The sequence below is a fragment of the Xiphophorus maculatus genome, chromosome 23 (assembly GCF_002775205.1).
Source record: "Xiphophorus maculatus strain JP 163 A chromosome 23, X_maculatus-5.0-male, whole genome shotgun sequence".
Taxonomy (NCBI): Eukaryota; Metazoa; Chordata; class Actinopteri; order Cyprinodontiformes; family Poeciliidae; genus Xiphophorus; species Xiphophorus maculatus.
In genome coordinates this window covers 22,860,002-22,981,897 of record NC_036465.1, presented here as the reverse complement: position 1 = coordinate 22,981,897, position 121,896 = coordinate 22,860,002, and the positions used below count along the sequence as shown (strand labels likewise).

General features: G+C 39.7%; 1 protein-coding gene across 1 annotated transcript; it reads right to left on the bottom strand.

Moving 5' to 3' along the window:
- Positions 1 to 596: 596 nt before the first annotated feature.
- On the bottom strand, positions 597 to 82,713 carry LOC102221441 (glutamate receptor 1). Its single transcript, XM_005795427.2, is given in 18 exon segments — positions 597 to 871; positions 873 to 902; positions 904 to 1,065; positions 4,253 to 4,387; positions 11,718 to 11,832; positions 17,370 to 17,617; positions 18,549 to 18,747; positions 34,298 to 34,743; positions 35,760 to 35,966; positions 38,111 to 38,221; positions 40,716 to 40,820; positions 41,698 to 41,865; positions 42,703 to 42,861; positions 45,913 to 45,966; positions 52,345 to 52,529; positions 56,796 to 57,035; positions 81,535 to 81,669; positions 81,806 to 82,713. Coding segments are annotated over 18 exon segments (2,853 nt in total). The 5' UTR covers positions 81,894 to 82,713; the 3' UTR covers positions 597 to 805.
- Between the last annotated feature and the right edge of the window lie 39,183 nt (positions 82,714 to 121,896).

The following is a 121,896-nucleotide window of genomic DNA, read 5'->3' as shown; positions in this document are numbered from 1 at the left end:
TAAAATAATCCATTTTAATTCCAGGTTGTGAGGTAGGAAAACACAACAAATGTCAAGGACGGGGGGTGAATACTTTCGCCTGACTTTGCGTCTGTGTGTATTTGGGGCAAATGATCATACGGCAGCAAGACAAGGCAAGAGGAGTGAAATGAGGTGTAGCAGCAACGCTTGTTCATTGTAGCCAGGTCAACTGCTGAGTCCCTCAACAGTCATTCTTCACTGGGCCAGAACTCGGACCTTCTCCATCAAGGCTCTATGCTGTGTAAACCATAACACTTTATCATAAAAACTGCTTAACAAAGCAATCTGCTCTTCAAAAATGGAGTGTTTGTGAAAAAGGGAGTGAACGGGAAGGGCAAATGTCCCCAAAAACAATATCGCAGCAGTCACAAGTGTTCGTTCCCTCCTGCGTCCGATCCGTGCAGAGACGCATCCGGCCAGCAGCGGAGGTGAGAGTATTGCACACGCAGACGAAGGTCAACAGCTCCATCAAAATGGCACAGCGCAGTCGTCACACTGAAGAATAAGTTTTTTTTTTTATTCCACACAGATGAACACTGTAAAAAATGTCAAAATCACGCTCCGTTGACGGCTTTTTTTTATTTTTTTTATTGCAGCACATTTCTTTCTTTCTTTTTTTTTAAACATCCATTTATTAAAAAAAAATGTGGAGTTGCTGTTCATAGTTTATTTGGGAGCGGTTTGGAGAGTGCATTTTGGCAGTAAGTTCAAGTCTTAATTATTATCATCATTTTTTTCTTCTTTTTTAAGTCGAGCACATTGACAGCCAGGAGAGTAGGTTGGTCTAAAACCAGACGGCCATGATTTTTAGTGCTCCCGTTCTGCCCCCCACCCCACCCTGACGGTCCCGTAGATCCCAGCGGGACGAGATGGTGATCACATGCCGGAGGTTCCCAGTCCCATGCTGGCGGTGTGGCTCATACAGGGCAGCGTCTGAACCGTCTTGGGGAAGTCATGGGTGAGGATTCGTCCGTTCTCTCCTCCGCTCCCGTTACCACTCATCCTGGTCAAGGTGGAGCAGCGCATGGCATCGTTGATGGACTGCTGCCGAAAACACACACGTTAGGTTGAACATTCTGACAGGATTTTAGACTTTAAAGGTTTGTATTAGATGTTGGCATGGGCCGGTTTCAGATATCAAGGTAAACAAAGGTTACAACGACATTAAAAGTCCCTACCCTCTTGTCTCCTGCCTACAAATACATCCAGTGTAAATCAATGGAACAAAGGCTTAAATAACTCTATTGAAGTTATAAGTGATAAGATGATTGTTGCTTTTCTGATCATTTTGTACATTTTTGTTTAAACTCTTGTAGGAAACCGTGATATGTCTACTGATACCGACCCATGCCGAACTCTCTCTTAACTAAACAGAGAAAGCTACAGTAGATCAGTTGTTCAAGCTTGCAACACATAAATTATAAGCTACATTAATATGAGAATGCTATGCAAGGTTTTAGCCTTTACTACATCCATCCATTCAATTGACAGTGTCTTCTTCGTGTTGCGATCTCAATGTGGTGCTTGCTTGTCAAGGTAAAAAAAGAAAAAAAGAGTGATCTCATCCTACTTTTGTCTCTGTTTACTAGGATCTGAGGAATCTTTGCGGGTTATAATTATCGGTGCAGGTCGTTGTGCCTCACACGTCCTAATTTGTAAGAGGAGGAGCAGAGCAAAGTGTGGGCTGTAAGAGGGTTGCTGAGGCTTCGCTTATTGCTTTATTAGCTTCATTCTCCAATCCAGCGTAATAAGAGCCACAAGGCTCAAAAGCTGAACCTAATGATGGGTGAAGATTGCGCGCGCGTCTGTGTGTGCTTGTGTGCCCGCAGACGTGCGCTTCATTGTTGTCGTCCGCTATTCTGTACCTGATTAAATTGGGCAAAGCAAGTGTGATCTTGTGCAACCTGTAAGTGCTGCACGGGGATTGGAGAGTCATACAGCCTCTAATTGAAACGGTGTTGTTGTTCCCTTCAAGGCAAACGGCCAAGCAGGTGTCGCTGGACTAAAAGGCTTCTCGCCACCCTCATCAGCATACTGATCAGGTGCCTCTTGGTGGCCTGATTAAAATATAAGAGATTCATGTAGAAGATCCCCTCCTCGTCTCGGCCCTGCCATGTAGTTTTCTGTTTGCGTGAAGAGTATTTGAGGATGCCCTAAGGGGCTCCGACATTGGGCGAATAAGTCAAGCGTTTTGTTCCATGAAAATTGATCCATGAAGCAGGAGCGTCTAACAGCTAAACATCTCACATCTTCCAGAGAAGGAAATAAAACAAGCAGCAAGTCCTCAGTTTCACATCTCTGGACATTCAACAGTTTCAGTTTGACTTGTTTTTGGCGCAAGCAGTGATGGAAGACATGCGAGTCGCACCAGGACCACCTCATGGTATAAACATATAAACGATGTTCACCACAATGGGCCCTGCGATTGCGAGACAGTCAGCAAAAAGAAGAAGAAGAAGTAGAAGAAGAAGAAAGAGTGAGGGAGAGAATTGCTCAGAGCGACAGAAGTGGATAGATGTACCACTGTGATTTAAATTGCCTTTATACCTGTGCTGCAAGGGAAATTGGTGAAAAGTGTGCCAAAGATTATTGTACTAGTTCAGTGATGCGATTTAACAAGTGCCCCGCTAGGAAAATTTTCTCAGTGAAGGAAAATAAAAAAGAATTAAAAAAAAATGTGCATTTTCATTTATAGAACAACAGAGCATAAATGTGTTTAAAATATCTCATAGTGTTGAGCAAACATTTTAAAATATTTCAACGTAAACAAGCCAGACTTGAGAGGTAAAAAACAAATCACAAAAAGTCTGGTTTCTGTTGAGCAAAATAAGAAGAAATGACCTCTGACTTAGCTGTTTTACACATAACAAAATACTGTACGTATATGCATATTTATTGCCAAAGACATAAGTCCAAAAGAGTGTTGAGAATGCCGTTTATATCTGATCAATAACACCGTGTAAAACTCATGAGTAATCTCTGATTTATTTATGAATTATTTACAATCTGTCAAAAACATATATTTTTAGTTTTTGTTTTGTTTCTAATTCATTATCTAAAGTTATCCTGGCTTTATAAAGTTCTTTTGTTGGGTTAGGTTGTCTTTGCTGATACTTTTAATCCAGTACCTGGCCATTTTTTTAACATGTTTGTTTTCTCAGTTACAAGTTCTGGACAAATTCAAATTCAGAAGTATTTTATTGATCCCAGAGGAAAATTAAACATAGCTATAACTCATATTAATTCAAATTCTTCAGAGTTATTGTAGATAGTAATGACTGTTGACAGGAAAGATCTCTTGTAGCCGTCCGTATTGCAGCAAATCCGAGGAGGCCTCTGACTGAAAACACTGCTTTTGCAAGACAGTCTCATGAAGAGGATAGCCGGGGTTGTCCTTAATCTTCTTGATTTTATATATTATTCATATTCAGTATAAAAAGGAAAAATTACAAGTAAAATATACTATAAAAGATTACAAAATAGCCAGGAACATTAGACTTAAGGCATGAAGAAATGTGTTTGCACAACACTATTCACAACTTCTTTAAATGAACAGGTCTCTGCTGTGGTGATTTGCTCTTATTTTTGATATCTAACCCTCTGTTTAAGGCTTATTATCAATCTTTGAGTTATTCATATTAGTATCTAATCAAGTTCTTGTGGTGTTATCGCCTTGTGTGTCCACCTTTCATCACACCAAAATGAGCAGGTAACGTGAGAAACATGAATTTAAATGAGTTTGAACAACCCACACGCTAAAACCATGCGATTCCAATAGATTGCACCAAAAATGTTCTTTAAGATCCTGAAGAAAACAGGCATAAGGGCAATTTTGAAATCAAGTGATTATTAAAAAAAAAACAAAACACTGGAGTAGGTCAGTGACAAAGACTGAGCAAGGCAGCGGCAGAAGAAGAGAGAGGTACAGGAGAGCGTTGGCACTGCGGTGGAAGCCGTGAGAGGCCCTACTGTGGTCACGTTTAGATGGGCAGGACGGGGTGGAGGCAGACGCATCATCATCATCATTATCATCATCATCATCATCATCATCATGGTTCGATCACAGCGTTTCCTACCCCATGGCTGTGCTCTGCCCTTATATCTTAACAGTGTTGTTGGCGTACAGGCCGTAGCTCTGCAGCTCTGTGTAGGGGGCGCTAGCACCACTTTCTAAGGCTGAGCAGTGAAAGGCCTGAGCGGCTGTGGCTGCAGCTGCTCGCGCGGTCGACACCTTCATTCGGCGCGACTCGGTCCGGGACTTGTAGCAGAACTCCACCAGTGCCACCAGCATGGCCAGGCCCAGGCCTCCAATCAGGATGTAGAAGACTCCTGCCACATTGCTGAGGCTCAGAGCACTTGTCTTGTCCTGGGGAAAGGAGGAGCAGGAAGAGGGGCCGGAGCCCAGAAGTGAGGAATAAAAGAAAAGTGGCAACAAAAGTGGAATACAACTTGACTTTACACTTATCCAACTGAAAGTTGGATAAGTGTAAAGTCAAGGGAGCAAACTCTGACATAATACATGCTTACAATGCCTTGCAAATGTAGCCATCCCTTGAATTTTTGGGGGACATGCTGGACCAACACAAAGTAGTGCATAATACTTAAGTAGATCAAAAATGTGATTGGTTTATTAGTTTTTATTACAAGCAAGATTTGAATGTGTGATCATTCTTGTAAGCTCACACTGAATTGATACTGTGATGAACCACCTTCACTGCAATTACTTGGCCTTCTCTGACATTGACACCTTAAATGCTGTTTCTATGATGTTATGATGCAGTTAGTTTTCTCATTTAGTGTTTTACATGTAGGCCAGTAAAAGTTTAGTTTTTGTCTTGCGTGACATGTCGTGTGCTCTAGACATTTTTGGGAAACTGCTAAAGTCTTTTGGACTTGGATTGATTGGTTAGGGCTGAACAATATAGCTGAAAAACATATTATGACAAACACTTCATATCAGACAATATCGATATTTGTTTATCGCTTATAGACTGTTTTGTGTTTGTTTTGTTTTAAATATCTGAAACTGTCAAACTGTGGCCTGACATTTCCCGTTTTATCCATAGTTTTCACTTCACATCATTGTTTTTTTGAAATTATTGTTTAAACACCTATGAGGCGCGGTGGCAAAATTTGAAACTGCTATTGCAAAAGTTACTCAACAGGTTGTTGCTAGGTAACCAAAGAGTGAGTTAGTTGTTGCCACAAAACCTTACTTAGCTGGCCGAGAGAGGCAGAGCAGCTAAAGCCTTTCCTCCACCTATATCTCCCAGAATACTGTGTGGTTCTGGATCTGAGTTCAGTGAATAATATTGGATATTGAATATTCTATCAGATCTAATTTATTGATATTGATCACGTGTGTATCGCAATATATATTGTTACCAATTTACTGTCCAGCCCTTATGACTGGGTAATGATTATTACCTAAACCTGCTTTAAGGTCCTTCAAGCCTGTATTACTGACCGGTCTGTTTCTTAGTCTTCATGAAGTTTTTGTGCACCAGTGTCATCTAAGAAGCATCTGAGGATTTCACAGAACAGAAACATGGACTCTACTTACCAATTAGGTGATTTCTGAAGGCATCTGAGTTTTATTTAAGGATATTAGAATGAATGTAATTTTCAAATCCATGTGTCGTTTACACTTACACACTATTTTGTGATGGGATGTCACATAGGATTGCAATAAAACTCATCGCAATTTGTGGTTGTAATGTGACATATTGTAAAAAAAAAAAACAAAAAACAACAAAAAACAAAAAAAAATAGGGGATATGACTACTTTCTCAAGGCACTGTAAACAAAAAAAGACATAATCAGACCCACAAACACACACGCACACACCATGGACTGAATAGGGAGGCACAGAGAAACAATTATAGCAGGATCAAACCCTGGCAGAGAAGCAATATCAATACAAACATGGCAGAGGCCTGTCTCACAATGTAGGTGCATATCCTATTTTTGTAGCTGTTTTCTGATCTTATAGAAAAAGCTAAAATTGAACTTGGTGACTAACAGGGCAGATGGAGTCTCTCTCCAGGCTTGCAGCTGAAAATACATCATTAGGCACCCTCTCAAAACAGTAGGCGGCAGAGAATCTTAGGGAAGCAAAAGAATGCTCCCTCACTGTTTGGCGCTTTGCACCATCTGCACCCATAAAAAAGTTTTTGCTGGAAATTATTTGCGGTCCAGCTAAGTTTTCCCTTACAAAAACAGCAAAACCGCCAGGTACATGCAAAAGCTGTGAATAAAATCTACTGCTGCCTGCTAATTGCGATGAAGGGTTTTCAGCGGCTGTTGACATCTGTACTGGCTAATGCATCCCATCACCGCGGGAACGGAGAGTACAAGGGGCGCAGATAACACCCGAGTAATAAATATGACGTATCCCGTCTGAGTGGTACAGCGGAGCAGATTTTAATTAAAAATAAAAGGAAGGATATCATAAATCACCCAGAAAGGATTTATTCAACTTTAATTCTGGTCTTTTTTTTTTGGTATAGCTTATTTAGTCGCCCTTGTGAGTCTCCCGTATCTACATGAGCAGGAGCAAAACTTCTGGATCAGTTGGATGTATTGTTTAGTTTTACATAAACTTGCAAAGTTTATTTCGTAACAAAAAGAGCTGAGGAAGATTTAATTCCCATAGAGGCGTCAGCAGTCTTTGCCAGGTTAATATGATGCAGAGTCCAAATTACTGGATAGTGTCTAATATTCTAGCTAAGCTGCCATCTCCCTTTGACTTTATGAGACCTAAATCTATCCTGAGAAGCAGCATATATTGTACTGCTAAATATTTGCAGTTTCATGCTTAGCATTAAATGTAGATTGTGCTATTGAAAGTGCCTGAATATTTGTTGTATATTGGAGTCATAGAGTTTCCATTGAAGCTACTTATTTTACAGATTTTTGCAGACATTTTCACCAAGGGCGCCAATGATAGTGGCCAGAAACAATGTGAGACAGGCCTCAAGTACCAAATAAAGACGATAAGACTAGCTGTGTGTTTTTATTACTAAAAATGAAAGTTTTTGTAACACCTATATGTATGATTAATACTTGGCCACATCACCAGATTATCTCATCCTAAAAATTGTTTAGGAAACTTAATACAAAGGTAATTTGTACTACTAAGTATTCAAATGCATGCTTTAATGTCATTTTAAACCATCTAAAATTTTTGGTTCAATGTTTTTTTTTTTTTATCACTCATGGTAACACCTATAAATACACACATGTACATTATTTGAGGCAGGAATCATGTATTCCATGAATCTCTGTGCTTTATTTGTGAAATTTTCTTAAGTGCAGCACAATTTAAAGAACAAAAAAAATCAGTTTCATGTCTACATAGCTTGTGTATTTTCCCTTTTTTAATATTTGGTCACATTTTGTGTAACTGAAAGTCTCCCCTTCTAGGCAAATTTACTTTCATCAGGCAGCCGAAAACTAAAAGCTTCCTCAAACTGCGCCTCTTTAGAATACAGATTCTGAGAAACATTTAAGAAGTGACGCGTGTGTAAAAGCTTTTCCATTAACAGCAAGAACAATTAAAAGCAACTAAAGAAGAATAAAAGCAACTAATGAAAAGCTTTTACTTGTCTTTGGGTAAATAACTGCTTTTCCCATAACTGGATGGAAACTAGACGTATAAATGTTGCATAGGTAAAAGCTTAGGCTATGTGGTGTGGGATAATAAAAGACAGAATAGACATGAACAATGTAGGAAAATATCACGGTTTTTGCTTGTTTTATAGGAAAATCTTGCTTACAAAATACTCCAGTTAATGAAATTAGCTTTCCAGCAATTTCATACTAATCTTTAAGCCACATCTTAAGGAGGGAAGTAAGTAAGTAAAGTCAGTAAGATTTATTAATAAAGCACTTTGTGAAAAAGATTTGTTAAATGGGAACGGGTTATTTTTACTCTTTTTTAAAATTATTATTTTAATCTTGTTTCCAGTTAAGTTCATCTTCTATTCTTTTCTACCAATTTCTAAAATAAATAAATAAAAAAAAAGATTGAAAAAAAAAGTCCTTTATAACTTATGCACAAAAGAGACATGTACAGTGCATGATTTTAAGAGGGGGATTCCTTTAGACATTCGTAAATGATCAAAACATGTCTACTGTTCAGTTTGTATGTTGCTCAGTACATCGGCACTTTCCATGATGCTGAGGTGCTTTTAAAATTGGCTTTTAAAATCGACTTTGTTAAACCAGGTCGTTAAGATTCATCTTTAGGAATGTGACAGGCATGACTGACGTGTCACAAACAAGAAAATGACATATTTGACAGAGGGGAGAAACTGAAGGTTCATTTACCATACGTCTATTTGTCCATTAAGGAATTTTTTCACAACTCCACGGTTTTTCATTTCTTTTCAAATCGTTTGAGGCTTTTTGTCACAACTTACCTAAAAGAAAAAGGTTTGTGCAAGCGTAATAGACACTTGGTGCTCAATTTAGTCTTTATAACAGACCACCTGCTGGACATGTGTCTATATTGTCATAGGAGCTTGTTTTATGTAAATAGCTACAATTATTTCCATAATGCCATCTCCCATGCAGAGAGCCCATTTGTGCTGCTGCATTTAGGGTGTTACTGGATTTACCTCACATTGTAATATCGTCCCGAGAGACTTCACCCTTCTTCGCCACGAGGTTTAGCACCCCCTGCACTAAGCTGTCAATCAGCATAAGGCAGCTAATTTTAACAGGATCAAAGATCCGCATGGAGGAACATATGGAAGGAAATCTGAATTAAAAAGCCACAGCTTTACTGTCAGGCAGAACTGCTTCTCGAGTCAGTCGATAATGCAGACTGCTAGAGCATGCAAGTCGACTGAAGCTCAGCGTTGCAGTGTGCACACTCTACGGTGAGAGAATTAGGGTGGGATTATTTTAAAGGCCAGAGTACAGAGATTACAACTCAATGAACTCAGCAAGTGGCCAAGTGCCTGATGTTTTTATCTTATGTGCCTCTTTGTTTCCTTTTTATAAGAGATGTTCAGGTTATTATAATGCTATTTTTGCTTGCATGCTTATGGGTTTAGAAGGCTGGGTGTGTTGTTTTCTACGGGTAGATTTTATGTGCATTGTAAATGTTGCTTATATTAATTTCACAATCCTAAATAATCCACCTAATATCCAGGAGAGCATAAACATTAAATCCCTCAAAACAAGCTTGTCAGAAGGAATAAAAAGACACTGGAATGCCACAAGACTACTGTCCAAATGATGAAAAAATGATTTTTGAAAATAGCTTGTGAAAATGTTTGAAAATATTCGAGACTACATCCTTTCTTAGACTTTTTAAGTCAAAGTAGCACTGCTAAATTTAAAAATAATCCCTTGCAACACATACATTTGCTATCAAAGCAATATTTAGCATATGAAATTTCCAGCTAAGATACAGCAAAAAAGCAGCATAACACCAATTTTGCTGAGGTGACAGTGGTAATTTTGAAATCCACAGGAGGGGGGTGTCTAGGGGCACTTCCTGACAAATTAGCTGATTTGTGCTACAATGAAAATGACTCCTGGCATTAAACTAAACCAAACAATTACAACTTTTCCCCCCTGACTTTAACTGTAGAAAAATGAAAGGATGGGCATGAACAGCTTGGATTTAGTTAGTAGCTGTTAGTTTTTGACATTAGTTAAAAATCTGTGACAAATCTGGCCTCCCACACTTGAACTAAGAAAGTAGAAAATAGTCTCATCACTCCGTAACACACCTGCCCCGTCAGACTCTAAAATCAACATGCAGTCGGCTCTAGATGTATGCAGCAAGAGAAACAGGAAGTCATGTATTAGTGGTTACAACTTCTTTAGCGTTTTCACAAACATAAAAAAAAAATTCAGAAGCACCAAAAATAAAAAAAAAATAAAAAACATAAAATAAAAAATCGATGGTGACTGGATGCAAATGATTTTTAGCCTGACCCGCCCTCATCGCTGAACTACAGGCCAGAAACTGAAACATCAGCATCTTTTCTGATGGGGTCGGTCCTACAACAACATTCCTCAGTTTGGATCCTCTTACTGAGTGAAAACAATTCAAAGTTAGATATTTTCCATATTGGTCAGGTGCCTAAAATAAACACAGAGGTAGTAAAGAGGTATAAGAAGCTGAAATGGAAAATGTAATATGTAAATTGTAAAGACTTGTCAGGATTTGTTGCACCACTGATTTGACTAAAAATGTATGCCTCTGCAGTAAAATTGTTTTTATACGTTTTATTAGGGGTGCCAATAAGAGTGGAAGTAGTTGTATACATCACACATAATTTATAACACTTGGGTGCTTTTTCCGCAGAATCAAAGTTTGTGCTACAGCTGAAATATTTCGAGCCACAAAAGCGGCGAGCTTTTAAAAGTGTGTTGAAAAATCAAATGCACGCCACATGTGACTGTCTTTGATGTTCGAGTCCTGAAAGCGCACAAAGTGAGGGAAAAGTGCAGCGACTTCTCTCAGCGGAGGAAATGATTTGTGACTTGTACAGTTTAAAATGGTCCCTGCTGATTAAACCTTACTCTAAACTGAATCAACCAAACTATGTTTTTGAAGACTAATGCATTGACTTTGCATAATTCGGTGAGTATATTTTGCAAAGTACAAATCCTAAAGTGAAAAAATATATTAGTGAATGGAGAAGCAATGTATTTCTAAGTTAAGTGTTCCAAATTTTCTTAAGAAAGAAAAAAAGAGAAGTAATCTTTGTATTGCTGTCTGATATGTGGTCCATTGCGGTACTACCAAAGCCACAGAGGGAGGATAACTGTGTGTGGAAGAGGTTGAGAGATTTATTATTATTATTTTTTGAAAGGGTAAGGTCTGGTTTAGGAACAAAGTAGGGTTAGGGTTGGGAGGTACAGTGAGGTGTCAATTTTGTGCGTTGAGACTAACCTTTCTTGCGGCGTCGTTGCTGCCACACTCGCCTTTATCGTACCACCATTTGTTTTTCAGTTTGTCTAAGACGGCTTGCTCATTCAGTTTCAACACCGCTAGGTTTACTGGGATTCTTCCAACAATAGGGAAATAACATAAATAACATATTACGTCATGTTATTTTATGTTATTAGTTCAGAAACACAGAGCAACAAGTACATCCACACAACAGCCAATGCTTGGTCTCGCTTGCTTGACAAAGAAAAAAACTAAATAAAACGTCACACACAAACACACAAATACATGGCATTAAACGTCATTATTAGCATTCGAGTCAAAGTGATATGCATTAATACTCCATCTAGCTTGGCTGGCTCACTCTGTAAGGCTGTAGATGTGTATTACTATATCACTTCGGGTAACCGGCACTCTGCTTACCCCCACTCATGCAACACTGTCATCTTAAATAAATCTTTTGCTAACAGAATATGTGAAAAAAAAATGCAAGATTTAACAACTGCGCCTGAAAAGCATCTGCAGCATCAAATAACAGATTGTGCTTCGCTTAGCTGCTTCAATTACTAATAAAGTTTCATGGTTCACATGGTGCATATATTCAGCTTGGTGGATTTCAAATTTATAGTCAAACAGCTCAAAAGTTTGACTCTTTGCTGTTACTCTGTCCTAAATCTCATGGATAAAAAAAGTGTTGCCAGAGAGGCGATGTGGCGTCGAGCTGCCGGTTACCGCCATCTCCACCCCGTTACACACAGGGTTCATCAAAACTGGCTCTGACCTTGGAGTCCCCTCCCCCGCTGCCGCACTCTCCTTTGTCGTACCACCACTTGTTTTTCAATTTGTCCAAGAGGCCTTGCTCGTTCAGTTTTAATACTGCCAGGTTTACTGGGTTTCTTGAAAACGATATGAAACGATAACCGTTAGGAGACAGATATAAAGAGATTGGTCGAGTGGTGGTGGTAATTATGACAACATTACCAATGTTGAAAGCAAGGGATTCTCCTGAATGTGGCCAACTTGATACGGACCAGAAACCCTGGTTTTGAATGTGCATGTTTTGTTACATACATGCAGTGCGCTGAAATGCTGCTGAGATGTATCAGGTTTTACCAAGCAGGGGCCCCAGAGAGACACGGAGTGCTAAACTGAGATGCCTTGGGTGATGAAGTTAATTACTTTTAATATGGTAACAAATACAGTATATTGACGGGAGGTGTACTAATGTAGTAGCATCTTCCCACAAGATGTTCCAACAATAACTTGCCTCAATATTGTTGAGCAAAGTCTATCTTGGATTGTGCTATTCAGCTTCTGTAACCATATTATTTAATTTGATGAAGTAACCTTGGTCAATGTTTGAGAACCTTGTTAAAAAGTAAGAAAGAAAAGTGATTCCTTTGTTGACAGTGTTGGCGAACAAAGTCTTGTCAACGTCAACTTAGTCTCTTTGACAAAGAAATTGCCACAAAGACAGAACCCTCTCTCAGCTGCCTATGGCAAATTTCAAATCAAACTTGAAACATCCTCCACTCGTGGGCTTTAAATAGCAAGCTGGCATTGTCAAAACCAAAGATTGGTAATGAGTGGGATTGATACGGGTGTGTTACTCATCATATTTGTGTCTGTTTTTGTGCGTTCTGTCTTCAAGTGGCACCAGTACCAAGAGATCTGATGGCTAGGGACTTGTTCTGTCTCATGGCAGTTCAATATATGTAATGATGTTAATGGCAAGAAATTATGTCCATCAATAACAGAAGGGATTACATAAAATTTCCTTTCATTTAAATTCACAGGCCAACTGGTTGCCTAGGTCCTCTGTAACTGCCAAATCACACACACAAGCGAAAACGCTGGTCTACCAATTGCACAAGTCAGCTGACACAGGGCTGTCATTACCTCGCTTGGAAAGTCAGAGGCACAGTAGCAACAGGTTGGCTTCAACCACCCTTGCTGTTTCTGTTCTTTCACAAGACGTACAAAGATGGTCACACCGACCTTGAATACCCCATTGAAGTGTTGATAAAGGTTTGATATTTCTTGTAGTTCTTAGGCTGTTGAAGCCTTCTGTTGACGAAGTCGGCTAGCAAAAATCAGTGTTGGATAAACAAAGACCCCACAAGTGACTGAAAAGCACACAGTGGGAAAACTGTGACTTGCTAACTGTTAGCCAGTTATGTTGATTCTGAAGTAGGTGAAAGGTTCCTACCAGTGCTAAACCAAAGGGTTATTTATCAGTTATTTTTATTAGTCTGTACCGCATTTTTTCAATATTACTTTTACATTTAATACACAGTTCAGGATTTCTGAAGAATTTAGCAAGAAGGTCCTGGGTTCAAATCCTGGCCTCTGGTCTTTGCTCACTGAGTCCATCAGCAACAGCACATGCAGTCAAAGGCTTTGTCTTAGTGTGCAGATACGTTTAAAGCATTAACAAGCATAAAAAGAATAATACTTCCATGTGCAGGTGAACTCACTGAAGGCATCTCCTTAAAGCTTACTCTTGTGCTCTCTGGATTAAGTGCATGAGTGTGTTTCCTGTAGCTGTTTGGCCGTGGACAAAGATTCTCTCCATCCCCGTTACACGGAAAGGCAGAATCTATGACCAGAAGTCAAGACCGTCTTTTTCTCCGCTGCGAGGTTTGGTTTAATATTCAGCCTTTCTCACCAGCAGAAACAGAGGAGTCTTTATCCCCTGGCCTTGAGTTCACAACACAGCTGTAGGGAACACGTTTCTCTTTTCTTTTTTTTCCCCTCAGGGCTGGTAAAACCTTTTTCTGACTTCTTTCTCAGCCCAGCAAACTCAGACAAAAAAAGAAAGAAGTCAAGAGACTGTGAACACGGATGACTCAGCGGGTCGTTGGTTAGTTTGGTCTGTTGCTCTGAGGTGAGCAGATGTCAGAAAGGCTACAGGTCATCAGAGAGATGGGGTAAACTCTGCTGGGGACGGGTGGATGTTGCACATGTAAGAAATACATTAGAATGATTGATCAGGAAAAAAAAGGGTTATTTGAAGATATTCCTGTAAAATAGAAACTTTTCAATCAAACCTGCACTGCAGAGCAGTTGATATCACTCAAATGTGAATAAATTAAATTGTTTTCCTGTTTCTGAACATAGATAAGAATGGAATCATTTGACATGCAGCAGTCTAAAATCATTTATTTGCTAACAGCTCATTGCAGGTATGATTGAATTCAATTCTGAGCAGTGCTTGGTCATTCACTTATGTCTAATCGCACAGGAGAGTTGGGAACTTAAATCAAGATGGGCACATTTCAATTTCATTTATTAGCGATGCAAATTTATTAGCTGTTATCGAATCTCGGTGCGAGACGTTTGTGAATGACGATGATAGAAACCCGACAACAACAAACATCGCTCATTTAGGGATCACCACAGAGCGGGAGACACGCTGGTACATCCTCAGCCTTTGAGTGCCAGATGTGGGTCTGGAGCAGCTTAATTTCGCCACCCACCATTTATAGCTTAAACTAATGCAACACTTACTTGATGTATAAAATGTGATTTGCATACATTTCAAAAAGGAGGAACATCTGAGGAAGGCTCAAGAACCATATCCTGTCTGCATTCTGACCTCTGGCTGTCAACCAAGGTCCCAAAGAAACCCCAGCAATGACTGAATAAAATCTTCCAGTATGGCTCCCTTCATTAAAATGAATGAGGCCTATTAGAGACAGATTAAAAGCTTCAGATGCCACCCAGCATTTGCACTCTCTCTGTGGTTGCAGAAGCAATATAAATGGGAAGTCGGTTAGAATGTTAATGCGATGTGAAATGACAGCTGCCGCTTGTCGATGGCGGGACAAACCCAGAAAGAATCATCATTCGTTACATCATTTGTCACATTGAATGGGGAAAAGTGGAACATTCAAGGTGTGAGCTCTAGCTAAAGTGGGAAAGTAGCCAGGTTGGATGTAGATTCCTTTACTTTTAATGCCGTTTCACAAGTTCCGCTACACAGAATTGCGATGCTTTAGCTTCCATAAATCAATTCGTCAAAAACGAGCCCTAGAGCTAACCAAATGGAAGGTCAAACAGGAATCGACATCTTCCTGTCCTACTTTGCACTTCTGTTTGCTTTCACAAGTTTGCTTAAGTAGATTCACTTTATTAGGAGAATATACAAACAAAAAAGGTAGAAACTGTATAAGGTAACTCTATAAATACGTTCATTTGATAAATACAAACTACAAAAAAAGTGAAAACATAATTTCATTTTATGGCGGTGTACACTATAACACAAGAATGAAAGACTTAATTTGATCATAAATGTGCACATGCCAACAGAAAAAAACAGATGAACAGTACTTTTGCAAAGGTTTTCAAGCTTCTCTCATTAGGCCTGTCACAATAACAACTTTTGATGGGCAATTAATTGTCACAAGTTATTGCCATAACTAAAAATTTAATTTGAGGCCATTGTTAACCAATAGCATAAAAATGTCATAATAACGCAAGTACATCCTCTCAAAGATCAACAAATTAATTTCTAAAGAACATTTAACACTGGAGCTGGAAGGCATTTTAAACATTCAAAACAAATAAAAATGGATTGTGAAGTCTCTGTAAACAAACTTGCCCTTCAAAATATATTAATCGTTGGGAGTACTGCCTGTGAAAACTTTGCACTGGTGTCAAATGTTTTAACTTTTTCGAAATGCTGGCTTTTCAACGAGATGAAAGGGCAGTGTTTGTTCAGCGATTTAAATGTCCTAGTGCGCATCATTTTGCATTGGACTTTTTGTATTTTGTTTGTCGACTAAATACCAGCCATGCGACGAAAGAAAGTTGGAAAAAATTAAAACTTTGGACGCCATCGTCGCTGTCGCGTCCCGTGTGTTGGGTTCACCCGGAGTGCCGTAAAACTGCCGCTTTTTCGTTCGTCGCTCCCTGTATTACTCTGGAGGAACGACAACGGGAGAAGTAACTCGAAGCACCGGGGTGTCATCCAGTCTCTTTGGTAGAAAGAGAGAGAGCTACGACAAAAACAAACACGCATGCAACTGCAAATTATCGACATATTTTTAATTATCCAGCTCCTTTTAATTCGTCATACAAATATTAAATTTATTGCTTATTGCGACAGACCTGCCCCTCACGATTGCTTCATTCTGCATCCGAGGAGTGAAGGTAGGAATAAAAATTATACAAGATCTCATGATGTTAACACCCTGAGATTCCTCGCTGAAATAACGTTTCAGACAACACTGTATGCAGTTGCTGCCAACATAATTCATAATAATGTGAAATGAAATAAAACTTTACTTGCATTGGAAAAGGTTTCTGGTTCAGAAGTGGCTTGACATGAGGAATGTGGCATTTGAAGCCCCCATGTGAGATTTGTCTGTGCACAGTGGCTCTTGATATGCCGACTCCAGCCTCATTTCACTTCTTATGAAGTTCGCCCAAAACTCTGAAAGGAATTTACTTGCCAATTCTCTCAAAGCTGCTGTTTCTGCTGTAGCTTGTGCACCTTTTCCTATCACTCTTTCTTCTGCCACTGAATATGCTGGGACACAGCACTCTGTGAACATCCAGCATCTATAGCAGCGACCTTTCGTGGCGTGCCCTCCTTGCGGAGAGTGTCAATGACTGCCTTCCGGACATCTGTCAAGTCAGCAATCTTCCCCATGATTGTGTCACCTACTGACCCAGACTGAGAGACCAAGGAAACCTTTGCAAGTGTTTTGAGTTAATTAGCTGATTAGGGTGCGACACCGTGAGTTTCCAAAATTCAATTTTTTCTGAAACACTAAATTTGGGGTTTTTGTCATCTGTAAGCCTTAATCATCAAAACTGAAAGAAGTTACAGTTTGAAATATTTCACTCTATCATGATTCTACGAGTTCCACTTTTTGAAACGAGTTACAAAAGTCTTAAACTTCTGCAAGATATTTACATTTTTTTAGCTGTACCTGTAGACAATGTATGGTGCGTGGATAAGGACTTTAGAATTAGACAAGTATGAGACTACAATACTAGTCTGTGCTGGAATCACACTGATTGAAGACTCTTTCAAACAAATGTTTTGATTTGTGAAAGATTTAGGAAATTTATGGCAAAATGAGGATTCTAAACTTTTGCTAAAAGGTAGATACATTTTCATCTCAGCTTGTTTTGATGAGGACAATAAAAATCGTTGTTTCTTTTCATGAGGAGATATTTTCAACACCACTATAAAATGACACTGTTTTCTTATTCCTTAGAGTTAATACAAGTCTAGACCTTCTCCCAGTACTGTTTAAATAAATCAAAATGGATGAAACAAGTTTAGTTTCATGCACAAACAGATGTGAAATGTCTGCCACATGAGGGAATCAACAGATGAAATGTGATGTTCATGCACAAACACAGCAATAAAAGAACTTTAAGGCTTTTTTCTGACCATATTGCAACAGTAGGGTTTTACCTTAGAGGGGAGCGCTTGGGCGTGGCAATCCCATAACCTTTTGAGTCCAGGTTTCCTCCCACCTTCATCGTGTCACATGGCTTCCTCTGCTCTATGTACTCGTTCATCGTGGACTCCAGCAAGTAGGCGTACTTGCCTTTGGATTTCCTGACCCGCATCACTCCCTCATCTGTTGTTTTGACAAACACTGACGGGTCAGCGGACTTCATGTAGGACCACATCTTCTCAAACACAGCGATCTTTGACCTCTGAGGGGCAAAAATTTTAACAAGAGAGCAGAGACCAAAAATTAGAGACAGTGTCAGTTAAATATTTTAAAGTTTCTTACAAATGTGATACATTGACTGACATTAAGTAGCAAGTGAATGTTAAGGACACCTGGTTTTCAGTTTATCTTTTATTAAAATAAATAAATAACTGGCAAGTGTTTTGTTCATGGTGAGCCCCCTATACAATAATACCCCTAATAAAATCCAATTTAATCCTAATTTTAACCTATGTATAAATTTGTTCTGTGCAGACTTTTGTCTGAAAAGATTAATGAACAAACAGCATTATGAAACCCAAAGAACATTGCAAACAGGTTAGGGACAAGATTAGGAAGTAGTTAAAATCCACTTATATTGACAGGCAAGTATAACGTTAATCAGAGAAACGTTTAGGAGGCCGAAGGTAACTCTAGGGGAACTTCTTATGTTCACAGCTCAGATATTAGGACCTGCTGAAACAAATATGCATGTTCTGATTTTAAAAGAAGAGTAGCAGGAAGAAAGGCATTTTCAGAAAGAAAAAACAGAACATTTGCAGTTTGCCACAATGAAGAAGGGGACAAACTAAATGTGGAACATGAGATGACAATTGAACATTTTGGCGTATATGCAAAAATGCTGCGTCAGAGAAATAACACAATAACACACTCGGATTGTACTATCCCTAATTAAGCATGTTAGTTGCAGCATGTTGCTATGAGGATGCTGTACATCACTAAGTCCAGGGAAGGTGGTTAGAACTGTTTAGAAGATGAATACAGTAGTACCTCTGCATTAGAAAGAACACAAACTACTACAAACTACTGACGTTAGTCTGTCAGATTAAAAACTCCATAAAACAAACTGCAGCTTGTTGTTGTAAGAGACAGCAATGATTTAGCAAACACTACAAAAGCTTGACGTTTCTCACCCTGAAGAACTCTTTCGTCGAACCGGCATCTAACGTTCCGTAGGCGATCTCCGTCTGCTTAGCCAGGTCCTCGGCGCTCTCTATAGGAGACACCATCCTCTCTACGGTCAGGAAGGCAGCCAGGTTGGCCGTATAGGAGGAGATGATGATCAGGGTGAAGAACCACCAGACGCCACCGACAATGCGACCAGACAGAGAGCTGAAAACAGAGATCCACGTTGGTCAGGGTTAGTCACTGCAGGTACAGCAGAATGCGCGATTACGTTTGAGTAACATAACATTAGTGCTTGACAGGTAATCGTGAAGCGCGATCTTAAACCCTTGTGATGTTCACACCACCCAAATGACCTACATTGCTTCACACTGTCTCTGCACTCAAACACTCTTCATCCCACCGGGCCTGTGGAGAGCTTAGCCCAATCTGCTGAGGAAAGATAACCAGCCCCACAAAGGCCCACTCAGTCTCCTGCCTGCCAAATTAATCTCACTTTAAGAAAGTTGCCAATATGTTTAATGGAGCCACGCGCATTAATTGTTTGGGATTAATGAGCAAAGGCGAACCCTTTACAGCTTCTCCAATTACACTTTTGAAGCAAATAAATAAAATAAAAATGAGGTAAATCCCTGTCTTTCTGTCTGTTTACTTCGAGAAAAAGAAAAAAAAAACCTCTAACTAGAGCGAACACATGCAAGCACCGGGGCAGAGAGCACCGGTGCTTATGCAACGAAAATGACACAAATCTGAAACAAAAAGGGCCTCTTACTGTCCACCTTTGTGCCTTAAAAACAAATGGAGTGTGAACATGAAGGCGAGATTAAGTACGGCGAGACAAAAAGGGAGAAGCTAAAACATAATCATTTAAGATGCTTTTGAGATGACGGCAAGATGATGAAAGAGCGGCAGAGAAAGAGCACAGATTCAACGCTGAGTGGCTCCAGAGCCTTTGAAAGTCATGAAGCAGGGCTGTGTGTTTGTGCAAAGGGGGGGGTGCATGTGTGTGCGTGTGTGTGTGTGTGTGTGGGTGTGTGTGTGTGTGTGTGTGTGTGTGTGAAACTATGTACAATCCACCTGATTTTTTTTGTCTCTAGGTACTATTTTACAATGTGTCAATCAAAAATGGTGGTTTATTTTCGGGCATTAAAAAAGCTAACAAAACAAAAGAATGCACTCTGTCACTGGTACATGCAATATGCTGGTCTTCTGAAGATCTTTAGAAATAAGCAGCACAGTTGATATGTAAATGCTCAGCTGTTGCCTAAGGGTGAAAACAAATCAAGTGTTTCTACCCAGCATTTCAAGCACCCAAATTAAAATACCTTAAGGGATAAATTTAAATAAATCCGCTTGTGCACTGAGATTATTAAAAATAAATTCCCAGGTTTATAAGAAAAATGAAAACTATTAAAGTGGCGCTTTCATGTGCAGAACATTGAGCTAAGCAGCAAAAACAAAACAAAAAAAAAACAACAGATTTAAAATCAAAGAGACCAATTTTGAGAAATAATTCTACTTTTGGGAAAGAACATAAGATCCTTCTTGCACTTAAACACGATGAAGGTTTAGGCATGCTGTGCAGATGCATTCTGTCTTCGGACAAGAAAACACCAAATTGATAGGAAGGATGATGAAATTAAAAAAGAAGTTGTCCTGAGTAATTAAGTTAAGGTGTAGCAACAATATGACAGAAGCACAGGGGTTGGAAATGCACAGCAAAATAAATTTTTTCTACAAGTGAAATAATCTGCCAAGGGAACAAGTACTTTTCCATCAATATTAAGGAATTATTGAATAAAACAAGCTCCCATATCTTGCTGAAAAGGTACTTATGAGTCACTTTTGTCTCATTTCTATGAATGAAGCCACTGTATTGAGTCCTGAAACAACAACAAATAAAGGAAGCTGCTAGATGACAGAAAAAAAACATTAAGCAGCTGACACTGTAGCAGAATCTTCTGCAAACAAAACATTTGTGCATTTCTTTGTCCATTAGGTAATATTTTTGTAATTTTCAAAATTCTATTCATGAAGTCTTTAAGTTGCTAGATCTTTGACATTTTCACAATTTTTTTGATTTTGAAATAATCGGTGTAAAAATGCTCTTATGTAGGTAAAAAAGTAACATACCGTGTAAGAACAACTTCCTAATAAAATACACATTTTATTTCAGATCCCTAACGAAGAAGACAGCATTTTTACTGTCTATTGTTATATGTAAAAAAAAAAAAAAAAAAGCGGTCTGATTATTGTATTTTTTTAATCATAAGATACTAAAGAGAAGTGGCACACCTTCTCTTGAAGTTGTTATAATTTAAAGTATGAAGTGGTATCACAATAATTGTTCTGCACATTGAAAATGAGCTATTACAATACCTATCAGCTCTACATTAGCGTGTTAACTGCTTCCTACTCTCTTGGTAGCCGTCTGGTTGATTTGACTAAGCAGGACATGTGCGTTAGCTAATCAAACGTGCGACTGGGGGGAAAACAAACCAATATCCTTTTTGTGTGTGCCGAAACAGTGTTGCAAGTCAGAAGGGGGCAAGGACAGGCACGAAGAGAAATGGCAGAGATGGAAAAATAAACTGGATTGCAGCAGCAAAAGCAAACAAATTCCTCTGCTTTGACTGCTGCTCCACTCCAGAGATGGCAGTAAACAGCTGTCTAATCCTTCCCCTTCAGTTGTCCTGTTTTTCTTTTCTTGCTTTCTTCTCTCTCTGCTCCCCCCCCCACTTTCATCCTCTGTCCAACGTGAATCTCCACTGCCTCTCCCCCCCTCGCCCATCTCCACGTCTCCCCCTGCTCTCGGGGGCTGACAGGAGTTTGTTTTGGTCCAAGACAACAATAGCCTAAGCCTTGGCACTGACACTTAGCGCAGCGTGGGTGCCCACACAGACACGCATGCACCGACGCTCCCCTCCTCTTGGGGTGTGCTGGTGAGTGTGAGTTTATCTGTGTAAGATAACAATGAGGCCATTTACTGTGCAACTGGGTTGAGGAAAAAATTTGCAGGGTGTGTGTGTGTGTGTGTGTGTGTGGATGTCCTGTAACCTTCCTCTCTAGTTGAGCAGAGTAAAAAATACATAGTTCCATTTAACATAAATAAACTCAATGTTTATCAGGTAATTTCCTCCCAAAAAGAAAGAGCGTCCTACTTGTTTTCTACTATTATTGACTTGTAATAATTTTCAAATTTCACAGTGCCATGCTAAACTATGCATACCACTTGAATTTTTACAAATTTTCTTGCAGTTCAACTTCACAGGACTTGAGGGGGATTTCTATTGGTTGATTTCAATTATTTTAATGCATATATTTTAAAGCATAAACTATTTAGTGCAGTTAATCTCACTATTTTGTTTACATATCTACATGTTTCTGGTAGACCTGTAAATCGGACAAAAACAAACAACAGTGATCTAGACAGTTTCTTGTGGGCTAACAGAGGCGGCTTCTCTTGGCCCACTGGTTATTTCTTTCCTTCAAAAAAAAAAAAAAAAAGATCTGAATGGACCCTGTAAAAGACTATTGTGTGCCCACTGTGTAACAAGAAGCTGGTCTATCACCGGAGCTATTCAAACCTAAAATACCATCTCAGTTGCAAACACAGACGTAAACCAACGCAAATGTCAGTGTTCACAGTTCACATTTCTAAAGAAGCTACATGAATGATCGGGGATTCCTGAAACACTCGAACGCTGAATGGGCAGAACAGGCACTCATAACAGATCAAAAATAATCCTTGTTGTTGAACTCATGTGTCTATTCAATAATTTCTGAGCCAAAAGGGGATTTCAATCAAAAATGTTGCTTATATTATCAATATATAGTTTCTGAGTCCAACCATTTCTTTTGATAGACCAAAACATATTACTAACTGGTGAAATTACTACTTTCTAAAAGTTATTACCAATGAAATCAATTGACTTATTTGACTGATTGGTTTTACAAGTTATTACAAATAAAACTGTTAATCTAACTTATGCCAAATTTTTACCACTGACAATTGACTTTAAATCCAGCTTGAATGCATTAACTAGATATTTCTGCATATATACAACTTTCTGGACTCCTCAAAAATGTTCTAACAATGTCTATTTAGCCTCAGCCTCATCTCGCTCTTTGACTCAATCCAGTCACTTCACATCAAATATAACACTGCTGTCGGGTATTCTGTTACTCGCTGAACTGAGAGGACGCACTCCCAAGCAATGGGGAGCACTATGCATTTGGAAACATTTCCAACATCCGAAGGAAAGATTTGGTTTTTACAGATTCACAAACACACACACACACGCACACACACCTGTAGGGACTTAAACTCTCCCATAAGAAGCTTTTATTTCAGTCAGCTGTTTGTGTCACTTGGCAGTGTTCAGTCGCTGAAAGCTACAGGTACCAGATCATCTCAGATCAGAGCTTCATCCTCCGCTATATGTACTCCACCCACAATTCTCTGGGAATCTACTGCGGCACTAAACTCTCATTAGAACTCCCCCTGGCTGGCCTCTTCTTTTCGATATGGTAATTAACAATGACTAATGACTTGCAAGTGTAAAAAATGAGCCAGTAATGGCCACATTACAATTGGATTAGGAATTGCAAAGGTTTAAACTAGAAAGAAAATGGTCTCTAATTATGGTGTATCGTTCTAAGGCAAAAAAGGAGAGAAGGAAAAAGTTTTTATAGACTTTTTTTCAATTAGCATAACATCTATATGTTTCGCAGACATATGTCAGTTTTAGAAATACAGGGATTGTACAAGAAAGAGACCAAGTGGAAGACAGAAAGAATAGACTATAGCAGTGGAAATAATGTATAAATTCTTAAAATCTTTCCAAACGTTTAGGTGTAATTGTTGGCACATTCTGTTTGACTGCAATACAATACTGCTAATGCTCTCAACTCACTAGGAGACAAAATACTGTCAGTCAAGTTTTAAAATCACGCTCTAAACAACAATTACAATGTTGGCTCAATTAGCTCCTTAGTATTCATGTAACTAACAGAAGTAGCCATGGGTTGTGGGAAAAAAAGGAAAATCTTATAAGTACAATTTATATGGGTCTTCTTTTTAATCCAGATAGAATAGAGAACACAATGAGACGACTGAAACGACTGCCTGATTCCATTTGTATCTGCTACTTGTCATTTCTCTCTCTTTCCCATTTAGTGCTTTTCAGTTTTTGGGCTCTTTTTCTGTTCATTTAAATCAAGCTGAAAAGCATAGGTCACTTTGAAGCGAACGTGAGGGGGGGGGTCTCTACTTGTCCAGCTTGTATTATAAAAACTGAACAGTAGGAGAGTTTGGTCACTGATCCAACAAGTCTTCAAAATATGGTAGAAAGGGTTTATAAAGCTATTGCCTGGAGATTTGTTATAGATAAAACACACATTTATCTGTCTGAAAACTCAGTTTCTCCAAGGGAAGTCATTACAAGTGTTTTTTTTAACGATGCTTTATCTTTTAAGTTTGTTCCTGCTGGAATTCTGAAACTTCTAGAAGAATTTGATCAACTTAAAATAACTTATCTAGTTCAGAGTCACAGCCTATGGAAATAGGGTGCATTATATGATCTTAAAAAACAATAGAAATGGAAAAGAAATATCCTTTATTATCCCACAATGGTGAAACTTCTGTGCAACAGCACCAAAGTGACAGCCAATCAAAGCAAATACTGTAGATTCACACAAAGATGGAAATATGGGATATATAAAACAGAATAAGGAATAAAAATACTCAACAGTAAGGGCAAAATGTGTAATCCAGCCCAAAGGAATGAACAACTGAGTGGGTTCATTTAAAAATTTACAATATGCATCTGTATTTGAGCATCAACGAGACTTAATCCAAATTATAAATAAGATTTTTAATAATTATTGCTTGTTCACTTCCTCATAAGTCATCAAAGTACTTAACTATAAACATAAACTGTTGGGTATATTTGTAAGAAACAAGATTATGTTGGGAGAAGGCTGTAAAATGGGAGGAATTAATGAATTGGTGTCTTAACTCAGCCAAATAAGCAAATAAATAGGTTTGTATTTAGCTCAAATCAAGGAATATAATATTATGTCCTTAAAGAGCTACAGTTTACAGTAAGAACATATGGATAATGAAGTAAAACTATTTTAATTGCTGTACCTGAATGTGACATACCACAGAGAGTTATAGGCTCCTGTTTCATTTCTGCTTGACAGAATAGTAAACAAGCCTTAGGATCTGTCAGCCATGTTATTTAGCATTGTGAATCAGCTAGCTTTAAATTATTGTGTCTTTTCCCCCCCACACTATTTGCATTCACACTTTTATGGCCCTCAGTAAACTGATGTACACCACAGGGCTGATTTAAACAAACCTTTCCTTTACTATTCATGGGCTCATCAATGTTATGTGGGTATAAAACTTTTTACAATGTCTCTTAGCAGCCGGCACTGTAAAAACCTATGGCCCTTAAAAACATGCATATGTATATGGGTGTCCCAGTACAGTTAGCTTAAATGAAGCATTTATTAAATTGTCTTTTTTTTCTTCCTTTTTACATAATTCTGCTCCCATTGTCCCTGTAATCTCAGACATAGGAGTGATCTTCATCCTGCACTGAGGCTGCATGCTGATGCAAAGCTTTAGCAGACTCTCCAGACTGAATTGGTGTGAGGCAAACGATGCTTTTAGAGCCCACCGAGGCACAGAAAACATGCACATTTTTCAGAACGTCTGATGCTTTCACGGTGCTCTCAACTTTCCACCACTTCATCCTCTCTCTCTTTATTTTCTCTCTCTTCCATCTACATAGCTAAATGAGACTCCAGGGATAAAAACGCGCTCTAGCCAAGAGTTGCCAGTTTTCCCGACACTTTCGTTTTGTCAATCTCCCGACTTCGGAGGGTTTCCATTTACAAAATCTACATGGAAGCTTTAAATATGAAGCAAAAGCGTTTTAATAAAGCATATCGCCACCCCTTAAGGCCACCATTACCGTGGCATTAAGTTGAAACGGGAATATTACAATAATGTTACCCCCTCCGCCATAACAAATGCACCACAAACAAGTACGTAATTACACTCTCTCTAGAACACTATGAGAAAAGAAATGCCTTGTTTCCATCATTAAAAAGAAACTAAGTGAAGTGGCTGCTCTGCGACATGTGGCTGATGTGAGTGGTCGTGCCGTCTGTAGAAAATTATTTCACTTTTGAAGACTTTGTCCATCGCTGCAGAGGAGTCAGTGCAGTCTAGAGCTGCATCCCTTGTACTTGAAGCAGTAAACATGTTTGCTGGATGATATCATGGAAGCTGTATAAGCCACATGCAACCTGAGATAAGTCGGGGCTGGCAAGTTGTGAGAGCTGTGCGCCCACACACATACGCAAAGCCTCTTAGTCACTCCGGCGAGAAAAACAGGAGCGCAAACACAAACACATCACAACAAATACATCACCAAACATCAATACCATCGGCACACTTAAAGTATAAACAGCGAATCTGTCAGCAAAATGACACAGTATGAGACACTTGATGTGTCGGTGGATTGGTTTAAAAAAATAATAAAATAGAGAGAGAGAGGGAGGGCAATTTTTCTCTTTTTGTGGTTGCCATGGCAGCCCACTTTGCACTCCAAACAGTACAGCTGAGCTGAGAGAGAATTTAGTCATCTGACTTCTTCTCTTCTCCCTCGTTCTGCTCTCCTCTCTGGAAGAGCATCCACGCCTACAGCAGAAGAAGAGCAGTGCTATTATAGACAGAAAACTTTCAAAATGTCTCACAAGCCAGAAGACAGAGGTCTGAGTGAGAAGCCAAGAACTGCCATTATTTTTCAGCAAGTCGTATTACTCCAGGTTGATCTACTGTGTTCCTTATGTAACAATGTGAAATGATTTGCAATGACGTCTAAAGCAGCCGGCACACACCGAGCAGTTTCAAAAATCGCACGGGACTTCAACATGCGACGCTGTGTGAGTGAGACACAGCAACTCCTGTCACAATACGCAACAAAAGACAGACAGGAAGACCTGTTGCCGCATCACAATGGTGTTGGATACGTCCAGCTGACACGCAGTTTGCTAAATCAGTATCAGTTTGCTGTATCAGTTCATCGATAAGTGGACAAATGTGGATGTTGTACTTATTATTAGAGTCTGAGTTAAAACAGGGACAGCAGGAGGAGGGAAGCAAGACCAGCAGAAGTGCGCTTGGCTGTGTAAAAGAAAACAAGACTCACACGCTGATTGCAGCAGCAATTTTCCAGACATTGCTATGTTGCAGATTGTCCTTGGTTGTGGCAGCTCTGCATCGACAATCAGGGCATCTGTCACACTGAATGACCACAGACCACAGATTCAACCTCGATTCGTCCGCTTGTTTTTCTGTCAAGAACCTCTCACTTGGCTCCCCAAAAACAAAGTCTGAAGCTTTGAAACCATCACCATACTTTTGGTTTGTGTGTTTATGTTCAGCCAAGGCCTGCGGCCTGTACCGCCTTTCTCTTGTGCCTTTCTTTCTGGATTGCTTTTCCAGACGTCGTAAACCTGACATAAAATTAATACTAAATAAAGATAGAATTACAGTAAAAGTTGTTGATGGTAACTGAAATACCATTGATTATCACGGATTGAAAATTCCTTCCTCTCTGTTTCACACCTCATCAGTCAATCCTGAAAGTGATTTTAGTGATAATTAGTTATTTGCCTCATGCAGTTGGCTGTATTTTCTTGACACTCATGCTAACTTGTGTGTTTGAAAAGTGTACTGCTGCCAGAGGAACTAACTTCAACATTTTCTTTTTCTTTTGCAATGACAAGAAAAAAAAAAGACGTGTATCTTGGCTCTTTCAGCCATGATACACAAGTGACTGGCAGCAGCTTGCAACGGGCAAGGTTTTCTGAAGCCAGACACCAGTCCAAGCATACTCATCTACCATCATGTCTGAAGCCCTAAAAGTTCTGGAGAAAGTCGTCTCTGTGGAGTCGAATAGACAGAAAATCTGGAGGAAACATATCTGTGACTGTGTACAAAGCGCGATTGCCCACTGAGATCCTCAGAGTGCGCCTTGCTGCTTTCTGCTGCTGATGGTGCATGCATGTGTGATCAAAAGTTGCCTTCATGCGATCTCCAGATAAATAAAACATAAGTTCTTCCGTGGAGTAAACCAAATCATCTCTTTATGAATAAATCATCTCTTCCACACAAATTCCCCTAACTGCTATAGGGCAGCTCAGCAGCTCCGCAATTATGCAACTCAGAAGCATGTAATTCTGTCTGGCTTCTTATTGGCTTAGACAATGATAGAAACATCAACACGGTGTAATACCTCACACAGATCCCTGGGCAGGATCAATAATTTCCTCGATGGCAAGAACTCATGAGATTCATTGCTGAAAGTTTGATTAGCAGCCAAGCAGCTTCCTCCATCTGGTTATACGACACGCTGGACGATACTGCAGTTTTAACGCCCAAAGCGATGATGCAGCGCTAAAGGCTCAAAATAATTTCTTCATCCAAAGGCAGAGTTCTCTGTAGAATTTAAATAAAAGTCAAAACCAAAAAGAATATAGTTTACATAAGAAAATACAGAGTAAAATTAAGTATGAAATAGTGCTAAGTAATCAAGTTTTTTACAAGCTTTTTAATACAAAAGAATTGAACGGAAATTCAAACATTTGAGCAAGAAATAAGAGAATAAATACTTCGACAGTTCAGCCCATCGTTTGTCCAATATTCTTAAAGTTTTCTAAACTTAGTACTAATAGAAAATCTCTCATAAAGCTGCTGGCATAATTTGATTTGTTATCACCTTTTTGATTAATCTGCATAAAAATTAAGAACTGTTTCAAGTAAAAGTCGCTCTGGTCATTTTTTTTCTTTTGACAAGTCAAATAAATTTGTGGCACAAGCCTTGTGACTGAGTCACTATATCTATCCCAAAAACACTAATGCAACAGAATCGATCAAAGTGCTACTCAAATGTTGCAGCAACAGCCTCACCAATAACATTAATAACAACCTGCGTAAATCACCTCATAATGTATGGAACATGAGAATTTAACAGATCCCAGTCCAACAAAGCACCTTTGTGGTGGGTGCAGCTGAGAAATATGCAGCAATGATGTAAGGATATGAAAATTTGGACCAGAAACTCTGAGGAATGTTTCTGTGTTGTTTGTTTTAACTAAGACAGTTCTTAAGGCAAAAGGTGACTCGACCTTATTCTATTCTACATGTTATTTCCCTACAGAAGTAAACACATCCAGGTATAGCCATCAGGTACAGACTCCTTTTTACACAGGCACAAAATGCAGAACAGTACGACAGAGTTTTCTGTTGTACTGAAAAACAGACCCTCACTGGTTTACGATAATGCACCACATACACAGTCCATTACCGGAGGATTTTAAACGGCCAGGCTGAGTAACGGTTGCTATGGCAGGGACTGAGTGACTGACAGAGCCGATTTATTTCAGCGTACAACCGTGTAGGAGAGGCACAGACGACTCCACAGGAAGGGAAAACCTGTATGTGCACACAGAAATGTGACACATAAAACATCTCCAGACTAATTCGAGGCAAGCTTTGGAAACAAGAATGCCTGCTCTTCAAGTCAGGTGAGGAAGTCAAAGAAGGGTTCAAACTGAGGGCAATGTCATCAACGTGCAAGGTTTGTGTTTGATGCTTTTTATTATCTAAATTCCTCTTTCACACAATACTTAGGTTTGCTTAATTTGATTTTTTCTCATTAATCCTGCAGTAGTGTGTGTCTGGATTTTAAATTTAAAAAAATGAACAGAAGTTAAAGAAAGCAAGGAATATGGGTGGCCAAATCCTTTAAAACTATGACATCACCAGTCTTCCCCTTGATTTAGTACGCTGCGACGCAACATTTCAACATTATTCTTTAATTTATTGGACTTATGTGACATTTTATTTTTCTAAGAAAATGAATTGGGGCTGTTGGCATTAATCATTAAAATACGTAGAAACACTAGAAACATATACCTTTGTGTGTAATGAGTGTCAATTATATTACCCTGTTTTTATTGAAATACTGAAAAAAAAATTACTTTTCCATTATATTGTCATTTATTGAAATGCCCCCAAAGGCAAATGGACCTGAGAACAGGTTTGGAAAATAAAAAATAAAATAAAAAAAACACACACACAGAGGAAAATACATTTTCTGTAGGTTGTCTGAGTTTCCAATTATAGCAAATCCATTTCCAAAACAGACTACTGAAAAAAAAGGTCTAAATGGCACCAAAAACGTAATCAAAAAATCTAGAGATAACTGCAGGTGTTGGCATCAAGGTCCAGAGAGAGCTGCCTCTCATGATAAATTTCAAACCAAATGCAACCACTGAAAAAGTGCATAGAGCAGCGGATGGAGAGCAGGAAAGAGGGGAGAAGAGGTGGACTGAAAAGAGGTGATGGAAGCAGCGGGAAATGTGCAGATGATTGGATGGATGGAGTGGTGTTATAGTATTGGTTTGTGGGTGTGTACTTGTGTGTGTGTGTGTGTTTGGTGAACGTGGGGGGAGGCTGTCTCAGAGTCCACCTGTTTGCAGAGATAAACACAAGGAGAACCCATAAGCACAGAGTGTGGCTTTTGGGAGGGTTTGACTGACAGGGCTGACATTTAGAAAGAGCACAATAAACAAGGTCTCACAAATAGCATGGGGAACGGTGTGGCTAATACACACTTAGCGAGAAACTGTACACATCAGTGCAATACATCAATGGGTAAACAAAGGGGTCTTTGCATTTAGATGCATGCACGCTTACGTGCTGAGCTGTGTGTACAGCTTGATGCCAAGGCAGCTTAAATTGATAAAAGCAGTTGGGACTAGGCAGCAGACAAAGAAAATGGAAAAAAAAGAGGCTTTTTTTTTATAGATTCTGAGTACAGACATAAACACAGACAGGCAGACAGAGTGAGTAAACATATCTGCTCACAATCCAAAAAAGAAGAAATGTTCAGTGCTTTTCTGTGGCCTTTTGTCTCTTGTGTAATGGCGGTGAACGAGGGGTGAAGCTGCCTACCTCTCGTCTAAATGCATCTCTAGAACATCCTGTTCTCGGATGATGCTTAGAAATTAACAGTTAAATGGTTTGTCAGTGTCTTTATGGAAATATCAAGGTAAACATCGTCATGTAGATCACTATCCAGGTATTTGGGTGGAATATAAATGGAGGCGGCCACTCAACACAAAATAAAAAAAAACAAACTAATAAATAAATCTGTGCATCAGAATGAATCTAATCAGGTATGGATGATTTTATAGTAATAAGAAATGTAATTTATTTTTATATTTAATATTGTAGTCAGTAGTTATAGTGGCTATTTTTCATAATAATAATAATAATACGCTGTCAGAATCTCAACTACTGTAGATTAGGCTTTGTGTAGTTCTCTTTATTATTGTGAAATCTGAGTTTAGGTACAAAGATTGGGAACAACATGAATACTGTGGATTATGTGGATTGCAAATCACCAAAACAAGATGACAGGGTATGCACTTAAATAATATTCATAGATAAAAATGTTGCTAAAAGCAAAGCTTTGCAATTATACTATAGCGGCATCAGCCCTGACTACTGACATATTGTTATAATGAGTCTGTATTTAGTCTGAAGACTGATGTCCTGGAGTTTTAGAGGGAGGTTTTGGATTTCAATCTAGCGCTTTCAGGTAATGAAAGATTTAGGTCTCAGTGGGTGTTCTGTTTGTTGTTGTGCTCTGTCTTGGAGAAGCAAGTATTTTGGCTCAGTATTTAGTTTGCAGACTTGTACACTTTGAGTCACTTTGGTACATTGTGATCATACAAGTAATGATCACTTGTATCAATTCAAGTGATCAGTAGTGATCACTTGAATTTCTTCTAAGTAAATCCAAGATATCAGGATGATCTTAGAAATTGCCTGGTGACAATTTTACTCGTATCTCATCCTCATCTGTTGAAAAGTAAATAAAAAATATCCTATTTTTTTATCAGCTCCACAGGTCATGGTAGCAGCAGTCTTTAGTGTGAATACTGTTACTGAAGAAACAATGTTGTAGACCATGCTGCATTAGGAAATTTTAGCAGTTTTTGGAACATTTTGTGAAAAAGTTCACCAACGTTTTCTCTCTCTCTCTTAAAAAAAAAGTATGCTTGGTAATATTTTCGGTCAGTAAAAGCACAATCAAGGCATGGAAATTAACTCACAGATTTACTATTAAGATAAGCTAGACTGATTGACATGAACAGAGTAAGCTACGAAAAGATGCCTGAAGCAGCCTGGTGCTTTCCTTTTTTTTGCCGTGACATAGTCGTTACAAAGTATACAAAGCAAATAACATTTCAAAGGTGTATGTCACATTTCAAGTTTTAATGTGTCATACAAAGATACAAGGGATGGCATCACATGTCCTTTGAAAATGTGCAGTGAGTCGCATAGGACTTTTAAAAGTGTGCTCAATATGCACGTCCCTATGTGTCTGCAAGCAACTAGGTCACCCACATTTTCAAGGAGAGGATGTTTTCTTCAGGCTGGCATTCGGCAGGGTGAAACATTCACTGTGCTGGTTTTCAAGACCAGCACTCGTCAGATACCTTGCACAGATTGGTGCATGCAAATGGCTAACTAAAGTGTTGAAATATCGTTTGTCATAAAAATCCCAAATATCTCCAAAACAAAACAAGCTCCATAAAGGAGACGCACAGCCAAAGATGTCGAGCGTCTTCTCCTTAACATGTAATTTTTCTCTTCTTGCTTCTTGGTAGAAAGAAAATCTTTGACCACTTTCGTCAATAATGACAAAATTACTGTTTATGAATGTCAAAAGTGCAGAACTGATCATCTTGTCCAGACAATAACAGTCAGTAAAATGTCTTGCAGAATCTATGATTCACTGGCATGAAGCAAAACAAATGCAAAAAAAAAAAAATAAATAAATGCATGAACACACAGTTTCCTCACCCACACACACAAGAAAAACAGGCTTCTGTATTCTCAAAGAAGCTACAGGGAGCAGACTATTTGAGGAAACACTGTGACATTCTCTTGCTCCGTATGGCACACAGAAAAATCAATAGTTTTAGCAGATGCATTTCACGCCTACAGGAGAACATCTGGACTTTGGGCTTTAACCTGGATGGAGCACAGCAGAATCCGCAGGCAGGAGAAATGTCAGGAGGGGGAAACAGGCAAGGAGGGACTCTCAAAGATATGCAGCTATTCTCTGCTCTCTGATACCTGAATAAGCCATCTATGCTAAATCAAAATGCGCAGTGTAAATATCAAAAGGACAGGAAGGAAAGATAAAAAGAGGGGTGCCGTACAATGCAGTATTTTCTTTATCTGTTCCATCCAGATGCAATTTTCAGGTGGATTAGACAAGGGAATTGTATTTACTCAACATATACAAAAAACAGAATAAATTTAAAAAAAATATTCTTATGCTTCCATTTATTATAAGTGTAACCCTTTAAACAGAGGAGTCTTAGTCCTCACACTCCTAAAGCTAAGTGCTTAATGGCCACAGCTCTGTATTTAGTGTAGACATAAGACTAGCCATTCTGAATTCCCTAACCAAAACATAGTGACTTTCATAAAATACTACAGTTCTTTGGTTATTTTGCAGAATCAAGTCTGTAAACAGCGCAGCCATCACGTAAAAAAAAAATAAATAAATTACCAGTATCTTGCAAAAGAAATCATAAACAATGAATGAACAACTGCAAAAGTATGAAGATATGGCCGTCAAACTGACAGAGAGGTCACAGTGAGAATTAATCAGAAGCAGTTCATGGTTACTTTAGAGGAGCTGGAGAGGTTAGCAGCTCAGGCAGAACAACATAGCAAACAACGCAGCAAACGTGTGAAAGATGGTGTTCTGGTCAGATAAGACTAAAATCAAATGTTTTGGCCTGAATTAACAAAAATAATCCTGCGTATCATATTGAACACGCCTTATATCCTTATATTTCCTTAAAGAACTTCCTAGTCTTTTTAGAATTTTAGTTAGTGTAAATGTATTGTATGAGGAACCATCACACCAGATTCCAATAAAATACATCAAGGTTTACGTTTGCAAAATGATAAAACGTAAAAAAGGAGTAGAAAATATTTTTCAAGGTGTTGCAATAGCCATATAGCACATATACCATAATGCAACACCAAACTGCACATAATGTATACGTATTTTCAAGAGATAAGTCAAGCCCACGGACTAACGTGTCTCTGAGGGTTCAGATTGATCTCACAGGGATAACACTGACATTTATCTCCTCATCTCCTCCTTCTAATCCCTATAGAAAGCTCTAAAAGTCGACCTCGGTGTCGCTAATTTCAGACACTTAATGAGATTTTTAATTGATGACCTTTTGAGAACAATTTCATACCAGAGCTCATGAGAGCACAATGATGAAAGCCAGCGCATTTAACATCAACCTGGATGTATGCCAGGATACTTTAGAGTATTCTAATTTATAATTTTCTTGCTTGTCATAAAAAAGGTGACTATTTATTTGAGATATGCACTGACATTTTATTTTTCCTATATGATGGTTTGTTTTGTTTCTATTCTACTAGAATAATCCAAAATCAGAAAAGTGAAAAGTAGCCCCACTGAAGAAAGCAGCTCCTTCATGGAAAAACAGATCCAATACAAACATCCAACAGAGTCGTGGTGCTGCGTTTCACATTGCATCAATAATCAAAAATCTAAGACTGTGTGATGAGCTGATGTAAAATCTTTGCCTAGACTTCTCTTACCGTGGTGAGATATCACAACCCTGCTGCATGAAGGCGCCGAGCGAAAACCAAAGAGAATTGAAGATGCCAAACTCGTTGGTCTGTTCTGGACTCTGCTGGTTGGCGTTCTGCTGCGTTGGCGTCTGGCTCGGCTGCACGCCGTTGGAGGCCGCCGCTTGCGTGGGAGTCTGAGGCTCGGCTCCCTCCTCGTAGTCTTCAGCGTGCCACTCGTAAGGGCTGAATCGACTGACGAGGAAGAGGACGACGCTGACGCCGATGTAGGCGAACACGATGCACATCCAGATCTCGTAAGCCAGTGGGTCCAGGAAGGAAAACACACCAGGCTTGGACTTTGTGGGTTTCTTGATCATGATAGAAATACCAAGAGACATGAAGGGCTTGGAGAAGTCTATCACCTCTTCACGGACTAGCGTGATAGTAAGTGGAGCGACAGCCAGATCTGCTTTCTGAGGGAAGAGCACAAACGCAGAATATCTTTAACAAAACAGCCATTTTTTCTATGCATGTCTAAGCGTACTAGTGCAACTGAAACACATACAAAAATAAGGAAAGTAGCTGCAAAGTTACACACAGGTATAAATGTGTTACACCACATTGCTTACTTCTTTAAATGGTATGTATTATAATTATCAATAGAATAATACCTTCAGTATAATGACTTTCTACTTCGTCTCTCGTTTGTGGCCACTCTCCATGACAACTGGTATCACATGCAAAGTTCTCATGAACACGGGGCGGTCTGCACCATTTTTGCACATGTTATCAATTGGGTGTGCAATCTTTGCAGACTACGTGCAACATGCCGACTTACTGAGCGTAACTTTTTTTTCTTTTTGCTCAAACAATTTAGCACTCATTACGTGGAATCTTTGTTCATCAGTGTATAAAATGTGAATAGGTAAAACATTTTAAAGCTGCTTTACCTCCTGCCACACTACTACAACCCTGACATATAAAGTATCCAAGATGCAACAAGTTTCAGAGTACACATAAAAAAGACATGAGTCAGGAGAAAGATATTTTTTTACGAATCTGAATGCAGACCGGTATTCTGAACTGATTTGTTCAGAAGTGGGGGATCTAGATTCCATGCACACATTCCAAAGATATAAGCTGTAAACTACAGCAAATTAAATTTGTTTTCAGAGGCTTTGCCATAAAGTACAAAATAAATAATGTCCAATATATTCCACAGAAGCAGCTCACAGATTGCACAGCTCTGGTTTCAAGGCCCATTACACTCATGGGCTTGTTTCCTCCTATATAAGTTTAATGACCTGCTGTAGGTTGTCACAGTATGTTAGTGTGTCTCTAACCTACAGTACTCTAACAATGTTCCCCCAAATGCTGTGACAAACAGGAAACTGCAAAATATACCTGTAATTTTTACTACGGTTAAAGATATTTTGGTAACATGACTCTAAACAGAAAACAGTCAGAGGTAAAACCTTCATTTACTCACGTCATAGACCAGTTCTCCAACCATGCCATTCCACTTCTGGGTTTCAGGATCTTTGGCTCCGTACTTGCCATCGGAAACAATTTTAAGCTTGTATTGGTAGCCCACATGCTTTGCTATCTCTGCAGCCAGCTCTACAATGTAGCCTTCGTACTTATCATTTCCTACGAGCAGATCGTGGTTCTTCTTTAGCATCACATAGGGAGACTCCTGTTGGATAAAAAAAAAACATTTTTAGCAACATTATATTGGATTAAAATTCCTTGTTTCTTGTTGGATTAATGAAGACCTAGCTTTATGGTCCATAAAATAAATAAAATAAGTTCAGTGCTGCAAATTGAAAAATCTGAAACATATGTTGTAAATGCATCCCAAGCTACCGTGTCATTTACTTGTATCGTGTTCATAGTTTGTAGTTAAGTCTTTTGGAAAAAATGGATTCAAAGACTTTGAAAGATTGAGGTATAAAAGGAAAATAATTTCAAAATACAAGGTATCACTTTTTTACCTTTGTTCCTTAAATACTGGTTTCATTCTAACCCAAAACCTATGATCACTGTGATTGCAGTGCAACAATGACAGTGCTGATAATGTGCAAGAAGGCAAAAAAAAAATTTAAATAAAAATCTCAGCTGGATTGCGAATGCTGTTTGCAGAAGTATCTCTGTGAGAGTTCAGGCTTCGCTGTGTAACTCTGAACATGTAATCACTGCAAGCCCTCTGTTCCGGGGAGCTTGTTTCCTGTTATACCGGCATTTGTACATCTCACACTGATTGACTGTCAGATTACAGCTGACATGACACCTGGGGCCACACTTCACTTTCAGAAAAATTGCATTTCGTACAGAATTCTGGTCACCTCCGTCTTAACGCTCCACCAACAATCGGAAGGTAGCAATTCCCACAAGCTGGTGTTTGAGCCCGTTTTAAGCCAAGCTTTGCTGAGCATAGCAAATCCTGCCAACGTGGTTCATATGGCTGTAGAGATGTTTAGGGGATTCTTCATCATGCTGCAGCTACGCCTGCTCTGTTCCTCCTACGGTTAGGATCAAGGAAATCATTGCTTCACAACCTCGGTATCCAACTGGCAGACAAATGGCACACCAGGGAAATGCTGGAGAGAAAGGTCTGTTGTGCTTTTGCTGTCATGGGGTATGCATTCACAGTTACAGAAAAAGAAAGACACACACTAGAAACAGGCTGGGGCATACAGACAGTCCCTTGATGAGACATTGACTAAACACTTCAAGGGCTATCCACTGCCCCTCGGTCTTGTGAAATACAATATGTCTTTTCACAAATATAAACACAATGTCATTGTATGTAGAACAAAAAAAACCAAATGCCCAAACAATTTATGCGATCGGATTGAAGTTAGAAGTTAAAGCTCGTAAAAGCTAGCCTGTGTCCATGCCTTTCCTTTTCACCAATACAAAACAAGGCAGAGGTGACATACAGTATTTCTATTTTACGGACCCTTCCAGAAGTCAATTCCAGTTTATACACATGCTGTATTCTATGACAGAAGATTTTTAACAACGCAGAGACTGTAGACTCTGAGAACACCCTGTACCCATAGTGGCATGCATATTATCATAGCTTAACATATTTCCACCAGCTGTTGTCAGCTATACTTATGTCCCTGTGGAGAAAACTGTCCTAAGAATCTAAGTGACATGACAAGTCACTTACAGACAAGTCTTGGTTACAACACATGTAGAATACGCTTTTCTCAAATCTAACCCACAGCCCTTATCACCCAAATCTCTGATATATAGGACAGTAGACTTAATAGAATCTTGCCAAGGCATGTTATATAGGCTACCGGTGACAGCTGAGAAAAAGAGAGGAGAGAGAAAGAAAGGATAGACTGACATATTAAAGCGATAGAAATGGTTTGGCCTTATAATCTCTTTAATCAAATGCAGTGCTCTACTTCTCGCCAGCTACACCTGTTATCCTAAAAGCAGCACTTGTACCTCCTAGCCTTCCCTTATTTATGCACCTTAAGACGGCAGACACGATTAAAAGATTAGGGAATAAATGAGATGCAACTCTGCAAGTCCTCAACTCTGCATGTCATGACACCAGACCTCTGAACTGCTGCTTAGTTTGGTCAATAAAGCGATCATTATTCTGAGCAGGCGTCTGTCAGACAGTGGGAGAACACGACATAGCTGGAGAAGGAGGGAGAAACAATCACAGAGGTCTGCCAAATTCATCGGGTGTAGTGAACTTTTAGGGAACTCCATCATAAAAAGAAAATGAAAAATGTTACCCCGACTGTCCCTGTGTCAATCTTTCTTCCCTGCTACTCCTTCAAAATCCCTTGAACTTCATATTTTGAGACTTACCAAAATAGTGGTGACTATATATGTCCTGTTCAACAGTCCGTGTGTGTCATTATTGACCCTTGAGAGGCTAGCTGTGCTCACATACTTCTCATCTTCATTCCAGTAGCCAACCTAGGAAAAGGAGAATGAATCAGAGGGGGACCTTCAGCTCCTCTACTTACCTCTGTACACTTAAAGAGGAAATTAAATGATTTATGAAATCACTAGCAAGAATTTCATAAGGACCATTCGCTATATATATATATATACTGTATATATATACTGCTCAAAAAAATAAAGGGAACACTTTAAGTGTTAAACACCTGTTTAAGTGTTCCCTTTATTTGTTTGAGCAGTGTATATACATAAATCATCGCATTCATATAGTTCTTGAAAAAACCATTGTTGGGTGCCATTGTTTTTGTCTATACAAAAACTAAATGAAGAAAACGTTTGGATTCGTATGTAGACCTGCACATGTTGATATGAGATTCCCACAGAAAGGGGATCATGACAGATTTGTAAAATGCCACCGAACATTTATGCAACAACGCTAACAGTAATCAACTAAATATCATTTAGTATTTCAGGTTTTTTTTTTAAACTGACAAAATTATCACGACAGTGGGAATTGAGAGAACTGACACCCCAGGGAGCCAAATAGATCTCGATCTCACAACTTTTGCTTTAAATCATTCTGCAATAATTTCTTCTCAGAAGTGGGAGATCCAGTCTGAACTGCCAGTGCTTTTTTTTTTGCAGTGAACAACAAATAATCTTTTCTTTAAACTTAGTTGATATTTCACAAGGAAATGAACTATTATCAGGCCATTGTGCTCTTTGTTCCAACTAAGAATTTTATTTTATTTTTTATTCTAGTTGGATAATGGAAATGTGCTCTTTGGGTTTTATTTATTTTTGTATGTTTTTTTTTTTTGTTTTAAATCAAATTCATCATTACTAGAAGTCAACCATCCATTTACTTTATTTACCCCATTAATCCTGTTAGGGTCGTGGAAAACCAATATAGCAAAACACTTATTAGCATTTAAAATTAGCCTGGAAGCAAAACAGTTCTTTATGTTTGTCAGACTCTACAAACATTGATGAAAGCCAAGAGTTTATGTAGCTAGTTGTTTACAGTAAATAACTAAATACATAAATAAATACAAAAAATAAATAAAACATGAGTTTTTCACCACCTCCCTCAGTAATTATTTTACCCATCTGTTTCGGTAAGGCACTGTTTTAACAAATGCCAGCCAAATTTACACAACGAGAACTGCCACTGGGGTCCGTATATAAGTTTAGGTTTTGAAAAAGGAAAATGGTTCAAAATCATTAACATGTTTCATCAAACCGTATCTACGGTCCTAATGAGATGCCATGGAAAGTATCAGAGTGACAGGAGTCTGACAGTAACTCCCCACACTGTAATGTCTGTTATTGGTTTTCACAATTGTTGTCTATGTGAGACTTTTTTTATGTTTATGTTTTCACAATGGAAAGCACTTTGAACTGCCGTGTTGCTGAAATGTACTATGCAAATAAACGTGATTGATTGATTCTATTATGTAAAAACATGGGACAGATATGGCACGGAGACCTTTTTAAGGTAACATGGTTCTCAATATTTTAGATGATAAATTACCAAATTCATATATGCCTGATCAGGAGCCAACTGTGTGCTAGTCTAACTAATTAAAGAGCTATTATCATCTTGTTATACCTGTGCAACCTTAAAAATAAAAGGCGGAAAGCGATAACATTCATTGCCATACACGAATAAAAGCCACTCGTTTAAACTATTTTATCCTTGTCTCCTGACCCTTACTAAATACCTGTCTCATTTACTAAAAAAAAAAGGCATGAAATGTCTGATTAAAATTGGTTGAATAGATATTACAACAAGAGATTCACAAAAAAATGCATACTAACACCGAGTGTGAATAAATCAGAGATTTTGAATAGCATGAATGTGGAATTTAAAATTGTGGAGCTTAGGACTGCTGTTTGCTTTACTGCTATTTAAGTTGTGGTTTTCCACTATCAGGGTGCAAGAACTTCAAATAAACCTTTGACACACAGTATTCATACAGTCTCTTTTCATGCTAGATCTTTGTCACTGCTGTTAAAATCCAATTTTATCTGCATGCGTCGATTAGCAATTTTCTCAGTTCATCCAAACCTAAAACATATTTCACTTTATATCAACTTCAATATAAGAAACAATTTCACCTGCTCCTTCTACTAAATTGAACCAATACACACATTTCCTTCCATCTTGACTGGACTAAACTTAAAGCGGTAGGATATATTGCATTTTCAAATTTCAAGTTCATAAACTGCAGAGGAGCAGTAAAGGTGTGTGTTACACTTATTGCAGACGAAGATTTCTTTTCAGATGAGTCTTATTCCACTGATAAGGGTCTTTTTGCTGCCTGATTGACTCACAGCAAATATAACTGTAATTTGTACATGACAAATATGACCACAGGTCTTTCTTGAACTCATCGAAGTGTGCAGGAGAAAATGAGCCGGATTATTGAGATATTACCGTTGCAAGCTCAACTTCTCGGCTCCTCGGGCACGAATGAATGTCTGAGACTGGATGCCTCTGGCTTACCTTCTTGGGTCCAGATGGGGCCAGTTCCATGACACAGACAGTATAGTTGGTTCTGCGACCCTTCTCGTTGAACTGTATGTGACCAGTCAATCCGTCAATTTGAACCTGTAAAGATGTCACACGTTCACAGACGCTCATGCTGAGGCTGAAACACCCCTGGCAGGCGTGTGTATGCAGTCAACTTCGTGATGAATCAACCAGAAAACATTAGTAATGTGTTTTAAAAACAGTTTGTAACATTTCTATAGTACACATTTGTGGAAGTCCGCGCCGCCCATGTCCCCGTAGAGGTGAATGACAGACGGTGTGTGCATGTATGCATACAGTGCAGTGTGTTTGTCTTGGCTTGGTGATGGAGTTAATTGAGCGAACACGGCCTCGAGCTTCAGTCTGTCCGCAGGCAGATGGCTAGATTGACTCTGCACAGCCTCTGCAGACAGAGCCTTGGGCTGCACGCATGCACTTAATACCATTTTTTTTAATGCCAAAGTGGGGATACTCCATCTTTTTTTTTCCTGTCTGCATATTTTCCAATATTGTACAGATAGTATAGTGAATATAACAGTAATTCTCTTCGCTTCTCAGTGTACGTGCCAAGTGTTTGTGCCTGGCCCCAGGAGATCAAGAAGCCTCACAGCCAGGCCACCATTACCATTCCCGTGGCCAAATATTACATTTCTAAACTCAATTGTTGATGTCATATCCCATGATGATCACAGCCGAGTAATATTGCCCGCAGGTTTTGTTTACTAGCCGTGATGTCACATTTGATACTGGGGATTTCTCCTAAGACTTAATGTGAACTTTACGCGACAGAATGAGACCTAATTTGTTCAGCCAGCCCCGGCTCAGGAGCTGTTAGCCAATGTGCCAGTCAAGGATTTCTTCACGCCTATGCAGAGTTGGGGTATTCGTGCCTCTGTGTGCGTCCGTTTGTTTTGTGCATGTGTGGAGTGTTGTGTCTCTGCGCATGAGTGCAGACCTGCTGCAAGGCTCTCTGGATGTCTATGCCCTGTCCCCAAGGGGCTGGCGGGTTGGCGAGACACTCTCCAGCATTGCCGCGGCGAGAGATGTCTATCCTCTGTCTTCTCAGATACTGGAAGGCTGTGGACATGACTTTCACCCCGTCATATGTCAGCGCGCCCATGTACTGCAAATGGATAATCCAAACAGATGCAAGGTTTACGAAACGGTAAAAAGAGCCAAGACGGCAATTGAGAAGTGAACTATACCTCAACATGAATTCTGTGTATTCCTCACATATTAAAATCTCACCCTATTAATTTGTTATGCTCAAAAGGTCACTAAAGAGGGCTCGGTGTTTGATTTTCAATTGAAAATCTTTGTAGGTGGAAGCTGTTTTAACTTGGCTGAACATCAATCACTAGCTGAATCTCAGATCTGAACCAGCAAATTTAGATAAAATCTAAACAAAGAAAAATGCAGATTCAAAGCCTTTCGTAACCTTTTTATGCTGCTCACAGTTAAACGTTATAGGACTGAGGGAAAAAAGGGGGAAGCACTAAAAAATGCCCTAGCAATTATAAGTAGCTGACTTTTAACCTGATCAGCTGGTGAGCACCATCTGAAACTCCAAAAGTTAATGTTTTATTTCTCATCAATGAGCAAACTGTGCTAACAAGAACTGGGTTGCTGTAGGCTTTCTACAGATAACAGGAAGGCTAAACAAAGAGTAGCTCTGTTGCCCTTGTGTACTTTCAATGTTAAAACTGAATCCAAAATGTTAAGTGTTGCTCTCATATATAATATTCAAGTTCTTCAATGGAAATCATAAGAGAATAAGATCATTTTTACAATCAAAACGGTATAATAAACACTGATCAAAAATTGGTGAATCTCTTGAGAATACCTTCTCTGCAGCTAATTTTACTTGGTAACAAAATCATGCACTTTGTGCTACTATGTAATTTGTTAATTCTGAAAAAATACAGTACAAGAGTTTTAATTTAAAAAAAGTGTGTGTTACTTTGAGTCCAGTTTTGGGCATTTTGGAGTCTTTGTTGTCAAACTCCATCCACTGCTGGACGATGCGGCTCACGCTCGGCTCGGAGTTGTTAACAAGCTGAAATCCAGTGATGTTGGCACCGCCTTTCCTCAGGTCTGTCAGGTCAATGTCTAGGAAACCCTGTGACCGACAGCAACACAGGCTTAGAAGTGAAAAGACATTACCGGGGTAGTTCCCAAGACAGGAAATTTAGTGGGGGGGCTGTGAAACATGGAACAAGGAGTGGCTTATAGCTGACAATGCTAAGAAATTACAAGATGATGCTATTTATATCATTTACATCAGATTAGGCAAGGGCTAGTGCTGCACTTTTAAATACTTTTATGCATTTCGGTTTTATAAACGTCGGGATATAAGCGGTTTTGCTTTAACTTTAGGTTGTTTCTCCAACATTAGCACAGCTGCTTCAAACTGGCAATTTTGAATTTGTACGCGCAGCACGACAGCAATTCGGTGCCTCTGGTTGGTTGTTTCTGACCGGGAGTGGTGCAATTTTGCAGATGGCAGTAGGACCACAGGAAAGGCAGAGGAGTTTGATTTTTTTTCCCACAAATTATGTGCCTCATATTTGAGACACATATTCTCTAATATAAATAATAGAATAATTGAACATCACAGCAGCTATATTTGTTCTTTCTAGGGGTTAGTGTATATATGTCAATATTTTGCCCAAGACTTTGTCATATTGAACACACTCCACTGATTCTTTTTTGAAGGACAAAAGAAATAGACACAGACAATAAAAAAACCTCATTTCAAGCAGCTCTAGTCCAGAGGTAATCTGTGACGGTCTAAATCCTCATAGGTTACAGTTAAAAATGAAAGGATCAAAATCTTACAGGATTCAGGGTGAAATAAAGCTCATGCTTCACGCAACCCAGAACAGAAAAGGAAGAGATTAGCAGGAAATGTATCTCCTACTCATGTTTTTTTCCCACTGGCTGGTATGTAGGTGTGTTTTTTTTTTTTTCTTTTCTTTTTTACAGGAGAGAGACAGAATAGAGGAGATGGAGCTTCAGTCTCTCAGCAGGTGGCCTGTCAGTGCGGAGAGAGGAAGAGGCAAGACGAATGGGAACGGATGGGAGATTCTCTGTGGTTTTTTAAAGTGGAGTTTTACCAGAGGAATTAAAAAAAAAGGTTCTTCCTCGCATTGTCACTTGCTCGTCAGGCATCTGTCTAATGGCACAAAGTGTTTAGTGATTTCTTCTTTGTTCTGACATAGTTTCATAAAACTTTGCTTCTCTCTTTGCTACACATCTGTCTCAAAATATTTGTTTTACATCTTCTGATCTTTAATATTCCTACAGTGATGAAAACAGCTTGCTGTTCAATAGAATAAACTCGAAATAGCTTCACAGTTTAATTGCAGTGCATTTGTTCAATTTAGTTTAGCAAAAAAAAAAAGTCCTCCCTTGATTTGATTTGGATAAAAGTGAAGCAACTTTTTAGATTTCACTTTTACAAGTTGATCAGTTTCCAGAATTTCCTGATCTCTGGCTTTCTTTTTCCCTTTGTCATAATTATGATGCAACAAAAAAACTAATTTCCTTCATCCACTGGTAAATAAGCTGGACTAGCACCCATACTTACTCATAGTAAAAGAATAAGTGCAGAGCAGTAGCAAAAAGTGGCAACTTGGCATCATCAAGTCACCATAACAACCGTTCGACGTTATCGGCACACCAGCTAAGCTAAAAAAGGTCACTGTGATTACGAGCAAATGATAACAAAAACTCTATTTTTTTTTACACAAAGTTCCCAACACCCCACCAAACTGATCTGCTTAGTAATTTAGAATTTCCTGCTTCCATGGAGCGCAAAGAAATATCTAGATACATTTTTACAAGAAGGGATAATACAAAAAATCAACAAGATGAATCTCCATAACATTTTTATCAATAATTTTTGGAAAAAGAATTATTTTTGAACAGTGGTTTCCCCCCCACCCCCCCACTAAATTAATATGCTAAAAATAAATGAAAATCTGTTGGTATTACACAAAGCTATTACAGTAGAAGAATCACTTATTTTAAGGCTCTTTATACATCTCTACCAGGGTTGCACAAAACCTGACAAATCTAAGCTAGTTATTTCCAAGGAGTTTGCATGGGTACAAAGTGGAGACTGCCTCCTGCTATCGTCGCTTTCTTTGAAACTGGTCAGGTGTCTGTGTCTGCATTTCTTGGGCTTTTTCTTCGCTCCATGAATGAATTAATGTCAAGAAGCGAGCTGAAGAGGTTACTATAGAAACTAGCCTTTGCTAATGGTGGACATGTAGGGGGGGGGGGGGGGGGTGCTTCCAACACGTACTGTAACCCCATTTAAGCGATGAAAGAAATTCAAACCGTGCCCTCCTCGGATCCTCACGCACACATGCAGACCAGTAAATTAATTAGCAAAACTGAGAAAAGGTGCAAGGACAAAGACAAACTATTTTAATTCTTTAATTTCCTCTTTCTTTTTTTTTTAAACAGGGCTTTTAACGGGCCCATTATTAACGACTGCAGACACTTTGCAGATCAGCCGCTCCTGCCGTCTGAGCCTCATCATTTGAAATTAAATCTGGCAAACTGGCCAGACAAGAGAGATTGAACCAATCTAAAACCCGAGCGGTGAGAAATTGTCAGGGCCAGCGGCTGCATATTAATGTTGTTACGGCCCATGCTTCTGCTGGTGTCAGCTTAGACTTCGCTTTGCGGCATTTACCGAGTGCCGCACTTGTCTACGTATTGTCGGCTCAGAGGGAAATGGTAGGAAAACAAAAGAGAGCGCTAATAGATAAAGCTCTCACAGACAGGCTCGCCTGACCCTTTTCTGTCAAACTATGTCTGCACAGTTTTTTTGTTGTTTTTTTTCCCCTCAGACTGTCACAGATCACCCTCCTGCGCTTTAGTCTACTGCTGAACTGCTGTCGTTTCCGCTGCTTTGACAGAGAAAGAATAGCTGGAGTGGAAAATGGAATGAGAAGATGTAAAACCAGATAGTTCCACCCTAATTTATCGGGTGCGTGCAAGTCTATTAAACCGGCGATAAAGCGCTGAAAGTCAGGAACACAGTTAAAGGCTCAATTTATTGGCAATCCAAATTCAATGAAAGTATGAAGTAGGTGGAAAAGTGTGTGGGATTCTTTTTTGCAATAAAAAAAGCTGTTCCGTCACTGCAATTTCTCACCAGGTTGGCGAGGATGTAGTGGAAGCTCTTTGCGTTCTTTCCTTGTTCTACAATCTGCAAGACAGAAGGAGGGGGAGAAAAAAAATTAGACTTTTTGTCACAAACAAAAACAAGTTTACAAAAATAATACCAACATTAATATGTCATCAAAAAAATGGGAAAACTACAATTATTTTATGGTTTTGTATACTACTGAGGTAAGTAGAGGCACAACTGTGGCCATAGTTTAAGGAAACACTTAAAATATGTCGCTTCCTTGTGTGACTTCATGGGAAAATCTAAAATAACCAGGAAAGAAATTAGGTTGAGAATTGTGGACCTGCCTGAAGACGTCAAGTCAATAATTAAATATATGCAAGCATAATTCAATGTGCATATATATTACATTCTTTTTTCCCCCCGCAAATTCTTGAAATTGCATGCAGCAACACTGTTTGCTGTTTTTTTTTTTTTTTGCACATCCTGTCTCTTTTGGACTTTCAGTTTTAGTTCAAGAACATAAGTAATTTACCAAAGCATTCACAAATGGTAGGAGTATTTTCTTTGAATAAATTCTGCCGGAATTAGAATCAATGAGCCGGTGGTTATAAAAAAACAAAAGAAATCTGATTTTCACCAAGAAAAGGTCAATGTGTGCATTTCTAGTTCACAACATTCTCTTTTCTGGGGATCTAGATTAGCTCCCCTGAGCCCCTATATTTCTTTAAGCTTTAGTTTCAGTCTTCAGTTCTCTTCAATGGGAGAGTGTTTAAGGAGCACTCATGAATACTTAAAATTTGCATCACCTGGCCTTTGCTGACAATGCGTGTGGACAAGCCATAACGAGTTAATTAGCATCCAAAGCACTGGTATGAATTGCATGGTGCTTCAGCTCTCTGTGTGAGTATTAAATAAATCTTGACCCAGCATCAACAGCTAGCAGCGAACTCTGAGAATAATTCATGAATGGAATGGCTTGATTGCATGTAACTACACATTAATGGCATTAGCACAAGCGTGCAAATGTCCAAGTGCCAAAATTAAAAGAGTGGGTTTGTGTGCAAATGTCGTCAATATGTGTCATATCAGAGGAGAACTAATAGTATAATAATTATTTGAAGCATGTAAAAAGAATAAGCTTTTGACTTTTGTGTGTATGTGTGGGTTGTGCGTGTACAATGATACTGCAGGTCATGACAGAAGGTGGCATTTGTTATTAATGGTGACACCAGCGCGTAGGCCAGCCCTCTGGCCAGGCCTCAAGCAAGGAAAACTTGAGATTTGTAGGAGAGTCGCAGCCCAGCGCAGACAATAATGCACATGCCATAATACCGCCACAGTGGACTGTCAAATGGAAAGATTTTGGCATCAGTTTCCTTTTAATATTGCATGCAAATTTGAAGAGTCACGCAGAGTTCATTTGCAACAAAATAAGTTTTTCTTTTTTTTTGACGTCTCCCCATAATAGAATACATACAAAAATCAATTTCCTATCACAGAAATATTCTTCCAGGTGGCCTAAAAAAAATAATAATAAAAATGACATTCTTCCTCTGTATGTCGACCCTCAGGATAGTTTCCGTGACTTTATCGTTATATCTTTTGTGTACTGTGTGAGATGAACTCAGGAGTCAGTTTAAAGGGCAAAGCATGGAGAGGCGTCTCCACACGTCCTTGTGTGGGCGTGTGTGGGTGGGGGTGTGTGTGTCGCTGCCTTTGTCATTGTCTGGATGCACAGGGACAACAGTACGGAGGCAGCAAGTGCATGTCAGTGATTGATGGCAGTAGTCTGAATGGGGAACTTCTCCGGTTCAGCTCCTGTAAACTGGTGAAACCTGATGCAATAACCTTAACTTCAGACACCGGGGCATCAATAACAGTTTTGCACAGCAGCCTCAGTCGACAGAATGAAACTATGAATGTTTTTATTTTTCCCTTCTTTTTTTTATAAACAATATAAAAGAAGGAACTGAACTCAAAAATGAATAATATCAATGACGAAAAATAAATTATACCTTGTCGAATAAAGGTCAGTCAGAAAAAGGCAATAATGAACCACTTCAACTTTAAGGGGCTTTTGAAATAATGGGTTATTGACTTCAGAGCTATGCTGACAAAATGCAGGTCAGATCGAGAAGAAAGCGGTTTAGCTAATTTGCAGTGGATCGGCTGCTTGATTTTTAATCTGAGAATCCGGTACAGACTGACTGAACAGCAAAGTCAGCCAAAAAGACCGCATCTGCCACACAGCATGTCAACATATGTACGAGCAAATGATTCAGCCTCACAGCACAATATAAATAAGGTCTTATCTGTAATAATAAAGATGGAAAACATAGGTGTTTAAACATAAATAGATACCGAAATAAGTTATTAATCACTTATTATAAAGAGAAGCTTTAAGACAGTCTTATTATTTACAAGACCTTCCATGTTCAGGTTACATTCTAAATCAAACTGGAGTTTTTATATAGTAAGAATAATTTGTTATCATGAACACGAAGACGTACACAATATATATAGTCCTGGAAAATGTTTAGTATTATATCAATACACTATTTTGAGCTTTTCGTGACCAGATGATATGCATTCATCATTTTTATGGATGCTTTCTTTTATGCATCCAGATATGAGGCATTGTCTAAGGAGGCTCTTTTGCTTTGTGCAAGCAAAAATATTAGCAATTCTTTGGTGAATTAGGGCGAAGGTTTGCAAATCTGCAGGATACTTCATCAGCAGCAATTTAGGAAAGAAAGCTTTTGATGAATGACTTGTCTAATAAAGATATCGCTGATATTAGTGTACAGAGCTTGCAAGACAAATTATAGTTCAGCACATCAGACATTAAAGTACTGCTCACATCATGAGTTAATAATACCAAATGTAATTCAGCTGTAATCAAATACTGTATGGACTACATCACTCTGGAGCATTTATCATACTAAACATTTTTGTTACTACGGGTCACCAGCATGGCTTGAAACATCCAGTTGAAAAACAGCCCCATTATGTAGCCATAAAGCCATAATGAACAACATTGGATTTAAAAAGGGAAGAGATGTTGATGTACAGTAGGTTTCTTTATCCAGGTAGAAAACGCCATGAACTCTGAAAGTAACACATCGGTTGCCTGCTTTTTGTAGCCATTAAAGCTGGGCTCAGCACAAAAACAGATTAATGTGTTTCGATGCTGGTGCATCAAGTACAAAGGATTGGAAACGCAACAATTTTACACTCAGCGATTGCTCGTCTGACTTGAGAAAGGAAGGAATAAATAAATAAATAAACAAATAAATAAATGGGTCTTCCTAGAGAGGTTTTTAAATTTGGTTTTTAAAGGACTACCTACATAAACTCCAATCATCACCTGGAAAAATTTGCACATTGAAAGGTCCGCCTAGTGAAATTGTTGTTGATAAGCTGCGATTGAACATTCTGTGTTTGGCGGACACAGTCGACAGTGATGCCAAGCTCTGTTTTCTTTGAGCGGTCTCGGGGTGAGTGGGTGACGATCCAGTCATGGGGAAAGAAATGCCAGCTAAAAATGCAATCACGTTGTTTTAAATCGCTCCTACTCTTAATGTTCTAGAAGAAAAGAAAAGACACCTGAGCAAAGCAACGGCCAACATCCATTCACAGCCCGTTCGTTCTCATTTTGTAGTGCTTCGCAAAATGTCCATAGCGCTTGAGCTTTTGAACATTTTCTTACATTACAACTATTTTCTTCACTTTCATTTATTGGGATTTTATGTGGTTAATTACGGGAAAAGATCAGAATGCACGGTTTTCTTAATTTTTTTTTTAGCAAATATAAATCTGATAATGTGTTGCCCGTTTCTATCCTTTGCTTTTAAATTCTTGAATAAATTTCAGTCCAGCCAACTGAATTTAGGAGTCCAGATTCTAAGTGTGTGTTATTAAATCTCAGTGCAAAAATAGATTTTCTCTAGAGGCTTCAGAGGGTTATTAGAAAGCAGTAGCGAACAAACAGCACCTTGAGAGCAGTTTAACAACGCAACCAGCAGTTGTTCACTAAAAAATCTGGCCTTTATAGAAGAAAAGTGAAAAAGGAAGCTGAAAGCAAGTAATAAGAGTTCCTTCTAGTAGTTTGACACAGGTCAAGTAGAAGTCACAACAATTATGCAAAAGAAGGTGTGTTCTTTCATATGGCCAAAAACAAACTTTTGGGTCTGAATCTAGAAAACTAACACTACACATCACTTTAAATCACAGGTCCCAAACTCCAGTCCTTGGCAACTACAGCCCTGAGACTTTTGAAAGTACCAGATGGCTGAATTAGCGATTCATTATTTCATCAAATAGCACTCAAGGGAACACCACTCAAACAAAACCACGCCTCCTGTGAAACATGGCAGAGGCATGGCAGAGGGGTAGATAATGGGCTAACCATAAGGCAGTGCAACAAGAAACCCAGTTGGATGACTGTAAAAAACTTGAGATTGGGTTGGCGTTTCACCTTACAGTAGAACAAAAAGCCTAAATATACAGGACGCATTCCAATTTTACAGTTTAGATCAGAGGGCTGCACAGTGGCGCAGTTGGTAGCACTGTTACCTTGCAGCAAGAAGGCAAGAAGTCCTGGGTTCAATTCCCAGCCCGGGTTCTTTCTGCATGGAGTGTGCATGTTCTCCCTGTGCATGCGTGGGATCTCTCTGGGTTCTCCGGCTTAACTGGTCTCTCTAAATTCTCCCTAGGTGTGAGTGTGTGTGTGCATGGTTGTTTATCTCTGTGTTGCCCTGCGACAGACTGGCGACCTGTCCAGGGTGAACCCTGCTTCTTGCCCGGAATGTTAGATGGAGATAGGCACCATCACCCCTCCCGACCCCACTAGGGACAAGGGTGTACAGAAAATGGATGGATGGATGGACAGTTTAGATCAGATACGTGAAAGTATTAAAAAGGCCCAGGAAACATTTGAAAGCTAATTTTCAAAGATTCTCAAATCTCCATCCAATCTTTCTAGGTATGGAAAATATAACAGAAATGTTTGACGTACTTTCAGACACGTCTGAAATGGCAACGATGGAACTATTCAAGTTCTATTGTTGCCATGTAACGGTTTCCATAGCAACCGTTGCCCCTCGGCACCTAGCTCACTGGACTCTCTCCCCCGTCCATGTGGAAGATTTACATTGTTAGAAATATAAAGTGACTATCAACAGAGTTTTTAGTAGCGCAGATGTTGGATTAAGAAAGAAAAGTGATGGGATGATTGTAAAGGAAAATCAGCTGTGGCTCAATGAGTAATGACAAGATAAATATATATAAATAAAAAAAATAATAGACACTTAGCATAAAGTCAGTCTGGATAATAGATTTTACCACATCTCCACCAAAACTGATAACTGATGAACTGAGAGAGAGAAAAAAGAAGAGCTTTATTATCTCTGCCTCCCTCAAAAGGAGACGCATTTGTCTGTAGTGGCTGTAATTAATTTGCTTAGCTATGTGAAGCAGCTTTTATTCTGATGTCTGTGCTGCTGCTTTGTCAAGCCTGAACAACACTGGGTTTATTTAAAACAGTCATTGGATTATGCTGCCTTTTTTTATTCAAATTTAAAGAGTACAGCACTTCAAGTTAAAAATCTACATGCATCGATAAGCTGCTGTTCTAATCCCTGCTCTCTATTGTGTCGGGTCTCAGCTTGACCTTATCTGTGCTGTATTTCCGTGTCATTGGCTGTAATATGGTGCTTTTAATCTCAGTGTTGCACTGGAGTGTTCTTGACTGTGTCAGGGTTCATTTGGAAAGTCATTCTAAGATAATTCTATAAAAATGGATGATTGAACAAAAATTCATGGTCTGATTATACTTTATTTAATTTATCCTACAGCATTGTGTTGTGGTAAGTGTTTTTTGGGGTTTTTTTCTAAAGAAACGTGTCCTTTATTTAAAAAGCTGCTCTTTCAGTCACAGAATATCGCTGTTGTTGTATGCTACCACACTATCGAATGTTGTCAGTGTGTTAGTGTGTTTAACAGGTAACTATGGTTTGTCATTGTGGATTTTTTTGCCAGTCTAAAGTACTTTCTTTTACAAAATAAGTGCAGCGTTTTTGGAACCAAACTTGTTGAACATGTCATGTCTGATGTTGAATAATGAGGAAAAACAACAGCAAAATATGTATATATGTTGAAGGTAGGTTTATAGTCTGATGTACTGGTAATTATACAATATTCTAGCAGTGGAAATTTTAAAACATATAATGCAAAAGAAGATGGACAACAATCTCAGTCTCTAGATTTGCAAATCTGGTAGCATCATTCTCCAAATGAACTACATTTAGGAGGTTGCTAAAATGGACACTACACTTTAAGTTCTCATTCGTAAAACCTTTTGAAAACAATATGCTAGTTTTCTAAATTTCACAATCATTGCACGACTTTGACGTACTCCCTCGTTTAAAATCCCTACTAAAACACAGACTTTACCTCTTTGAGAATGCCAGTGAGTCTCTCGGTCTCACAATCAATGATAATATTCCCCTCTTTCCACTTGTCCAGGTCTTTGAACACTTTCATGAAGGAGTCCCCCGTCATGCTCTCCACGTTGACTGAGGTCACCAGCCAGTTCTTCTCCGCCGCTGTGTCCAGAACCTTCTGCAGCACCGAAAGCCCTGCGCAGAGACAAAGTAAAAGATGCGTCAGCCGCTGCTGCACAAACAACATTCAGATGCATTCATCAAGGGGATTCCTGCAACGCACGATGAACGACTGGCTGCCGTTTGTGTCCAGAAAGCGAGTCGTGAACGTCTACCTCTCTCGTGCCATAACTTGAAACCCGATTACGCTGGCGTTCTGCAGGAGCAAATTAGAGCGCCTTGCGAACCGAGCAGAAGCTGTGCAGAGACCCATACTTCTACTTATAAGCTTATCCATCAGAATCTCCCCTGTAGCTTTAGTGATAAAATGTAATGAGCGGGACAGTCCATTAAGCACTCTGACACTTACAGGTGTGCTTCTCGGGCTTGTGCGCCGCCGGCCTAAGTAATCACCGCTTTCACGCTAACAAATAATCGGCCCGGGCTTCATCGGGGTCTACGCGTGCGCACACACCCCGCCAGACTTGCTTTCTTTAAGCACCAATTACAGGTGGCGATACTCAATTACGCTGTCGCCGATGTGCCGCCGAGACACTTGAACATCACAGAGAAGCAGAGCAGCCAATGAGCTGAGGGCTTATGGTAAGACAGGAAATAAAAGGCGATTAGGGAACACATTGATCTTGAGCTCTGATTTACAGTCTGACTCACTGTTGTACTTCTGTGCTGCTGCTGGCAAAGGACCGATCAGATTCCTCTCAAGCTGGCAGTCGCAGTCGTTCCACAGAGTAAATAAAGTAATTTCGCCCACACTGAACTGGCTGCTGTAATCTAAATGAATTGTAGCAATTAGAAAATTGTGAGATGCAAACCAGCATTTGATGAGGTTGGTTTTTTTATTGCTTATTATGTTTTATTTTATTTTTTATTTTTGCTATACTCACAACGTCTTTAGAATGTCTGGCGGTTCAGTATCTGGTTTATCATCAACAACAACAAAAAAAACAACAACAACGCACACTTCATCAAAATAACAATAATAAACGTGGCTGGCAAACATGAAAGATGACTGCTTGGTCTTATTAAAATGCACAGCAGCTGCTCTCCAGGAATTTCCTGCTGCCTATTTGACACCAGGTCATTAACCAAAAAAAAAAAAGACAAATGGCGTTCCAGCGTCATATATGACTGCAACACCTTAATAAATGAGAAAGCAAGAAAAATGGGAGGATGTCGAGAATAAATTAGATACAGGAGCTAGAGAGACATTCCTGCAAAGCAGCATGGAGATGTACCTCATCTTTGATGGTGCTGTTTTTTTAATTTTTTTATCCTCTGTTGCTAATGAGTGAATAATTGCCACCCTCGCTGGTGACAGATTTAACAGTAGCTCTGTAACTGATGACAGGCATGAGAACACGGGAGATAATTAATCACTGTTGTGAAAATGATCAGTGGGTCAGCTATCGCTCAATGGAGTCAATTTCAGGTGTCTTTAAAGCTTTCGACAAAATGCACAGCACCAGGCAGCAGAAACACTCTCAAATGTCACAGAGTGGAATTATTCATTCTCTTTTCTTGTATTGTTTTTTTTTTTTATTTTCTTCCAATACCGATATTTATTTCCCAAAACCGTAATGTGCTTAGAGTTGTTAGTTTTGTAGATTATTGTGTATATTATGCTACAACTTTTGAGAACTCCATTTGAAAGCATTCAAGATGTTCTAAAATTAGCAACTGGATTATTCTCTGTACTAATTTGCACATTAGGAATCCAACGACAGATGTACAGCAAGCATTCCCAAAAACAAGTCCTTCACCACAAATGAAATGGAGAACATGTATCTTGTACGAAAGCCAAAGACATGATGGAAACTCTTAAAATATCTTTATTTAACAATTTATTTCACCAGCTCAAAATTACTATGAGAATTTGATGTATTTAGAAACTATTTCAGGATTTGCTGCCACAGCAGATACTTGGACAAATAAACCAGCACCAGCTTGTTATACCACCAGTGTTGTAATAAAAAAGGGCGAAGGGCAAAACTAACTAGTAGGTCTTTGGATCTCTTCCCATGTATTTAGATTTTTAGCCTGGATCCTTCTTAAACAAAACTTGGAATTCACCCGCTTCCCAGGGTAAATCACACTTTCATCAGGTCATCAGTGCGGCTGGATTATCACCATTACAGTATCCGTTTCTTTATTCCATCTATTCTTTATTCCTCCCCTGCTTCTCTTTTCCTTTCAAATTGTTATATTTGCATCAAATAGCATCTTCTGCTTCTGAACGTGCCTAATGCATCCGTATAAATCAGAGCCCGCCTGACAGGGAGCCTCTCAGGAGATGCAGAGGCAAAAAATGGTCTTCCAAAGGCATCCTGGAAGAGAATAATATCATAATGGAATCTGGCTGTGATAAGCACCTTTTTAGCCAGAGGCGGTACATGGAGACCTGGGCATCTGGCAATTGAGAGAAGAGAAAAATAACAGCTCTGGAGCCCATTTCCTCAATATTGCTCACGATAGGGTAAATGGGTTATCAATTTTTTTTTTTTCTTTTCTTGGCCTTTGAAACTAAAAAAAAAAAAAAAAAAAAAAAAAAAAAGAGATGAGCCGCTCATTCATCAAACAACATGGATGTCTCCAAAAAAATAAAAAGAGGGAAATGAAAGACAAGACACGTGATATGTTGGATATGTTGTTTTTTCACTCGCTTCTGCTATTTAGGATCTTTGTTCAATAAATAATGACGTAGTGTATTGGCAGAAGTGTTTTGTACATTTTAAGTTAGTTCAAGGTCGTGCTAAGGACAGCAGAAAATACAAAAAAGTATTTTCGTTTTACCCAGGCTGTAGGTAAAAAACAAACCAGCTTAGTGTGAGTATTTTTGATGGAAAACGATAAATTCTTCTGTTCTACAGTGTTTGCAGTTCAACTCATATGGAGCTTAGAGAAATTCAAACCCTCCTCCACTTATTGACAAACAGTCGTCTGACTGAATTTTATTTTCAGTAGCAAACATCTCATGTATTTGGTGCTTGGCTACCAGACACTCAGTCTTTTTATTTAAACAAATGTTAAAAAATCAAATGTTAACCTGTTAAGACTGTTAGCATGACAGCTAAAATAAACAGCTTATTGAGATGTCTACAATTCTTAGAATAATTTCTTTTCTCATAAAAAAGAATAAATCTAAACCATTAAGTTTGTACCCAAGACGATCAAATCTTTAAAGGCTCATACATTCACAATTTTGAAAATAATAAAAAAAGAGTATTTCCACAAGATATTACACCTACCTTTTTTTTTTTTTTTAAAGATACAAATCATGCATAAATATTTAAGGTTAACATATGGAACCATAAGGAAAATGCATAAACAAACAAGACAAATTGAAGTAAATTGGGTTTTTCTTCAGGGCTTAAAATAACTCGGTAGGAATGGCGACTGCAGCAGTAGTATCCAGGCAACTGAGGACCACTGATATGGATTTCACCCGCTTCATCCCACAACTCAGATACACAGAGGTGACCCTGGACAATCACACACACACACACACCCACACACGCTTGCACGCACACCCACAATCTGACATTTCTTGAATAGATAATAAAGTAGGCTGAGGAAAATAACAAAAAATAAAAAAATCAGGAACAGTGAAAGCCAGACATCAGTCTAAACAGAGGTAGACGTCTGTGCAATCACTGGCTTTTAATAACTTTCTTATTTTTACTCCAACAGGTCAAACATACGAGTGGACATGAGTCCTGTACGCTCTACACTTATGCATCAGCTAAAAGCACATATGGATATGTACTTTATGTAAAGTGGGTGTTATTTTTTGTTGCAAAAAGCAGCAGGAACCAACCATGGTCATGCTCTGAAACCCGCAACACCTGGCACAGATGGCAAGGCATAAGGTAAAGCTTTTTGGCTATACAGAAGAAGGCTGACAGGTGCTCGGCCTAATTTCTGTCTGCCTTTGCAGGAGTTTCATTAAAATGGTTGAACTGAATGTTAATACCATTTTTACTCTAAGAGGAAGCATGGAGGCACAAGTTGCAGTTAGTGACAGATCGATAAAAAGACTAATATTTTGTTCTGTTACCTACTTTATATGCAAGTCAGTGCAGGTTGGTGTTTTTTTTTAAGTCTGTCTGTGAAAAGATGACTTCTGTCACCCTGGTGATGTGAGGCACAGTCTTCTCAAATATTTTAGAGAAAAATGTACACACACACACACACACACACACACACCAAATGTTCAAACTAGCTACACAATCACCTTCTCTGGTAATGATCAAATCTTATCTACGCAGTGTGAAAACAACCTACCTGAGTCAGAGCTGTACATGTAGACGAACTTGTTCCACCCATAGTGCTCGATGACTCCCACCAGAGCGTCCTGGAGTTCAGGCCTCAACTGGATGACAAACTGGTTAGCGGTCTCAATGGGGAAGGATGGCGTGACGAAGCAGACATGCAGCGCGCCGCAGAACGACATGAGCATGTTTACAGTCTTCCTGTCATAGAGGCCAATGATGGCGTACACACCTTTGGAGAACTGGGAGCAAACTGGAAAGGACAAAACAGAAAGTAAGAAAATTAGATAAAGTGTTTTTCTTTTAAAGAAATCAATGGTAAATAAGGCACTCTTGGCTGGACAACAAGCTATTCCATAGACTGTGGGAACAGTGTGACTCCTACAGTCATAAAAATGTTTTCTCAAATTATTTTTTTTTACGCACCGTAAATAAAAAAAAAAAACACTGACCGCAAATAATCAATCGGAATGCCTGCATGTACGCTTTTAGCTTCACTGCTGTGTGATTTCATTGTGGTTATTCTCCGACAACCTGATTTAAAGTGGAAACTGCTGCAATATTATAATTGCAGGAAATTCCTTCTCTTTCTTTTCAGTCTGAGAAGACTTCTGTTTACCCAGAAAGTGCCAGCAAGAGACATTTTCCATCTAATTTCTACGTGTTTCAATGTAAATAGAGGATTCTAAATATCAGCAAACCAAGGATTAAGGATCAGATGTCCAAAGAAAGATGGAGTGAGGTGACAAAGAATATCTCTAAATGGTGTTGGTAATTGTTTTTTTTATTATTTTTTATTTTGATGATACAGAAATAGAAAGCCAAGTGACACAAAGAAACCTAAACTATTCATTTCTGAAATCTCGTTATGTTAAAATCCTTTTTATTATTAAGGGTCATGTTCATGAAACATTAAATAAATTCCATCCGCATTAACGAACACCGACACAAAAAAATGTATTCATTTATCATTCAGATGAAACAAACCTGAGGGACTTTGCAAATTTTATTACCCTGCTCAGATTTGTTGCCCTGCTTTGACGTCACTTTTTTTTTTTACACGGAAAGAGTCTAGAAGTATATTTTTTAAACAATGCACATCTTATTTATAAGTGTGTGTTTTTTATATTAACTGAATATGTCAATAAAAAAACAATTAGCTAATTTGTATTCATGCATGTTGTAAAACCTGGAATAAAATCTAGATTTATTATTCTAGAATAAATATTTCACATTGGTAAATAGAATGGATGTTTGTTCCTTCAAAAACGTTTCTCCAAATACACAACCAGCCGGGGATAAGTAATGTTTTACCTCTACACTTTTAATTTAAGTTATCGTTCATGTGAAATAACCTCAAGGTAAAATGTGCAATGCATTTGGGGAAATGTTTTATTTATTTTTATTTTTTGCAAAAACAGTCATATGACAGAGTGTAACGTGAAAACTTTCTTTGGTAAAATGTTGGTGACCCTGTGATTAAATTTCCAGGCTGTGATGATTTAACTACAGGTCTAAACCGCATTTCTGATTAAATGTTACAGAGTTCAGATAAAATACCAAAACTAACAATTAGCCAATCAGTTGTAGACATGTGCAGATTTTCTTCCCCGCATTTATTTAAAACAATCTGCAGATCAAAACAGTACATGTGTGGGGAAAATCCATAACACAGAGGCCTAATTGAATTAAACTGAGCTGAAAAGTCAAATCCAATCAGAAATACAGAACAAAAAAAAAAAGAATCTGTGAATAAAAAGCAGGAACAAAAGAGAGACAAAAGAGATTGTCATCTTTCTCGAGGCGTTTTGAAGTCTTCCAATTAAAATCATGTTTATGCACCACTGGTGTGGCTCTTGGCTTCAGTGGAGGAGGTGAGGAACAGAGAGGTTAATCAATGCATCCCCAGGGCTCCATTGACATTTTCCTAACTGCAGGAGGTGGTTTTCATCTCTCATTCGCTTTTCTCCCTCCGTCTCACATTTCTTCTCCTTTCTTTCTCCAAATCACTCTCCGTATGCCACGTAGTGCTTTCTCCGCACCCCGGTACGTCTTAAAATGCCAAATTGATGTTAATAGCTTTCTTTTCTTGTAAGGTATATCCTCTCGGTGGAACATAATCTCTTTACACTCGTGTGGTCTGGCCTGGACTATTTTCTGCTGAGGTGATGGGTGGGCCTCACTTATCTCAGTATTTACCAAACAGATTGAAATTCCTGCCTGGACCCGCGCAAAGGCCAGCCTGCTGCTCGGAGCTGAAGCAGCGACAGAGGAAGAGAGAGAGAGAAAGGATGGCCAAGACCCAAAACGCCTAACCTGTCACAGACCTGCCCCCTCCAGGCAGGCACGTGTGTGTGACGGAGATACAGGGAGAGAGAGAGAGAGAAAAAAATAATCAGCGTTATCACATAAAAATACATGCCCACACACACAAACACATATGCAGCCTGAAGTGCTCCAAAAGCCTGATGAGTCACCCTACTTAAAGCAGCCCTGAAATAGACATTTTGCGCCTCGCCACACTGACTCAGTAACAGAACTATCTTCCCTTCATGGTCTGCACATGCTCTCACTCGTAAATGGATGCTTTTTGATCCGTTGCCTTCCACAAGCGTGCCTTACAATTTTCCAGGGCCGATTTCAGAGGTGTCCTCCGCGTTCTGCCTGGATGAAAGGTAATGAGAGCTTGTTTGACTTTTTGTGCAGTGTCCCATTACTCTGCCCAGGAGCGGAGTTAACATGTTTCACTGAGCATAAGTCATTTCTCATTTCTCATACCTGCAAAATAAAAAAAATTATTTAGCCATGTGGCAAAGGCCCCTTTCTCTGAGCTGGCAGGCCAAACATGTGTTTGTCTGCTCCGCATAAGAAAGACACAGGCCATTAGCGAGACCCAGCAGCCAAAGCTAACCTAGCAGGATATATCAGCAACATTGTGTGTGTGTGTGTGCGTGTGAGCAGCTTGTTAGTTGCTACTCCACGTGTGCAGCGACATTTGAGTCGGGCCTGAAACAACTCAAGTGATCTCGAAGACCCCAGCAACACCTGTCCGCCCTGGCATCCCTGATCACCTCACCACGGTTACAGCTGCCACGGCGTCAGGACCAAGGCTGCCCGGGCAACGCTCAGTTTCTCTGGCAGGGATTACAGTGGCTCCGAAGCTTTTGGAAGATGGGCTGGGAATTGTGACTGTTTGGACATTTTGTCATAATTAGTCTTCCCCTCCCTGAAGGAATTAGCAAATTTGCAGAAAAAAACCCCCAAAACCCTCGCTCGGCTTTGAAAGATCCGCAGATATTTTTAGGGAAATAAAGGAAGATCTCCAGTTCAGTTCCGCTGCACCAAATTTGCATTTAGATTCCAAACAAGTAAGCGATAATACCCATTAAGCATCCATCACAGCTATTATGGTGGGTAGATATAAACCAGAGGCAAAGTTATGGTGGCTCAAATTTAAAAGCTTTTTATGCTCCTTTTTATTGCTTCGTTTTTACAAATGTCCCCTGGCTTTAGCTGTTTATATGCAGTGTTAAGCTACTCTGTTGAGAAGAAAAGCTTAGGCTCTTTTACTCATTCGGGCAAGAGGAAGCGACACTAATGAACAATCAGACAATCCAACAGAGAAGCGCAGTCTTACGAGCAGCCCTTTCATCCGATAAGTCACTGCTTAGTTGTACAATTTTCTCAGCTCCATTTTTACCAAATTCAGGGATAAAGTTGTGACCGTTTACCAAGACATTGTTGCCAACAGATCAGGTTGGAATCAAGGTTGAATCCCAAGATTCATCTGGTAGAGACATGCCCCAAAAGCATTTCAGATGTAATTATTGTAGACCAAAATGATTTTACAAACTCAACACAATTGTTGATCATGAAGATCTTTAAGAAGTAAAGATTAGGCTCTTTACTTCTTAAAACAGTGTTAAAAACATTTCATATCAGCGAGTTTAAAGGTTTAAATGCTTTTGTAAAGTATTGTAAGGGTTTACTTTCCAAACTAAGCGACTGTAGAATTCCTACATGTGTGAAAATGTCATACTGGTCAAGGAAGTTTCCACTTTCACAAAATTCTCTTTCTGTCTGCTTTCATTAATATGTAACCACAAAAAAGACCAAATGAACAAAATCAAACTAAACTCCCCAATTTCCCTACAGTCAACAAATCAAAAGAACTCTTTTTTTTTTATTTTGTATAAACACCTACTGTACATTGAGAGTGAGGAGGACAGCTCTCTGGGATCTGTGCTTTCACTTTCTAAACTTTTTCTCTGTGAACAAACAAGTTAATTTACATTTGTTGTGGACAAAGTGTTTTGGGCTGCAGGACATAAAAAAAATAAATAAAATAAAATAGCAACTAAGATCCCAAAGGGAGTGATACTCTCACAAAAGGAGGAGCTGTCAGAAACAACTCATGCAACTCAAGTCTTCCCTGTTCTGTTTCCTGTGCCCGGCAGCTGTTCCTCTGCTTGGCATGAGCCAAATATCAAATGACAGACGTGTCTGTGCCGGCTGCACAAAGAGGGCATGTTTGTGACAGTTTCTCCTGCATCCAAATTTCTGGATGATGGGATAGCTCGCAAATGGAAGCTGTTGAGCAATGCTGAACCCCTCATATTTACTTATAAATATTTAACCGCAGAATTTAAGTTTGACGTGACAAGTAAACAAACATTACATCAAACAGCATTTTAATTCTTGATGGATGAATAGAAAATATGTCCGACAGATGCCTGAGAGTTACATTTAAAAAAAGAAAAAAGTCTTTATCCAAGGACCCCTTATGTCACAGCTATTTCATATTTATTTGAACGCACTTTAATATTTACCAAATATCTTGGGAAACAGATGATGAAGTCTGTTTCAAGGTGTCCTTGAATAAGGTACCTTCCTTCCAGCTACTCCGCTGGAGCTGCTTGATAACCTGTGCATTAGGCTGCCACATCACACGTGTTTTCATTTCAGAAAATCAGCTTGCTTAAAATCTAAAAAAAGAAAAAAAATACAACAGACATATCTGAATGTTTTTAACATGCTATTTTTTCATGTTTAATAGAATAAATATGGACACTTTTGTGTAAGAACTTAACGACAAGAAGTATCTGAAAGACATAAATGGAGCTAAAGCATCTTTTTTTTTAACTTATACTTTTTTTAAAAGTCAATCAGAGAGTAGGAGTTTAAAATGTTGACTCTATTACTTCCTGTTCCATTTAGTCATTCTTCGTGACAGGAAAGCCAAGACAGCATGTTATTTAACCAAAGCAGATGTGTGTCCATCTTTACATATCGGGCAGCGACTACAAGACAATATAGCTTGTTGCCAAAATGTGACCGTCTCTACAATCAAAGGAGTAACTATGAAGTTTAAAAAACTTTGGATTCCAACAAGCAGGAGGATGAAATAGAAAGCAGGGATCAAATCTAACATTTGTTAAGAGACTATCTCGGCGCCAACTGGTTGTTTGACATGACTACCAGGAAATATAAAATAACTCCTGGTATGCACAAATGCAACCCTGTGAAAATGTGCACAATTTAACTGTCTACTTGATCAAATACTGAGGTTTTTTTAATCTATAAAAAAATACTCTAGGTAGGTCTGATGGGAAATGTGGGATGAATACGGAGAAAAGCATACGTAGAAAATCTTGTCACACCGCTCTACATCATGGACTCTTTCAAATACTAGCATATTTTACGTAAACATATGGTGGGCTCTGCCAGAGAAGTAAAACCCGATGGTGATTTTGTCTTTCAAAAGAATAATGATCCGAAATATGTGGGCAAACAGAGAGAGAAAGTAGCTCAGGCATAACATCAACCTTCTTGGCCGGATTTATACTACATAAAACTTGATCCAGTGAGCTACAGAGAACAGCACAAAGGAGAAAATCCCCTCCAGGGAAACTAGAGAGGAAAAGTCTTTCTCTTGGTTTATGTTCCCTGTGGTACCGATGGGATTTCACTTCAGCAGGATGTTTGTCTTAAGGGAGCTTAGTGATTTGTGCTTCAAAGGTCAATCATCCTGAAAAAACCTGTTTTGGGGGTAAAGTCTCCAACCCAGCTCTTGTAAAGTGACACTAATTTATCCATGTTTTTATTATAATATATATTTTAAAAAATCCTTGTTTGCCTGTGTTGAGAAATAACAGATGTTTCTCCAGGGATGGCTTGACAAATTTAGCCCAGGCTATTAGCTCGAGTCAGACTGAACACGCATACAAATCCTTTCAATAAATTTGAATATTATTGAAAAGTTCAATTATTTCAGGAGCTTATGACTTAGTGGAACACATTACATAGATTAATTGCACACAAATAGAAGTTTGAAAAACTTTACTTCTGTTCATTACAATGATTTTCCACTTACAATTAATGAAAACATGACATTTAATATTAGAATATTAAATCCGACTAATAAAAGAACAATTATTAAAAACATAACTGGGCTTAATTAAAGTGTGTCTAATACCTGCTTAAAGGTTGTTGTTGTTTTTTTTATCTTAATCTGATAAATGAGACTCCTGGGTATGTATGTACTCCTTTATTGAATATGGCTGTACATTATGCCTCAATTTTGCAGCTCCAGTCAGGCTTAAAATGTCAATTCGATGTCATTATTAACCAGCAATGCCATATCCCTCAGCAGCTGCAAAGTGTGAAGCCAAATGTGCTTTTTATCTACAGATATCTGAACAAACTAATGGGGAGAAAAGCAAAAATAATTCATTTATGATAACTGTTTCTGTCCTTGCATTTTGTTAATCATTTAGTTAAACTATTGGTAGTACATAGACATCCTTAGATAATATGTTATCTTGAAGGCAGCATATCCATTCATCCATTTTCTGTAATAGCTTCATCCTGTTCAGCATTACAGGAGGGCTGGAGTCTATCCCAGTAACCAACAAGCAAGTAGCGGGATTCACCACGAACAGGTCGCACCGTCGGTTGCAAGGCTGAAGGCAGCATATGTTGCTCTAAAAATCTCAATATGGTGTTTAGTATGAATGCAGCCATCACAATAGTGTTTGTTGATTTTGCCAACGGCCCATAAAGGAGCCTATACTAATAAAACCCTAGGGTTTTTAGTTTTGCTTGGTGTTGTTGTTCTTTTTAGGTTTTGTTTAATGGAAAGCAACATTTATTTCTTTAAAGATGTCTGAAATTCAGATTCATCTGACACAAACCAATGTTTCTATTTTGTCATGGTTAAAGTTGCTGTATGTAAATCTTACAAAAATGTTTTTTTTTTTTACATATTTGTTAAAAGTGCCGCCATGACAGTATGAGACAGATAATCTGCGAAAAGATTGTGATTATCCACTTCCTCCCAAGTGCTACTATGAGTGTCTGAAACAACCAAGTCAAAACGATCAATCCAAGCCAAGCCAGGAGAGTATTAGTGCCGTCAGTCAATCTTGTGTAAGCGCTGCTAAACATGCTAATGGCAGAGAAACAACTTAATGTAAAACTGTTTATCCACCATTATTGGTGGCCATGCTAACTAGCCTGAGCATTCACGGCAGCCTCCTTCGTGGTGAACCAGCTGTAGCGTAGCAGAGAGAAAGGAAGAGAGTGTAAGTGGCGTGTACACAAGAATGATTGACAGTGCTAAGACCCTCCTCCTGACTTTGATTGTTTTTTCTGATGACGTTGTGCAGATCACAGCAAACTGGTGCAAAGCAAGGAGCTCAATTTTTACACACACTTTATATGTTTCATATTATACTGTCACGACGTAGTGACAGTTTTAATAAATACTTTTAAAAAAGCATATTTTTTTTATAAAAGGTACATACCACAGCTTTAATCTTCTGTACCATTAGAAATGAAAAAAGGAAAAGTGTTTCACAGGGTTTATAATACAATAATAAAACAATCACAGTGCAGCGTATTAGAATATGGCTGGGTGTAAGGCAGGATCAAAACTTACAGTGTAGGTACAGAAACCTCCACACTGACATTAAAAGAAACAAGTACCAAAGTTACAATACTGCCTTGCTTTCCCACAGGAATATGTTGGTTGAGATGTGCTTTTATCTGGCTGTATTTGAGCCTCAGTGGTCTCAAACTGATTAGATTATTTTGCAGACAGAAGCATTGATTCTGTGGTGTAACTAGCCATGACTTTATTTTTTGTGTTTATGTTTTGAACATATATCACTAGTAACAAGATTCACAACCTTTTCACATGTTCTGCCACAGTGTCATCTCCAAAACAAATGCCTTGTCAGAAGAAAAGCTCTACATTGTGGACGCAAAATGAAGTTTGTTAAATACGGAACGCGATGTATATTACTTATTTTGAGTTATCATTACATTGTTAGTATTTTTCTCAATGCTCAGTCTTAAGTGAAAAGAAAAATACTGCATTAATTTATACACTATATCTGTGTAGAGTGTTATTAGCTCTTTTTTAAAAATGACAAAATCACAAAGTCTAAACACAATTTAATTAAATGCGACTTTATATTCCTTTTATGGCTGGTTAGTGGAGTAAATATCCCCTACCGACAGTTACTTGGCCATTTTTTTTTTTAATGGTGGTGGGAGCAGAGCCATTACTGTCACATCAGGCAGTAATGTACACCATCTCCAAAGGGTGAAAGGTCACTCAATCAACCGCAGAGTACATTGATAGGAGATAAACACAAGTGACAACAGACACTGCAAGATGGTACTACTGTCCTCCACTCAGCCACCCATGGCTAATAACTGCCAGATAATGCATGTAATAAAAAACAGAGAGCATGTTGCGGTCCCACAGGTCCCATCTATCTTCTGCAGAGCTAATCAGCAATGGAAATGAAAGGCACAGCAAAAAAAGTCAATAACTGGTTCATTACGTACACATATGTAGAAGAAAGCAGAGCTACGTCTTACTATGAGGGTATAGATGCACATACCTCAACAGACACACACGCACACACACCCCGTGCTTGTAAAGAATCCCCCAGGTGATGGGTGGGGGTGGCCCAGTCTGTGGGACCGCCAACACAGCATGAGTCATGCATCGCAATCAATCTCCTTCTGTGCAGAGAACAGGGAACTGGGGGACGGAAATGCAACTCCGACCAGGATCCGCACGACAGTCTGCAGACACGACTGAGTGGGAGGGTTTCACTTTATGAGCAGCTTTCTCTGGGATCTCCGGCAAAAGATTTAGAAATTTGTTCTCAGAAAAGGGAGAAGAAGAAGAAAAAAAAGATTCATGCCAACTAGCACCTCCAGGGATAATGTGTCAATGTAGCGGAAAGAGATTATTTCATCCATGCAGACTCCATCGAGTGAGTCCAGGTAGTGAGCCGGGAGACTTTTTGAAGATTTTGAGGAGGGGGGGGGAGACTAGGTTTTGCCTCACTGCTTTCCCATCTTTCTAATGTACCCACATGCCCCTTAGACTGCTGCGCTCCAGCGAAGGGTGCTTGCTGTTCCCTGGCAGAGACAGCTAGAGTAAGATATACTGCCTGTGCAAGAAAAATAAAACAGGATTTGTGCCACTGTTTGTGGTGTTTTGTGAAAAAAAAGAGAAATGTATGAGAAGAAGAGAAAGAGTGAGATTTGAAAAGAACATTTTGAAACTAGAGAAAGAAATCACAGAAAAAGGCCAGGATTTGAGACCATCTGAGCAACCAACCGGGCCTTTGACTCTTACTTGGGGACTCTGAATCCTTATAAGTGATTTCGATGAAAAGAGGATAATGGAAGGTTAATAAGCATGAGACAAAATGAAAGTGAGCCATCGCACATGTAGGTGACGGCAAACAGAATGTGGATAAAATGGGGTATTAGTGCCTGTGAGAGAAGATGATGGAGAGAACGCTGTGAACAAAGAGAACAGATGCCAGCCTAGCAGTGGGAAACATAGGAACCACACCGTGAAATCTAGATCTCTTCCATTTCCTCTAAGTAATAAAACAATGGCACCGCGTCGCCTCATTTAATGGCTAATCGAGGGTGTGAGAACACTCCCCTCAGCTCCATACATCTCTCTCTTTCTCCCTCTCCCTTCTTGTGTTTCAGTCTCTAACCCTGTCATCGTCTCTCCTCCTTGACGTTTCTCGCCACGTTTCCCAATCTGCGGGGTCCGGCCGCCTGCTGCATAAATGCTTACCTGGGCAGCGGGTCAGATGCACAGCCCAGACCAGCTCCTGTCAGGGGGTATGGAAACTCCAATTATCTGCTTAACAATCATCCCTTTGCAATTATCTCCCCATCTGCGCATCAGTGTCGACAGGTGCGAGGGGACGGTCCCGCTCGCACAGGTTCATTTGTCTGACAGAGGAACCGATGGAGGTGGATATGTGGAGCCGGAGGAGCCAAACACACAACCTACATGCTAATTCCTTTGGAGCCTCTGTCTAAATTAACAACGGTCTTCACCAATTTCCAGCCGAGCTACTGGGAAATTAAAGCGTTCACTTCGGACCTGAGCAGAATTCCTGATCACTACCAAACCCTAAAAGCAATTTCAGACATCTTTTCTTTTTGTGAAAACATAAGTGAAGCTTATGAATATGGGAAAATTGCTGCAGCAAATGATTTGTGATGACAATCAGCTAATCCAAAAAGTTCTCTGAATGAAGGACAGAAATTAGCGCAAAAGGGTTCCTAATCCACAATGTGGCCCACAAATGTTATCTTGTTCAATAAACAGTTGAAACAAAATGAAGCAAGAAACAAGTTATTGTAGCTACAGTGTCTTGTTAAAATGCACATTTTGTCGTGTTGAATATGTAAAAATAAAAAAAGCAGTTTATTGCGACTGTATGTAGTAGTGCATAGCTCCGCATTAAAAGAAAAAGGACACATTGTACATATGAGGCTCGCACAGGAATCAAACCCTGTAACCACTAATTAATTAAAATCCAGAACAAAGAAGTAATTTAAGTAGAGGAACATGCCAGGTTAAAGTTGTGGAGTAATTTAAACCATGGTTAGCTTCAAAACAACTCCCAAACTTTGAACATCTGACAGAACAATGTGCAATCCATCATCCAAAAATGAAAATAATAAAGAACAAGCCTAAACCTACCAAGATATTGTCCCTAAACTGGGAATGGTGAGTATTAATCACAGAAGCTGGCAAGAGGTTGATGCTGGGCTACAGTGATCCAAGACTCAACTGGAAGAACCTGTCACCAGGCTATACTAGCAGACATCAAATATGTCCTCCGTGGAAGATTGGCAGAAAAGAAATCAAAAAGAAGTCATGTTTAAAGCTAGTCACATAGGAGGAAATTCAAATTGCTTGGAACCTTTGCTCCCACAGATGCTCTCCTGACTGAGCTAATGCAGATTTGCAAACCGGCAGAATTTCTTAATTTGCAAAGGATATAAAGACATACCGCCTAAGACTGGCAACTATAATGGCTGAGAAACGTGACTAAAATTGACTGACAAAGATGAATGGAATTAATCACCACATTTATCAGGTCTTTTCTAGTGAAAACAAATGGGAAAACCAATTATATTCTTACCTTCTACTTCCTTGTAATGCACTATTACAATAATCCCATAAACATACATTGACTATTGGTAGTTATGTGACAAAATGTGAAAAGAAGTAGAAAGGATATCAATTTTTGCAAGGCACAGTATCTCTGAGAGATGAGTACAAACACTGAATTAATTCCTCCTGCATTGGGGTTCATTTTCTATTTTTTTAAAGACAGAAACACACAGGCAATATTTAAGGAATAAATTAACAAGTACATTCGAGGCAACATCTAGGTAATATCTAAGGGTGCTACAATAACACAACCTCAATGCCATGACGAGGAGAGATGTGACACAAAGCTCCATTAGAGTCTGCGTTCCTCTGTGGATGGTGACTGGCAGTTCTCATTTACATAACTTCCTGTTTATCTTTCCAGAAAAATGAAACGGGTATGAAATAGTGACTCAAATATTGCCAACTCTTATTGCATTGTTAACCTGCCATCACAATCAAGTCACGTCAAAGTGCTGCTCGGCTTTTCTGGCATACTCATTTTAGATCATCAGCATTTTCCATTAAATTCCCATAAATCAAAACAAAGAAATATTAAGAGAAAAACCCTGAGAAATCAAAAATCTAATCTTAAATTTTTTTTTGTCTCTCACACAGTCTACGCACAAGAAATCTGTGCCGTTTTGCTCCTTAATGGTTTTGTGAACTGCTATGTGTTGTGACTGAATATGCGCTGTCACACTGAACAGCAGTGAGGTACAGTTTGTCTCCAGGAAGCATGTTGGTGCAAAAAGCAGCAAGATTTGAAACAAGCTTCTTCTTTGATTAGAACAACAACAAAAAACCCCAAAGAGGCTTGGTTGGGGATACAGCAGCGTTTCTTTGTGGGAAGGAGTGTGTCGCCTGGTGAAGAGACATTTCACATGACAATTCCAGTGATAACTTTCTTCGCTGCAGTGGTTCGAAGCACTTCAACATCACCTTTCATTAGCAGCTCTGCTAGCTTGGAACCTCAGCTGCGGCAGCTCCTGTAAAATACCCGCAACGACAATGGCAAAAATGTGCAAATTGAGTCGAGCTGAGCCGAACCTTGTAGTAAAAACAGAGCAAATGGTGTCACAGGTGCTTAAGATACTGTTGTTAAAGTTAATGTGCCACATGCACAGTCAATAAAGAAACACAGTAGATTCCAGTACTGAATTACAATTGTCAAGATTGATGCTGTTTTGGGTAAATAGTTTGTCATAACCCTAAACTCAACTGCCTACACAGAAAACAATGTGTGGCTGGAAGGCTTGATTGAGTTGTAAATGTGCAATTTGGACAAGAAAAGTTGTCCAATGCCACCTTTTTTTTTTTTTTTTTAAAGTGCCTGTTTTTCAAACTGGGAAGCCACTGAAAGTAAGGAAACACAACAGGCACAAAGGTACCAAGCCCCATCTTTCTTTTTAGAAGCGGGGTGGACAGCTTTCAGGTGTTGATAAAGACAAAGATCAACATACAGAGAATTTCAACAATCTACACAAGTAACGTAGACTGAATTAACTACATTAGTGTTAATTCAATCACTTCAATTTAACAAGACTTTACCATACAAGACAGCAAAATCAAGCAATGTTTTTTGTCAGGCCAGGTAAATTCATGCTTATACCCGTTTGTGAATTTCTAAGACAATTCAGCAAGACCTGACTGGCTTGTCTTCCTTGGGTGTAATAAGAATTGGGTAAATCTATGCAACAGTTCAGTAGGGCCATTTCAAATAGTAATTTCAATGTTGAACATGTGAGCTGAGTTGTTAACAATACTGTTTTACTGATTCTGTTCTCTTTTATATCATTACAAGGTCCGTGCAAATCCGTAAGCATCAGCATCTCAGTTATATAAACCTATAGTAGATGTGGGTATCGAGTGGCTATTTGATATGCAAGTGTTATATCTGGCTCTTCAAGGTAATTGAAATATTTTAATCCAGCCAAAAACAAAGTAAAAGGCAGAACAAACCAGTGAGACAACCCCAGAGTGTGCTGACCTCTCTCCCATCAGAGTAGGCACAAGCTTACACACATGCATGCATCACTTGGGTGGTAAATTCAGGTTTCTCACAAGTTTCCAGTGAAATAACCTCTAAAATAGCAATGTTGAGTACTATCAAGGGCACACAGTTTACTGCCCTTTCTAGTCCCCCTTGTAGTTAATCCATCTATTCATCCACTGCACCTTACTCTTTCAACGTCAAGGGTGGTGAGGTGAGGGGTCTATCAGTAGGCAGGAGGGAGGGTACACCCTTACTATGCTACATCTTTTTTACAGGGTATGCTCCATTTCCATATATTCATACAACCTTCAATCCAGGTCACCCTTGACTTATGCTGATCTGAGATCAAATCGTGGAAATGATAGGTATTGTAAGTATGGCAGACAGCCCTTTCCCAGCGGTACTCCCTACCCTAACACATTCTGGTCAGCTCCAAGTCATTACAGCCATTTTCTTTCTCACACCTGCAGTTCACTGGATGGTTTCTATCTTTTTGGTCAATTCTGAGAGGAAGTCCAAATCATCGCTCAGACTTGCCATTTGTGTTGACAGTCAGTTGTATCCTCGTACAGAAATGCGTGCTTAGAAACATTGCGCAGGCTTGCGATTTGACAAACAAAAGTGGATTGGCTTCACACGACAATATGCAAAAGGACCGGTTACAGCCATCTCTGTTACGTGCAAAAATGGTTTTGTTTTCCTTCTGGGCTTTAAGTAAGTGTTGAGGGTCTAGTATCAAAGTAAGCCAGTCATTCAGTACCACGAGCATGCCGATGACAACAACAGCTTCATGCTGTCACCATCAGTGTAGTTGCACAATGTCACACTGTTTTATATGCTCGTAGGTTCTGCTGCTCATTAAAGTACACAGAAGCTCCCAAGATGTACTGGGTGACAAAAGAGAGACTCTGCTTCTGTCTTTGCGGCAAGAAAACATGACAGCTGCCATCGTCAGACGCAGCGAACTCCCCACCCTCCACCACCCACCCGGCCCGCAGCAACAGTCCCGGTCCTCGTCTTCGAACACGTTGTTGTTCTAATTGCCGGCCCCGCGTGTCTCGGCTTAGACCTCCACGTCTCAGCTGCCGTTACCTCCAGAGACAACAGATTTGTTTTAAATACTCGTATGAATACAGAGGAGTCGCGCGGGGGCTCAGAGAGACAACAAGGAGAACAAATCCAAACGGGAGTGGACACAGGCATCAGTAATGTGCGTGTGGGTGTGTGTGTGTGTGTGTGTGTGTGTATTTTTGTGTGCGAAAACGAGATGTGTGATTAAGACAACAGATTCCCTGAAGCTTCAAGCGATGGTTGGCCTCTAGGGTTGCTTTTATGGGAGTGCTTCTTAGAAAAATGGAAAGAAGAAAAAACATCTCTCTCCTTTCCCACCTGGCTCATGTGCGCATCTCCTCTGCCGCTATTTTTCAAAGTAATACACACACACACACACACACCCGCACACGCACAGAAGACACAGAAACAATCTCCATCTCTCTGCCGCTACACACTCTATCACTGTGCAGCATGGGGAGCCGTTTTGGCTGATCTACATTGATTGCTGAGGGCCATTCCCTTTTCCTGGCTCCGTGTGGGAGGAGAAAAAAAAAATCCAAGCTTTCTCATTCATCAAACCAACACCTGCCAGAGTCTAGCCCAAGAGAACTTCCGTTTTTTTTCTGTCACGCTCTTTTCCCACTTTCTCTTTCCATCTACGACATTTTCTTTGTTATCTCCTTAACAAATAACAGTTGTGTCCCAAACAGCCAGGAGGGAGCGGTGATCTCCTATTTGTCAGCTGTTTCTTACACACAGAAACTCATTTGAACATGTGTGCTTTGTAGAAACCAGTCGCCTCAACTTCAACTTGCTGGCAATGCAGCAAAATACAACACCGCAGAGATGCACTGACACCAGCCATGGGACCAAACATGGCAGCTTAGCCTCCAACCCTCCCCAGCCTCTTCGCTTAACGCTTTCCACCGTTAGCTGAGAATCTTCCTTCTGGGGATGTTGTTTTCCCCATGGTGGTGAAACAAAATGAAGGGGGAAAAAATGGCTGTATAGACAGAAGCCGCTAAAAATAAATAATAATAGTAAAAAAAAAAAAAACCAAGAAAACAACAAAAATAAACTCAGGAGAACGAATTTTCTTCTCATATCCGACAGAAAGCTGTGCCTTATCATTGAAACGTTACGGTGTTTAACAGAGTCAGTTCGATTCTCTGTTTTCTAGACGGTTTTTATTACATATTTATGCTTATAAGTCCACGGAGTGATAGCTTTGGATGTGCTGCACTGAATAATACATTAAATGCATCTGCTCAAGCTCTGTCTCTTGTTAGCTATTGTGTGCGCGCACGCCAGTGTGCATCCGCAAAGTTCACAAAAAGGAGTCGCAGTAGCGTGCAAAAAGATCTCTGTTTGGGAGTGAAGACTGCTGATGAGGAAACCCTGTGTACACCCACACGTGTCAGAGGATTGCTCTTTCTCTAGAGTATGATTTTTATTTTTTCTGTTGCTTATCTATCACACGGAATTCAAACATCATTTCTTAGGCTCTACTACTGGTGGCGTAATAAGAAAATGTAAGCTTGTGAACTTCACTCACAAGCTTTTGAAATGGCTCTACAATCCGATACTTTTTGGGTCAGGATTAAGAATTTCAGACATTTCAACAAGTAAAGATAGAAACAAATACATAACAGAAAGTTCGTTCAGTCCAGCAATTAAGTTAAAAATGTGAAACTCAGATAGACTCATTGAAAGTGACATAATTAAACTTTTTTCTGTCAAGTTGAATGATCACTGAAAAATGAAAACTAAACTCTGATTTTTGGTAAATTTGAATATCACATTAGACGAATGCAACAATATTTTTTTAATAAAGAAATGTCAGCTTATTCAAAAGCGTCGCTAAATAATGTACAATGCACCTTTTGCATGCATTACTCCATCGCCGCAGCGTGGAGCTCGGTTGAAAAGTGAAGCAAGTCGAGGATTCTTTAATAGCGCCTTTCAGTTCATCTGCATTGTTGGCTCTGGTGTGCCTTGTCTTCCTCCTGAAAATACTCTCTTTGAGCTAAAGCTCATGCCAGTTTGCTGACCAATCGAGCACAGAGGTACTACGGTCATTAACGCCGGTATTGCTACTACTATTGGCAGTGTGGGCAGTTGCGAAGTCCTGCAGGTGCTGGTGTTGATGTGGTCAAACATCAACATTTATACCTCTGTATTTTTCCAATCTTCCTCTTGACATCGGTCCAATCCTCTCTCTGGCTGTACAGCTTGTTTATAATTGCTCAACTTAACTAAAACAGGGGCCTTGTTTTACTGTTAGCCTTCCACTGCTCTTATGAAAGCCAGTGCAAAATAACATTTTTACGCTGCAGGTAAGATGACTGCTACTAGTTATCTCACAGAACCTCACTTCAAAACTACTAGGACCATCTACTTATTTGGTTAGGACCCAATTCAAAATAAAGGACAATTATTGCCTGTTTCCTGGATCTGTCATACAGTATTGGGTCTATTTCTGTTTCGACCAGGCATTGAAATTTATCTCCTGTAGTTGTAACAAAGAGAAAGCTCACCATCTACCAACGCTCAAGTTCGAACATAGAAAACAATCAATCCTTACCAGATTTTAAAAGTTAGATTTTATCTAACTTCAAATGTAAAAACACGCTCCACAAATTCCACCAGGAAATTATTTATCAAGCAAATATGACCCTCCCCCCAACCCCCCTAAAAAAACCAAAAGTAAACCCCAAAAAACCCTAGATATGTGCGAAACTATTCATTACCTTGAATATTGGGCTTCTTTCTTTTCAATTTTAATATAATGATGGAACATTTTGACAAGGTTTTCTATAACACACTAGAAAACCTAGTGCTTATGCTGCTAAGCTGGTAAAGGATTAATGCTGAAACAATTGCTGTAAAGGAGATGTCTTCCTGCACATTAATTCCTCAATATTCCCCACTTTTATGCCAAGGTCTGCAACAACACTAATTAGTTTATAGATACCCTGCAGCAGACATGATGTTCTCTTAACCTAGAATGTTGCAGAGGTTTAGTACAACGACCCTCCACCACTGATTCAGTGCTGTGAGGAACGTTCAAGCTTTGACATCATGGGTAACATACCCACCAGTCTTCCCAGTTTGCTTCCTGTTGCTTTGCTTTCCTTAAAGCTGTTTCATGCTTTAAGGAAAAAAATGGCTACAAGTCTACAAATTTCTCAATCACTCATTGACCCACAGACTAACATTAATGTAATTTGAGCTACAATAATGTTTGCAAATCATTCAATACAAACATTACTGCTATTACTGTATGCTTTCATAACATAACTAACATTAGTCAGTTTTAGTCTGCCTTGCTTACTTATTGATGTAAGCAAGCTTACTTCAATAAATAAATCTTGCCTACTTATTACAGACTTAATAACTGCATACTTATTTAGTCATTTGTGTCTTAATACAAACAATTCGACACATTTTACTGGAATGCTATGTCATGGGTGATAGAGCAAGAAGTAACATAAAAAATAAAATATTACACATACTGTATGCCATGAGAAAAAATGTGGTATGAAAACTTTTTACAAATTACATTCTGAAAATTGTAGTATTTATTTGTAGTCAACCAACCAAAATCAACACTCTTTAGAACCACCTGGCTCTGTTCCTACAACTTCAAGGTTTTTGGGAATTTCTCTCTCTCTCTCTCTTTCTCTGCCAATCCTCTTTGCAAAGCGGCTCAAGTTCGTACTGGATGAACATTATCTCTGAACATGTATATTCAAAAGTCTTCCCACAGATTCTTAATTGGATTTAGGTCAAGATTAAAGGGCTCTTGGGTTGTTTTGGGTTTATAGTTTTCATCTTTTTTTTAATCAGTGTTTTGCCTTAGTTATTTTTATTTTTTTTCAATCAACCTTTCTAATGTTTTACTTCAGTCAGTATAGTTAGTTTTTCTCAGATTTGTTTCCCCTGATCAAATCTCGCCTTATTTTTATGTTATTTTGTTCCAAAATTCTCTTGTATTTAGCTGCGTCCAATCCACCAAGCTCCACCATCTCTACTGAGGAAAAGCATCCCCTCGGCATTATGCTGCCACCACTATGTTTCACCGAGTACAGGCGTATTAGTTTCCCTCCTCTCCGCTTCTCTGATTAAAGCACTCTTTAGTTGGCAAGTGTTGGCTTAATGCAGGTGCGTGGCGTATCTTCCAGATATTTATTTGTTAAAAATACAGAAGATAAGGTATCCTTACCTTTCCACCTCACACACTTTTGCATTACTTTTTGGTCTGTCACCCAAAATTGCCAAAAAATATATTGAAATTAGCGGCTGCAACATGAGAAACAGAAAAGTTGAAGCGGGATGAATGCTTTTGTGCACTAGCAATGCTCATCCTGTCATCAGGTTGTGTCCTTTACAAATGCTCAAAAGACAGCTGACCCCATCGCCACCCTCATCTGTGCTCTATGGATTGGCTGGGAAAGCTTCCATCCAGAGCTCAGTTCATTGATTAAGCCTGCCTCATAGATCTTCACTGAGTCCTCTTTAACTGACCCTCACAGACCCGAACGAAACACTGCATCCCTGCGACACCGCAAATATTTTTTTTGTTTTGTCATGAGCACTAATTAGTTCTAATATGCGGTTTATAAACAAGCCGTAAGCAGAATTAAATACCACTTTTTTTTTGAGGGCGGCGTGGGGGGTTGCAAAGCTAAGCATACATTTCGTAAAAAAGGGGGAAAAAATGAAAATGATCCTGCAACTTGACACCTTACAGTACATCTTGTTGCTAAGCGCGATTCTCAGTAGATTGGCCAAAAATAACCAAAGCTCAGCCTAAGTCTCACTGCGCGAAGGACATCAAAGAGAAAAGTAGATCATATAAGAGTAAGCCTGCAGGGGCTTTGACATGAAGCTGGTGAATCAGTGACGTCCACGTTCTAAACCAAGTCAAAAGCAGATTATGGTAATGTGGGGATCCAGCTGAGGGAGAGCGGTGACTAATATGCTACATTTACAAACAACGCTTCCAGCGAGCACTTCCACTGACGGTGCCAAAACAAAGCCCCATATAGAGAAGAAGCCAGGGAACACAAACCAGTCATTGTCATTTTTGTCTTATCAAATTATATTTATGTCTCGTTATTGTCCTTTCTATAAACTCTGCTCTACATAAATCTTACCTCCCACTTCCCCCGTGCTAATACAAACACACACAGGAAAACCATAAGGGTTGAATTTCCAGCCCACTCAGCTTCCCTTAGCCTTTTGGCAGGTGTCAGTGATCATGTATTTGCATATATGAGTGGGGGGGTGGGCGTGTGTGTGTGTGTGTGTGTGTGTGTGTGTGTGTGTGTGTGTAAGCAGGGTGCTTCCGAGGAAGCGGCTGGTCATAAGTGGCAGCTGATGATCCGGAACTCCATTCATCCCTACTGCACAAGGGTCCATTCACCCCCTGCCGCTTTTCACCCCAGTGGTGCAACTCCCCAGTCTCCCCACCCCCCCGACCTCTGGGCTGCTTCCCAGAATTAAAAGCTTACAGAGGTAAACTGTCACTCACTCAAAAAAAAGCTTCCCACACAAGATGGGAACGCAGATGCAGAAACACATCCACTCCTCCGCACAGGCATGCTAAATAGAAGTCCAGGAATAGACAGATTTCTTTTTGTCCCCCCTCCTCGTCTGACTCATTATAAGCAAGCCCCAGAGCCATTTTGTTTCTTTTTTGTTGTTGTTGTTGTTGTTGATGATTTTTTTTCTTTTTCCCATAACCGTCTCCCTATCCTCTGCAGCCTTTTAGAACGAGTGACACGCAGCAGGACGAGGTGTCATTTTCATTTTTGTCATCTCTCTTTGCTTTTTCAATGCCGCTGACAAGCTTATACCAAAACCCACCATGGACCGGGGGTTCAGGGGGAAGCGTCTGACAAGAAATGAGGGGGGTGGGGGGAGAAGATGCCAAATCTGTCCACGGAAGAGACAGAGAGGGGCCAACTTGAGAGAACATGATGGAGAATCTGTAGCTGTCCTTGAGGGCTGAATCTAACAGGTATTAGATGTGATCCTTTTTCACAGAACCCCTTTCGGACAGCTTCGAATCCCCAATTAGATCAGAATATCATCCACACTTTATCATCCTGCACCTTAGCCATGTGAATTATACTTTCACAGTCTGCTGTCTCATCAACAAAGACACGAACGCACCACAGCATGACCACCGCCACCACCTGTCGTGAAATTCCCACAATCATTCACCAGCAGCATTTCCCCTTGAACTCGTGTCTGTGTACAGGACTGCCTCATTAAGGAAGGAGTCTTCGCATCTTGGTTCAGCCGCACGTCTGGCATATAAAAGGCCGAAGGTTGGCATGGAGTGGTCAGTGAGGCATCATCCAGAGAAGATGGAGAGTTAAATTTTCCACAAGCGGATCCTTAGACAACAAGGTTCGTAGGGAATTTAGTCTCTTCTTTTTCTGTGCAGCAGTCACGCATTAAAGCTTGATCTTTCTTTAAACGGTAGAAATCCCTAATCTGCAAAAAGGCAGAGGTGACTATCAATAATTCACATTATGTGCTGATGCCTCCATCTAAACTTTGTGGCCAATTTCTTTGTAAGCTTTTGTTTTATCGATTACCAATTTCTCTGAAAGAACTACAATGTAAGGAGGATATAAGAACCAGATTCAAATATCTTTACAAGTTCTCCAGCTATAGTTGGTCTTAAATTATGTCACTGGGAGCATATGCAGTAATAAGTCCTGTCTTTGAGAAAGAAAGTGCTTGACATTTAAAGCTCCATTTTTCATCCTGCTAGTGATTAACAAAGTAAGGTAAGGTAATTTTATTTATATAGCGCATTGTCAGCAACAAGGCGATTCAAAGTGCTTCACATGAATTAGAAGGAAATGCAAACAAAACAATAAGCCAAAGGAAAGAGCAAAAAGAGAGAAAAAAAAGTAGATGTAAAACTAAATGTTGGTTCTCCATGTTTGATTCTATGAAGTAGATGGTACTAAATGTTGATCTAAAGTAAATAAACTAAATGTTTAAACTAAAGTAGGTATTAAATCAGCTGTCTCCGTGTGCATGTCCTTTCCCTCGCTGACATTTCTGATCCACATTTCAAAATCCAGCCCAATAGGCATAAAGGGTGCAACTTTGCTGTAACACAAGTCAGCCTTCCTGTTATCTGCAAAATCCATCTGTATCTTAGCAAAAATAACCAAAAACATGTCTGAAGATGTCTTAGAAAACAAAATTCCTTTTAAATAGTTTCCCCCATCTCTGTGTTTCCTCTGACTTCGTCTCAAGTATCTCACTGATACTGAAAACTGTTGACTTTGACTATTCCCCCTCATCTCCCTCAATAACTTCCACACCTAGAATGCTCTTGGCAGCGCAACTTGGTAATGCTCAGGCATGACGCGTTCTCTGAACAGTGTGTCGATGTTCCCATCTGAGTATGGTCAGGGCCAATCAAGCCGAAAATTGGTCTACTCCACACACCCGACGATTTCTTCCTGTATCTCTGATAGTAGCAATGCTGCTTTCTCTCCATACCACTTCAAAGTAAAAAAAAAAACCTGAGAAAAACTGCTGAAGGGTTGCCACCTTAAAAGAAATGGTGTGAGCAATTTCAAATGCCTGGATTTTGGGTGGCTTTCTTTTGTTTTTTTCTTTATTATCCTCAGTTACATCTACGTAAGTGGAAATAGGTTAAAGACTCGCTCTATAAATCCCAGAGAGATTTCAAATTGGAAGTGTGGTATGCGAGAGTAGCAAGGGAATGTCTGTCAACGAGGCAGTATCACACACCGAGTGCAGACACACACGCAGACTCACTTGTCAGAGCGTATCTCCCGGAAGTGGAGAGTGCGACTTCACAAAAATGTGACTGAGTCAAAGACGGGAAGAGAAAAACATGGCAGAAAAATAGGTACGTGACAGCGAATGACTGACATCGAAGAGCAAGCTAATTACATACAGCACAAACATTTAAAACAACAAAAAGAAATATCACAGTATGATCCTTCTGGATCGTAGTGTGTTGGATATAACATCTTTATTACTTTTCTGGTTATTTTTAGATATGCAACAAAATGAAAAGATTATGTTAGGTGGTTAATTAATCAGGCCGTTTACTCCAGTGGCGAGTCAGTGGTGTGCTGATTAACAGACATGCTGCTCATAGATTTCCAAATGTAATTTAGAGAAAAGGTTGCCAAAATAAGACTAATGGGATTGTTTAATTTTCACACCATGACTCTGTAGAAATATTTCAGGAAAGCTAGAATCGCTGCTCTTTCAAGTGAGGGAAGACATTAGTAGCTGTTATTCATCCACCTGAAAGACAGTGTGCAGCAAGAGGAAGGTTGAAGGGCAACGTTGCATCTCTCTATGTCTCACACAGCCACATAAAATGCTGGTCATTCTAACACTTTTTCTGGCTCCTCATGTCTACAGCAATGGTACAACAAAATGTTTTTGTAGTTTTAAAAGTGCAAGTTTTTACACTTATGTTTACTGTAAATCCTTAAGATGTGCACCAAATCTTCTGAATACAGAGAAGGGGCAAGAGTTAAAAAAAACAGGAAACCGTTTCTTTTTTTTTTTTGGAGAGCTTAGACTTGGAGCTATTGTTAGACTGGCATAATGACACACATCATCACCCAGAGGAGAAAAACATCCCCACTGAATCCAGAGTTTCAGAACAAACGTGCTGCAGCGAAGTCTCTACTTCCAGGCATTAGACGACGTACTGCTGCTCATGCCGTCACATGGGTTCATTAACGGTGGCCTCTCATCGGTCTGGCTTTTCAGGTCAAAACGATCAGAAGTGAGTTTCAAAAATGCTAAAATATTGATCTTGAGCATGAATGTGAATGCCGAATCGGTAAAGTATCCCTTCTTCATGCACGTCATACAAGATCCCTGAGTTGCATTATGTTTCTTTGTTTTCTTTCGCACCAAAATGTGGAATAATAATAAAAAAAAAATAGAATTGAACTGATCAACCTTTTTCAGGTTGAAATTCTGACTTTTTTAAAGAATTTACTTTTTTTAAAGAAGAGAAGAAAATGCTGAGTTATTTAGTAGTGATAGCACTTTAAGTCCAACAGAGAGACTAAAAGATTATTCTTAATTCTGCATCAAACATTTCTATATTTGCTATGAGCGGAACTTTCTAATCACAGTATTTGAACTTCTGTGCCGTATGCATATAACTTTAGAAATATTCTAGTTTGAAAAAGTAAAACAAAAAAAAATAATCATGATAATTGTGTTTCGTAAATGACGTATGTACAGATAGCACAATCTACTGATAGTACTACATGTTTGTGTTTTTAGAGAAAATCTGTTGTAGCTTTTTAAAATTCAGAAGTTAACAAGTGTGAGTCAGAGAATCTATTTGTGGATGATACTGATATATTAGTCATACATTTGTAAACGTGATTTTGTGAAAATTAGGGTGCTCTTAGAGCCCCCTACTGGTGTGGCGGCACACAGCAGTTTACTTATGCCGTGGACCTATTTAGGTTAGAAACATGAAGCCACCAGGTAAAGTGTAATTGTTTGCAAGGTATTTAGAATTTCTAATGTAATCTATTATGGAGTTTTATTTAGCAGTCATGTATGCATTAAAAATATACTGCCTTTACAGTTATTTAAGGTTTGTATGTGCTGATTTTCTGATGTATTGATATTTGTTAAACTCAAAATATTGAAAAAACAATCTCTTTGCTTTTCGTTGATGTGTTTTTCTAGACAGCAAATTTAGACTTGATCCATTATATGAACAGAAAAAAAAAATCCGTCAGTATTTGAGGTACTGTTCGACAATTACATGGAATCAGCTTAAAACTAGGCAAATTCGGATTTCCAATTGAGGTATTTCTGAAAATAAATAAATAAATAAAACGAAATGCTTGTAGCTGTAAAAAAAAAAAAAAAAAAAAAAGCCGACTTTGCATGTCAGAACTATTCCTCCACCGACGCGCTCTAGCTTTTAAATCCCCCTGAGCGCAAATGGGGCTGGAATCATGCAGTGGGAAAATAAGTCCCACGCAACAGTTACTGAGATAACGGACCGACAGTCGATTTGCAGCACGTCTGCAACATGAGTGATCACAGCACGTCTCCATCTCTATGGACTTCCAGATGCTGCAACGCTATCGGAAGGAGAGCAATTAGTGGGGGACTTGCACCAGTTTCTGCTGATCGATTACTTACAGGCATATGTCATGGAGAAGCTATTTCCCATTATGACCATATCCACATGCGACACCAGTTTGGGGATGTCCTGGTGGTGAGAGAGGGCGAACCGGAACACCTCATATTCGTGCGAAACGTTGGGGAACAATCCTCCTGTTGAGCAGCAAACAACCAGGAGTTCATGGTTCAAATTCAGAGACAGAGGCAGGTCAGGTTAGAAACACAAGAAGCGACACACAAAGTTGTCCCTTTCTTTTCTTTTCTATCAAAAGGTGTAACCCATCCTCACCTATGTTGATGTTACTTGGGAAACTTGAGCCCGAACCCAGGCATATCCCCAGTAAACTGGTGTAGAGCAAGGTGAAGCTTCGCTGCATATTTCCTTTTGCATTGGCGAAGGGGAAAAAAGCCGAAATCCACGCATAGGTTTGTCCGTGTTTGTGTCCCTCCGCTTCTTCTTCTTCTTCTTCCTCTTCTTCCAGCAGCCTCCGGTCACAGGAGCGATCGCGCTGACGAGCAATTCAGCAGCGACACAATGAGCGCAATGGCGAGGAGACGAGAGAAGAGGAGCGGAGAGGAGAGGAGGCACCTTTCTCTCTCCCTGCTGATGCTCTCCTGTCCTTGGTTGCTGCCGCGCACGAAACGGAGGATGACTTCAGCGAGAGATACCCTGAAAAAGAACGAAAGAAAGAAAGAAGCAAAGAAAGAAAAGAAAATCCCGTTTAAGGGGAAAAAAACTCTTGATTCTCCAAAGCCATTTGGCAATTTCCCCTCCTGTCAAATTAAGCAGGTCAATTGTTGCGCGCTGGAAAGAAGGAAAGAAAGAAAGAAAATCTTTCGCGTACGTATGGATACAAGTACAACATACATTAAGCTCCTTAAAGGATGTGAAAGATCGAGTCCGGAAAAGAAAAGAAAAAAAGGCTGCTTCACACAGGAAACAAAAGGCACAATATCTCACCCGATTCTCACTTTCAGAGAAGGAAAATTGACGTTTTCTCACTCATTACATGTCTAATGACCTGCGTGATGAGTATTTTTTGCAGTGTGCATCCTCGAAGTGCACACGAGGTCCCCGAGGGGCGCACGGCTCTTCGTGCAGACTCAAATCCGTTCGTTTCACCGTACTGTAAAAAGTTTGGTAGATGGACAGAATATGTCACCTCTCCTGCAGACTGATTTTTGTTTTATTCGGGGTGGGATTATGTTGTTTTAGTAAATATGCATAAAACAAACAAACAACATGAGCTAAAGAAATTTGTTGTGATTATTAGTTTCAAAATGACGTTTCAGGGTCATTGACTGTTCTGAAGTTGACAGTTGACTGTGTTACAGCTTGTTGGTGTACATTTATAGTTATTAAATGTAATGCAGTTGCTTTTCCCCTAACCCTGATCTCAGCAGAATATCACCGAGAAGCTAATTTAATGTAAAAATAAAAATAAAGTGAGACTTCTGGAGATTCCTAATGTACAAAATTACAAGATATCCTGAATATATTTTTGTTGTGACTTCTGACACACACACTCCACACATCTCTCACTTTGTGAATTCCCAAACTCTTCACTGGGCCTTGGTTCATATTCCTCTCAAGGTTGCAGTGATTTCTGCTGGTTGTGCACTTTTTTCCATCACATCTTTTCTCCCACTCAACTTCCCATTAATCAGCTTGAAACGTGCACAAGAAATGCCAGCTTTCTTCTTGAGATGAGGAGCTTGATTCTCTTATCAAGGCCACAATTGCTGGTGGAGGTGGGATCCCACACATCCACAAGTCTCTAATTGGAAAGAAGGGCCAGCAGAAGACTATAACCTGAGGTGCTCTGGATGGTGTGATGTCTCAGGATTGAAGTCTGCATCTGAAGTGGTTAAATGTCTTGGATCCAGACATGTTTAGAAATGTTTATGGTTAATCTTGCATTTATTCACCTGGGTTTTTATTACCTTTTTTTCTGTCTCAAGTGGCTTCAAAGAAGCTTTTTTTCCCTTCTTTTCCTGGTGCTGCAGCTTGTTATCCATGCTGTGTGGCATTCCCATGTTTAAAGTGGTGTTTTAATAAAGCCCTTGTTGGGCATTTGTTCTGTTTGCAAGGTCATTGCGAAGTCCTCCCACGCAATGACCTTGAGTTTTTTTCTTTCTCATGGAGGGTCTCAGTGACCGTCAGCTGAGCAGTCATCAAGTCAGCAGTGATTGTGTATTTCATAACATTTCAGTATTACAACCCTTCTTTTCTAAAGTGGTCTTATGTAATATTCTCGTTTGCAGCGAAAAGACATTTTTGTTCCTCATTGACTTTTATGACATTGACAGTGATTTTCAATCTTCCCAAGATGCACATAATGTCTCCACATGTGTCATCATCACTCATAAATAAGGGAAAACATACGCTCACTGCCTATTTTGGTGCGCACACCTGTACACTTGCTCGTCAACTCCATTGAGCCAACCACATGCCAGAAACTCTGAATTTTGAGAAGTTGGCTTCTTGACAATGTACTCCAGTGGTCTCCACAATCACCAGAACTCAATCCAAAACAGCATGTTTGGGATGAACTTGATTATTTTCGCTGTGCAGCCGAAAAATATGTTAGCAAAATTCTGACTTCTTGTTGAATCTACTCAGTTCAGAACAGAGCCGGCCCAAGCCTTCATGGGTCCCTAAGCGAAATTTGGTTTTGGGGCCCTCTAGTTCTGGAAATAATGTGGACTGGCTTCAATCAGCAGTCTGATCATCAGATCATTCACACACCAGTTATAAACCTATTGCATCTCTGGCAGTGCTGTTTACATTATATAGATGTATAATAGGATACATTTGTTGGCCAACTGATTTATCGACCAGTTGATTTCTGGGCGCCGATTTTCTTAATTTTGGGGGATCGTGATCTGCTGATACTTACATGTGAAGCTGATCTTATCCCCTAATCTTATCTTTGGCAGCAAAGGTTTATAAATCAGTCTCTGTCCTCTTCTGCTCCACAGTGAGAGGTTTGACTGACAGACCGGCCCAACAGGTCAGTCACTCCCACTGTTGCCAACTTTCTTGCTATATATATATTTTTATATATATATATATATATATATATACATATAATTTGCTTACATACATATAATTTGCTTGCTACCTTAATATTTGTTGGTTAAGTGTTGGACATGTTTCTTTTTAAAAACTAAAAAGTACTTTGATGTTAACATTTACAGAGTAGAAAACTAAATCATGTGCAAATGAATGCTGTTATTGGAATGATTTGTTTAAATAAATTGTCCTGGCTTACTGTAAAAACCCACATTTTAAGAATATGAAATGGAATTCTTTGCTTCCTGTGCTCCCACTCATGCAGCGCAGGACTGGCCAGCCGCTGATAAGATGAGATATGATTGAGACTGGCAGCTGGTGCCCATGGTTCCCTGGAAAAGAGCTACGATCCCACGTTTGCAGACTGAATTAACCAACACAGCTCATATTCGCATGAGGCTGATTGATAACGCCACTGTTCTGTGATTCTGTAGCACATGTTTGCAAAAGTAAAGAGGTAAATCTTGCCCCTGGCGCAGTTGGGAACAGCATCTATCACACCATGTAAGAGTACTTTGTTAAATTAAAATCAGTTTCCTCCCCTCATTGTGTCCATAGCGCAAGCAGACAGTAACACATTTCTCCCAGAAAATGAAATTTGGAAGATTAGAAGCTTATGCCAAATTAGATTTGCAGTGTTTCCAATTGAAAAGAAACGTTACAACTTTGACTGATTACCTCTGGCAAGCAAGTTGGAGGTTATCTAATTTATGAGTGATGGATGTTCTATAGATACTGTCGGAATGGTCCATTTTTCTTGCTTTTGTTCAAAATGATGAAGGGTTACTTTCATTATTTCTTTTTCTTTAGTCTTTTGCCATTTCATTCTTTGAGCTCAAAAAGACATTTGAATTTCCGTTCTGTTTGATTGCGTGTGTCTGTTTGATTGCGTGTGCATACTGTAACTACAGGCAACTACAGGTTGCCTGTAGTTACAGTATGCAGAGCCTCGCTAAAGTATTCATCCGTCAATCCATCCGTTGTCTATGCTAGCTGATCTAATTATTGTACTATTAGAAGCATAAAAGTGATCAACAGTAAAACTCAGGAGATTGGAAATGCACATTTTATTCCCAAAGATGTCTGTGTCATAGATCATAATGTAAGAGACCGTCTTTGGGTTTTTAATAGAAGTTCATGTGACGGCCGTAATGAGGGCAATCTGTCAAAATCTGCTCGCTTCACTCCTGTTTGAGTGGATGAAAAGAAAAAAAAAGAAAAGTTCCTCTGAATATAACTGCCTTAAATGAGGTACGCACAATTTATTAGTATCTCTAAGTGGAAACAAAACCAGCAAAATTCCCTAAACTGTGGTAAATTTTGTCGAGAAATAATAAAGACGAAAACAGAATTACGTTGAGCAAATAAGTAGAGTGCTTTGAAAAAGCATTTATACTCCATGATTTCAGGAGCTTTTTTTAATACTCCATCTTTTAGGTCAAAGACAAAGTTGTGAAGTCTAAGGCAGGGGGTTAGATTATGAAATACTGATGAAGCATTGTGGTACAACAATGCTTTTTTTTTTTAAAGCAATGACAGGAAAATTGATAGAGTTAAAAACAGAGCAAGAGTTAAGACTCGCTTGGTGGTTCACCTTCCAGCAACCCTAAAAAATACAGCCAGAGATTCAATGGTTTAGATCAAACCATAGTAAGTTAGAGTGGCCCAGTCAAAGCCCAGAAAAAAAAAAATCTGGAAAGGTTGCAGCAAAGATTGCAAAGTAGGATTCACATATGCTCCCTATCCAATCTAACAAAACATGGGCAATTTTAGTAAGAGGAATCAGCAGAAATGTCTTTCACTAGATGTCCGAAGCTTGTAGAAATATATATCTAAAAGACTTCCAGCTGTTATTAGAGCAAAATGTGGTCCTGGATGAATACAAATGCAAGGCATACTTCTCTGATTTTTCTAATAAAACTTCTAGAAAACTACATATTTTCTTCTCTTACAAAAATTGTGAGTGGCTTTGTTTTGGAAATTCCCAGTAAAATACATTGAAAAGTGTTCTTGCAACTGTGACAATATGCACAAAGCTTTCAGGGGCGATGAATAATTTTATAAGACAGTGCAAAGCTGGGGGAAAAAAAGTCCAATCAAAGAGGCAGCGCTGAAACACTTAATTATAACAGGGCAAAGGAAAAACTTAAAGCACTGTCGAAGTACGACATCTATACTCCAAGACACAGAGAGGACTGGGAGACAGGAACGCAAGGAACAACACAGTAGCAACAATAAAACATCTCTGAAAGGGAACGCATTAAAGCAGGCTCAGTATATATCCAATGAAAAAAAAAAGCATTTTGCAGCAAAAGAAAAACTAACTGAACAGTCCTGGGAGGAAATAAAATTGGAAGTAGAGGAAGGCAAACCTAGAAACTGAATACAGAACAAAACAAGAGTAAACTGCAAAGCAATTAAGGGTATAAAACTTAAAAAGAAAACATTCATTTGAACATAGAAATCTAGAAAACAGCAGGAATGGTCTAACCAATGTTTAAAACACTACAGGGCCACACAGTATAACCCCAAAGCTAAGTTTCCTCCGCTAACAGAGCCCTATGGCCTCTTCGTCATTTATTCTACAAGCTCATTCTACTTACACTACTCACCTTAACATGATAACTCTGTCATATGTTAAAAGTACTGAAATTACTCTTTTCTTTTGTTTCTATAGAAGTAGAATGTTTACCAACAAAAACAGAAATATCTGCAGAACATGCAAGCAAAACTCCAGATGTCAAGAGCTACAGTCTCCAGAGTGAGACTGGGTTTGAATTTTGATGTCAAATCTGCTAAGAATGAGATGCGGAGAAGCAAATTAAACTCCAACTAACATAGACATTTTGTAAAGTATAATTCACTGATTTGCAACGATCTCTGGGGCTACTGCCATGCTTGCGATTGGCTAGATAAGCTTGTAAGCTTATCTGAAAACTGAACATATGCAGATCTGCCAACAATGTTTGCAGCTTATTTTTGTTTTTGTTGAGATACTTGATATATGCCTCTGTGGCTGTTGTCGAACATATTATTCGTCTTTGCCCAACTTGCATCCGTAAAGGCAAGTTTTCAGCACCCTGTCTGGCTTTTAAGAGTCAGGAAGCTTTTAAATGATTATTAAATACTAAAAATCTGTCCATTTTCAGATTGACCGGCCTTGAGAAGTGGCCAGGTGATTTGATTTCAAAGTCATTTTTTTTTTCCCACCCAGTGGATATACTATATGTTGCATTATACGATCACAGACATAAATCTTCTTCAGTGGGGATGATGTTACTGAGGAAGCAACACTTAGTTAGCTTTTTTTAAATTAATATGTCAAACACTTAGAAGCACTAAGGAAGCAAATGTTAAACAGTGTCTACAGTTCCCATTGTTGCTTGATTTACTGCCTCGTTTATAGAATAATGTGCCTTGAATAGGAATTTGTTCTTCAATATCTTCCTCCGTTGGTTTTGTTTTTTACGAAAGTGATAAAATCCTCCTCTCTCTCCCATGTATTCTCTGCCCTCGACGGAGTAGCTACATACAGCAGTGCAGCCATGTAAAGCGAAGAATGTATTAGTACCTCAGCAGTGTATTAAAAACCACAACAGACCAGGCAAAAAAAAAAAAAAATTTACCCATCACTCATATTACCACAATTCTTAAGATCTTGACGTTATTTTTGTTGTTTTAAGTCAGAGGAGGGGTTTTAATGGACTAAACCATGTAAAAATAACTCACAATCGTTATCTGTAATAAAGCGGTAATCTATTGGACAGTGACCCGTTTCCTGTCAAATTTCATTAATGAGTTGAGAAGAGAGCAGGGAGCCACTGATGATCATGTTGGTTTTGAAACCATGCTAAAGTGGCTGAGGAACTGGAGTCCCAGGTGACTGGTGGTGGTTAGACTGGCTCCATTAATGGATGTTGTTGTTTTTGGCTTACCTGCTTATTTAATTACGCTGCTCGTTGACTGACAAGACAGACAGTGTGAAAGTGCACTGGCTTTGAACAAATGCCAGGCATTAGCATAGGATCAATGAGGGGAAGTTTGGCTTTGTCTCGTGGCATGCCTGATTCTTAGTCTCTACCTTAATTGGGATGACTTTCTGACATGTTGTTTAATTACTTGCTCTAATAGATGATGCACCAGGCCTGTCTAAAAGAGTAAGTATACTGTGGGGACATAGAAGTTTAGGGATATTCACTTCCAAGTCCAGGTCCAGGGAGATAATGTTATTTTACAAGCTTCAGATCGTAAAAGCATTCACATTTAAAACGTCTGTGAATATTAGATTAATTATAAGTATTTAAATAGATTTCTTTTTACCATAGACATGACAGGTAAATAGTATTCAATGTTAAACATTTACTGTCTTCTTGTTTAACAATGAGTTGTTGTTGTTGCAGCACATTGCAAATGTATTAATTTCCCCCATATTGTCTTGATGTTCATATTATTGGGATTTTATGTGACAAATCAACACCAAATAGAGCTTTGAAGCAGAGTTTGAACAAAGTGTTCAGACCTGAATCCAACTCAGGATCTGTGGTTTACAGTGAGGTTTGTAGTTGTGACAAAAAAAATATGAAAAATGCTTTTACAAAGCAACAAAATGACTCCTGAACATTTAAACATTTTCCATACATTTCTGGAAATTGGTGGTACATGCTTTCTGTTTACCCAATGTCAATTTTAATCACTAAATCAAGGTCAGGTTAGGCATATGGGCCAAAATATTTCTTATTTTCAGCCTTGTTTCTATCTAAAGATGCTACTCATACCCAAAAAAACATATTTAATCTGATATTAATATAGGTGCAAGGCAAAAAGCATTCATCTGCAAGGCTACAAACTGTGCTCCCCTGTCTTCACCTTTTATTGCCATTCACGTGCCGTGTCTCTCTTACTCCGTCTCCAGCTCAATCGCTCTCACATGGAACCTGCATAATTGCCTTCCCCCTTCGACCGGCCGCAGGGGAAGTGGAGCTCTAACAACGTTACCGTGGTAATACTGATTGATGGAGTCGATACTCGTGTGGTTCCAGAACATCGAGCATCACCGCACACAGACATGACAAATTTCGGAGGGGGAACAAATTATAATGGCCCCCATCATGATTAATCCCCTCTGGGAAAATGGAAATATTGTGGCTTCCTATGAACTTAGCGAGAACGTAGTTGTGCAACATGACTGGACTGATAAGGCTGTGGTAGCTATTGTCTTGGTGCAGGAAGGCCTACCATAGATATGACAGGTAAATAGTATGAGACTGAGACTGAATAGTTGAAAGAACAACATTAATTTGATGACTTGCTTTTTTCCTGTCCATATATTTGCCAGACCATATCATATGACTACTTATGAACCCAAAACCCACAACAAACAATTAATCAAGTTGCAAAAGCCTGGAAAAGACCACACAATCGTTTTATCCATAATGACATTATCAGTAAGTTAATGATAAATACAATTTGTTGTCTATAAATGAATACATTGATTCATTACTATTTGGGTAAGACTGGTAATACCACATACACTTTGAATGAAACTAGGGAGACAGGAATGCAAGTGGTTTTCTTGTGTGAGTGTGAGATCTGTTTTCAGAGAGGATCTTTGTTGGAGGGCGCTTCTTGCACTGGCGACCTGCACAATCGATGTCAACCAGCTTCATCAGATCACTGAGGGTTTAAAGCAGGGGTGTCAAACTCAGTTTCACCAAGGGAAACTTCAGCATATTGGCCACCCTCAACGGGCCACATTGACGATATAAATCAGGAATGATTTATATCGTGGCGAGTCGTGGCTAGTGGCGAGAAGCCGTAATGTTGGCTGGTAAGAATCGGAAGGCATTATGGGAGATGTAGTTTGTAGTCAATTCGTGCTCAAAACCTATTTTAAGTCAGTCAATGGGGCTGTAAAACGGTGGTGGGGGGGAGAGGGCCACATAAGATGACGTAGCGGGCCACATGTGGCCCGTGGGCCTTGAGTTTGACACATGTGGTTTAAAGAGTCGCTGATTCTTCACTCTCTGTTGGATGATTAACCTTGCTGGTGGTCTCCAGCTGTCTCTGTGGTTGTTGAAACTTAAATGTAATTTGCAGTGAATGTATATGTTCACTGATATGCTGTGGTGTGACCATAAACAGGCCGTTCATGCTTTAAGATCAACCCGTATGGTTAAAGTAAACCTCTGCCAGGAGTGCACCAAAGTTCCTCAATAACAGATTGAAAAGATTGCAAATTATCACAAACTTTTGCAGGAAGTTGTTGAACACTGCTTTTGTTAACCCAGGTTATCGTTGTCTGATATTAACATTTGTTTTTGGATTATCTGAACCAATTCAGCAACGAAAAAGCAAACAGAAGAAACCTGTTAGGTGTATCCATTTTTAAAGATATATAACTGTTTCATTAAAGAAGCTGTCGTCATGGCTGAAGAAACTGAAAAAAAAAGACATTGCAATAATAAAGCATTTGTTTCCTAATTACCTCTGTGCTTCCTCACACTGTGCAACCAGCTGAACTATTTGCAGTTTATCAGAAACTATAAAAACTGTGTTTCCCTGTGAAGTTTTTGCTTTGCATGTGGCTGTGAATCAGTTTACAGCACCAACGGTTTACAACCAAAAGGCACACGGAAAACAGGTAAACATGCTCTTTTAGCACAACGCCTTTTTTAACTCAGAGCGTCTTTATCTTCATACCTGCTTTATTGGATAGCATCCAATAAGAGCAGGAGTACGTTTCAGCCAAATGTGCCTAATTGATCTGCTGTCTCATTGTCTCACTAATCATTTTGAATATCAAGGCCGCCGTCTCCGCATCACTGTCCTGCCTTTGCTAACAGGCCTTTAGGATCAATCAAAATAACACATTAGCGTCGTGCACGGCTAATAGGGTCAGCACCAAATGAGATCAGACACACTTTGTAGAGGAGGGAAAGCGGTTGGAGTGGGGATGAGGAAAAATGAATGATGAGCAGGACCTTGAACTGCCAATCTCATTGGTCAGTGTTTAATTCCAGGCTGCTTTCATAGAGTTTATTCCAAACTGAAGAAAATGTACACATTAATTGTGGTCTTTGCCACTTAAAGTACTGAAAAAAAAATATTTTAGACCCCTTTACTGTATTAGAGTCTCAAAGTTCAGTGTATGTAGTAGGGATCTTGTGTGAGGATTCACCAACACAGACTAGCAAAAAAGTGTGAAATGCATTTGTTTGCAGATGTTTCTAAATTATAAATTGAGTCCACATGTAGTAAATTCAGCTGATTTAGAGTTTATTTGGAAAGGCACACCTGTCCAAGGTCCCATGGTTAACAGTGCATGTCAAAGACCAAGCATGAAAGCAAAGGAATTTTTTTTAGACATCCAAGACAAGATTGTCTTTTAGGCGCGAATCTGGGGAAGGATACAGAAATATTTCTGCTGCTTTGAAGATTAAAAGGAAACTGAAGGACTCTGAGAAACACAATTTTCTGGTCTGAGACAAAAATGTAATTCTGTGGTGAGAATGCCAGGCGCAAGGGGAAACCAGGCATGGCTTATCACAAGGCCAGTTACCGTCCCTACAGTTAAGCACGATGGTGCCAGCATCATGTTATGGGAATGTTTTGCAGTAGCAAGAATTGACAGACTAGTCACAATAGAAGAAAAGATGAAAGCAGTGATATACAAGGATGTTCTGGATGAAAACCTGGTCCTGGAGTTCATTTTTCAGCAGAACAATGACCCAAAGCACATGGAAGAAACGTCAAAGGAGTGGCCAAACCGGAGTCCAGACTTGAGTCGGACAGAACATCTCTGGTTAGACCTGAAAATGGCTGCACAGACGTCTCCCGTCCAACCAGATGGAGCTGGAGAAGAAAGATAGGTGAGCTAAGCTAGTGGCATCATATTAAAAAAAAAGATTTGAGGCTGTTAAGTGCTCCCAAATGAGGATCAACAAAGCAAAGGCAGAGAATACTTACTTAAATTGGATTTCTTGTTTTATTGTTTTCTAAAATAGTTTTGGGGGGGAAAAAAATCTGAAAAGCTTTATTCCATATTGTCATAACATGGTATTTGTGTCAGATTTTGAGAAAAGAGATTATTTTAATACAATTTGAAAAAAAGACTGCAACATAACAAAAGGTAAAAGTGAAGCACTGAATTCTTTCCAGATGCATCGCAGTGTTTTGTGTGTACAGCAAAACATTTATTTATTTTTTGCTAATTTCAACAGAGCACTTTCTTCTACACATTTACAGTGTTTACTGCATGACTCGTGGCAAAGCCCAAATGAAACTCTTCATGGCTTTCTTTCAATAATTTCTCTCTTTTTGCCACTCTTCCTTAAATGTCATATTTTTAAAGTGCATGGTGAACAGATGCCTTGCAGCCTCTTGATTCCTTTTAAGATAAAAAATCTTTTGCAAAAATGAAAAGAAAAGCAATCAGTTTGTGGAACTGCCTTGACAGAATAAACAAGTACCGAAATGAGGCAACCACCATTGCAGTGTCCATGGACTGCATGTTTTGCTTCAGTTTTTATGTTGGCTCCCACCCCAGAGTACTGCCCACTCGTTACAGATGCTCCATCATAACCTTATCCAACAATATTAAAAACTCTAGTCCATATCTTTTGAAACAGCTAATTATTTTATCTTCTATATTTCATCCTTCCTGTTGATTGCAGGCCAGGTTTTGTTGTCCAACATCACTATTTGACTTTACAAATGCGCACCTGGGAGAAAGGTCAAAAGATTTCCATTAACGCATTCCTAAACCCCGTAGAAGTCGTTCACGGTGGAGTTAAATCTGTTGTGATTAAATTCATAAGATTAAGAATGGGATGGGCAAATACTCTTGACAGGGTGGCAGCGGTCTCAGTGTCATGATTTGCATCTTTCAGTACATTCTGAAAAGAGTAAAAAAAAAGATAGTTGTTTCTCCTGAAATCATTCATGCCCAGCAGGAAATCAGTGCAGAGCCCAACCAAGTCCCACATTCTTGTGTGCCTGTGTTACTTTGTGTCATCTGCACCAACCTGTGCAGCTCCAACTGCTCAGGGTGCTGCAGCTTCTATTGATGTCCGTCTATGATCGATGTGCTCTGACAGAGCTGATTCTAGGAAAGAAAGTGGGGAGCATTGAAAAGCAAACATGGGTGGAAAGGTTAGCTGACTAGAAGGAAAAACGTTGGTCCAGTTGCGATAATGCTTGAAAAGTGTGCAACAATTTAACTAAGCCCATATAAGAATGGCTCTAAGTCAATCTAGGCAGAACCCCCCCCCCCACACTTGCTGGATGAAAGTCTCTGTGCGATCAGATTGACGTGACGGGACTTTCAGGTCTCCTGCAGTTTGGATGTGCGTGAGGAGGGCTGCGTCTGCCTTGTCTAAAGATGAGCAGGTCAAACTGGCGATAGCAATAAAGGTGGCCACCATTATTGGGTCAGCAAACCAGGCCACACAAACATGAACGACACACTACGAATGCAAACCCAATCTGGGAGATCTGCTTTGGACTGTCAAAGTTAATCTCCGTCACCTGTGCGGGTTCCTTTGAGAAAAAGGCTCCTGCAGATGTATACAATACGTTTTCCTTGACAACTCGATGCACGTGAAAATATTACACCACTTAAAGAGAGAAGTGCTTGGGAATCGGTAAACCTTTGTTATTATAAAAGACAAGGCCAAGAGGTGAGTGCATGGCATTTTTGTTGGAGCTTATGTGATGGGAATTGTTAGGACTTAAACACCTAGACATCACATTGCTGATGCTTTCTCTTTTCATGGATTATATGACTACAAAACAAGGAATTTACAACCATATGAATCGACTACAACAAAACTCCAGTAAAAGTTCCTCAGTAAAAAAACTAACAACAGCTGTGAATGTGCCAACATTTTTGTGACACAGCAAGACTCCTTTGTAAAATTCTAGAGCTAGGCCTGGGTAATATTCACAGGACCACAGGCAATTTAAAAGGGCTGTTTCGAATGCTTCTCCCTATAAGTAAAAGTAAACTCCCTGTTGCCTGCAGCTGATACCTATTTTTCCACTGTTGTTGCCACATAAAAACTATCTTGAGCTGTCTCCCTGCATTAGATTTACAGTTTTCATCCCTTCAGCTTTGTGATGCCTGCATTGATTGCTGAAAAAAACAACAAAACAAGTGCAGTAAACTTTGACTGAGCAGGCTTTATTGGAAATACAACCGTGTACGCAGTTTTGTTGACATTGCGACCAAATTTACTTTCATTTAAAGTTGCACATGGAGTAAAGTCTGTGAAATGAGCAGCTCTGTTAACCAGTAGAAGAATATAAACTCACGATTAAAATAAAGGATGCCCTCTGTTAATTCTGTTGTTATAATGTGCCGAACATACATCCTGTAGATTGTGTTTGATCCAATTTGGTGTGTTGCCCAGGATTTTTGCAAGGTACTGTCACATTTGACACACATAAACAGGAAGCGCCATAAACAGAAATGGCTCAAAATATGTTGGTTTTGCTGCACAAACTGATTGGCAATGGATGTTGATGAATGCATATTCATTCATAAAATCCTAATCAGTGGCAACATTTAGAATATGCAATCAATTGGTGAAATGTTAACTAAGGAAGGGTCATCAGTCTTTCACGGAGTGCTCCAATGTTTTGGATGAAAAAATGGCCAAACTTATTAGTTTTAGATGAAATTCAGATAAAGAACAGTCAACATAGTTTAAGATGCTGTAATGGCCAAGTAATAATTTATTAAGTATTTAAACTGCTTTATTATTGGTATGTAAACAGAGCCCCTGAATGTCTGTCAGAGAAGCCCAAAGTTTTAAACGTCAGTAAAGTCAATTCAGCTGTTGCTTGAGGTGATGAGCTGCAAATATTGATGCGATGCGAAGTGGATTGCTGGAGGGGTTGCAGCTGTGGAATTAGTTTTTTTTTTCTTTTTTTACCAAACAAGGACAAAAATGTGGCTTGGTCCAAGTGAAGCCATGAGAAAAACGTCTATGAATGTCAGTGAAGGTCACAGCGCACTCTAGTCGCTGAGAAATCAATTTCCTTTTGAGCTGAGGCATCCCCTGTGTTTTATTGACCCATATGTTTCAAGTCGCCGACTCCATTCACCCCCCCCCCTCCCGCCCCCCACCCCCCCGCCCCCCCACTCCCAACCCCAAGTGTGTCAGTGCCAAAAATGGGGCATTAACCAAGGGAGAGGAGTGTGTTTTTTATGCATCAATACCTGTTGCGAAGAGTGATGCATTAGGATCACTTTCAGTCTATGCATCATTTATACACACCTTCATAGCTGGAGATGGTTTCTGGACTGCGTATGAAGATTTCTCTCCTTTTTTTGTCGCCGCTTCTGTTTGAAGCGCAGGGAGAGACGTGTCTGTTCCTCTGCAGATTAACTCCCTCATTCCCCTCTTTCAACCAAAACTCCCAATATCTCCATCATCTTTCCCTTCCCCCTCCATCCTCACACACTCCTCTTTGCTATTTGCTCTTGCATGCTGGCTTTCCCTCTGTCATTCTGTGTCAAACAGGCCACCGCCATTGGAAGATTTTGTATATGTGTGGGAGTGTGATGAATCTAAAATTGTGGAGGTGGTGCGGCGATCCACCACTGTTCTAAAACAAATAGTCAAAGGTGCATTTCTTTTTCAGTGACTGTAGAATTACTTCTGTCTGCCCATCTAGCCGTCAAGCACGCTGAAGCTAGGTTTAATGTGATTTTGTTGGCTTAACTAAACACAGCGCTTGATGACTGACTTTTGACAGGTTCTGTGTGCATTCAGAATAATTTTCTTCTTTCCCTGAAGGAATACAACTCAAACTGTCTGAAATATGTTTAAGTTTAGACATATGTATTCTAGCTGCAAGGGGTTAAACCTTACCTAACTGAGTCACAATGTGACTCTGACAATCCTTAATCTTGTGGAGCTAAAAGATTCTCATAATTTACAAATGCACAGGACGAGAGTCACACTTGTATTTTTGCATCAAAAATACAAGTGTATACACAAATATATCTTGACTTACAAGCTGTTTCTGGCCTGTGAGTTGCGCTGCATTTGTGTGTGAATTTTGAGACTCCCCTGAAGTCTCAATCCACAAATGTCTTTTTTAAATAAATGGTCTATCTGATTGGATGATCAGCAACCAATCAGATAGCTTCATTGTTTCAGCCATTTCTTTGTCTCCCTTAGGAATCATTGAGGCATGAAATCCTTCGGATTGTGTGAAGGACTCCTACATCCTGTGAAACAACGTGACCCACCAAGACTTTGTCCTCCATAAACCATATCCGTTTTAAAAGATTCCCTGACCTTTTGGGATTTTTAGCTTGAGGTTTTCATACATGTAGTTTGTTGTGAACATTTTAACACACGCACAGGTATTTTGAGACTATTTTCTCTCCATGATTTTTAGGCATCTAGATGTAGAAAAGGTGACCTTCAGATTGTCAGACTACCTGTGTCAGATTTAAACAGGAAACAGAGGCTGCAATTTGTCCGAACTCTCAAAACTTCAACAATAACAGATTGGAAAAAAGTCGCCTGGTGGAATAAGCCTCAGCTTGGACTTTCAGATGGCCGGGTTCCAACCTGTTGGTTAAGCTAAATTCACATGGACCCATCCTGTTTTGTATTAAAAATGGTTTAGACAACTGGTGGTGATGGTAGTGGAATAATGTGGGAACATTTTCTTGCTACATTTTGGGTGCCTTTTCACAAACTCAGTACCATGTAAATGCCACATTGTAACTGAGCATGGTGCAAACCCTGTCAATCTAAGGCTGCAGTCTGTCCATCAACTGCAGGCTACCTACAGCAGAATAAAACACATGTCACAAATATAAAATCTCACAGTTTTCTTAAACATGACTCCTGCCTCTACAGTGACCAAGGCTCAATCCAACAGAGCACCTTTGGGATGTGGTGGAATGAGAGATTAGCATTAAGCACAGCAAACAAATCTGCACCAATTGAATGGTGCAATGGTGTTAAAGGATTATGAATGCTTTGGAGGTTCTGAAGAGGTCCAACCTGGCAATAATAACTGTGGCTAATGAGTCAGTAGCTGTGATGTGGACTTGACACATGTTAAATCAAAATTAGGCCATTAGTTAATTTGGAATTAGTTTTAAATCCATCTCCATTCACAAAGTTTTGGGCTATAACGCTGCACCAATTCTGAGACAGAAGGTTTCAAAATACACCAACATAAAATATAGCTCTTGGCCTTGGCAGCAAGAGAAAAAAGGCACCCACTTTTCACTCCTTCTACCGAGAAAAACTCAATGGGTGAGAAGAGCACTCCTTCCCATCCAATTAACCAAGTACCCAGCTGCCTCCTCAGTGTGTGACGAAGGAGGAAACCAGAGAACGAGGACAAGTGAAGGAATGAGCAACACACCTTCATGACCCGTGGGAACCCTTCGCATCTCTTCTCGAGGAGCAAAATAGAAAAGGAGAGAGTCAAAAAGGCGAACCGAGCAACCTTGGAGTGGTGCTGGTTGATGAAGAGAGATTAAAAATAAAGACCCTGTAGGGTGCAGCTACTTCAACCCACAGAAATCTCTGCTTTTATGTTTTTGTTATTTTTTAAAGTCAATCTGTAATTGAATTCTGTGCCGAAACCCACAAAAAAAGGAGATGAAATAGCGATTCAGACGTGCGTGCAAGTAGTGGAGGGGGTGGTGGCACGGAGTTGAGTTAAGGGAGTTGAGTTTGAGATGCTGGGAAACAGTGACAGTGCGAGCACTCTGCGTGCTTTCATTAGCACTCTAAATGCTAATGAATAAGTTCATAGCTTTGAAGATGCAGCCATGTTAAATATGCATGGGTTATCCAACTCAGTGTAGAGCTGGAAAACGAGGTGGGAGAGAAAGAAAGCGAGAGATACAGTAAGAATTAATCGGCAGGAAAGAAAAAATGCGAAGATGAGAGAAGCCGTTCCCCTCGACATCTCTGATGTCCCTTTTCCGGTGGTTGGTCTTTTTAAATGCTAAACACTGAAATGTATTAATGAACCACTCAGCCGACTTTTGCAAAACTCCAATGTTCTTGTTAGATTTTCTTTTTTTTTCAGCTATTCTCTCCATAGCTCCATCTTCTCTAATGGGTGGCATTTTTATTAGAGGGAAAGTTAACAAAAAAAGAGCTTTATTACTAAAATACCATAACAAATGCAATACACCTATTGTTGCTAATATGAGTCGGTGTGAATTTTCATAGTGTTCTCATGGGTTTTTTTGAGCCTGCAGGGACAGATGCAGAGTCAGTCATTAGTGCTAAGTTAGAAGACATTAAGCCAAGCTGCTTGTGGAGCAGTAATGACCCGGCAGTTTGAAGCGATGACAACGGCAACGAGGGACAAAATCCCTGTTGAGGGCGATTTTCATTTTCTTGTAGGAAGGAGAAATGGACTGTTGGGACTATCAAAGCAAAAGATAAACAAACCCAACACACACACACACACCCCTAAGTGGGTGGCGCATATTGTTTTTCATATCCATTGTCTCTGGTTTTATGTTTCACTCATGTCTACATAAATGCGTGCAAAACGGGATTTGACTGACCATTAAAGCATGCTGATCATTAACAGGTTAAAAGCTTCCATTAATACCTTCTGCAGAGGTGGCAGGAAGAGCAGAGGAGCTGTTTTAGTTTGGTTTCCAATTAATATGTATGCGTGGACTTGTGAGGGGGAGATGATATGAAGGCACATTATAGAGCTGAGCAGAGGTGACAAAGCTATCTGATGACCTGACTAAAGGAGGAGGAATTCGGATTTTAAAGACATTTGACTGTAAAACATTTCAGTAATAACTTAACTGAAACCTTTTGTTAACTGTGTTTCTATATCAAAACACCTTTTACTGTCTAAGTCATGTTTTTGTGACATGCAGTCTCTTTTTGTTTATCTAAAAATTTAACTTACTATGAAAATTATATATTTGATTGATTTAAGTGCTAAAGAATCCTAACACATAATTTTTTTTTTTGCAATAAAAGTAAAAGTGATTAACAAATACGGTTTTAGTGCAATGTTATAACATGAGGACACATTAAACTATGTAACTCGGACACCAAAACGAAAGAGGTTTTATAATAGTTTAGCAGAGCCCATCACATTAAATGAGGGGCAATGTTTCTTCAGGTACTGGAACAGAGACTAGTGCTAGTTTCATTTTTATGTTTTTTTGTTGTTGTTGTTGTTAGTTAATAGTTGACCATTGGAAAATGAATGCTCAATACACTATGCACAACCTCAGTGTTCCCAAGAGCAGCATTGTTTATTAATTAATCAGAAAATATGTCTGATTAATTAATAAACAGACTTATCATTGTTTGGAACCACTTCCAGAATTTAGTATGTTGAAGTGACCACACCTTCATCAATGCAGACAGAGCATCTGCATAGCGCAGCATGAGATTAAAGAACATTATTATCAGGTTATTTCTACAATATTCCAGTACCAATTGCCTAAATTATTTTATAGAGGCAAATTCTGTAAGAATGTTGTCTTTAATTTGTGATGGTCATGTGCCACAATTTTTGAAAATGTTCAACAGACCCTGAGGCAACCTGGCACAGCTCTGTCAAATTGTCACTAAATATTTACTGGTATAAATAAATCAGTACATTGTTGCTACTCAGAGTCTATACATTTGAAAAGCTTGAATTCATATCAGTTTAGTATGAATCTAGTTTTACTGCAAATCACTAAAACAATCTACATTTTCTCAAAAAGAAAAACAAAACAGTATAAAAATAAGGAACATTTTTCCTCTTCACTGTCTACAGTCCATTACTTCTTTACTGTAGATAGAAACCAAAAGAATACTATATGCGTCGCAAGCACCAACATAAAGACCATCAGGACAGATGAGGATACAGGGTCACCCTATTGAGAGTAAAACTCTGACTCAGGAAGTTTTTTTTATTTTAAAAACAGCAATGCTTGTCTAACAAGGCTAAATGCTTGTCCCTGCCAGGGCCTGACTTTAACAGAGGAGGTGATAAAAGGCCCTGGTGGTGTCAGACGTCTCCAAACTGAGTAACCCACACAAAGGCCAGAGGAAGAGCAACAGCCTGCCAATGACCCCCGGGTGAGCTGACCAAGTCTTGTCCCAAGCTGAACCACCCATCCAGCATACTTTGACAGGAAGTAATTTTGGGAAAACTAAAAGGCACCACAGGAAAAATAAATCTATAAACACACAGAGCCTTTCAACAGTATGACTTATTCTTGATCCATTACAACCATATTATCAATGTCTTATATTGTTTTGTTTTGTTTTTGGGGGAGAAGGTAAGGGAGATATATTGGACTAATGCAAATCATAAGAAAAAAAATAATCCACTGTTTTCTGGGTTTTTTTCCTTCTTGTGGTTGGTTCCATATACATTTGGATTTATTTCTCTCAGATCGTTGTTAGTCTTTTTCCCTTGGTTTGTAATTTCCTTGTGTCTAATTCACCTTCCCCTAGTCTGTCGGTTCCTAATCCCCTGATTAACACATCTGCTTTCAATGTCATTCTATTCCTCCCTAAATATAAGAGTATAAACTCACCAGTTTTCATTGTTCATTACTAGTTCATCTGCCCCTTCTGCTCTATGCGGGCTTCTGGTATTGCTTCTGGTTTATTTTTAGATTTAATTGGTTTCATTGTTTTCAGTGTACATTTTTGGACTCTTGGGTTTTGGGCCTGGTTTTTGTAAATTTATTTTTGTATTGTTTAAATATTTTTTTGTTGCTCTACTTGTCAGGATCTGTGTTTTTCTGTGTTTATTTAGAGTTTTCTGTGTCCTTAGTCTCTTCGTTGTCCTGTCCTCCCCTTGATTGTTCCCAGGTGTGTCTCGTCTCTGTGATTACCCTCCCATGTATTTAACTCCACCTGTGTTCTTTGTTCCTCGTCGGGTCCTCGTCAATGTAGCGTCAATGTTCATCATTGTTACGTCTATGTTTCGTCAGTGTTTCCTTGTGCCTGCTGCTTGTTGCTGGACTTATTTACAATTAAATTCATCATCACATTCATCTTACCTGGGTCTACAGCGTCTGCCTCACCTACCCTCACCACACCGCATGACAGAAGGACCCGACCAAACCGAACGGTGAGGCTCGCTTTGAAATGGACCCAGCTGGAGCGAGGTTGCCTCCTGGAGGGCAGAGCGGCCCGTGGCGGAGGTCCGGCAGGGAGGACAGGGAGCTGGCGGAGGCTCTCGCAGACTTGCAGCGGGAGCTTTTCCGGGGGACGAGACTGGTGTTGGCACCCCCCGGATACGGCCCCCGTCGATTCCTCCGTCCGGGAGGTCAGCGACGTGAGCCGCCGGCAGATCCGGCCCCTCGTCGCTTTCCTGAACCGCCACCTCCGCGACCAGCTCACAGGCGGCGACGTGAGCCGCCGGCAGATCCGGCCCCTCGTCGCTTTCCTGAACCGCCACCTCCGCTACCAGCCCGGAGACAGCGACGTGAGCCGCCGGCAGACCCGGCCCCTCGTCGCTTTCCGGAGCCGCCACCTCCACGGTCAGCCCGGAGACAGCGACGTGAGCCGCCGGCAGACCCGGCCCCTCGTCGCTTTCCGGAGCCGCCACCTCCACGGTCAGCCCGGAGACAGCGACGTGAGCCGCCGGTGGACCCGGCCCCTCGTCGCCTTCCGGAGCTGTCACCCCCCGCGGCCGGTTCCAAGGCTTCGCTGCGGCTCGCCTCCGCGGCCGGTTCCAAGGCTTCGCTGCGGCTCGCCCCCGCGGCCGGTTCCAAGGTTTCGCTGCGGCTCGCCCCCGCGGCCGGTTCCAAGGCTTCGCTGCGGCTCGCCCCCGCGGCCGGTTCCAAGGCTTCGCTGCGGCTCGCCCCCGCGGCCGGTTCCAAGGCTTCGCTGCGGCTCGCCCCCGCGGCCGGTTCCAAGGCTTCGCTGCGGCTCGCCCCCGCGGCCGGTTCCAAGGCTTCGCTGCGGCTCGCCCCCGCGGCCGGTTCCCAGGCTTCGCTGCGGCTCGCCCCCGCGGCCGGTTCCCAGGCTCCGCTCCGGCTCGCCCCCGCAGCCGGCCCCGAGGCTCCGCTCCGGCTCACCTCCAGCCGGCGCACCCGAGGCCGAATCAGCCGGCGTTCCAGCCGGCGCACCCGAGGCCGAATCAGCCGGCGTTCCAGCCGGCGCACCCGAGGCCGAATCAGCCGGCGTTCCAGCCGGCGCACCCGAGGCCGAATCAGCCGGCGTTCCAGCCGGCGCACCTTCCGAGACTCCCAGTGTTCCTTCCGAGACTCCCAGTGTTCCTTCCGAGACCCAGACCCCCAGCGTTCCTTCCGAGACTCCCTGCGTTCCGACCCTGACCTCCAGCGTTCCTCCTGAGACCCTGACCTCCAGCGTTCCTCCTGAGACCCTGACCTCCAGCGTTCCTCCTGAGACCCTGACCTCCAGCGTTCCTCCCGAGACCCTGACCTCCAGCGTTCCACCCGAGACCCTGACCTCCAGCGTTCCACCCGAGACCCTGACCTCCAGCGTTCCACCCGAGACCCTGACCTTCTGCGTTCCACCCGAGACCCTGACCTTCTGCGTTCCACCCGAGACCCTGACCTTCTGCGTTCCACCCGAGACCCTGACCTTCTGCGTTCCACCCGAGACCCTGACCCCCAGTGTTCCACCCGAGACCCTGACCCCCAGTGTTCCACCCGAGACCCTGACCCCCAGTGTTCCACCTGAGACCCAGACCCCATGTGTTCCGATTGAGACCCCCTGTGCTCTGACCGAGACCCCGACTCTCTGTGCTCCACCAGAGAGCCTGCCTCGGGGGGCTCGTCGTCGCCGTCTGTGGGCGGCCCCAGGGACTCATCATTCCCGCCTCCAGCGCCGCCGACGGCTGCCGGACCGCCTCCGTGGTTCCCGCCTCCAGCGCCGCGGACGGCCGCCGGACCGCCTCCGTGGTTCCCGCCTCCAGCGCCGCGGACGGCCGCCGGACCGCCTCCGTGGTTCCCGCCTCCAGCGCCGCGGACGGCCGCCGGACCGCCTCCGTGGTTCCCGCCGCCGCGGACGACCGCCGGACCACTTCCGTGGTTCCCGCCTCCTTTGCCTCCGCCCACCCTGTGGGTAGTTTTTTGTTGTTTTTGGACTCTTGGCCCTCCCTGTGTTTCCGCCCACGATGGTGGGTAGTTTTTTGTTTTTCTGGACTCTGGCCCCCCCGTCCAGCGCCCCTCCGCCCACCCTTGTTGTGTTTTTGTTTTTTCTGGACTCTGGCCCCCCATCCGGCGCCCCTCCGCCCACCCTTGTTGTGGTTTTTTTTTTGGGCGTCTGGTAGCCGCCCTTGAGGGAGGGGTACTGTCAGGATCTGTGTTTTGGTACTGTCAGGATCTGTGTTTTTCTGTGTTTATTTAGAGTTTTCTGTGTCCTTAGTCTCTTCGTTGTCCTGTCCTCCCCTTGATTGTTCCCAGGTGTGTCTCGTCTCTGTGATTACCCTCCCATGTATTTAACTCCACCTGTGTTCTTTGTTCCTCGTCGGGTCCTCGTCAATGTAGCGTCAATGTTCATCATTGTTACGTCTGTTTCGTCAGTGTTTCCTTGTGCCTGCTGCTTGTTGCTGGACTTATTTACAATTAAATTCATCATCACATTCATCTTACCTGGGTCTACAGCGTCTGCCTCACCTACCCTCACCACACCGCATGACAGAGGTACTGTCAGGATCTGTGTTTTTCTGTGTTTATTTAGAGTTTTCTGTGTCCTTAGTCTCTTCGTTGTCCTGTCCTCCCCTTGATTGTTCCCAGGTGTGTCTCGTCTCTGTGATTACCCTCCCATGTATTTAACTCCACCTGTGTTCTTTGTTCCTCGTCGGGTCCTCGTCAATGTAGCGTCAATGTTCATCATTGTTACGTCTATGTTTCGTCAGTGTTTCCTTGTGCCTGCTGCTTGTTGCTGGACTTATTTACAATTAAATTCATCATCACATTCATCTTACCTGGGTCTACAGCGTCTGCCTCACCTACCCTCACCACACCGCATGACACTACTTCTGCATCCCTTTGCCTGCTTTTGGGTCCTCCACAACCATCATTTGAAAATCTTTTGATATCTCCAGTGTTGTTTTTATTGACTCTTTTGAGGTTGACTTTGTATTTTTCAAAGACATACAAAGACCTCTCAATAGCTTTCCAATGTGACCCACAAAAAAAATTAAAAAATCATGATTTCTATATTGCTTGCAACTAATTACATTCTCTTTATACTGACATTTCCAATCAAAAGAAGTAGCAGTCATGCCCTCTTGTCCTTTTTGCCCCATTCAATACCTAAGCAGCTCTCAGACTCAGAGCCACTAAAACAGTGCTAGTAAAATCTACAGGCATATAGATTTCAGTATGGCCAGATGCCACTAAAGTTGGATAAAAGCCTTATGAGTTGATTGGAATTTGCATATGCAAGTGTTGAGTGAAAAATGAGACCTCACACTTTAGCATAAATACTGTGGAATGTGTCATTTTGCTGTGGAAATACTTTGATCTCTGAAATGAAGCTCTGGCTGCCGCATATTCTGTGTTAATGATAACAACACTGGTACACCTTCTTTTTTTTTTTTTTTTTTTACTCCTCCTGCATCCACTGATATGGCTGTTAATGACTAGCTATTTGTCTACTCACAGTTGACAGCATTAAAGCACATTACTCCTCCATCTGTACTGCTGCTCTCCATGTTATGAATTATGCCGTTTAAATGGGTTCCCTGCTTTAGAGGAGCTTTGGGCAGGGTCTGTGGAGAGACATCTAATGGCAGCTAAATGAATTCGTGCCCAGATAAGGCGTAGGAAGCAAACACGGCAAAGTAACAGCAGCTGTCAAACAGAAAGGGGGAAAGCAGACAGAGAGCGAGATGGAGAGAGGTACAAAGACATAAAAACAGACAGAGCGTGCAGAAGTTGGGTTAAAGAAAATGCTTTTCAACATGTGTGTTTGGGGGAGTGACACTGATTATGGGGAAATCCATTGATTGCCATTATTCTCCGAGTCAAGACACTGACACTAATAAAGGGGAATGGTGTTTTTGTGGTAGATAGTGTGTGTTGTGATTTCTCCTACTAGATGCCGTTGATTCATCACAAATGGTGCTCACATTTGGATTTTGATTCTAGTCATATTTACAAAGGACGGAAGAAATATCTATTTTTTGACAGGCCATTCACCAGTGACCCACAGCGCTGCTAGCTGATATGACTGTGGGCTAATCGGAAAGAAGTGGGAGAACAAGAGAGAGAAACGACTGAAATCCCCTTTGTTTCTTCCTGACGCATACTCTCCTAAACCGCGGCTGACGTGCAGTCATGCTTTGGCTCAGAGCAGGCAGGGATACGCCGAAGGGGTTGAAAGAGGGAGGCAGAACGTGTACCAGCAAATGAGGTGCTGGGATTGGAGGGGCAGAGAGGAGGGAAGCATTTATATGTGATGGATGAGAGGTGGAGAGGGTTGCAAACTGTCAGATGTTCCCTTTATCTCTGTCTCGTGTGTTTATCATAGTCAGAATGAGGGAAGGTCGGTAGGTGGGAGGGCCTAGGACTGAACGGAAGGAGACGATAGAGGACGGTAGCGGGGGTTGCTGAGGGGGAAAAGAGAAGACGCTATCACACATATCTGGCAAAATAATACAAAACAATACCTCTGCTCATCTCTAATGGGGCCATGAGAAACATTATGGAAATGAGGCTTAATGGAGCCTTGACTACAGCCCCTATAAAGGGTCACTGATCACTCCTCTTCGTCCAAAATACAATCAACTCTCGTCTTTCACCGTCCAAGTCTTTGTTCAGTTTCTTGGGGTCGTCCCAATTTCACCCTCTTCCTTTTTAATTTTCCTCCCTCGCCTCCAAACCTTCCCCTAAACACGTCATCGTTTAGGCTTTCCAGCCCACCTCATCATCCTTTTCCCCTTTTCCAGCAACAATCCCATCAATCTCTACTTAAGGCACGCTGGCCGATCAAAAGATGCGTCGCCCCCATCATAACGTAGAAATGACACCAATTGGCCGAAGCGTATTTAAAACTATGGCATCTGTTGAGTGGGGGAATGTGAAGGCAGAAGGAACAAATAATGAAAAATGAACAAGTTAAAGGATTTAGAAGCACACTCTGCATGTCTGCGGTGGAATTTTGAGAGCAAGTCCTGAACGATGGCTCATCAAGCTTCATTCTGCGTGTCATGCATAATTGCTTTTAGATCCGTTCCTATGGAAACTGTGATGCTCTTTTGGCCTGGCAAAAAGCAGATTGTTTCATCACTCCTCAGGTTTTGGCTCACCATTATGGAGTTTGGATGCAGTGAGAGGGCCACAGGGGAACTAGTTGCTTGGGCTTCACAGGATAAACCACACAGTTCAGGAGAAAAGGGGACAGAAAAAGAGAATGGACAGGCACTGGCTTGTACAGTATGTGTAGATTAAAGTATCATGAAGGTCAAATTCACCTTGACTGATGAAAAAAATAACTTTTTTTTAATCCAACTGCTTGGCTAACACCACGATAAAAAGCATATTTATGACTATAGCAAACTTTTATTACACATGTCCTACAGATACAAAACATCATTAATGCTATAATAAAGCAGTGTGCTTCGCTGCAGTCACACAATATTACTTTGTAGATGCAATTGGTGGCTTCATATACAATTACCTGTATGAACATACCTCTTTTTTACACCTCTGTATCTCCAAGTAGGTTTGATTTTAACTAGTGTTTCACCTTGCAGTAAACTAGATGTTTTTTTTCTTATGTGCACAACCATCAAACATTTCCCAAATACAATTTGACCCCAACTCTGAAACTGTGAGTTTCTGTAAAAGTATATGTTGAGTAACTGAGGGAAATAACATAAACATACAATATTTAGTGCTCTCTAACAAGCACCATGATGTGCAGAAGTGCTCACATCCAATAACCTTTTCTAGCATTTGCGATGCTGCAGCCACAAATTCCAAGATATTTTAGAATTAAGATGATTAGGACACAAAGTGCTGCATAACTGTAAAGTGTAAGGAAAATAATATGCAAACTTTGTACCTTTCTGATAATATTGACAAACTTAGAAATCTGAGCTGAACTCCCCTGGGCCCTGTCAGAGAACTTGGGAACAGGAAATTTACCAAGACAAGTGATATCAGATCGGAACCTGTCCGAGCAATATCAGATGATGCATAGGCTGCTCACAGAAAGGAACATTTTAAGGCTGCTTTTAAAGCGGTTGTTTCTGCTTTTTAACTGAATTCCTTTAACTCAAAAGAGTTAAAGCCAATTCTTAGGAGTTTTAGATAGTGTTTTTTTCTCATTTCTGCCTTTGAAATGATTCTGCTTAAAGCACCTCTTTCTGAAAAATGTTCTGCTCTTATTCTGTAGAGTACACTCGTTATCACAAAAAAGCCAATATCGAGAACAGTTAGTTGTAACTAGAAAATTACAAAAAAAATTATTTTACATATAAGTGTCTGTGGAGGAGCTGCAGAGATCTACAGCTCTATTGATAGTGCAACTTGTGCAATCTCTTTCACAGGAGAGTGAAAAACCAGCAGAAAGTGTGAAAGAAAGTCCTTTCTGTGATTTGTTGATTACTTTTGACTTGCATCTTGAGGAAACTAATCAGAACAGAGCAAATGCACACACAGTTCTTTTTCTTTGTAACTGCAAGAGAGAAAATGGCACCTTTATTAGATGCTCTGTGTATCATTAGGAAAAAAAAAAAAAAAAATCACCTGAAGCAAAACTGCATGCTTCTGCTTTGGATTTTATATTGGAAATTTGGGAAGCATGGCCTCAATATTTTTGTTGTATTGTTCGAGTCATCAGTGTTGAGGGGTGCACACATCAATTAACATGGCGGGGAAAGGTTCCAAGAGTTGCCGGAAAGTTCACAGGTTCAGGCTTATCTCCGGCTGGCAGCTGGACGTGGATGAAAAAGCTTTAATACCCACGGTTGCTGTGTGATAATAGCCACACTCTTGTCACTTCTCACCTCTCTGACCCTGTCGTTCTGCTTCCCGTCTAAAAGCTGCTGGCGATTAGCTGGTGGATGTAAAATGCACATTGTCTGTCCTCGCCCGCATTTCATCCTCTCCCTCCTCAGTCATCTCAGGCTCATCTTTCTGGTGCTTTCTTATTTTGCCTTTAAATGGTCAGGGTAATTATCTCTGGGTGTAATAAAAGTCATGGGATTGCAATTGTGCACCTCTCCGTATTGCCTAACTCGCATGAATCGAAGTAATACTGCTACAAACTGATGTTTCAGATCTCTTTTTAAACACACTCAGCTTGGCAGCTCGTTGTCAGTTTCATTTTGCCATGAGATGTTTGACCAATAGGAAGCACTGAATTCAATCGCTCACAGACTCGAGGACAAGAGAAAAGCTGTAGATGCAGCCAAAGCTATATTCATGATGCTGAGCACCTAAAACTTTAATAGGTAGAGTCCAACTTCCTTTTAAAATGTGGTCACTGAGGCGGACATCAAAAGAAAACAAGGTATTGATAAAACGGTTCCAGGAGCCCTGACTTCTCTTGGCTGTGTTGACCCTGCGATCTTTCATCTATTGAGGCAAAATTGTCCTGTCCAAAGTGTCTCATTTGACCACATCCTTTCATCTGTGTCCTTTTTTATGCTTTCTTTATTTGTTTTTCTGTGTGGAATGATGATATGAGCAGAGTCTCTTATTTGGGTTGCTGAACCTATCCGACATGCTATTGGAATAAAAGAAAAGTTCTATCAAAGTATCTTTTAGACAGATTTCTGCATATTTTTATGACTCCACAAACAATGCTTGCCTCAGTGGTTGGCAAAACAGTGGGAATTTATTTGCTGTTCACAAGTCAAATAAAAGCAGAGGTAATTTTCTTTATACGAGGAAAGAAAAGCTTCATCTCCTCAAATATAAAGAACAATTCTTTAAAGTGCTAGTAGGTGTCCACGTACACAGCTCTGGAAAAAAAAAAGAGACCACTTAAAATGATCAGTTTCTCTGATTTTACTTTTATGTTTCAGTAAAATCAGGAGTGTTCTTTTATTCTACGAACTACTGACAAGATGTCGCAGAAATTCCAAGCAAAAATTTTGTATTTATTTGCAGAAAATGAGAAACGGTCAAAGTAACGAAAAAGATGCAGCACTTTCAGAACTCAAATAGTGAAAAAAGAAACAAGTTCATATTCACTTAGAAAGAACAATACTAATGTTTTAACTCAGGAAGAGTTCATAAATCAATATTTGATGGATTAACCACGAGGTTTTCAATTGGGTTCAGTGCAGTGGGTTCTCAATGTTTTCCAGTGGTATAGATGCATGTACAGCCATGTTGGTCCATCAATATATTTACTTTTAATTGCTCTTTCAGTCCATCTCGGGCTTCTACAAACACTGCTTTCCTGTGTTTTTGTTGCTACATTGAGCATAAATTCTTCCATGGTCACCAGTTGTACAGAATTCAGCTGAATCCTTCTGAAGCACAAATGTGAATAACAGCAACAGGGAGAAAAGAGAAACAAAAAAATAAGAGGTACTTTGAATTGCATGTGCATTTATAGAGGATGAATTGTATCACCTGCAATTTGGTTTGTTCTATATAATCAGAGGTGACGATATACCTTTAGTCTCTCCTCTTTTTGCTTGTGCTGAAGCAAGAAGGGACAAATCCTTTAAACCACCCGTGTCAAACTCTATTATTTAAGGGCCAGTCTGTTGTAACTGTGAGAACAAACCTGGATCACATAATTAGATCATTAACAGGACTCTGTAGAACATGATTCAGGCCTTTGATTCAGATGTGTTGGACTTGGGACACATCAAAAGCTTGTAGGAAATGGGATTTAAATCCCTAGAGATTGACACCCCTGCTCTAAAGTCAGTATGATAAGATAAACTGCGGACGTTACTCAATACAAAAAAATGTCTGAACCTATGTTACACAATAACCGAACATAGTTAGGGATCACATGCAGTGCATTCAGATGATTATTTTATTGTTTCTATATATGTCAGTGCTAGACACCCACAAAGCACATCTACTGAAGTTATGAAAAATTGTCTTTTTCACTTAGCCTCTTTTCTGAGTCTTTCAAACCTGAAAACACAAAGTATGATGATTTTTGATTGTACAAAACACTAGAATGGGTACAAAGAGATTTGAAGATTTGAGGCTGAATGCACACTTCCTGGAATGAGCCCAGCAAATACTTACTGGCAAGGTAGGCAATAAGCAATTATCTTCGTCCTTAATCCGTGTGATTACAAGCAGCTAATTTGTCTTGGAACAACATGGGGAATTGCTCAATTGTGGGCATAAAACCAAATACAATACTTATGGCTGCCAAATGATTTTACTCTATTAGGTTGAGTTTGGATAAAAAACTAAATTGCCTTGTAACGATACACAGCTCCTACGAGGAAACAAGGCACATTTTTGTCTTCCTTTCAATCAGATTATGACACATCTACCTTGACCAAGGTTTTATTTATTTATTTTTCTCATAGAAGCTGGATGACACCCTGGTAATGGCTTGTGTTGGTTCTCCCTGGCTAAACCCAGCCACAAAGCCCACAGACCCTGGCACCTGAACCGTCCGTCTAAAAGCTTCTATTAGACAACTCTGAAGTGTGGCTGCAGCCAGCAAAAGCAGAGCTATGACTAATACAATTTCATGCACGGCAGTGGAGTGTGCAGCTTAACTTACACTGGGTTCAACATGCAAACCCCCCCCAAAAAACAGAACTAGCTCCAACAGTTGTTTGAGCAGAGACATTTTAAAAACACAGAATTTATATTAGATACACCTCAGAAAGTAGATCTCACCCAGATGTTTTTTTGTAGCTATCAATCTATCAGAATCATGCCAGAATCAAGCCTCTGGCATGATTCTGGTAGGAAGTTTTATTCTTTGCAATTGGTAGATTTCCATCAAATTTTGTATTTTTCTGATCTTTAAGTTTAGTCTTATAGTGTTGGGATGACGTCTTTGGCAAGGCCACCTCAAAGGTTTTACTTTAGACAGTCGGAACAGTCAATTAGCCCCAGATTTCAACCTTCTAGTTGGTATGCCGAGAAGGATTTCAAGAATTCTCCATCTTTTTTGTTCACTGTAGTTTGTGAAAAACTACAGTGCAGCTAAACAAACTGAAAGCTTGGTAATTAGTGGTGAGACTCGATTCAAATGTTTGAGTTAATTGCAAGGTCTGTAATTAATTAATCACATAAACAGCATTTTCAATTCAAAAAGCCTTTTGTTTGCCAAATGATTGAACAAATAGACACATGAACTCAACGGTAAATGTGCATTTTCTTTTTAATCTATTATTTAGATTATTTAACCATCATATTGGTTACACACATTCAGCTGTCAAGTGCGAAACCGTAATCACTTCTTTTAAAAAAATATTTCTTTAGAAATGTGGAACGTGGATGCTGACCTTAGTGTCGGGGACATACGCCATTGCTGCAACATGCTTTTCATGTAGATGGTATTTTAGGCTTTAATAGCTTCAGTAATAGGGCAACTGCTTTTTGAACAACTTGAATACAACAGCAATCTTTTCAAGCATATAATCAGATAATTTAGCCCCCTGTGGGCCAAGAGAAGCGGCATTGTCGTCCATCACTGTTGTGGATGCTGCTTGTGCATCAGATTTATGGGGGTACCAGAAACACAATACAAAGGTTCCAGCTTAGGACTTTCGAACATCGTTGTCTTCTTAAAATAAATTCCTAATTAATGTTTTGCAAAAAGTGATTTTGACAAAAAAAAAAAAAGTAAAAAAATCCAACCCTGACAAACTTTTATCTATATCTTATGTTAGTAGACAAACTATATGGGTCTATCAATTGAGGCCTTAAGTTTACCGCCATGCTCCTTAATAGTCTTAGTGATACGCTAAAGAAGATAAAAGTGAAAAAGTGTAGACTCTATACACATAAAAATATATCTGCCAGTCATTTGTACAAAGTAACCAAAAGGAACTAATATTTACTTACTAAAATTACGAATGTGTTTGACATGAAGAAAAGTTTACGAATTTGAATCTGACATTTTAAACCTTAGGTACTAAATGTGTTACCTTTCCTACTTAGACGCTAATGTAATAATCCTTGATGAACTCACAATCTCTGTTCCTGCAAGGAATTTTATTTCATTTTGTTCAGTTATTCTGTAAAATTAATTAAATATTAACAAAAGTGAGATTAAACCAGGTGCATTTTATAAATAATTAAGTGCATCCGTTCTGGTGCTTTCTTAAAACTTTTTATTCAGTTTTGTTGGCTTTACACGTGTAGGGTTAGATATTTTTGAAGTGGGAGTATAGAGCATTAATAAGTTGCCAATGTATTACCTGGAGTAGACCACAGGCAGAGTTTAACAACGTGGACCACTGTAGTTTAACAACGTGGAGAGAGCTTTAAGTGAACGAATAAAGTTGACAACAATGTAGGCAGGGGATGCTCACAGAAAAATCTAAAACAAAAATTCCTCAAACTCAAAATTTTGAGAATTTTACATATGCTAAAAGTAAGATACTCAACTTTTCTAGCTCTCAAAACTAACTTTTATTGGTAAGTTCTTGCAAATTTCAATGCTATATTGCAATGCCATTTTTTACCAAAACACCTACATCTGTGCATACTGTTAATGTATGCAGTGTTTTTGTACTAATCTTTATCTAGAGAAAAGCAAATACAGCCAGAGCCGACAACAAATAACACTTAGATGTTGGACGCTTTCACTGCTGTGTGTTTTCCAGCAATGCTCTATCATTCTGTCACAAGTGATTTATGATTTTTCTTTTTTTGGGGGGCTCAGTACATCACTATCAATCACTGTCAACGCAATTATTTGCCATTGCTGTTGCAATCTATGTGGCTTTTTCCTCCTTCAGGCCAAATTTATGTTTATTTTTCTTCCTTTGTAGGGCTATTTATTCAGTGAGGGCAATGAATTTATAAAACAGCATCGTTTGTCCAACAAAAAGTGAAATATTTAATTTGCACAGTGAGCCAACACAGTCTTCCCAAAGACTTTATGCTACCCTGTTGTTGCTCCTACTGTTAGGAAGAGGCAAGGCTCCTTTGTTAAATGCCTCAATATTGACAGGTGTTATGAATGTGAGCAGAATTGAAAAAACCAAGTAGACAGCACAGTATTGATGCACAACCTCAGTCAGCTGAGGTCTGATGCCATACATCTGAAACATTTCAAAAAGGCTTAAAATGTAACCCGAACACAGGGGATCTGCGGATCCATCACTGTCAAAAAGACTTTGGCGTGGTGCATGACCAAAGACCCACCATCAGCATCGCAAAGGGCATTATTTACTAGCCAGGGGTTGTTGCACTGAACAGTTCATTAACAACTGAGGAAATTCATGGTATTTGCTGTTTTACTCTTTAAAATTAATAAGAAATGAATTAAATAAACCTCAAACCAAAAATGTGACCTTGGTGCAGACTTCTGAAAATGGAAAAAAAAATAAATACACACATTTCTGGTGCTCTTATTTAACTTTGTCAATTATTTTTATTATACAATGGGTAAAAGCAACATGATTAATTAGGCCCAACCAACCAAGGTAATAAAGTAATTCATTATATCATAATGTGTCAGCTAGCTTTATGTCAATACAACCTCTAGAAGTCATTTTAGCTTTTAATAATAATAATAATAATAATAATAATAATAATAATAATAATAATATTGAATATAATAGCAAAATAAAAATGTAAAAGAATATTATGAAGTTCTTTTTTTATTTAGAATTATATTTATTAACAAAGCTCTGATAACTATTAATAATTACTGGAACATTAGTAGCAAATTGGTTCAATAAATTAAAAATAAATAAAGTTCCATAGTTTTCATTCATGAACTTAATCTTGTTTGTTTCCTGGGATGCTGTGTGGCTCAGTTAGTGCAGTGTGTGCCATGCACCATGTTCAGAGGCTGTGGTGCTTGATGCAGCTGTCCTGGGTTCAGTTCAGGGTCTCAGGCCGTTCGCTGCCTGTCGTCTCTTTCTCTCTTCTCCCAATCTACCATTTGCCCGTTTCTTGAGACAGGTGAGAAGCAAAAGTAAATCTTGCATTGAAATTATTTTGAGCATAGTTCCTACACTTGGTTCTTTGTCTGCAAAGACTCCAAGCAGAGATATTTAAGCTTGATATTTAAATAATGTGACATAGTTCTAATTCAATGGCTTAAGTCAGTTTTAAGCCATCTGTAAGTAATTATTAAGGTACTCCCTCTTGCTATTTCTCACATTCTAGCCTTTGTCTACTCTCCGTATTTCTCTGTGTTCCCTTTTATGTCAGCTAGTTTTGTTATACTTAGTGGTATTTTATTTACCGGTAGTTTACCTCATTTTCATATTGGTCCTTTGGCAGATATTTAGGACTATTCTAAACATAGAATAGTCATAAATATAGACTATTTAGGATTATATAAATAGATTTTATTAGCCTTTTCTCTGATAATAAAAAGAGAAAATATGCTTTTTAAGATTCTTTATGTTTTATTGCTTTGTCACTGACAGTGATTGATTTGTTTTTAACCACTTAGTTTAATAATTTCAGCCATACTCCCACAAATAGATCACCAGCAAAAACACATCCAAGAGTTGAGCTTGAAGCTCAGTCTTCCCTGCACTGCTAACCATGGCTGACTGGCATATTGGCCTCCTGATTAATCCTGGGTTCTGTATATGGATTGAACCCACTGACAGCTATCACAGAAAAGGTGACGCTGGGAGACGTGGCCCTGCGTCAGCTTTCCTATGTATTTTTTCATGCCATCCTTGCTTCTTCATCCCAAGTTGAAAGAGGAACTGAACTGTGGGAGGAAGGTCAGCCTGGAGAAAATCAGTGTGGGCTGACAGGGTGAGAATAAAGGTAGGATGGATAGATGCTGCTGCCAGGTCCTGTCACCAATGACAAATGGAAGAAGCAAAGATGAAGCAAGTAAGACATTAGAGAACAGTGATGTGGTGAATCACCACTATGAGAGCAAGTGTGTGTGAAGCAATGTGTATTTGGACCAGCAGGTGTTTGTGTGTACCACTGTGGGTGCTACTGTGTGGGAGAAAGTGAATGAAAAAGAAGAAAGCCTGGTGTGTGCGTGTGTGCGTGTGTGTACAGGTGTGTCCTCATGCTGCAAGTTGCCAATCTTGACAGCAGCCCTCCAAAATGGGAGAGTGCTGGGAAATTGATTTAGCTGGTGTCTGAGCGTGACAGAGATGAATCTGTGTGTCTGATTACAGAAGAAAAATGGCAAAACACCAAAAGGTAGAAAAGGAAGAGCAAAAATACCAAAATAAGAAGTTGGCAAAGGGAAAAAAAGACAGAGAAAAGCAGCAGATAAAGAGAAAAAAGCACTTTAATAGATAAATCAGTGAGTGGAAATGCCTCAGCATCAGATTGCTTTGAGGCTCGTCATCGGCCTCGTCTGCCCTACAACCTAAAGGCGAAATGGATTTATCACCTCATCCTTTAAGTTAAGTACAAGTGACAATGCATTAATATTACTGACTTTTCAAACAAACAATTTCACTTTCTTCTTGCCGCTGTTGGACAGTCGTTGTGTTTATGCTCAGATTTCCACATAGCATTGCGGACAGAGGTGTGTTTATGAAAACAGTTTATTAAGCCAGCTGGGTGGGCTGTTTTCAAGTTCGGAACCAAGGTCATATATTATACTTTTTGACATATTTTACCCCTTGTGTACAAATCTCTCAAATTATGCTTTTGCTTCAAATTTCACAGCACTCTCCTTTTTAAAACCGCTGCAAAAATATGAGTCATTGCTGGAAGAACTTCAGTGTTAGAGTTTTGAGTGCATGACATAGTGTCATAGATGTTGAGAAAAATTTAAACAGAACTTTAAATGTGCACAAATTACCACGTAGTGTCTGTCCTCACTGTCTTTTGGCAAATAGAGTGCTTTCCAGAATGGATAATGTGTTGTCTGTTCATGGCTTTCGAAGCATGTGATCTGTCATCAGGAGAAAATACCAAAAAGACTTAAATAACTTGGAGTTTTATTTTATTTGATTAAAAATTCATATAAAATTTAATTGGTTGGGGGGGGGGGGGGGAAGGAAAAGTACAAAGTAGGTTTCTAGAATCATACAGGTCCAACATGTTTTAAAACCCAAATTCTCTCGTAATGGTTTCTAACCACTATTACCTCTCAGGATATGTACAGCCATACAAACAATTTCCATTTTTTTCTTTCCATGTTCTCTCCTGTACTGTGTTGCTGTTTCTCTCTATAACTGACTGTTGCAAATAAATAGCATTTTAGCATCCTTTCCAGTTAGCTATAAATACCCAGAATGCACTCCGGTGTGATGTCCATGGGCATTTCTTGTGCTATTTTTTATTTTCAATTTCAGTGTTGTTCTCTGATACAAGTCTTCTATAACTGTGCCACAGGATTTTTATAAACATCTACACTTTTTATGGCAATGTGAAGTTTTTTGTTTTACGTACAGTGTATCCTGCCAGAGTTCCCAGCAGCACTTTTGACCTTGAAACTGCTTATAAAGACAGTTTTATAAGTTGAGTATTCATTTTTCCATACTTAAAAACTGGTTTGCTTAATTACCACCAGTTTTCCCACTTTCCACCCAGTGGGATTTACAGACTGCATGTCATAGGCTAAACATTAAAGGGGCTAACAGTGAAGGCTGCTGCATCTGCCTCAAAGAACTACAAGAAGGATTTTATCAGGGAAAAGAAAGAAGCAATGAGATATTAAACGACGTACTGCAAAAACGGTTTCAAATTGGGTCTCAAAAAATGACAAAACCGCTTCAAGCCTTAACAGGCAATCTGTATGCAACTTGGAAGGTCAAAACCCAAATAAAATGCAATTCAGCCTATCATTTTACAGACAGCGTGCGCTGCGTCACATAAAAATGAGCTTTAAATTAATTTATTTGGCAGAAATAGAACCTCAAATCTGCTTCATAGCTTAATAAAGTTAGTGTCGGTACATCAAAGTAAACACAGCAATCAGGACGTTCACGCCTCTTTTTATACAACATTTTTGCGAGTCGATTAATGAGTTATAAATTTTTTTTGCATGCAAAATCAAAGGCTGTTTTTTTTTCACAATGTTTTCTTTGTTTGTTTACTTCTCAAACGATTTAGAAGCTTATCTCGCATCTCACGTGTTCTTTGCCAAGTGTCAGCAGATGCTTGATGCTTCCACATACAAATAAACATATGGCTGATCCGGAAAAGTGCACTCTTATGAATAATAGCATAGCTTTACCACAGAACAAGGGCCTGTAAAAAGGTCTTGGCTAAGATGAGCAAGTGTTTGACATAAAGCATTGAAATTACACAGCCTCAGACGTAAAAGGACTGAAATGACAGATAAACATTGATACAGACTCATAATTAATTCATCCACTTTTAGGGGCAACACTCTGCAGAGCATTTTTTCTTGTCTATTTTATTGACGTTGTAATTAAGTTCTAAAACATAACTAAATATACCTTTAACTTTTCCACATTTTTCATGTTACATCCCTGAACTTAAACATATTTTATAGGGATTTTGTTCTTATAGAATGATTTTATGAAAGGGTAACAAAAAAAAGGTTCTTAATTAAAATAAATGCCACAGTTTTCAGATTACTCCTTCAGGAAACAAATGATATCCATAAACAACAACAACGACAACAAGAAAAGATTAAATGCAAACAATGTGATATTCTTCAGGCGTCTATTTGTTAGAATGATTAAAGGAAGTTCTAATGTAAAATCGACATTGTTAAGCTTTATATCATGTAGTAATGTTATTTTCTCATCAAAATCATACCGAGAGTGTTGCTTTGATTTTCTCATGCATGTTTGAGAAAGCCTTGAATTTTCCCTGGCAGCCATTTGGGGGTAACCTGAACAATCTCTCATACAAAGCTCTGCTTATTTCCACAAACTCCTTCTTAGAGCTGCAATCTTCAGCTGAGCTGAAGAGGGTAGAAATGTAGATTTGGACCAAAACGGATCCCTTCCACACCTTGGCACAACCAAGACAAAACCAAAACAGCCTTGCTGTTCCTCCTGACTTGCTTATTTGTGCACTTTTTTTCCAATACACATTTCCCTGTCACTCAGCTGTCCATTAATATGCTTTCAAGCTTCTTTAGCAGTTGCTTTTCATGGCTCGTCCTCATTGTGATGTCTCATGTCAGCAGACTTCTCTGTGACTTAACTAACATGACACTTCTGTAGTAAAATTCCCTTCTTTTATTGTTGCAATGCATGGGTTAAATTTTCCAAGAAACTGATTTTTGATGTTTTCATTAGCTCTAAGTCATTATCTTTCAAATGAACATTACTAAACACCTGCCATACATGGCTGTGTCTGCGGTGAATTTGAATAAGAAGCGAGTTTGACTTTTTTAATTGAAAGTGCATCCCAAAAATGAAATTCTGCTTGAGTCTTTCTACAGTCTTGATCTGGATTAGATAGTTATACAAAGGTACTGTAATTTCATCTGCAATCATTTCTGGTAACACATTTTTACTCACCTGGTCTAATTTTCTTGCAACTCTATATATTTTATAAAAAACATTTTTTTTTATTCTTATTCTCAGACGCCAAGGCAGAATTTTAGCTTTGCTGAAAGCAAGTAGGTTTCTCTACAAATGAAATCTCACAAGTGGCCATTAATCAAATACTTTGGGAGAGGTGTCTGACATTGTTGCACTTGTCATGTTGATCACATACACATGATGAATCTCTGTGGATAGCTTTGCAGTCATGGTGGCCAAGGATAGGATTCTCTCTTAGCTTCAGGCAACCCATCTGTGAGATCTACCAGAAACATGCATGGAGGTAGCCAAACTGAGCCCATGTTGCTGAAACTATCCACCCTGCACGTTCTCACATGCAACAATCAAGGCAAAGCAGAAAATCATTATTTAGCTTGCTCTGACATCAGCTTCTTTAGATCATTTAGTAACAATGTTTTTGTGTTTTCGTCGAATTAAATGTCAGATTTGAGGTATGAGGGCAGTGAGAACAAAACTGAGGCGGGGTCGGCTAAAAACTGGCGCAGCTCTAATTTTGCTGTGGAGAAACCTTAGAAAGTATGTGCCCTGGCAAAGGGACATCTGTTTTCACTGCACAAAGAGCATGACCTTTACTAACCTTTAAATGTGTGTGCAGCAAGGGATCAGAGCTGTGGGCTGGCCTGTGCAGAACTACCGATTTTATTACGTGGAGTACATCTACACTGCCATGCTTACCTTCTAATAAGAATCATTTGGGCTAGATTATAAAAAGAAGTTAATCATTACAGTGTTCTAAAAGTGTGTTTTAGTTTGCTGGCACTAAGACATCCAGGAAGAAAATCTTTTCAGAGGACGGAGAAGTGGGGTTCTCCTACAGCAAGACAGAGACCAAACATACAGCCAGGGCTTCAAAGCAATGCAGTGCAAGACAGCCTAATCAATACAGGTCTGAAACCTAATGACAATTGGATTTAGGTACATTTTGCACAGTATAGTTTTATCAGAGAAAAGATGCATTTTCCACAATGTTATGCTGGCCTGTTACAGCAATATTCCGTTTAAATATATTCTGTGTAAATATAATATGACACAATGTGGGGGAAAAAGTTCAAAGGTTATGAATAATTTTGCAAGGCGCTGTGTACGCGTGGCCTTTGGGCATTTATTAACATCCCAGGGCCTGGTTGGCAGCTTGTGAGAAGGTCTGTACATGAAAGCAAAGGTCGAAGCTTCCCTCAAACCAAAAATCATGACCAGAGAATACTAAAAAAACCCACTCCAACATTCAATTATTCAACCGGATTTTCTAGCTTCTGTACATTTAGAGAGTCATGGTCAGATGAAAAGAAGAAAAAATGCTGAAGGATAAACATGTTCTAGTTTTAAACAACACTGTGCCTCTGTTTCTTACTAACCATGCAGAAATATACCAAAAGTGAGAGAGCCGCTTTCCAGACAGAGAAAGAGTGGGTTCGCTTGACGTAGCTGAGCTATAAATACAGTATTCCAAAGGCCATATTGACATTTAGGTGCTGATTTATCTGAGAGCCCCACTCTGGTTTATGAGTTCTTCACCACTATTCAAAAGGCAGACGCGATGCTATTGAACCCTCCTTCAGCTGGAGTTGTGAGAAAGTGCGCTTTAATTGGCACAGGCTGCTTTTGTCTTGTTATTTCGCTTTTGGGTAAGAAGAACTAAATGACGTCTCTTAAAAAGAGCACTTTAGCAGTGATGCTAGCCAAAGGTGCTGTTTGAACTTCTGAGTCCTAAAACCTTTTTTTTTGAGCTATTTTAAATGTTTTGAAAATGTGGGGAAAGTTAAAAATGAGTTTGTCCAACAGTTTTGCATATTTGTATTCTCAACAATGAAATTGCCAATCAGGTAAGCCTCCTGTTTTACATCCCTGCTCCTTTTTTAGAGAACTGTTTTGCTGTATGTAGGAACTGAAAATTAATAATTATGACATCTTAAACATTTACTTGTTATAAAAATTATGTAGTTTATCTGGTGACCTTGCTGTCAAAATGCTTTCAACTTGATTTTGACATATTGTCATCCCTGCATGTCTGCACACCCCCACACACACACACACACCCCCACACAAAAAAAACCCAGACCGCTGTAGTCATTGTCAGCAAGGTCACGTATTTCTTTACAGAGAGAAGTTTGCATCTACAGCCTCCAGCCATAACCGCAGCGGCTGATTCAGTGTTTGCGCTCTTTCTTTCTTTCCTCTTCCGCTAGCTTGTCTTCATTATGCTGCCACGGAGCATATGGCTCTGTGGTGACATAGTAATTATACACACTTCCACCCCATCTTTTATTTTCTCTTGGAGCTTTTTTTTGTTTTTGCGTGTGTGTGTGTGTGTGTTGGCTTGTGTGTAATCCGACACGAAAAGTATTCATGTTTCAAGTCCGTGTCAAAAACAATCTGACTACACGAGAATAAAATGGCCTCAGGAGCAGCAGCATAAAAAAAACTTGGCTGCTGGTTTTAACTGAGCAAAATGTTCTGGTTTCTTTTTTTTTAACTATTTAAAGTAAATCACGAAGACAATAAATCACCAAACTTAGTGTACATAAAATAATGTTTTTTAAACCATTTAGCAGAATTCATATTCGCTATTTAAAGTTACTGTTGTTACTTTTATACACAGTAACTGGGCTTACAGTTATGATTGATACCAGGTGAAATAAAAACTCATCGTCGTATCCCTTAGCGTGGATAATGACGTACGCACAGTTTCATATTTTCTTTTATAGTGATCAGTCTAGCAATTAAACTTTATTTCTAGAGCA